The 144179-nt window shown below is 41.2% G+C and overlaps 2 protein-coding genes and 2 long non-coding RNA genes across 15 annotated transcripts; 1 reads left to right on the forward strand and 3 right to left on the reverse strand.

The window, feature by feature from the left end:
* Positions 1-8365: 8365 nt before the first annotated feature.
* Positions 8366-11728, reverse strand: LOC134737789 (uncharacterized). Its single transcript, XR_010123039.1, has 2 exons — positions 11334-11728; positions 8366-8786 (listed from the first exon to the last, which is right to left on the reverse strand). It is a non-coding gene; the product is annotated as an uncharacterized LOC134737789 (long non-coding RNA).
* A 583-nt stretch (positions 11729-12311) lies between these two features.
* EIF2AK3 (eukaryotic translation initiation factor 2 alpha kinase 3) lies at positions 12312-86626 on the forward strand. 2 transcript variants are annotated; one of them, XM_054472501.2, is made up of 17 exons: positions 12312-13205; positions 26319-26448; positions 47386-47580; positions 49987-50120; positions 52343-52577; positions 52788-52950; positions 54469-54609; positions 55267-55389; positions 57308-57528; positions 59810-59922; positions 63698-63820; positions 66642-66791; positions 67929-68706; positions 72316-72483; positions 80953-81054; positions 84388-84450; positions 85433-86626. In XM_054472501.2, exons 1-17 carry the CDS (start codon positions 12904-12906, stop codon positions 85631-85633), a joined length of 3342 nt encoding a protein of 1113 aa, XP_054328476.1. In that variant the 5' UTR covers positions 12312-12903; the 3' UTR covers positions 85634-86626. The 2 variants fall into 2 exon arrangements, with proteins under 2 accessions (XP_054328476.1, XP_054328486.1); XM_054472511.2 differs by lacking the exons at positions 80953-81054; positions 84388-84450; positions 85433-86626 and adding an exon at positions 75305-76289.
* LOC129025053 (uncharacterized) lies at positions 54439-106196 on the reverse strand. Of its 2 annotated transcripts, none has more exons than XR_008497159.2 (3): positions 104153-106196; positions 103231-103345; positions 54439-54549 (listed from the first exon to the last, which is right to left on the reverse strand). It is a non-coding gene; the product is annotated as an uncharacterized LOC129025053 (long non-coding RNA). The 2 variants fall into 2 exon arrangements; XR_008497162.2 differs by lacking the exon at positions 54439-54549 and adding an exon at positions 61155-61240 and having other exon boundaries at positions 104153-104725.
* A 7367-nt stretch (positions 106197-113563) lies between these two features.
* Positions 113564-119163, reverse strand: SPMIP9 (sperm microtubule inner protein 9). 10 transcript variants are annotated; one of them, XM_054476340.2, is made up of 4 exons: positions 119045-119163; positions 118101-118137; positions 117219-117311; positions 113564-114097 (listed from the first exon to the last, which is right to left on the reverse strand). In XM_054476340.2, exons 2-4 carry the CDS (start codon positions 118125-118127, stop codon positions 113675-113677), a joined length of 543 nt encoding a protein of 180 aa, XP_054332315.1. In that variant the 5' UTR covers positions 118128-118137; positions 119045-119163; the 3' UTR covers positions 113564-113674. The 10 variants fall into 10 exon arrangements, with proteins under 10 accessions (XP_054332315.1, XP_054332318.1, XP_054332317.1 ...); XM_054476343.2 differs by having other exon boundaries at positions 118101-118363; positions 119045-119127; XM_054476342.2 differs by having other exon boundaries at positions 118956-119127.
* Positions 119164-144179: the final 25016 nt, after the last annotated feature.

Consider the following 144179-nt stretch of genomic DNA (forward strand, 5'->3'; position numbering starts at 1 on the left):
TTGCTTTCATTTTTGAAAGACATTTTCACTGACTATAGTATTAGAAGTTGTCAGATTATTTTTTTCAGCACTTTACAATGTCACTTTTTGTCTCGTAGAAAGGCATCTGTCAAGCATCTGTCAATCCTTCTGTTGCTCCTTTGAAGGCAATGTGTATTTTTTCCCGGAGCTTCTTTTAAGAGTGTCTCTTTGATCTTTGTTTGTCAGCAGTTTCGCTAGATGGATCAACGTGTGGTTTTGTTTTGTATTTAAATTGCCTGGTGTTCAAAGAAATTTTTGAATCTGTGGTGTTTTTAAACCAATTTTTGTAAATTGTTAATATTTCTTTAAATACTTCTTCTGCCATCTCTCTTTCTTGAAGACTCCAGTTACACATATGTAAACCTTTTCACAATGTTCCCTGTATCTTTTAGGTTTTTTCCCTACATTTTCCATTATATTTTTTCTTTGTGATTCAGTTGGAATATTTTTTTCCTGAGAAGTTTTCCAGTTCACTAATTCTCTCAGCAGTTGTTAAACCCATGTACTAAATTCTTAATTTTAATTAATTAATATTTTCTTTTAATTAAATAATAGCTTTTGGGAACTAAATCCACATACCATGAAATCTTTTACAGTGTATAATTCAGTAGTTTTTTAGTATAGTCCCAGAGTCATACAACCATCACCACTATCTAATTTCAGAACACTTTCATCATCCCAAAAAGAAACTCCAAGCACATTAGCAGTCATCCTCTATTCTCTCCTCTCCCAGACCCTGGCAACCACTAAACACTACTTTCTGTCTGTATGGATTTGCCTATTCTGGACATTTCATATAAATGGCATCATACAATAGGTAGCCTTTTATGACTGGTTTCTTTCACTTGGCATTTCTTACCAGCGCTCAATCATGTTGCAGCATGTGTTGGTAGTTCATTCCTTTTCATGGCAGAATAGTATTCCCATGTATAGATATATCACATTTTGCTTCTCCGTTTATAAGTTGATGGACATTTTGGTTGTTTCTACTTTTTGGCTATTACGAATAATGTTGCTATGAACATTGCTGTACAAGTTTTTGTGTAGATATATGTTTTCAGTTCTCGTGGGTATGTACCAAGGAGTGGAATTTCTGGGTCATATAGTAACTATGTTTAACATTTTGATAAACTGCCAAACTGTTTTTCAATGTTTCAGCATAATTTTGCACCCCCAGCAAGGTACGAGGGTTTAAATTGTCCACATCCTGTCCAAACTTTGTTACTGCCTTTTTTATTTTAGGCATATTGGTGGGTGTGAAGTGGTGTTTCATTGTGGTTTTGGTTTGCATTTCCCCAATGACTAATGATGTTGAGCATTTTTATGTGCTTATGAATCATTTGTATGTCAATTAATTTATCTTTAAGTTCTAAAAGTTTCTAATAGATTCTAATAGATTCCAGGTCTTTGATGAAATTCTCCATTTTGTCATCTTTTTTAAGGATGATTATCCTTTTTTAAGGATGATTATAAAATAACCACAATTATTTTATAGCCTGTGTCTGATAACACCAATATCTCAATCTTCTGTAAGTCTAATCTGTTTCTGTTTTTTACTTTTATTTTCTGTCACTTGGTTCTATTTATTGACATGACCTAGAGATTTTTACTCAGATGCTAGACATTGTATATGAAAAATAATAGAAGCTCTGTGTGATGTTTTCCTTCTTCAAAGACAATTTAATTTTCTTCTGGCAGACACAGTAGGGGCAGATCACCCTAATCCAATTAGGTAATGTGATACTTTGAGACTGGGTTTTAGGTTTTTTGAGGCTAATTTATTTCTGCTTTGCCCTTACTCCTATCTGCAGTCTGTCAGAAGTCTCAGCTGAAAGCGTGGAGGTATTTTTCAAAGCTTCAACTCTTTGCTAGGACTGACCTCCAATTTTTGACTCCTCAGCACAATAAGACTTTCACTTTTTAGCTTCTTACCTGTCTCTCACTACGTAGTTTTTGTTTGTTTTTTGTTTTTTAATCTCTCTTATTTGAATGACTTAGGAACCAGCAACAGCCTTAATGGGGGGGAAAAAAAACCGATCAGTCTCACTTTTCAGCCATTCTCTTTTCTATGGGATCTTAAACCTTTTAATGCTGGTTTTCTTGCTAGCCCTGAACTCCACATTTTGTCTCTGTGGCGTTATAAGACTCCTAAAATCTCTCTAAGCTGCACCTTCCTGCATGGCCCTAGACCCTGCGCTTTTTGCCTATAATTCATTAAATGTCTCAAGAGAGAAAATGGTAGGGAGTATTACCCTGATCTAATTGCTTTTTGTTTCTTTCTCATTCTTAGCCCCTCAGGTCTTGGATGCTGTGGTTGCTTTCTGATACCTTCAAAGATTTTTTTTTGACTTAACAGTCAATCTCAGTGAGATATGTGGTCTAAAACCAGCGACCATGTCAGTACTGGTAGCTGATGCCCAACAGATGATAATTTAATGAAACTACAGCACTACTCTGAAAACAAATACAATAGTGACAGCTAAGACAGGTTGTTTTCAATCTGGCCCATTGACAAAACTACATTCTATGTGAGGACTAAATTCTCCCATGACTTTTCTTTATTTGAACCACTGTGTAACACTTGCTTTTAGAGGATACCAGTCATTTGGCATTTATTTGGTAGCAATGAATCATTTATATACAAATATGCATCTTACTTTTTTTCAGTTGCCTGTAACAATTAAGATAGCATTACTTGGTGCTGGTTTGATAGACACAAATGCAAGTGTTGGCCCTGAAATGCCAAAAGGGTTTAGCCAGACTATCCTATAATTACATTATATTAAAAAAAATCATCCAAATAAAAACATAAGAAATTTGAAACTTATTCTACATTTGCTGACCATTACGAATATGCTGGTGTCCACCATGTGAAATAATTTTATCTATTGTTAGTGATACAAAGTGATACTTCACATTTGTGCTTACTATTGCCACCTGGTTGTTTAGATTATTCTGATTATAAAATTGTGTAAACATTCTCTACAGAGAAAAGAGGCAGAACATTAAAGAAAATGGAAATGAAGTGACTAAAGACAGCCCTTGGTGTAAGTGCCCAATGAGAACACTAGAAGAAACAGACTTCAGAGTCCACCTGGTACAAATGGCCGCTGAGAGTCCCTGGTGTAAGTAACCAAGGCAGTGCCTGGTCCAAGATGCCACCTAAAACACTGTGAGACTTATAGAGGAGAAGCAGATTGTTTCAGAGCACACAGCAAGTTACTTGGCAGTTCCAGGGTCAGCGCTATGCTCTACATTGCCTCTATTTCTTCCTGAATTCAAAGAATTACAAACAACTGGAGAAATAAAATTACTCCCTTTCTTCCCCCTAGACAGAAAATGAAAGTAATGAAGACTTTGGGTAAGAATTTTACAGCGGCATTCTCAAAGCTTTGCAAGGGGCTTTGTGCATTTAAGAGAATTTGCTATTTAGAGGTCCAGAGATCTGGCTCCTGGAGTTTGGTTATGAAGAAGGAAGAGGCAAGTTTGAAGAAAAGGCACTGATATTTCTCAGTACAATGTGAAGTCCTGAAATCATTATGAAATAGAATTCTTTGCAATTTATAAAGCAGTTAGGAAAATCCTCTTGTTTGTACTTAAGAGTTCACATGTACACATGCTCATGTATATAAGTGTGCACAGGCACATGTGTTAGCATTTGTTTCTGCATTTATGCATACATGCTTGCAAATCCCCCTTTTGGAGCACTCACCAAAAGGAACAGAATGGATCATCCATATTGGCCCAGGACTGGACCAGACTATATAAATTCAAGGGTTTATAATTATCAACTACTGTCCTTGTGAAGCACTAAGGCATTTCTCTAGACTTAGTTACTCAGACAGGAAAGAAATACTCATGACGGGTATGGCTGACTGAATGTATGGTCACAATGCTTCTCTCCCCTGTGGCAGCATACGCATCCACACTCTAGCTGTGACCTCATGGTATGTGGAGTGTGCTTTCCCATCCTTGCACTTTGAACTTGGCCATGTGACATACTTTAGCTACAGAGCTGTTCATAGACATAGGAAGGCAGAGACTTGAAATACGTATGTGTGGCTGGCCTTGCCCTCTTGTATTTCTATTATTGCCATGAGAAGAACATGCTCCAGGTAGACCATTCTTCCAAGGAGGATGAGAGACCAGTGGAGTAGACCTAGGTCCAGCTTAGTTTGGAGCCAAGCCCCAAATGACATGCAGACTTATGAAGATGAATACATTACTATTGTTAAACAAATAGTATTACAAACTATTGTTAAAGTTTTAGGGTAGCTTGTTATAAAGAATTATTGTGACAATAGCTGAAAAATACAATGAGGGAGGCAGTGAGTCCTGGACTGAGACCAATTTCTGTGGGTAAGAAGGTGAAAAGAAGTGAAAGTAAATGTATCCAAGACAGAAGAATAGAGGACAGAAAGCCGGGTTAGGAATAGAAGCATGCATGCGAGGGGACCCCCGAGGGCAGCATTAATTTTCGGAGTTCCTGCTTTAATTAGCCCATCCTTTCAGCAAAGTTTGATCTGCACATGCAGTCTTGTGTGGTGGGTATAGAGAATAAAGTTTGGTTGGAAGCTGTGGGTGAAGAGCAGCCTCCTACTTAGGGGCTGTGTCTAGGAGTTCTATGCAGTGACTACAGTGAAGTGGCCATGACCCACAGTCAAGTTGCAAACATCTGAGATGAGTTTGCTATGGCCAGGAAGAATTTTCTAGTACATCGTAAAAGAGAAATTAAAGGCCTCTGAATTGGCAGGGGATTGCTGGGAGTGATAATGGACTCTCAAGTGGCACTTCAATGTTAAGAATTGCTGATATAAACTATGCACATGTAAATAAATTATAGGCATATAGAAAAATTATGAATTTCACAAAATCCACAATTTATCAAACATATTAAGTCCAAAGTGCCATGTTCCTCCGCTTTTAGTACACATAAGAGTCTCCTAGAGTGTTTGTTAAAACTGCAGATTCCTGGACCCCATTCCCTGAACTTTTGATTAAGTCAGTCCAGGGCCACACTTTAAGAAACATCGATAAGCTGCTTCCTTGCTATGGTTACAATAACCCCTTGTCTTTCGTGAAGGAATTTGGATATTTCAGGCCCATTTTACACATGATCCAACTATAATTGTCCTTTTAAAGGTTGAAATAGCCACCAGAAGACCAGGCTTGTTGCTATGTGCTCTGCATTTTTTAAGCAGAACCTCCTGAATTCCTCTTTCCATCCTTGTTATTCAACTTCTAGTGCTTAAAAGTGCACCCCAAAACTCCTTATTGATATGTCATATGTCACATCAAAGCAAGCTACATTTAATTTTTTGTGTTTGTCTTGTCACTTCACTGGTTAAAATCTTTGAAATTTCAGTTTTTAAACAAACAAAATCTGTTTTCACATCCTTCTGCCTTTTTTGGGGCAAAGTGGAGGAGAAAAAGTCTGTATTGCTTTTTGTTTAAGTCAGGTCTATTAATATATGATTTATATACAGTAAAATTCACTCTTCTTAGGTATACACTTCTATGAGTTTGACAAACTTATATACTGACATCACCACCACCACCAATAAGATTTGGGATCTTTCCATCACCTAAGAAAGGTTCCTTGTGTCCTTCGCTAGTCAATCTCATCTCCTTTGGCACTATGGTTTTATCTTTTGCAGATGTCAATACATGGAATCATAAAGTATGTAATATTCTGTATCTGGCTTCTTTTACTTGGTTCGACACTTTCAAAATGCACCCTTGTCATTCATATCATCAGTAGGTTGTCCCTTTTTACTGCTGAGTAGTATTCCAGCATATGAATGCACTATAATTTGTTTACCCATTAACTAGTGGATAGACATTATGACATTTCCAGTTTGGGGCAATTATGTAAAAAAGCTTCTATAAACATTTGCCTACAGGCCTTTTTACAAATATACGTTTTTATCTCTTAGGTAAAAACTTAGGAGTGGGATTGTTGAGTCATATGGTGTATTAGTCCGTTTTCACACTCCTGCAAAGATAATACCTGAGGGCAGGGCACAGTGGCTCACATCTGTAATCCTAGCACTTTGGGAGGCCAAGGCGGGTGCATCACTTGAGGTCAGGAGTTCAACACCAACCTGGCCAGCACGGCGAAACCCCACCTCTACTACAAATACAAAAATTAGCTGGGTGTGGTGGCACACATCTATAATCCCAGCTACTTGGGAGGCTGAGGCAAGAGAATCACTTGAACCTGGGAGGGGGAGGTTGCAGTTAGCCCAGATCATGCTGCGGCACTCCAGCCTGGGAGATAAAGCGAGACTCTGTCTCAAAAAAATAAAAATAAAAAAATACTACCTGAGATAGGTAATTGATAAAAGAAAGAGGTTTAATTGACTCACAGTCCCACATTGCTGGGGAGGCCTCGGGAGACTTACAATCATGGTGGAAGTCAAATGAGAAGCAAATACCTTCTTCACAAGGTGGCAGGAGAGAGAAAGCACAAGGAAGTGCCACACTTTAAAATCATCAGCTCTTGTGATCACTATTACAAGAATAGCATGGGGGGATCACCCCCATGATTTAATCGCCTCCCAACAGGTCCTTCCCTCAATATGTGGGGATTACAATTTGAGATGAGATTTGGGTGGGGACACAGAGCCAAACCATGTCATATGGTAAGTGTATGTTTAACTGTAATAGAAATTGCCAAGCCGTTTCCAAGATAGTTGTACCACTTTACCTTCAGACCAGCAATGTATGAGGAATTGCTCATATATTCTTGCCAGCACTTGATATTGTATTTTTAAAAATAGCTATTCTAATATATATGGAGTAGTATCTCATTATGTGCCATCAGTTATATCTGTTCGTGAACCTAGCATGAACAATTGTGAAGCAATTGTGGAGCAATTGTTCATGCTAGGTTCAGGAACAGATATAACTGATTACTCTTATAGTACTTGTGGTAGAGTCTTCTAGGGTGTTTGTTAAAACTGCAGATTCAGACCGGGCGCGGTGGCTCATGCCTGTAATCCCAGCACTCTAGGAGGCTGAGGTGGGTAGATCACCTAAGGTTGGGAGTTTGAGACCAGCCTGACCAACATGGAGAAACCCTGTCTCTACTAAAAATACAAAATTAGCCGGGCATGATGGCACCTTCCTGTAATCCCAGCTACTCAGGAGGCTGAGGCAGGGGAATAGCTTGAACCCAGGAGGTGGAAGTTGCGGTGAGCCAAGACTGCACCATTGCACTCCAGCCGGGGCAACAAGAGCGAAACTCCATCTCAAAAAAAAGGAAAATCTGCAGATTCCTGGACCCCATTCCTTGAACTTCTGATGAAGTCAGTCCAGGGCCACACTTTAAGAAACATTGATAAGCTAATCCCTTGCTACAGTTACATTTTAGTTCCATGCCCTTTGTCACATGACTTTGCAGTTTCTTTCACTAGAGGCAGGGCATGTTGTCCTGCCTCTTTGATGTTAGGCCTAATCATATGCCTTGCTTTAGTCCATCCTGCTCCAATAATAAGTGCTCCAGTTCTGATACTAGTTTTAAGAGGCCATGTAAGTTTCCACCCATCTTAATTGTGTTTCTTCCATTGCCATAAGAAAATCGTGCTCTAGCTAGATCAGGCAACTCCAGGTGAACGGTGTCAGAGTATACATTTTTGCTGTTTTAAGCCACTGAATTTGGGATGTTTGCTTACACAGCATTGTTATGCCAATAGCTAACTGGTACAACACAACAAAATTTCACTGTGTGGCAAACTCTTCAAGAGTGCCTACCCATAAACATTCCTCTCTTTATAAACACTTTTAATAGACATTTTACAAAAGATGATATATAATGTCCAACAAGCACATTAAAAGATGTTCAAAATCATTAGTCGTCAGGGATATGCAAACCAAAGCTACAATGAAATGCCATCACATATCTACTAGAATAGTTAGAATTAAAAAGACAATTACCAAATGTTGGTGAGGATATAGAACAACTTGAACTCTCATGCACCACTGGTGGGGGTATAAAATGGTACATCACTTTGTGAAAATGCTTGGCAGATTCTCATAAAGTTAAACATCCATCTACTATATGAGCTAGTTATTCCACATCTAGGTATTTACCCAAGAGAAATAAAAACCTACAAAAAGACCTGTACATACATAAATGTTCTCATAGTAGCTTTATTTGTAATGGCCAAAAATTGAAAATATACCAAATGTACTCCAGCAAGTGAATGGATAAAGAGACGTGGAACAAATAAAGCAGAATACTACTCAGCAATAAAAAGCAACTAAGTATTGCTACATTCAACAATGTGAGTAAATTTAAAAACATTATATGGAGTGAAAAAAGTAAGACACAAAAGTACATACTGTATGACTGCATTTATTAAAGATGCTAGAATTTGCAGACTAATCTATTGTGATGGAAAACAGATCAGTGGTTACCTAGGGGCCTCGGGTAGGAGGGAGTGACCACAAAGGGACACAAGGAATCTCTTGGAGTGATCACAATGTTCTGTATCTTGACTGTGGTATATACATCTGTCAAAACTCATCCAAATGTATATTTCCAATAGGTTCAGTTTATTGTACATGTATTATACTTCAAGAAAACTGATTACACATTCTTCCTTTCATCCTCACTAGCAGAATCTTCATTTTGTTTAGCAGTAGCATGGTCTGGCCTGGGAAATGTCAGTGAAAATTCCTTGGTGGTGCTTCCTGGAGAGCTCTTTGATAGGGGCAAATTCAGGCGGTTACATGCCTTTTGTCATTCCTCTTTGTCCTACCTATAATAAAGAAATGATACTGGAGTTGCCATCCCAAAACAGTGAGACGATAGGCAAAAGGAACAAAGTCACCCATGAAGCATGGAGAAATAGAGGAGCATGAGTTTAAATAAAACATCACTGTAGAGCTGTGGTGTCATTAAAAAAAATAAACCCACTTCTTGCTTCACCAACTATATGGCAAGGTTTTTGTTATTCACAATCAAATATCATTTCAACAGATGCAGTTTCTCTCTGTTAAGGGATTGAACTTACTGTTTCTAAATCTCAGACCTATTTTGCTGATTTTCTGGGCCACACTCAGTTGTAGAATCTTGGTTGTTTTGGGCAACCCTGGCTCAGGGTACCTGAGCACCAGCTTCTTTTCCTGGCCCAGCTTACTGGCCAGCTCTCATGCCCGGTCCCCACTTTCTTACATTTCCCTGAGGCACCCAGGTTCCAGAGTTCCCACAAAGTCACTGTGAACCTCCATGCTGTCCTAAAGCAGGTAGACTCTCTTTTCTCTCGTTAATTTATTTTCCCAGTCAGCACACTTCGATTCAGGCTTTTTTTTCCAAAATGGAAAATTTGTGTTTTGTTCCCAAGTATAAAGCTTGACTCTCCTTACTGGCATTTTCCACCACTGTGCTCTTCTGCCTGTGCCTTTTTCATCATAGCACTTATCTTAGTTTTAATAATATATGTGTGATTGTTAATGTCTGTCTCCCTAACTATATAGGTGTTAACCTTCAGAAGGGCGGGAACCACATCTATTTTGTTCATATCTTTATTCTCATTATTTGCAGGTGGTCATGTGGAATCCCTGAATGTTAAGTGAATAAATAAAACTTCCACAGTATTTACAGGTGGCAAGTAGACTCCTAATTCATTAGCTCAGATTAATAGCCTTGTTCATGCCATGATCATTTTTTGAAAAAATTACAAAACCATGAAGACCAGGCCCACTAAAATATATACACTAATTTCAAACAGGTAGTTAACAATCATTTTTCATCTTATGTTAATTTTCTGACACCTTCCTCATACCAACTAGCATAATCCCTTTTAGGTGGGCGATTTTATCTCCTATTTTGTTGAGTAGATAATGGTCAATTGGTTTGAGTTCGCTCATCTGTTTTCTCTACTTTTCAAAATAACTTACTCTCTAGGAGTACCTCCTACGCTCTACTTTCAACATGGAAGGCAGAGCTGCCCCTTTCCCTCCAGATACTCTGGAATCTTGCTCTCGTAATCAACCCCCTCTGTCTACAGCAACTGCAGTCTCTTCCTTTCCAGTTGTCTCTTTCCTTCTGTCCTCAGGTATTCATTCATTCATTCAACAAACATTTATTAAATGCTTGCTAAACACTTTGCACTGTTTTATGTCTTCGAATACATCAATGAGCAAATCTTCACAGAATTTACATGCAAGTGGAAGGAAACAGAGCAGACAATAAACAAAACAAATATGTAAATTACAGTATTTACATATTTGTAATGTATGTATCTGCTAAGCAGAAATAAAGCAGGAGAGAAATAAAGGAAGGAAGGTGGTGGAGGTTTTAATTTTAAATAAGGTAGTGAGGAGGGACTTCACTAGGATTAGCAAAGCCTCAAATAAAGTGAGGGAACACATCTTGTGGGTACCTGGGTATTATGTGCTAAATTGTGTCCCTCCAAAATTTACATGTTGAAGTCTCAACCTTTAGTGCTTCAGAATATAACTATACTGTATTTGGAGATAAGATCTTTAAAGCAGTGATTAAGTTAAAATGAGGCTGCTAAAGGTAGCCCCATACTCCAATCTGACTGGTGTTAGAAGAATAGGAAGAGACACCAGAGGGAAGAGGAAGAAGTAAGAGGGCTGCCATCGGCAAGCCAAGGAGAGAGGCCTCAGAATCCCACCTTGATCTTGGACTTCTAGCCTCCAGAACTTCGAGAAAATACACTAGTTTTGTTCAGGCCACATGGTCTGTGGTATTTGTTAGGGCAACTCTAGCAAACTCATATACCTGGGGAGTTTCCTAGGCAGGCAAAACAACAAAGGAAAACCCCCAAGGTGGGACTTGATTGGCCCAATGGAGTGAGCAAAGACAGTATGAAATGAGATCAGAAAAGCCATAGGAACCAGATGTTGTAGCACCCTGTAGTCTATTGTAAGGACTTGGCTTTTATCCTGAGTGAACTGGGGGACCTTTTGAGGGTTATGACCAGCACTATGGAGAAGCAAGAAGACCGGTGAAAGGTGTTCTAAACAGGAAAAACTTGAGTTGCTGGATCAAATACAGCTGATAAAACAAAGATTATCCTTTGAATACAGCACTGGTGGCCTCAGCAAGAGCAGTTTTGGTGGTGTGAATGCCTGACTGTAGTGTACTTGGGAATGGAGGAAGAGGAATTGAAGATAAGGAATTTTGAACACTTGACTTTTGCCATACAGAGGAGCAAAGACACGTGGTAGGAGCTGGAAGGGGAAGAGGGGTTTCTTGTTTGTTTTGGGCTGGGGAGAGATTAGAGCATGCTTTTAGCAGATGAAGGATAATCTAGGTATACCCATATTGCCAACACCTTAACAAATCTTCACCGGTTTTGGACCAGGTGCGGTGGCTAATGCCCGTAAATTGCAGCACTTTGGGAGGCTGAGGCGGGAGGATGGCTTGAGGACAGGAGTTTGAGATCAACCTGGGCAACACAGAAACCCCACCTTTACAAAACAAAATTAAAAATTGGCCTGGCACGGTGGCACGCATCTGTAGTCCCAGCTACTCCGGAAGCTGAGGAAGGAAGATCGCTTGAACGCAGGAATTCAAGGTTATAGTGAACTATGGTCAAGCCACTGCACTCCAGTCCGGGCAAAAGAGCAAGACCCTCTCTCTAAAAAAAAATTTTTTTAAATGTTCACTGGTTTTGATGCGGGTAATAGCCTCCCGGCCAGTCTCCTCATCGTTGATGCTGTAACTGCTGAAGATGCATTTTCTTATCACTTCACTCATCTGCTCAAAAATCTTCAGGAAGTCTTGACTTGCAGTATTAAAAGTTCAAATGCCTTGGCTGAACATTCCAGTCTTCTCCACTCTGCCCTTTTGCAGTTTCATCACTGTCTTTGGTGAGGTACAAAGCGTGCCAGGTCAGAGGCGGAAGACATGAATTAAAGTCATGATTCTGTGACCAATCAGCTACGTGATCTTAGGCAAACTACGTCAGTGCACCGGGCCGGGGCTCCTTCCCGTTCCTAAGGAGGCGGGAGGCGTGTCGGGCAGACTGGATTGTCGCAGGTCACTGCCATCTCTAACAAGCGGACTTCTGAGCACCGTTGCGGCCACAAGTAAACCATCTCCTGCACCCTCCTTACTCTTCTACTTCTAGGGACCACACGACTTCTGCGGCCACTTCTTCCTGTTTCGCTTTTGCCTTCCTAAGTAGACTAGGCTTTAGAAGAGCTACAATGCCAGCTCCTTTAAGGTCGACCTCCTCCCGGTCACAAGGGACTTGCCTCCCACTCTTCACTTGGGACGGTCCTCTTCACAGTCAGAATCCGCCACGTAGTAAGTGCCGCTTCCAACCAATCAAGAGGCAGTTAGCGCAGACCTTTGAGGGACATCCACTTCCACCAATGATCTTCAAGTCTTCTCCAGCGCCTCGCTTTGTGGGGCGAGGCCAACCACCGCGATGGCCAATCTGTTGTAGGAAAGGTATTCCGGGAACTGATGAGCGCACCAATCAGGTAAAAAGACGTCGGGGAGGAGCATTTCTCATTGGTAATTGCGTCCGGAAGAGGGACGGGCCTCGAACGACGAGATTACGATTTGATTGGTAGGTGCGATGTTGACAACCAGGGAAAGTCCACCTTTCCCAACAAGGCCAGCCTGGGAACATGGAGTGACAGCGGCCGCAGCCAATGAGCGAGCAGACGCGCGGAAAGTTTGCTCAATGGGCGATGTCCGAGATAGGCTGTCACTCAGGTGGCAGCGGCAGAGGCCGGGCTGAGACGTGGCCAGGGGAACACTGCTGGCTGTCCGGGCCGTCGGGGCGGCGGTAGGGTCCCTAGCACGTCCTTGCCCTCTTGGGAGCTCCAAGCGGCGGAAGAGGCAGGCGTCAGTGGCTGCGCCTCCATGCCTGCGCGCGGGGCGGGCCGCTGATGGAGCGCGCCATCAGCCCGGGGCTGCTGGTACGGGCGCTGCTGCTGCTGCTGCTGGGGTTCGCGGCAAGGACGGTGGCCGCGGGGCGCGCCCGTGGCCTCCCAGCGCCGACGGCGGAGGCGGCGTTCGGCCTCGGGGCGGCCGCTGCTCCCACCTCAGCGACGCGAGTACCGGCGGCGGGCGCCGTGGCTGCGGCCGAGGTGACTGTGGAGGACGGTGAGGCGCTGCCGGCAGCCGCGGGCGAGCAGGAGCCGCGGGGTCCTGAACCAGACGATGAGACAGAGTTGCGACCGCGCGGCAGGTGAGGGGCTGCCGACCCGGGGGAGGCAACTTGTTTACGCGCGCGAGCCGCGGAGGATATGGTGTAGGGGGGCGTAGATCCGGAACCCGGGCGGGAGTCTTCCCTCGGCTGCGGAGGGCAGCTGGCGACCTGGGGACGAGCGCGGGGCCACGACGCCCTCCCATCCCCCGACCAGCGACCTGCCTGGGCTCGGCTCCCGAGGGCCTGGTCCTGGCCGACGGGTCAGAGCAGCATCCTCGCAGGTGCGGGAGAATGGAATTCCAGGGTTGCAAAGAAACGCCACTTCCCCTCTTTCATTGTTTTCGGGCACTGATTCTCTTCCAAGGATCCTTTCCCTCTTTTTCCTTACGCACATCACCTCCTGTCTGTGCTGGCGTGACAGCTGTTTTGAGAAAGGACTTTAGCAAAAGACGTCTGCATTTTCTTTCAAACACAACTCTGTAGTGCCCCCGGACAAGGATTGAGATCAGTGTCTTTCTAATTGAGATCTGCGGAACACCTGCAGGCGAATCACCTGGGGATGCTGGTGAAATCTACAGTTTTCTAGGCCCCACCCCAGTTTTACTGAATCAGACAGTCCCTGGGTAAGAGCCTGGCATCTGCGTGTTTAACAAGCACGCCGGATAATTCTTGCAGGCTAAAGTTTAAGAGCTATGGTCAGATTCTTGAATATTGTTTCTCGAACCTAAGAGCCATGGTTAGGTTCTTGAATAAGGGGTTTACTGTATAAACATTTAATATAGGGTTTTCTTTGAGTTTCTCCGCATTCAAAAAATGTTACTTCAAGGTGATTGTTTTAAAGCACTTTTCAAAGTCTAGACACAATGTAAGGCATGTTAACAGTAAATTTTGGGGACAGCCAATCTTATCACACCCGTGGAGAAAGTGATGTCCCATTTTATAAATGGAGTGTTAAAGGGAGCATTAAGTAAATTAAACCAGGGAAGGCTGGGCTCTGGATTGGAACATATTTTAGACTTATAGTCATTACTAGATCGTAACAAGTTAGATTTAATTTTAAATTAATATTAGAACTTTGATCTATATATCTGGAGACTACGATAAATAGGATAAGTACTAAAATTCTCTAGGCACCATTTGAGTATATAAACATTTGCAAAAATATATATATAAAACAAAGTTTTCTTAGGTTTGCTAATAAGTCAATTTTCCTGGAAGAGTGTTTTTGTTTATCATAAAGAAATTTCTGAAGCTCCTGCTCAAAATGAATTACATGAAGTAGAGTTGAGAGGTTTTGTTTTTCTTAGAATTCAAATCCACTTCAACAGGTACTTACTGGTTAACAAGAGCCCAGGGATGCCCTGGGTGGCAGAGGTTAGGCAGGTAGTTCCTGCCTTCCAGGAGAGTGTGCAGTCTAACAATACGGATGAAACGAGGAAGACCTATAACAACATTACAGACCAGAAAGAGTGCCAGTGTCAGGGATGTCCCAAGGTTTTTGTGGTGTTCCACTAGGTGAGGTATGGGAGTGAGGGTAGGTAAGAAGATAAGAGAAGGTTGTGGCAGAATGAGTTGGTTCCTGAAAAATGGGTAAAATTGTAATGGAAAGTTACCGGACTTGAGGAAACAGCAAGAGGCACAGAGGCCGGAGATTATGTTTGGAAAACATTTTGTCTCTGTATATGTCTATTTGTGTGTGTGTGTGTGTGTGTGTGTACGTAAGCGATATAGACATGCACATATGTATGCTAGGCAGGGAGAAGTAGATGATAGAAAAAATAGGTTAGAGCCGACTGTATATGTATATAGTCTGATGCTAATAGCATCATCGTCACTTGGGAGTATGTTAAAACTCCAGAGTCGGGCACCACCCCACACTCCCTGAATGAGAGCATCTGCATTTTAACAAGATCACCGTGTGATTCACATGCATGTTAAAGTTTGAGAAATGTTGGGTAGAGTATCCTGAGTGCCAGGCTTGATCAAAATTACACCTAAGGAATGTTTCTCTAGCAATAGTGTGTACTGAAAACTTGAGTTAAGAATACCAAAAGGAGAGTGTTATAGCAGTTCAGATGAGAGGTTTAGTGTAAAGTGGTATAGGACAGAGGGGACAGAGTTGAGATATTTGATGCAAAATCTAGGTTCCTGGCAAGTGAATGCATTCTTCCTTTCTTGGTACCCTTGTCCAGAGATTGAGACTGCGTGGCCAGAAGTTGAGAAAAGAGGTTTAAGGGAGCAGGGAAGAAAAGGTAAGGGGTTTGGTGTTGGACATGTGACTCGGAGTGCAGGCAGGACGTCCAGAGGGAGACATTAGGTAGGCAGGTGGAAGTGAATGACTAGAGCCAGTGAGAGGGCAGCGTAAATATGAATAGTTGAAGCTGTGGGAAAGGGAAAGCTCATGAGAAAACCTCAGGAAATGCCTTTTATTTTAGGGAGGAAGATGAGCCAGCAAAGGAGACAGAAATACAGCTGGCTAGGTTGGAGGTACAGGAGGAGGACTGGGAAGAAAGAGATTTGGTGATGAGCACACTTAAAGAATTTAAATGAAGCGGCAGAGACAATACTCAAATTGCAAGAGGTTAAAGATTCAGGCCCTTCCGCCCCACTCCATCCTTTCCTCACTGATGAGGTAATTTTTAGGAGAAGGAACCTCCGAACTTACTTATATACTGAAAAGAGGGAGCCTGTGTAGACAGAATGAAAATGAAAGGGGCTGGGCGCATTGGCTCAGCCTGTTATCCCAGCACTTTGGGAGGCCAAGGCGGGTGGATCACCTGAGGTCAGGAGTTTGAGACCGGCCTGGCCAACACGTTGAAACCCCATCTCTACTAAAAATACAAAAAATTAGCCAGGCATGGTGGCGGGTGCCTGTAATCCGAGCTACTCGGGAGGCCGAGGCAGGAGAATCGCTTGAAAACCTGGGAGGCGGAGGTTGCAGTGAGCTGAGATCATGACACTGTACTCCAACCTGGGCAACAAGAGCAAAACTCCATCTCAAAAAAAAGGAAAATGAAAGGAACAGATGATGAGATGAAGGTAGTTAGAGAAGATCCACTTAGCAAACAGGAAGATCATTTCTTTCTCATAAATTGCAGTGAAAACAGCAATTTTGGCTTGAAGAGCATACATGATCACCAAACAGAATTGGCTAGGAAGAGATAGAGCCCAGTTTTGGGGTCTGCCTTGTAGCGTGGACTTAAGATAGTGTGGAATGTTTGAGAAACCTTGAATAAGTTGATAGTCAACAGGAGATAAATACGCAGTTTATAAGTTTTTTCTAAATGCTCTTAAGATAACCCAGAGAATATTAATTAGTTCAGTAATAATAGACCAGTAATTCTGTTTGTTTCAAGGAGTATTAGGGGAACAGATTTGAATTAACCAAGTGTTTATTATGAACAGCTGTGAAGAACTGCAGTACTGGCAAAACTTTTAAAAAGAAGGAGGTGCGGAATTATCTTTATTTTTACACGTTGTCTTTTGATACTCAAGAAGCAATCCGAGATTCACCGGTTCATTGATTTTTTTTCTCTTGATGGAATTTTCAAGTCTCATTCTAAGTGCTTACTCTGCATATCAAGTATGTGAATGAGTGAATAAGCTATTTATTTTCTTTAAAAGTTAGCTAAAATAAACTTGTTTTTCTGGTACCAATCTCGTTGTCCATTTTCTTTTGCTAAACATTACATTAGTTGATATTTAAGTGGGATGGTCATTGCAGAAAGTTGGGAAGAAAGTCTCATCACCTCACTGTTAGATTTTACATATGTTTACGTAATTTTGGGAGTTACCAGTCTTCTGACTTCAACACAAATAGCAAATTGCAAAGTGTTACTTGGGGTTCTTGGGATGGGTTGGGAAGTCATTCCGACAATCTCAGAAGTTCTAAAGAACTAGTTTTCTCTTAAGTGTCACTAATTTGCAAAGTACATGTTCCTTTTTCCTCTGGCTCTAATTCCTCTCTAACAAAAGTATTTCTAAATTTGACATTAATCTCTGGTGCTTCTTCAATCTGTGCATCTGCAAACTGATTTTTTTAATTAAATGAGATAACATGAAAATATTTGCAAATATAAGATGGTATAATTTTTTTTTCTCTGTCCTTTTACAAAGTGATCTGATGTGAAACAAAGGCACAGAAGTCTGGTCTTCCTCAGACTTTCAGATTTATAATCATTTTTTGGTTGTTTTTTTAACTACTAGGACCCTTGAATAGTAGCATATCAGAATACCATGTTGAAAGGAAGCTCAGTCATATAGTCCTATTCCTATTCACTCACCCAACTCCAGACTTTTAAAGTTAACTAACAATCACCTTTAAAGAAGAATTTACACAGAACTTTCAAAGCAAGTAATAAGCCAAAATAAATATACTTCAGGCAAGTAATGAACTATCCTTTGTGTCTGCAATTGTCTTTAGCTTAATTGATGCCAGGACTGTGCTTAGACTATGTGGACAGGCATGGGAGATTGCTTTTTATCTGATCTCAGGTACCTGCGTTCATAGGCATCTTCCAGATTGCAGAGAGGACCTGTCTTTATCAGTTGCTGTGAGCTGTAGCTTCAGCGTGTCTCTTTACTCCCTAAACATTGCCTGATAACTCCATTTGCTTTTCTCCTTTTTTGTAAGAGGGGAACTTCTTATACATTTTTATTACAAATTGTTTTAAAATACAAAGGAGAAAACTTGTAAGTTGCAGAGCTAAATGTGAGGGGAGGAGATAAATTTGTGTGTGTAATTCCATTCTATTTGTAAATGACCATTTTGATTAAAAATCTTTCATAGGGCCGGGGTTGGTGGCTCACGCCCGTAATCACAGCACTTTGGGAAGCCAAGGCAGGCGGATCACCTGAGGTCAGGAGTTCGAGACCAGCCTGGCTAACATGGTGAAACCCTGTCTCTACTAAAAATACAAAAATTAGCCAGGCATGGTGGCACACGCCTGTAGTCCCAGCTACTCAGGAGGCTGAGGCAGGAGAATCAATTGAACCCGGGATGCAGAGTTTGCTGTGAGCCGAGATCATGCCACTGCACTCCAGCCTGGGTGACAGAGTGAGACTCTGCCTCAAAAAAAAAAAAAAAAAAATTACAGAATAGAGTAGAAAAGGTACTTTCAAAAATGTTTTAATGTAACAGGAAAAGGATATCTGTTACGTTAAAGATATATGTTAAACCTGTACCACTGAAAACTTAGATTGTATGTCTTTAAGGTCTAGCTGATATGTCAAAGTTACAAAGTATAGTTGGTAATTTTTGATATATTTGTTATGATTTGGCGCATGGCTAGTCTTGTCATACGTTTAAGTAAAGGAAGTTTGACTTGAAGATTTACTTAGTAGGTGAGGACCAGGAAGTATAGTCTAATCAGTACTAGTTTGTTTCTAAACAAGAACATATGCCTCCTTTAGTGAGAGCACAAGTTTGGGCAAAGGATTCTCGGCTACACCAAAAAAACAGGTTCAACCAAATCACATTTATAGTTTTCTGAAGTACTGCCCTCCCCCCAACCCCCAGAAAGGATATTTGAAATTTTAAAATAAGCAGTTGTTAATGTAGAAACTATTTAATCCATACAATATTCTCCTATCACCTGCTTGTCTTCTTTCACGTCAGAAACTTCCACAGGAAATAAAGTTCCTTTAAAATGATTTTATGAAGAAATTTAGCATACACTTATCAGAATTTGATAAACTTAACTGTGAATAGGCAGGTGTTCTGGGTAACTTAAGTCAGCACAGTTTTTCTTTTTTTATTGCGTATTCATTGTGGCATAAAGTCATTTCTTCTGGATTGAGGACATAATCAGAGCAATTACAGGATGAATGACATCTGTGAGATTTCTGAGAGGAATAAAAAGCTGCATGTTGTAGTAATATAGTAGTTGCCACTTATGCAAACTTACAGTTAACAGAATAACGAGTTAAAAACCTGAATTTCTGCTTCTGTTCAAAGTTTTGTATTTGGTGCATAACCTTAGGTAAATCACATCTTTTCCCATCTTCTCAGCTTTTTTGGTGGTGATTGTTTTATGTAGACAATATATTTGTCCTACCAAGGTTTATTCATTCAACAAACATTTATGTAGTTTTACTGGGGCCCAGGTACTGTTAGGCCCTGAGAGTAGATAAATGTCTTTTCTGTACGAAGCTCCAAGCCTGACAGATCATTGTGTTAAAGAATTAACTATCCTCGAATTGATAATAAGTGACATAAAAGTAGTGTAAGAGTGAAAAGAATGGAAGTGGCAAGTTACTGAGTCCCGGAATGAGAAAAATATCAAGGACAGTGTAGGCAACAGAATAGTGTGAGCAAGGGCACAGAGCAGGGAGTTTGTACAGTGAGCACAGAGCAGTGGTTCCTAAGCCAGGGCTCCAGGATCCCTACAGATCTGCAAAGATAAAAATGGGGATCCATGAGACTGCCAGTATTTTAAAATAACCTAATGGAAATTAAATATTTAATAGAAGGTACATTAAAAAGTCAAGTTCCTTTGCTTTGAACTAGAATTACATAAAACCTTATATAGTAATTACAGTTCTTTCAAGAAATGTTGAATATTTTGATTGGTTCTTAAGTATTTCCTCTAAAGATGGGAGAATTTATTATACACAGTGTTCATTTGGCAGGTGGAATAATTTAAGACATGGGGGAAAGTATAGGCAAGAGAACTTTTGAAAAGTTCACCCCATGGAAAGGGGGGAGTGTGGAGCTGGGAAGGAGAGGGGAGAGGGAGTTGGGCTGGTAGAAGAGGCAGAAAAATGAGATTAGGAAAGTACACTGAAACCAAATTGTGAAAGGCTTTATGTGCCACACCAAGCAGTGTGACCTTTCTTCTTCAGTGGGCACAGGGAACCTTGGAAGTTTATCAGATCTCTATTACAGAAACAAAACTGTGGGAAGAAGAGAGGGGAAAGAAACCTGAGGCAGGAAAATGTGTTAGAAAGCATTTTAAGGTGTTCTGATGAGAAATGAGAATCTTCTAGAGCAAGAGCTGTGGTAATGAAGAAGGAAAATTTTTTTTTTTTTTTTTTTTTTTTTTGAGACGGAGTCTCACTCTGTCATGCAGGCTGGAGTGCAGTGGTGCAATCGCAGCTTACTGCAACCTCCGCCTCCCAGGTTCAAGTGATTCTCCTGTCTCAGCCTCCCAAGTAGCTGGGATTACAGGTGCATGCCACCATACCCGGCTTACTTTTGTATTTTTTAGTAGAGATAGGGTTTCACCATGTTGGCCGGGCTGGTCTTGAACTCCTGATGTCAGGTGATCCATCCACCTTGGCCTCCCAAAGTTCTGGGATTACAGGCGTGAGTCACCGCACCCGGCCAGAAAAGATTTAAGAGAAGCTTCAGAAATAGAATTAAGAGTACATGGCTGTTGTTTAAATGTAGAGGGTGAGGGAGCACAAAGAGTTGATGTCTGATTTAAATGTTAGGTAATAGGATGGATGGCTACGCTTTTAAGTGGCAGGAATAGATTGTGGGAAAGAAGTTTCCTGAGACTGTTATGGTGATAACAAGTAGATCCTGCTGAAGATGCAGAATTAGGATAGGGGAGAGATGGTGAACTACAAATCCTGTACAGGTTTGGGGGGCTGTCATACTACAGATGGAGGTGAAGCTATAGACATTGACCATCTAGGTAGAACATGTAGCACAAACAGGAAAATGCCTGCTCTATAGATAGAAAACTATAAGGATGACAGGTGAGGCCGGGCACGGTGGCTCACGCCTATAATCCCAGCACTTTAGGAGGCTGAAGCGGGCGGATCACCTGAGGTCAGGAGCTCAAGACCAGCCTGGCCAACATGGTGAACCCCCACCTCTACTAAAAAATACAAAAATTAGCTGGGCATGGTGGTGGGCGCCTGTAATCCCAGCTACTTGGGAGGCTGAGGCAGGAGAATCACTTGAACCTGGGAGGCGGAGGTTGCCATTGAGCAGAGATTGCACCATTGGGCGACAGAGCAAGATTCTGTCCCAAAAAAAAAAAAAAAAAAGAATGATAGATGAGGACCCAGGAGGTACTGGTCCTGTAGAAACCAGGAAAGAAGGATGTCCAGAATGAGGAGCTGGCCACAACGGTGGCTTTTGTGAGGACAGGCCTGATGAGGGGAGTGAATCTGGCAGTTAGGAAACCATTGAAAATCTTTCTTGAGAGTGGCTTCCAAGGATTGGATCATGGGTGAGAGATCAGGGCTTGCTGAGGAATCATCCAAATAAATGCTACAGCAAAATGTAAGTGAGAGATAGAAGTCTCCAAAGTGTTTACTGACAGAGATGTTCAATATGCCTTCTTCATCCACGTCATAAATTTAATTTTTCTCTGTGGAAATGGCTAAGGTAAAACAGTGTTTGCACAACTGGTCTTATGAGACTCACCTGGGTTGCTTGTTAGGCTACATTCTCCCAGTCTCCCTCTTAGGATGAGACATGGGAACCTTTAATGGTTTTTAACAAGCACTCCAGATTATTTTTATGATCAGGTACACTTGGGTTACACTGAGATAGGTGAAATAACCATATTTTGCCTATGAAAAAATAACTCGAATGAAGCCATGAGGAGAATAAGAGGAGAGCCATGGGGACGTACACCCAGGTCTGACTTAGGCTTTGATTCTTTCCACTGGAAAAGCTGTCTCTGCAGTTCCTTCAATTCTTGAATAAGTTAAGAGTTTTTCATCTTGATCTTGGAACCCTCAAAATAGGGCAAGTGGGTCTTGGGGAGATAAATAACCTTATATTCTTCCTATTTTGGGAGGTGTTCATTTTTCACTTTTTATCTCTGTTTATGTTTCTTCTTCTTTCTGGAGACAGCATTTCACTCTAACACTTAGGCTGGACTGCAGTGGTGCAATCACAGTTCACTGCAGCCTCGACCTCCTGGGCACAAGCTATCCTCCCACCTCAGCCTCTGAGTAGCTGGGACTACAGGCATCCGCCACCATACCGGGCTAATTTTTAAAGTATTTTTTGTGTATTTGGAGTCTCAGTATGTTGCACAGGCTGGTCTGAAACTCCTGGCCCTCCAAGCAGTTCTCCTGCGTCAGTCTCCCTGAGTGTTGGGTTTACAAAGGAAAGCCACTGCACCTGGCTGTGTTTGTTCTAAATGCCATATCTTTTTTTAAGTTCAACTTTTATTTCAGATACAGTAAGTACATGTGCTGATTTGTTACATAGTATATTACACCCAGGTAGTTAGTACCCAATGGTAGTTTTTCTTTTTTTTTTTTTTTGAGATGGAGTGTCGCTGTGTTGCCAGGCTGGAGCGCAGTGGCGTGATCTTGGCTCACTGCAACCTCTGCCTCCTGGGTTCAAGCAATTCCCCTGCCTTAGCCTCCTGAGTAGGTGGGACTACAGGCATGCACCACCATGCCCGGCTAATTTTTTTTTGTATTTTAGTAGAGATGGGGTTTCACCATGTTGGCCAGGATGGTCTCGATCTCCTGACCTCGTGAGCCACCGCACCTGGCCCCAATGGTAGTTTTTCAACTCACCCCCTGCCAGTAGTCTGCAGTATCTATTGCTCCCATGTTTATGTCCATGTGTGCTCAATATTTAGCTTCCACTTATAAGTGAGAACGTGCAGTATTTTACTTTCTGTTCCTGTGTTAATTCACTTAGGATTGTGGCTTCCAGCTCCCTCTATGTTGCTGCAAAGGACATGATTTCATCTTTTTATGGTTGCATAGTATTCTATGGTATATATGTACCACATTTTCTTTATCCAGTTTACTGCTGATGGGCACTAGACTGATTCCATGTCTTTGCTCTTGTGAATAGTGCACTAAATGCTGTATCTCATTGCTATCCTCTGGTCATCTCTGCATTCAGCCTAAGGACTTTGTTTTTCAGCAGCATCTGTCTACTTGATGTTTTTCTTGATCTACATTATGCCAATGAGCACCTCTCTCTTAGACTGTGATTAGGTATAGTAGCAAATCTTTATTGCTCCAGTGGTGCTTCTTAATTCCAACCACAGCAGAAGGGGTGCCTCCATTCCAGAGACATGCTTGTGGGGAGGAACCCATAATGAATACTACAGCTGGCTTGTAATGCAAGAGAGTCTTGGTCAACTTGCAGCTTTACTTTGAATTTATATACATTGTGCATCAAGTGATATAGAAGAGATAAAGTTGCATCTTGTATTCCTGACCAGGCATATAACTATACATGCTTACAATGTGCATGGTCTTTAAAGCTGATAAATACACCTAATGAATTCCTAGAACAACTGTACAAATCATCCTTTAAACAACTATTTAGGCCGGGTACGGTGGCTCACACCTGTAATCCCAGCACTTTGGGAGGCTGAGGTGGGCGGATCACCTGAGGTCAGGAGTTCGAGACCAGCCTGGCCAACATGGTGAAACCCCATCTCTACTAAAAATATAAAAATTAGCCGGGCGTGGTGGTGGGCACCTGTAATCCCAGCTACTTGGGAGACTGAGGTGGGAGACTTGCTTAAACCCAGGAGGCAGAGGTTGCAGTGAGCTGAGATTGCGCCATTGCACTCCAGCCTGGGCGACAAAAGCGCAACTCTGTCTCAAAAAATAAATAAATACATAAAAGCAAATAAATAATGTATGGAGAGTCTGCTCTGTAGCTGGAGGTGTATGTTCCAGGCAGAAGGAACAGTGGATGCAAAGGCCCTAAGCAAAAATTTTGCATGATGTATTTGAAGAGTTGGGGGGAGTCTGTCTATGGATATGCAAACTCTGAAAAGCCTGTTAGACAATCTAAATCAGGTAGGTGGTTAGATATGTATGTCTGCAGTTCAGGGGAGAGGCCTGAAACCAGATATAAATTGGGGAGTTGCCAGGATATAGATGGTATTTAAAGCTACGAGACTGGATGAGATCACCAAAAAAATTACATGTAGGTAGAGACTATTTTAAGAGATAGGAAAGATAAGAAGGAACCAGAAAATGAAACTGAGAGAGAATAGCATAGAACTGAGTCCAAAAAAAAAAAAAAAGGAGCGTGTTGTTCTGGAAGCCATATAGAGTGTGTTTCATGGAGGGCAGAAATGGCTGGTCAGGTGCTGCTGTGTGGTCAAGTGAAGCAAGACCTGACCATGGGATTTATCAGTGTGAAGGTCATTCTTGACTCTGACAAGAACCATTTTAGTGAGGTGGTAGGGGCGAGAACTTGATTAGAAATAGTTCAACATAGAAGGAGAGGAAGAGATTTGGAGACAGTATATAACAACTCTTTCAAGGAGTTTTGTTGCAGAGGGGCAAGAAGTACATTGGATGCTCGAGGAGGAGAAGGATTCATTTTGTTTGATCTGGTTTGGTTTTTAAGTTGGGGAAAATAGTAGCAGGTTTGAATGCTGCTATAACAAAATACTGTAGACTGGGCGGTTTATAGACAACAGACCTTTATTTCTCATAGTTCCAGAGGCTGGGAAGTTCAAGATCAAGGTACTGGCAGATTCAGTATCTGGTGAAGACTGATTCTTCACAGAAGCACTCCTACATGGTGGAAGGGGCGAGGGCATCTCTGGGGCTGCTTTTATAAAGGCATTAATATCATAAGTGAGGACCCCACCTTCATGAACTAATCACCTCCCAAAGCCCCACCTCCTGGTATGATCACCTTGGGGATTAGGTTTCAACTTATGAATTTTTTGGTGGGGACACAAAAGTTCAGTTTATAGCAAATGCTGATGGGAATATTCTAGTAGAGAGGGAATGACTGATGGTGTGGGAGTGACAGGAGACATTTGCAGGAGCAAGACCTCACGAATGCGTAAGGGGGAGCTCTGTTGCTTAAGTGGAGGTGTTGGTGGTAGATGGGAGTGTGGACAGTTCACTTGCACTAACAGGAGGGAAGGTGGAACTCATGGTCCAGGTACTGTTGAATAGATAGAGGTGGTAGGAGGAAACAAGCTGATTTCTCCTGTTTTTCCCTATGAAATAGGAAGCACAGTCACCAAGATGTGTGAGCTTGAAAGAGCTGGCATCAGAAGTTTGAGGAGCGGGGACACATGAATGGTTAACATGGTTCAGTGGCATAATGGATAGACTAGGGAAGGGTGTTATGATTGTTGAGCATTGTTAGTAGCCTTTTTGAGGTTGGTGGTCATTAATTAAAGTGAGGATAGTCAACATGGTATGTTTCTCTTCAGATACGTTCAACTGCACAGATGTAGGAGTGAGAAAGGGGAGAAGATTGACTTTAACCAGTTCTTCCAGAGTGTGACATGTGAGAGGCAGGGTAGGGAGTTGAGGTGTGTGCAAAGTAGTGCTTAAGATGAAGGACTGTGGGATTTTAACTGGTTAAGAAAGAAGTGAGGGCATGGTGGTAGTGAAGGTCGTACTATCAGTGGCTTGTAGGTTCTCATAGGGTCAGAAGTTTCTTGGAGTCAGGGAAGTAGAGGAAGTGAGCTGAAAAGAGAGGGGTTGGTGGTTAGGGGGTTGCGGTGATTTGTAATGACAAGGTCTAGAGTCTGACCACAGGAGCAGCTGAAGCAAGGTAGACAGATATTGAAAACCCAAAGAATTGAGGCAGAAGTATGTTAAATATGTCAGGTAGTGACAGTAAACCAGCAGCTGAAATCCTCCAGGATGGGGCTAGTTACCTAAGGGTCAATTAGATGTCTACTAGGAGGGGTAAGGGACAAAACAGTCTGATCCTGAGGATTTTCAGAGAGGAGAGGAAAAAAGTGGTCTGGAAATGGCAACGAGATACATGGAGTCCACTTACCCCATTCTGAGCGAGGGTTATGGGAGAAAAAAATTCTCTGTGCTTCTGTAGGGAAGCAGTGTCCTCAGGGAAAGCCCGGTTTCTATGAGAGCAAGAAGATAAGTGAACGATCAGGGAAGACAGTGTTTCAGGGGAAAGGCTTTCAGGAGGTATGTAGGTAGAAGAGGACATACCAGAGGACATTGTGTTCCTTATGGGAATTAGAGTGTGGGATGAAGGGTGACCTATGAGTCAGGGGCTTTTCATAAGTTACTTAAACAGATAAAGGGCATATTGAAATTGTCTTGGTCCAAAGACAGTGGTGGCAAGAGTGGTAGAAGGCCCCCTCTTCCTTTCTACGAATAGAGGCCTGGACATGGGCTGGTTTTCTTTTGAGTATGTGGGATAAGTGCCCAATATCTTAGATATCTGTTTAATTTTTAAAATATTTTTAATATTTACAGGTCATTAGTAATTATCAGCACTTTAGATGGGAGAATTTCTGCCTTGGATCCTGAAAATCATGGTAAAAAGCAGTGGGATTTGGATGTGGGATCCGGTTCCTTGGTGTCATCCAGCCTTAGCAAACCAGAGGTAAGAATTTTCTGTTAACTGTTGACTGGAAAACTTAATTCTAATGAGTAATTGCTGATATTAAGAAGTTTGGGGCCCTATTGCCCAGGTTTGAGGCCTGTCTGCCTCTTACAGGTTGTATCCCTTTAGGGCAATTACTTAACTTTTCTATTCCTCAGTTCCCCTCTTGTGAAATGAGATGGATAATAACATCATCTTAGGATTACTTGGGGCATTAAGTGAGTTAATCCTATAAGTGAGCAGCTGAGGATACTATCTGCCATATCAGCAAAGCACATTATGTGAGCTATAAATTATTGTTTATTATCATCACAAGGTCTCTAGGAATAATAAGATAAATATAAATAAAAACTTTATTGAATTTTACTAGTTAGAAATCTGTGCTGCAAAATCCCATAAATTATTGTTCCCTAATTATAAGCAGAATTCATCCGAAATTTTTTTGTAATGTAATTCCAGGCAAATTTGATTATTTGCAGAAAAAGTGTACTTAATAATTTGGAGTTCTAGAATAGTAGAGGGGAAAGAGCATAGATTCAAAGAGACCTCGCTTCCAAAATTACTCTGGCACATGACTTCAAGCCCCTCAGAGCTTTAGTTGCTTCTCATCAATAAAGTGAGGACACAGCCTGCCCTCATGGGGTACAGATGGGGGAGATTAAATAAGAGAAGCTGATTTTCCTCACCTTTAGTTTCAATTCCGATGGATTAAGTCTCTCTCCTTTTCTGGAGCTTTAGTCTGTTGTTTAAATTATTTAAAAATAAGTCCATCTTTTGAGTGGTGACTACTAACATTGAAGCAGTCACCTCTGTTTTCCAGAATGCCCGTGGCCTTCTTTTATATCGAGTTGTTCCTGTAGGACACTCCCTAGGGTAGTCTTTTTTCTCTTTTGTCATCAGTCTTTTTCTTTAAAAAGCTTCCTAGCTGATATTAAGTATGGAAAAGACAAAATCGTACATGAGGGGTTTGAGAATGACCTGAATATTGGTGACCAAACTTTCCAATGGGAAACTGCTACCAGTGACCCATCTATAATAACAGACTTTCCTGTGCTTTCCAGTAAACCCAGCCCGAATCTTTTCTGGTGCACCCAAACTGATACTTAAGGAAACAACACTGCCAAACTTCCACATTTGCTGTGTGCTAAACCCTGAGTAGACTTTATAAGTGGCTACTATTTCTCAGTATACTGAAAATACATTTTGAGAATAGAGAACTTCTATTGTATTATGAATTATTAATGCAAATAGCAATTTGATTCTAAGTTACATTAAGTTTATAATTGAGTATGGTATTCAAGTGAATTACTACTTAAGATAAACTTGTTTATTTTTCTTCTGCTGGGATTATGCTTGGGTATGCATGTTTTACTTTATTTTTAAACTAGACATAAGAGATGATCAGCAAAATGAGAAGACTGTAAGCTGCTTACATCTGAGGTAATATCACAGTGTGTTGTAGTGGTTCAAAGCATGTGTGTGTTTGCAAACTGAAATATACATAGGTACAAAAAGATAAGTTGCATGGTATGGCAAAGTAGAATGCAAATAGTTGTAATAACCTGAGTGCTAGTAAGTGTGTTTGAGTTATAAGCAGCTAGTTGTATTTGAAGGTTTTCTTACAGATAGCAGTTATATTAGCTGTTTTTAAAACTACAGTTCAACATTCTTACTGTCTTTAGTTCGCACCATTTTCTGTGGTTTATTAGGGCTCTCTTGTTTTCAGTGTCCTCTCTCACGCACCTACCCCCAATCCTAGATCTTTTGGATAAAATTTTTGCTTTGAAATGTTGAATCGTAGGCCGGGCGTGGTGACTCATGCCTGTAATCCCAGCACTTTGGGAGGCCGAGGCGGGTGGATCACAAGGTCAGGAGTTTGAGACCAGCCTGGCCAACATAGTGAAACCCCGTCTAAATACAAAAAATTAGCAAGGTGTGGTGGCAGGCCCCTGTAATCCTAGCTACTTGGGAGGCTGAGGCAGGAGAATCACTTGAACCTGGGAGGCGGAGGTTGCAGCGAGCCAAGATTGTGCCACTGCGCACCAGCCCAGGCGACGGTGCAAGACTCCCATCTCAAACAACAACAACAACAACAACAACAGAAATGTTAAATCAAAAGCCTATTCAGAGAGCTCACTGGTCGCTTTTCATGCAGGAAAAGAATCCTGATACCTCTGCATTATCTAGATTTTCATTTTCTACTTCATAGAAAAAAAAAAAGAAAATCTAAAGGTATTGAAACAGCTGTGATAAAATGATAGATTAACTAGATTTTACTGCTGACCCAAATTCTTGGGACCATTTCTTGAGAGTGGATGTTTAATATGTAGAGATACTGATGATATAATGTTGTTCCCAGCATTGTAACATACTCGATGCTCCTTACACAGTGTAATCCTCATAGTAACCCTTCTGAGGTTGATACGTTGGTCCCATTTTGTAAAGAGGAAATTGCAGCTCAAATAAATTTGCTTGAGGTTGCTGACCAGCTATATATATGATGAGGTTGGAATTGAGCCCGAGATTGCCTGACTACTCCATTCTGCCTGCTCTGAAGCCCTTTTGCCACCTTGTATATACCTCCCTTTCTTTACAAACTCGGCTCTTCATAGACTACAGTGGTTCTCAGACTGTTTGGTCTCAGGACCTGTTTATACTCTAAAAAATTATTGAGGGCTCTAAAGAGCTTTTTTTCAGGCTGGAGTGCAATGGTGTGATCATATCTCTCTGCAGCCTTGAATCCTGGGCTCAAGCAATCCTCCTGCCTCAGCCTCCTGAGTAGCTGGGACTACAGACATGCACCACCATGCCCAGCTAATTTTTTTTTTGTGGAGACAGAGTCTCGATATTGCCTAGGCTGGTCTCGAACCCCTGGGCTCAAGTGATCTTCCCACCTTGGCCTCTCAAAGTGCTGGGATTACAGGCATAAGCCACCACGACCAGCCTAAAACAAATGTTTAAAAAACATGTATTTTATTAAAGAAATAACAATAAACCCACTCTACAATAACATAACATTTTTGTGAATAATAACTATATTCTTTAATACAAAAAATTTAATGAGAAAAGTGGCATTTTACATTTTTGCAAGTCTCTTAAATTTCTGGTTTAATAGAAAACAGTTGTATCCATGTCTGCCTTAAATATATTGCATTGTTTTGATTTAACTACATAAAGAAGAAAATCCAGCCACATACAAATGTAGTTGGAAAAGGGAGGAATATTCTAGTAGCCTTTTCAAATAATTGAGGCCATTCTTTTTTAATACTCTGCCAAAACAAGTGGAAGTTTTTTAAAGGTTAGTTGCAGTGTGGAATCAGAAACCATATCAATGAACATTTTATACTCTGAACACTAACATCCATTGGTCTGTCTTGCCTTTTACTCATGAATGATTTTATAACTTAGAAAGTATTGACTGAGTTACATAGATCTTTTAAATGTTGGCATATTTCCTTATAGAATATTTAAAAAAAAAAGAAACAAATTTGTTGCTGTTACCACTGATCTCATCAGAAAAGTCTCTAAGTACTGGGAAGCTGTGAAGCGCAAATTGGCAGATGCAAGTTTTTTTGTTTTGTTTTGTTTTTTGTCTTTTAGAGACAGGGTCTCACTCTGTTGCCCAGGCTGGAGTGCAGTGGCATGATCATAGCTCACAGTAGCCTCCAACTCCTGGGCTCAAGCAGTCCTTCCACCTCAGCCTCCTAAGTAGCTAAGACTCTAGGCGCTTGCCACCAAGCTCAGCTACCTTTTTTTTTTTTTTTTTTTTTTTTGTAGAGATGGGGCTTTCTTATTTTGCCCAGGCTGATCTCGAACTGCTGGGCTCAAGCTATCCTCCTGCCTCAGCCTCCCAAAGTGCTGGAATTACAGGCATGAGCCACCATGCCTGGCCCAGGTTTTCCAGTATTCTAGAATTCACTTAAAAACATAAATTTTATCACAAATACTGTCAGATGTGTTCTTTGAAGTAAAAAGTTCACTTTGTTCATTTTTTAGAAAATGTCTACCTAATACCCAATTGACTTTTGAGTAAAATTGGAGCTCAATGAACAAAGCTGCTAGTTCAGCTCACAACTCAGTTCCAGAAGTGCTTTTCCTCAAGACATGCTTTAGCATGTGGAGAAAGGCTTGTTACCTACTTCCTAATTAGTCATGCAGAATAATAAAAAGATGTGTTACTCAGGGTCAAGATTTAATGAAATCAGTCATTTTTATTGCTTCATCAAGAACATTTGTAAGTGCAACTGTCTCTGTTTTTTTTTCCTTTAGTTCAGGTGTATGACAGTGAAGAATACCATTGTATTCTTAGTTTGGTTCCTGAATTGTGCGAAGGCACGGGCAGTTTTAGTCAGCATTGCTTTTATACCTTCAGGGCAAATAACAACCCAGTGAAAAGGCAAATCACATCTTGTTTGAAAACTGTGTGCTATTTTGCACCCCTGAAAGAGTCCACAAACCATACTTTGAAAATTACTTAATTGGTATGTGATAGAAATGTAAGGATATTTGTGAAATTATAAACATATTAGCAAGGAGAGAAGACTGTATTGTGAGTGTGAGTCATCTGTTATTCAGCAAGGTGTGTGCTGCTCAGCATCTAGAAGTTATGTTCAAAAGTTGAACATTTGTCCAGTTCAGATTTAGAAGAAAAAAGTTGAACAAAACACCACAAAAGGATCATCAAGGCTGGGCACGGTGGTTCACACCTGTAATCCCAGCACTTTGGGAAGCCAAGGCAGGTGGATTGCTTGAGGTCAAGAGTTCTAGACCAGCCTGGGCAACATGGCGAAACCCCATCTCTACAAAAAATACAAAATACAAGAAAAAAAAATACAAAAATTAGCCAGGTGTGGTGACATGCACCTGTAGTTCCAGCTACTCGGGAGGCTGAGGTGGGAGGATCACTTGGGCCTGGGAGATGGAGGTTGCAGTGAGTCAGGTCACACCACTGCACTCCAGCCTGGGTGACAGAGTGAGACCCTGTCTCAAAAAAAAAAAAAATCAAATACTGCCATTTGAAATGCTGTGAACTGGATGCATAAAGTAATACTACCTTTAAAATGCATCTGGTGCAGTGTTTTCTTAAGGTCCTTAACCTTCATAATAGTTAACTTTGTGAGAAGTAGTTAACTTCCTCTCTCAGAAACCCAGTGTTTGGTTGTAAAGGCTGGTGTAGGGAAGAGGGCCAGTTGTAGCAGGCAGAAAGAGCTGGCATGGATATATAGCAGGTGTCACCTCCCAGGTAACAATAAATAGGTTCATGGCTTCCTGTGGGGACTCCTGTATTAGAATGTCGGTTTCTCCAAGCTTTCATCAAGAATGGTATGAAAGTTGGGCACAGTGGCACGTGCCTCCTGAGTAGTCGTCCCAGCTACTCAGGAGGCTGGGCCCAGTTGAGCCCAGGAGTTTGAGGCCAGCCTGGGCCACATAGCACAACCCTGTCTTATGACGAGGAAACAGATTAACCTCAGAAGACCAGAGAAGATGTATTCTCTGCAACTATCAAAGTTACTTATTAATCTGAGAAGGTGAAGGATAAAGGATTTGATAGACTGTATAATAATTTTTAAGTTATTGATAAAGGAATTGATTATGGATCACATGTACTTTTGCTGGAATAGTAAAGCCACACAGGAACTTCTTAGACTGTGTGGTATTGTGGAGGAGGGACTAGGATTCAGGAGCTTCAGTTTTAGTCTTAATTCTTCCATTAACTTACTGTGTGAACTGGCTAAATTATTTAACCAGTAGAGCTTTAATTTCCTTCTCTGTAAAGTTATAGAATTGGACTACATCTCTAAAGATAATCTAACTTCATGCGTCAGGTACAGTCACATACATGAAACACCCAAGTAAATTATCTGGAGAAATTTTTGAACTTTCCCTTTTACTACATTTAAGGATTCTTCTGAAAATAAAGAACAAATTCACTAGGAATTACCATTAGGTACATACTTGCCTCCTGGCTTGCTCTGATGTTCTTAACCTTTTCTAATCCAAAAGGCTTACAAAATAGTGTATTTTGTTGCTTTAGTGGGATTTTGATTATGTCAATGGAAAAAATAAGCTCCTGGAAGATAAGGGAAATTGACAGTTCCACTAAGAACAGATGTTTTAAATTATATTTAGTATGAATTGTGTACCTTGGGACACACATCCCATTTGCCACTATCTCCTGAAGAGTGTGGATACATAACCAAGCTAAAACCATTAAGGTGCATGTTTGTGTGTCTTAGAATAAATAATGCACCTAAAGTTCACTCTATTAGCTTTAACAGATGTGCTTAGGTTCTAAGTGTAATATTTTTTCCGGTTAATAGTAGCTAAGAATTTTGTTTTTAATTTTCAGAAGGACCACCTGATGTGAAATCTGATTTGCTTTCCTCTAGTAATTTATATTCAGATTCAACCTTGAGAAAAGCACTAAGGAAATTTGTCTGTGATTCCTCACTGATTGTCTTAAAATTTTGTTTTGTAACACATGAGCATCGTTTTTTCTTTAGGATCTCTGGGCTACATTTGGATCACTTCACCAAATCTAAGTAGATTGAACTATCTACTTCTTTATGTCTTAGAACTCATTTTTAAATATGAAGACCTTCCTTTTGTTATTCAGAATGCATATTGTAATTGTGTATATATAACTAATTTGTACTTAGATGAATACCTTTATCTTTATTTAGAGATACCATATTTGTTTTCTGTTTTGGTTTTCTGTTAAATATGCCCTTTTTTTCCTCTTAAGAAGAACAAACAACTCTCGTCTAAACTTAGATAAGGTTTGGGGTTTTGCTTTATTTTAGGCATGTTTCTCCCCAAGGGACACCGCCTTTCTGTTTCAGACAGGTGCAGAAACAGGCAGCTCTGATGCTGGTGCTCTCCAGCCTCCTCCCCCTCCCCATATCAGACTGCATGCATTCCACTAATATAAGGGCTTTGAAAAGTGGGACTGCCTTTGAAAAGGGTACAGCTTTACTGGTTACTGCTTTGTTTAGAAAGAGTCTATTAGTAGACCCTTTTAAGTATTTATTAAAAGAGAATCTGTAATCTCTTTTAAAGCTTCTCTTACTTTTACTGAAAGCTGTCCAAGTTGTTTTGCAGTTTTTCATTTGCATGCGAACTAGCACATTTTGAGTCTGTGTCATCTAAGATGGCAGTTTATTTTGAAGCATAGCTGTCAATCATGTAGCAAGCCAATATTTAAATAATTGCCTGGGTTAATTGCTTTTCTTTTAATTATAGAAATGAAACAGTGCTTTAATTTAATTTTGTTATATTAATCCCTTAGCATGGCTGAAAGCAGTGCTGTGAACTAAGCTAATTTATCCCAGCATTGCATGTCACCAAAGGAGAAACTGATTTGGCCCTGGTTTTTTTATTTTTTATTTTTTTTTAGGAAATTGACTCTTCATATACATTGTTTATGTCATGAATATATATTAATCTAGGTGAAGGCAGAGATAGTTATTAAAATCAGTGTTCTTTTATCATGACTGTGAGAAGTATGCTTAAAAAGCTAGTCTGGTAGTTTTCCTTGAGGCATTTTGTTTTATAGGTTGATTAAATTAGTGAAAAAAAAGAATTAAACAATTGTTATCAACTTGATATTTCTCTGCTCTTGAGTACTAATTTACATTTTTTAAGATAAATACCAAATCATTGCAGAGGTTTTTCTCAACATTTAAGCATATAGCATATCACTTGGGATGCAATCTGACTAATACCCAGATCTGCTGAACAATCTCATTACCCCTCCCGTTAGGGCATCATCATCTAATGGTGATGCCCCTTCCCTTGTCTTTCAGGTATAATTCCTGGAGACCCTTTACTTTTATCAAACAGTCTTCCTTTTACTTTCCCCAATGTTTCCAGGGAAGTAAAAATATATATTTCCATAATACAACAATGTTGAAGCATCTTTTTTTTTAAGTCACAAATAGTCAATTCTGACATCTGTTAGTGCAGTCAGTTGCTCATTTTGGTTAATTAAGATTTACTGTTTATGTTCCATTCAAGTGTATCATTTTTGAAGAATTAAAATATACAGACATATATTTGTTAATTTTTCTTTAGCATTGATTGTCTTTATTGATTAATAAAGTACTTTCAATCCATTAGAGTTGTTATGTTACAGTCAAAGAATTTTAGGCTTGATAGAGCTTTCTGATAAATCAAAAACTGCAGCAGTTTGATATACTTAATTCTACACTGAATTAATCTTTATTTGGTTTTGAGGGCTTGTTTTTAAACAGATGTGAATCCATGTTTGGGAAAGAAATAACTGACCTTGCATAATTAAACTTTCTGTCTGCTCCCCCCTTTAATTTACTTCTGGAGCAGGTATTCTCTAGAATTCAAAAAGCTTTTGTTATTTTTGAAATTTTGTATTCATGAATAATAGTTCTCTCCTGAAGTTTCCAACAGAGAATAAAATAAAGCTCACAATGAATTATATAGGTAGTCACATGAGCTAGACTGAGTTTATATTTTTGCTTTTAACTTTTTTCTTTCATAAGTATACATGTATATATACACATAAACACATACAAATTACCTTAGAAGTTCAAAGTAAGCAGCCCTGGATCATAAACTGTTGTTTGAGTAGCATTTTATAGTTTGTAAAGTGATATCTATTCTTAGTAATTTACATAGCCCTGTGAAGTAAATATTCTTATTAACCCTAATTTTTTGGATGATAAAATTGGGGATCAAAAAGATTCAGAGATTTGTCTGATATAGTAAAGGTGAGACTCAACCCAAGATCTTTGTACTTACGTCTTTCCCTCTTTCCAACATTTAATGCTTTTTAAAATACCTTAATGCTTACCAATTTATTTGTATTTTCTCTACTACTAATTCTTCATGTGCTTTATGGAGATTAATTATTCAAAGACATCTTGCATAGAGCATACTTAGCATGTAGCTCAGCACATTTTGAGCACCTAAACTGCTTCTAGGACAACCCTAGTGGGATAGTCACAGGCACCAAAACTTAACACATCCAAAACTGAATTCAGGATTGCAGGAGGGAGGCGTGCAGAATTGTGCACTGCCCAGGACAGATGTGATTCCTGCCTTTCTAGAACTTTCTAGGACTTATAAGGTACTGTGTGGAGCCAGCTAGGGAGGCAAATATGAAATAATTATAGTACAAATAATGCAATTGAGTGTGGTAACTGGCACAAGGCAGGATAGAGCACAAAGAAAGACTCTAACAAGCATAAGTGCTTACCTAGCCTGATGGTCAAAGAAGGCCTCTCTTGTATGAACAGGAGTTACTGAGGCAAGAGATGGATAGAGAGGAGGGAGAGGATTGTGCTGCGAGAGGAAATAGCCTATGTCAAGGCCTTAAGGCAAGAATTACCATGGCATGTTCGGGCAACTGAGAGAAGTTGAGGATGGCAACAGGAATGAGGGTTGGGAGAGAGTAGCCGAAATGAGCCCATTGAGGTAGGCCAGGACCAGGTTATGTAGGGTCTAGTAAGCTATATTAGACATTTCAGATTTTATCCTGAGCCATGAGAAACCATTGAAGGTTTAAGTGGAAGAGATCACTCTGACTGTAGAAAATGGACTGGAACAACAGCAGAAATTGGGAGACTATTTCTAGTCTCCCACACTAGTTAAGAGACTGTATGGTAGTCATCCAGATGGAGTTGATAGACTGGATGGAGACAGTGGAAATGAGTGAAGTAAAGTGATGGATTCAAACGACGTTTAATGAGGAAGATAAAATTACAAGACCAAAGGAGGATTTAGTAGTAAATTAAGAACAGGTATAGAAAAAGAGAGAAGAATCAAATAGACACAATAAAAAATGATAAAGGGGATATCACCACCGATCCCACAGAAATACAAACTACCATCAGAGAATACTACAAACACCTCTACGCAAATAAACTAGAAAATCTAGAAGAAATGGATAAATTCCTCGACACATACACTCTCCCAAGACTAAACCAGGAAGAAGTTGAATCTCTGAATAGACCAATAACAGGATCTGAAATTGTGGCAATAATCAATAGCTTACCAGCCAAAAAGAGTCCAGGACCAGATGGATTCACAGCCGAATTCTACCAGAGGTACAAGGAGGAACTGGTACCATTCCTTCTGAAACTATTCCAATCAATAGAAAAAGAGGGAATCCTCCCTAACTCATTTTATGAGGCCAGCATCATCCTGATACCAAAGCTGGGCAGAGACACAACCAAAAAAGAGAATTTTAGACCAATATCCTTGATGAAAATTGATGCAAAAATCCTCAATAAAATACTGGCAAACCGAATCCAGCAGCACATCAAAAAGCTTATCCACCATGATCAAGTGGGCTTCATCCCTGGGATGCAAGGCTGGTTCAATATACGCAAATCAATAAATGTAATCCATCATATAAACAGAACCAAAGACAAAAACCACATGATTATCTCAATAGATGCAGAAAAGGCCTTTGACAAAATTCAGCAACCCTTCATGCTGAAAACTCTCAATAAATTAGGTGTTGATGGGACGTATCTCAAAATAATAAGAGCTATCTATGACAAACCCACAGCCAATATCATACTGAATGGGCAAAAACTGGAAGCATTCCCTTTGAAAACTGGCACAAGACAGGGATGCCCTCTCTCACCACTCCTATTCAACATAGTGTTGGAAGTTCTGGCCAGGGCAATTAGGCAGGAGAAGGAAATAAAGGGTATTCAATTAGGAAAAGAGGAAGTCAAATTGTCCCTGTTTGCAGATGACATGATTGTATATCTAGAAAACCCCATTGTCTCAGCCCAAAATCTCCTTAAGCTGATAAGCAACTTCAGCAAAGTCTCAGGATACAAAATCAATGTACAAAAATCACAAGCATTCTTATACACCAATAACAGACAGACAGAGAGCCAAATCATGAGTGAACTCCCATTCACAATCGCTTGAAAGAGAATAAAATACTTAGGAATCCAACTTACAAGGGACGTGAAGGACCTCTTCAAGGAGAACTACAAACCACTGCTCAAGGAAATAAAAGAGGATACAAACAAATGGAAGAACATTCCATGCTCATGGGTAGGAAGAATCAATATCGTGAAAATGGCCATACTACCCAAGGTAATTTATAGATTCAATGCCATCCCCATCAAGCTACCAATGACTTTCTTCACAGAATTGGAAAAAACTACTTGAAAGTTCATATGGAACCAAAAGAGAGCCCGCATCGCCAAGTCAATCCTAAGCCAAAAGAACAAAGCTGGAGGCATCACGCTACCTGACTTCAAACTATACTACAAGGCTACAGTAACCAAAACAGCATGGTACTGGTACCAAAACAGAGACATAGATCAATGGAACAGAAGAGAGCCCTCAGAAATAACGCCATGTATCTACAACTATCTGATCTTTGACAAACCTGAGAAAAACAAGCAATGGGGAAAGGATTCCCTATTTAATAAATGGTGCTGGGAAAACTGGCTAGCCATATGTAGAAAGCTGAAACTGGATCCCTTCCTTAAACCTCATACAAAAATTAATTCAAGATGGATTAAAGACTTAAACATTAGACCTAAAACCATAAAAACCCTAGAAGGAAACCTAGGCATCACCATTCAGGACATAGGCATGGGCAAGGACTTCATGTCTAAAACACCAAAAGCAATGGCAACAACAGCCAAAATTGACAAATGGGATCTAATTAAACTAAAGAGCTTCTGCACAGCAAAAGAAACTACCATCAGAGTGAACAGGCAACCTACAGAATGGGAGAAAATTTTCACAACCTACTCATCTGACAAAGGGCTAATATCCAGAATCTACAATGAACTCAAACAAATTTACAAGAAAAAAACAAACAACCCCATCAAAAAGTGGGCAAAGGATATGAACAGACACTTCTCAAAAGAAGACATTTATGCTGCCAAAAGACACATGAAAAAATGCTCATCATCACTGGCCATCAGAGAAATGCAAATCAAAACCACAATGAGATACCATCTCACACCAGTTAGAATGGCAATCATTAAAAAGTCAGGAAACAACAGGTGCTGGAGAGGATGTGGAGAAATAGGAACACTTTTACACTGTTGGTGGGACTGTAAACTAGTTCAACCATTGTGGAAGTCAGTGTGGCGATTCCTCAGGGATCTAGAACTAGAAATACCATTTGACCTAGCCATCCCATTACTGGGTATATACCCAAAGGACTATAAATCATGCTGCTATAAAGACACATGCACACGTATGTTTATTGCAGCACTTTTCACAATGGCAAAGACTTGGAACCAACCCCAATGTCCAACAATGATAGACTGGATTAAGAAAATGTGGCACATATACACCATGGAATACTATGCAGCCATAAAAAATGATGAGTTCATGTCCTTCGTGGGGACATGGATGAAATTGGAAATCATCATTCTCAGTAAACTATCGCAAGGACAAAAAACCAAACACCACATGTTCTCACTCATAGATGGGAATTGAACAATGAGAACACATGGACACAGGAAGGGGAACATCACACTCTGGGGACTGTTGTGGGGTGGGGGGAGGGGGGAGGGATAGCTTTAGGAGATATACCTAATGCTAAATGACGAGTTAATGGGTGCAGCACACCAGCATGGCACATGTATACGTATGTAACTAACCTGCACATTGTGCACATGTACCCTAAAACTTAAAGTATAATTAAAAAAAAAAAAAAAAAACAGGTATAGAAAGGAAGAACATGCATTGTTTAGATATGAGTTCGGAGAGACCATGAGAGCTCTCCAAGCAGAGATGCTAAAGAAGGCATTTGACTTTATGGGTCTTGTGCTGACAGAAGAAAAGTCTGGGCTGAAGTTAAAATTAAAATTGCTTGTGTCATGGGAACTGAGAAGATCGATCACCTTGAAAGAAAGTAGCGTGAGAAGACCTATGACCAAAGCTTTAAGGTCCAACATTTTAAAATTGAGAGAGACTGATAAGTCAGAGAAAATTGAGAGAAAAAGTGTTTCAATGATAGATTTGTTTTAGTAGGATTTTAGAGATTATCCTGCTTTCCTTCAGATTTTCGCATCTGCTACTTGGTGTGAAGACTTTATGAATATGTACAAATATAAATACTTCCATAATTAGAGATAACTGACTTATAATGCAAATGCCTCTTCAAACAACTCCTTGATTCGTTAGTCTTATTGAAAGTTTTGTAGCAAAACAGAACATCAGAAAACCCTTTCCACTGTCAATTGGGGAACTTGGAAAGCAGTGGGAAAAAGCAGGAAGCCTGTGGATGCCCAAAGTGATAAAAGCATTAGTCAATGGTTGGAGACCAAAAAGGAATCCCTTTTAAGTTAGTTGTGGAGAGCGATTTTGAGAATCAAATGAAATAAGGAAACGTGAGACATTTTGTAAAACAGTGAAGTGTTCGTTTTTATCCGAGGTCACATAGTAAATGAGTAGTAGAGTCAGGGACCCAGGGGATGGGGCTGGATGAGGTGCAGTCAGCTGGTCTGGTTGGTATGGATACATCTTGATTTTGTATTTTGGATATGTGCTGTTGCCCCATCACCTTGGTTTGCAAAACAACTAGTATGGCTAGGAAAGTAATTGTTCTAGGCAAAGGAGACTTCCAGATAATAAAAAAGTCAACAATTTAGCATTTTTAATGGCATATTTTTCTTTTTTTCTTTTTTTTTCTTTAAGTTCCAGGATATAGCAGAATGTGCAGGTTTGTTACATAGGTATACATGTGTCATGGTGGTTTGCTGTACCTATCAACCCATCATCTAGGTTTTAAACCCCACATGCATTAGGTGTTTGTTCTAATGCTCTTCCTCCCCTTGCTCCCCACCCCCGACAGGCCCCAGTATGTGTTGTTCCCCTCCGTGTGTCCATGTGATCTCATTGTTCAACTCCCACTTACAAGTGAGAACATTAATGGTGTATTCATGTATTTCACATCTTCCCAATCTTAATGAGTTGTATCTTTTTATTTATTCCTTGGGATCATTATTGTAAGAATGTTATTGTATTATCCTAGAAATGCTCCCTGGGGTTCTTAGGTGGGGCAGGGGTGTGTGCCCCTTTCATAACTATTCTAGGATAATTGGTGTTTTACACTGTCTTTCTTCATGGCCCATGTTCATTCTTCCTTATCTCTACACTCGGTGAGTCTGCATCTTGCCACATTCTTTTTCTTACCCCCTCTTCTCCTTTTTAAACCTTGTTGTTTCTTAGCTTATACACAGAATTTGGCTTTTGTTAACTATCAGGGCCAGTGTGTTCCTTTTCCCTCTTTCCTGGTTAGGGAACACACTGGTCTCATCAAGTCTCCTGAACCCTTTTCAATTTTCAGTTTTATAGTGGGTGAGTTACTTCTGGATACAATTTTTGGGATTTGAGAGTGTTTAATGCCTGAGTCACTAATCAAGAAAATGCTAGTGTGTGCAGATCTGGCTTCCAAAACCGAATGAGGAAAAGTTCTTTATAGAAAAATCCTAACTAGGCCGGGAGTAGTGGCTCACGCCTGTAATCCCAGCACTTTGAGAGGCTGAGGCAGGCAGATCACGAGGTCAGGAGACTGAGACCACCCTGGCTAACGTGGTGAAACCTCATCTCTACTAAAAATACAAAAAATTAGCCGGACATGGTGGTGGGTGCCTGTAGTCTCACCTACTTGGGAGGCTGAGGCAGGAGAATCACTTGAACCTGGGAGGCGGAGGTTGCAGTGACCCGAGATTGCGCCACTACACTCCAGCCTGGGCGACAGAGCAAGACTCCATCTCAAAAAAAGAAAAGCAAAAAAAAAGAAAAAAGAAAAAAGAAAAATCTTAACTAATAAATGCAGAAAGAATGACAAAATTAGAAATTGCTATTCTAGTTCTTTTATTGAAATAGTAGGCCATCAAGCAATACTAAAATGGTAAAAAGTTGATGGGACACTTTAAATGGAGGGATCAGGCTGACTCCCCCAAACTCAAGTGATTGATAGTAACATCATTAAAAGTGGGGCATGCAAACACTATGTGCCTCCTAATATGGTATAGCATAGGGGCCAGCCAACTTTTCCTGTAAAGGGCCAGATGGTACTTATCTTAGGCTTTGAGGACCACGTGGCCTTTAGTTGCAGCTAGAAAGCAGTCATAGACAGATACATAAATGAATGAATGTGTGGCTGTGTTCCAATAAAACTTTACTTACAAAACAGGCATTAGGCTGGATTTGGCTCATGGGCTGTAGTTTGTAGACCCCTAATGTAATAGGAAGTGCATAGCACCAGATACGAGGGCTTCTTGTCGAAACAATTGAACCTGCGTCAGATCAAAGCTCCAAGTCTAATCATACTTTTCAGGAAATATAGGAAATAAAGGAACAAGTTAAATGACATGTAGAATCCTGACTGTGGGACATTCTATAGGACAGATAATCTGGTTTCTCAAGTAAATCAGTGCATAACAAAGGGGTTGAAAGAAGCTCCTTTGTGGAGGGAAAAGAATCAGATGTAATATGTAGACTTGGAATTCCTCATCATAAAGTAGATCTTTGAGATAATAGGAGAAATTTTAAAATTTGATGATTTTACTCCAGTAAACAAGTATACAGTAGGTGAGTGGAGATAGATGAAACAGTTGGCAAAATGTTGATAATTCTTGAAACTAGATGATAGATACATGGGGATTTATTAATCTCCACATTCTATATGTTTGAAATTTTTTATAACAAGTTAAAGTTGAATGTACCCCAAAGAGTGTGTGAATTAGTTGGGGAGAGGGGTTGGCTGCATAGAAAAATAGGGAAGAATCAAATGGGAAACATTTTTCTTACAGTTAGAGGAATTTTTGTTTTTTATTGCTGGTAGTGCTCATTTTAGTAGTAGTACTTCCTTTATTTTCTCATATGAAATTCCTTCCTCCACTTTAAAATTAAAGTTCTTATTTTCACATTTTAATTTCAGATAGAAATCCCTGATTGCAAGTGCCACTGGTGTACATTGTACCACTTAGATTTTAAGAAACAGAAACGGAATTACTTTACTAAACTGCTTTATGATTACACAGATAGACTCTGGGAGTTTGCTAGCACCTTTATTTTAAATTATGAACAGGGAAAAAACAAAGAAAATAAATACAAAAATTTAGACTTTTTAAAATGACTTAAGGGAGAAGCAAGTCACACAATGAGTTTGAGATGCAGAGCAGCGAATCAGAACAAATAGCTGCTTACATGAACAAATCAGTGGGATGTGAAAATGCATCACCATAACCTACATTTTTTTCTACCAAGAGATTGCAGCTGACTATCGGGTGACTCATTCCTATGCTTGGGGGTGAGGTAATGCTATTGTGAAGGGTGATGTCATCTCTGTACCTGAACTGCATGCATATATTGCTTCTGTGGCTCTCAAGGAAAAGCTCCATCTGCTTTCACATATGCAGCCTGAAAGACTTGACAAGATTGGCACAAAGGTCAGCAGGCCATGTGTATGACTCATAAGCAACCAATTAGTGAAGAGCAGCTATTTAAAAGTGAACTTTTAAAATCATAATCCAGAAATACGACATGATGATTCATTATTGAATCATAATGCCTTGTTGTTGTTTTGTGTTTTGCACTTACTGAGTTAATGCTGTTGAGCATTTAACTTTTAAAATAAGGCAGTTTTCTCATAAGATTTGATATGATAAGTCAATCATCAAATCTTGGTTCTTTAAACTATATTTTTAATTGAAGATAAGGTTGGTTGGTCAGTCTGTTGGTTGATTGGTTGGTTTTACTTTTGGAGGTGCAGAGACCATCCTTAGGGCAAAAATGGATTTTATTTCATATTAGTTTGGCAGTTGATTTTTGCACTTAGGAGACATTGTATTCCCTGAGGACCCACTACTGCTTTAGAAGAAAAGAGGTTTTTAATGGAAGAGGAAATAAGTCAAAATAAACACTGTCTGTTTACTGCAGACACACTTAACTCCTCTTCCTCTTTTAGTCATGCACAGCTGCTTTCTCTGTTTATACTTTAACCTAATACTACTGTTGAGATGACCAATTAAAATATCTATTTTTAACTTTATTATTTGAATCTAGTGTTCTGGTAAATAAAATATAGAATATTTAACATAATATGGAGGTAGATAATGGTAAATACTTGATTTTCTATCTGATATGTAACTCAAAATAGAAGATCATATCGGCTAAATACTACTTATTGTTATTATAGGGTATGTGCATACTCTGACCTAAATTTGTTCTAATGGCAACTTCAAGTTGGACATTCTACAAAAGATAAAAATAAAGGTTTTAATTTTTGAGAATAAAATTTGTTATCTATTATCAGGAAAAAGAAGGAAACAAAGAATAAAATAGTTATGCTAAGACTCTAAGGTAATATTAGGTGAGGTATATACCAATGTCACTTGAGAACTTACTGAAAATCAAATGTTTTTTCAGTAAGGAGTAATAGGAACACTTAAATGTCTAGAATTATGGTAAACCTTCATTTAATGGTATGGTCTTGAGTTTGATTATAGAGCTCCTGCAAGACTCTTGAGTACCTTTCTTTTGTTTTTAAACTCTTGTTTGGAAATAATTTCAAACTACAGACAGTTGTACAATAAACGTGGTACCAAAAAAGGAAAAAAAAAACACCTTATGTGCTCAGACTTTACCTACCCCAACCTGGTTGCCTGCTTTATATGCTTGCCCGTGTCCTCTTGCCCACTCTCACTCTTCTCCCCCATTCCCTCATACACACTTGTTTTTCTTGAAATACTTCAGGATAAGTTAAATATGCATCATGGCCCTTTACTCTTAAATACATCAGTGTATATTTCCTAATAGAGATATTCTCTTACATAATTACAAAAGTTATAAGCATTATCAATTTATATTAATACAATGCCTTACCATCCATATTCAAGTTTTGTCAGTTGACCTAATAATATCCTTTATAGCATCCTCTACGCCTAGTACAGCATCTAGTCTAGGGTCAGATATTGCATTTATTTGTCACATTAGCCTCTTTTAATCTAGTTTTTTTTTTCCACAGCCTTTCTTTATCTGACATTGACATTTTTGAAGAATATGGTTTCTCTGTTATTTTATTTTTAAAATGGAATTTTCCTTACTTTGTGCTTGCCTGATGTTTCTTTGTGCTGAGATTCAGGTTGTGCATTCTTGGCTGGAATACTACATAGGTGATGCAGTCTCTCTCAGGGCATCTAACTCTCATTGATGATTTTTACTTTTGGTTATCCAATCAAAGTATTATCTCCACTATATAATATATAACTTCTGTTTTTTAATTTCTTGTAACTAATAAGTACGCTGTAAGGAGACACCCTAGAACATGTAGATATTCTGTTCTTCATCAAAGTTTCCACCTCAGTTTAGCACCATTGCTGACTCTGGTATGACCCAGTCTTTACTGTGATGGTGGCAAAATGCTGATTTTTCCAACTCCAGCCCTTCCTTTTCCCTCATATATTATTTATTTTATCTGTTTGCTATTGGTATGAACATGTGAATTCCTATTTTTAAAAATTCAGTACTTAATTATTTTGGTGCTTAATTGTCCCAGATTTGGCCAGTGGCATGCCCTCACCCTTTTCAAGCACATCCTTGTTTTTTGAAAGAATAAGATGGTAAAGGCTCATCTTGCATCTACACTGCCCCAGCCCTGGAATCTGCCATTTCTCTGAGGAGCCCTGGTTCCTTTTGGTGGAGAATGAAATTAGATGACAAAATTTGGGCACCGGGTATGAGTGCACTACTTTTACAGCCACTGTATAAACATAAATATAAACATTAGCTGACCGGGTAAGTATTTCTTGGAGGTACAGTGAACAATTTTTGAGGATATCACGGTGTCTCCGATTATAGTTACAACAAAAAGGAAAGTTAAGGAATGGGAAGATTTTTGTCAGCAAACTTATATTACCGAAATTTTCTTAGATTTCAAAGCAAAAAAATACGTGATGCTAGGTTGAAGGCTAGATAGGATTTCTGTTGACAAAGTTGGTACAGAAGGATGTTCCAGAAAGAAGAAATGACATTGACAATGACATAACTGAACAATATCAGTAACATTAAATGTTGTGTTTAAATAACCATGCCTGATTTCCACCCATTGGGGGAGAAGTAAAAGACAGGGATGAAAGGTTTATTTAAGGTCAGTTTTAGAGGACTTTGAATATCCTCTAAAGGATTTTGGATCTTTAGGATTTGGGGTCTTTAGTAAGAAGGTAATAGCTGTTGAAGATTTTTGAATAGTGTCATAACAAGCTTAACTCTGACTCAAAGAGATTAATCTGGAAGATACATACAAGATTAAGGAAATTTCCAGTTAAGAACTGTAAAGAGGCTATTATAGTAGTTCAAGCAGGAGATAATAAGGATTTGAACTGGAAAATGAAAGAAAGAAGTGAATTAGAATAGTGGTTTTTAATCTGTCTTCCAAAGCCCCAGGTTTGGGGCAAAGTAGATGTGTGAGTTGAACACCAAATGAGAACTCTCAGTTACTGTATGCGAGTTTTCAAGTAAGTATCCCTTTAAAGAAAGCAGTCTGCTGCTTAAAGAACAAAAAACTATGTAGAAAAATTTTGTTAACTCTTACTTCTCTCGTATCCCTGTTTCCTAAAGTTTTGAGCCTGGATAATCAGGAAAATAGTTGTGTCATTAATTGATGTAGGTCAAATTATGCGTTTTTTAAATGCCAAAGGTCAATGTCACAAAGACATGTACTAAAACTCTTACTGAAGAGATAAGATATTCTTGGCCAGAAGTCTTGGAATTATCCTGGACTCCTTTCTTTTGCTCATGCCATAAAGAGAATCCACCATGAAATCCTGTTGGCTTTACCTTTCAATTATATCCCAAACCTGACTACCTTAAACAGCTCGACTGCTTATCAACTAATCTCTTACCTTCCGCCTGCTCTCTCTGCCTCCACTCTTGCCTCTCAGCCTGTTCACTTTCCTTGTGGTTTTTCAAACATGATGGGTATGCTTCCATCTAAGAGCCTTTTCAAAGCCTGGCCTGGCCTGGTTAACTCTCTCATGTTAAGACTTTGCCCAAATGTTACTTTCTCAGTGGGGTCTACCCTAAGCTCTTTATTGATAATCCCCTCTTCACCCCATGCGTATTTACCATTCTCCCTTTATCTTGTTCCATTTTTTTTATGGCTTTTATCACCTAACATACCATATAATTTACTTATTTATTAAGTTGTTTATCTCGTGACACCAGAGTTTAAGCTTCACGAAGGCAGTGATTTGTTTGTTTTGCTCACTGATCTATCCCAACCATCAGAATGTGCCAGGCCATAGGTAGGCCCTTAATAAGCATTGTTAAAAGAAGGAAGGGCAACTGAGAACACAAAACCAGTAAGCTTACTTATCAGGCTTCTAGCTTATTGCAGATTTGAGAAAGCAAATAAAAGAAGGGATGGGACACTACTTGAATCAATATCTCTAAACCTGTGTTCCTTGGAGCTGAGTCTATGACAGTAATTGGCCTTGATAAAAATAGCCCTAGAAAATACAGCATATATTATCTATTTACACATTAAATATTCATATTACACATATTACACATAATCATGTTACACATTAACATACTAATGGCTATAAGAGCTCCTATAGTAACCTCTTCTTGAACTCACTTGATCATAAAACTCTCTTTTGGTAGCTCACCTACCATTATGGGACCCTTTTGGCCCATGGTAAACTGAGTTTGAGAAAGATCTTACTAGAGTACTATGTGTAGGGCCTAGTGATTGGCAGTTCTTTTAAATTACTTTTGGTTGATGGACTGCACTGCTTCATGTGCTACTCAGAAGGAGGCTGGAGTACATCAGGATCAAGACTCCAGCTCTTAATTACTATTATTCTTTAAAGGTATGACACTTCCATTTTTCTGGGAGAAGTAAGAAAAAATAATAATTATGTTATGGCCCTTTTAAAAAGTTAGCTTCTGTTTTAGGTATTTGGGAATAAGATGATCATTCCTTCCCTGGATGGAGACCTCTTCCAGTGGGACCGAGACCGTGAGAGCATGGAAACAGTTCCTTTCACAGTTGAATCACTTCTTGAATCTTCTTATAAATTTGGAGATGATGTTGTTTTGGTTGGAGGAAAATCTCTCACTACATATGGACTCAGTGCATATAGTGGAAAGGTAAGTGAAAATGCTGAATTTACTTTGGGGAAATCAGAATAAATTAAGATAGAAAAAGTAATTTATTAAACTACACTTATTACTAGTTGAGGTTTATTGTAATTTTCCCCTGAGGTTGTCATTTGTTTTAATAAGAGAACTGTGAGGTAGGAAGGGGAAACTAATAACAGAATAAATGGCAGAGCCAGGAATAGCAGAGGAAGAGAATTCATAAATATGGTCTACTGTGTCTCAGGTGTGTTTTTTTATTTTTTTGGAGACAGAGTCTCACTCTGTTGCCCAGGCTGATCTCAGCTCATGGCAATCCCCATCCCCCACCCCATTCCACACCCCCTCAGGTTCAAGTGGGTTCAAGCGATTCTCGTGCCTCAGCCTCCTGAGTAGCTAGGATTACAGGCACGTGCCACCATGCTTGGCTAATTTTTGTATTCTTAGTAGAGACAGGGTTTTACCGTGTTGGCCAGGGTGGTATCCAGCTTCTGGCCTTAAGTGATCTGCCCACCTCAGCCTCCCAAAGTGCTGTGATTGTAAGCAGGGGCCACCGTGCCCAGCCTCAGGTGCTTTTTTTTATACATTATTTTGCAATCTTCACAGTCTTCCTAAGTGTAACTTTTTTTTTTTTTTTTTTTTTTTTTACATTTTGACAGATGAAGAACCTTCTAAAGATTAATAGTAATCCTAATGATAAGAATAATTGATACTACTTATTTATAGGGTTTGATCCTATAATAAGGTGATCCAAGAGGAAAGTTTATACTCATTTTACAGATGAAGAAACTGAGACTTTAAAAGGTTCAGAAACTTCCAGGGTCACATTTAACTTAGATCTATCTGACAACAAAGTCATGCTGTTAATAATCTAGACTTTCTCCAACATTAGCTCTTAGGATATAATCATAATATAATCTGCTTCTAAGATTGGGTCTTATAAATCCATTATCAACAGTAACTAATTAAAAACATCCTTTCAACCAGGCAAGGTGGCTCACACTTGTAATCCTACCACCTTGGGAGGCCAAGGTGGGTGGATCACTTGAGGCCAGGAGTTCGAGACCAGCCTGGCCAACATGGTGAAACCCCATCTCTACTAAAAATAAAAAAATCAGCTGGGGATGGTGGCGCATGCACGCCTGTAGCCTGTAGTCCCAGCTACTCAGGAGGCTGAGGTATGAGAATCACTTGAACCTGGGAGCTGGAGGTTGCAGTGAGCTGAGATCACACCACTGTACTCCGACCTGTGCAACAGAGTGAGACATCATTAAAAATAATAATAACAACAAAAATAAATAATAGACTCCATTAAAAAAAATAATAATAAATAATTAGCCAGGCACGGTGGCAGGCACCTGTGGTCCCAACTACAGGCAGGTCCCACTGAGGCAGGAGAATGGTGTGAACCCGGGAGGCAGAGCTTGCAGTGAGCCACGATCGTGCCACTGCACTCCAGCCTGGGCGACAGAGCGAGACTCTGTCTCAAAAAAAATAATGAAATAAAAATAAATAAATAAAAGCATCCTTTCTAATAAGGTAAAAAATAAAAATCTTTGTAAACCTTTAACACCTTGACGTGTAAACGGTTTATATACAGACTTGGACTAAAATAAGGAAGAATAGAAACATGGTCTTTTTACTCTTGAATTTTTCAACTTTAACAATTCCTTATCTAAGTGTTAGGCCCATAGCACTTTCTTGCTCTTGCAGATGCTTTTCTGCCTTCTCCACCCACCTGCATCTGCATTGTATTGAGGAGGCCATGCCATCCTATCTGGCCGTTTTTTGAGCAAAGCACTTCAATCTCTGTTTACTTCGGTAGTCTCATCTGTAAACAACAGGATTGAACCTGATCATCTGGTTTTCTGATTTGATGTGCTGCTACATAATTCTGGTACTGTAGAAGGTATGCTTCTTTTTGTGAGGATTTTAGTTTGGATCATATTAAGTCTTCCTTTTTTCTTTTAGGGAAAATTTGAGGCAGTTACTTTTGAATACAAAAAGCTCTCAGAAAAGTTTCAAATGTTTAAAAACCAAACACTTTCGTTATACAGAAACTCTAAGGTTGATTTTTTTTAACTCACCTGAAATTTTATTAATGATATTGTAGAAAAGCTATCACAAGTAGCTATCCATTTCTTCTTGTATATTCCATGGAAATCTCCAAAGTAAAGCTAAAATTATGTAAATCCTTAAAATCATTCCCTGAAATAAATATTCATTGGTACTGTCATTGTTCTAAATAACTCATTTTAGGAGTTAGTAAGCTAACTGATGCTTCTTATTACTTGAGTACTTCATACACATTTCCTTAGTTTCCTTTCACTTTTTAAAAATTACAGATTCCTTTAATATCTCTGATCTCTTATGAGTTGTCTCCTTTTACTAATTTTGTATCTAATTTTGTCTTTTCAGGTGAGGTATATCTGTTCAGCTCTGGGTTGTCGCCAATGGGATAGTGATGAAATGGAACAAGAGGAAGACATCCTGCTTCTACAGCGTACCCAAAAAACTGTTAGAGCTGTTGGACCTCGCAGTGGCAATGAGAAGTGTGTATTCAGATAGTGTTGCTGTTGGTATTATTTAGAAATACACCTAATACCAAAATTTATCAGATTTCTGTTTGTGGAGATTTTGACTATTTTGTTGCCTTAAAAGCATATATATATATATTTTTTTGATACAGAGTCTTGCTCCGTCACCCAGGCTTGAGTACAGTGGCGCGATATTGGCTCACTGCAACCTCTGCCTCCTGGGTTCAAGCAATTCTCCTGCCTCTGCCTCCCGAGTACCTGGGATTACAGGCACGTGCCACCACACCCAACTAATTTTTGTATTTTTAGTAGAGACGGGGTTTCACCATATTGGCCAGGCTGATGTCAAACTCCCGACATCAGGTGATCCAATGTGGGTCCTAAAATAAAAGTGGTTTCATGGTTATTAACAAATTCTGAACTGAACTTCTCACCATATGCTTCAGGATATGATAACCACAGGGGTTCTCATATGATGACTATTTATTAGTGTAGTCTCAGGTTAATGATTTTTTTTTTTTTTTGAGACCGAGTTTCACTCTTGTTGCCCAGGCTGGAGTGCAATGGCATGATCTTAGCTCACCACAACAGCCACCTCCCGGGTTCAAGCGATTCTCCTGCCTCAGCCTCCTAAGTAGCTGGGATGACAGGCATGCACCACCATGCCCGGCTAATTTTGTATTTTTAGGAGAGTTGGGGTTTCTCCACGTTGGTCAGGCTGGTCTCGAACTCCCAACCTCAGGTGATCCACCCACCTCAGACTCCCAAAGTGCTGGGATTACAGGCGTGAGCCACGGCGCCTGGCCTAATGATATTTTTTATAGCAATCTCATCATTCAAAGTTCTTTGAATACAGAAAGATGTTAAGACAAAATTGATGTGTTTCTTTGAGCTTGAACCTATTTGACTCTCTAATTATGTCTAGTAGGTAGTTTCATAGTTTATCTCAATTTTAAAATAATAATCATTTTACTCAATTTTCTTGAAGTATTAAAACATTTATTTAGCCTAATACCTTTCTGTTTCCTTCTTTAAATAATGAACCCCTTATGTAATTTTTATATTTAAATATGTGATTAAAAAATGTGATACCTAGATTAGATATGCTGATTCTACATCAAATGCTTGTTTTTTTTTTTAAACCTAATATTTAAGTTTTAAATTGCCTGTGTAGTAAAAATAACTTTAGATTCCATCTTTATCTTTTGAAAATGAACCAGACTTTCGGGTTTTGTCTGATCTGATGCAGTGTAATTCAGTTTCCTTTCCTGAAAACTGTTTTCTCAAACTCAGTTAAGAATGCATTTATTCTTTCTAGTTTGGACTATGAATAGGGCTTTGCATTTACAGACAACTTGACCTTCTTTATCCTGACTGGATTTTGTTTTTTTAAGTGTTTGAGTGCTTACTGGGAGCTCAGCCACCATAGCAGCAGATGTCCAACTTAACAGAATTTTGAGTTACCAGAATAGGAAGGATCTGGGTTTCTAAGATCCATGATTCTTTAAAATATAATTATTTCCATAAATGTCAGAATTCTTAACTATGCCATTTTATATCTGAGTGAAAAGACACAATACTCTCAGTAGTTGAGTGATTTTTCTATTTACTAATTATAGAAGAAACATTATTACTGCCACTTTATGGATAAGACTGCTGAAACTTACTTAGGAAAGGGTAAATGACTTGCCACATCTTGTGCAGTGGACATCCAAGATTGAGGCTGAGGTATCCTGGATCACATTGCCTTTTTGAGGCCATGTTTTATTATGAATTTAAGACTGGTGCATTCATCTTGACTTTTACACTGGTTTGTTAGGGCATATTAATTTTGCTGCACTTAAATGAAATGTATCCTGCCTTTAATTAAGAGGTAAGGCAGACTGTGTGCTACATCATTTTAAGGTGACATTGATGTGTTCGGGGAAAATCACTCTGATGTAGAAGTACAAACATTTGTAGATTTTTGAGAGAAAATCTGTCCCTTAGCTGTTGTAAGGGACACATCAGTCAGTCCACAACCCTCAAAACCATTGTCTGAAGGGTCAGGACAAAGTTCTTGTGGGCCCTCTTGTGGCATAAATCAGTAGAGCACTCTTTTCCAGAAGGTTATGTTGAGTTCTTCGTTTTCTCATCACATGATTTTACCATTTGCTTCTTCAATCTAGAAGAGTTCTATATTATTTTGTCCCTTTCTTTAAATGTAAATTTCTAAAACACACCTTTGTAAATTTAAGGTGGAATTTCAGTGTTGGCCACTTTGAACTTCGGTATATTCCAGACATGGAAACGAGAGCCGGATTTATTGAAAGCACCTTTAAGCCCAATGAGAACACAGAAGAGTCTAAAATTATTTCAGATGTGGAAGAACAGGAAGCTGCCATAATGGACATAGTGATAAAGGTTTCGGTTGCTGACTGGAAAGTTATGGCATTCAGTAAGAAGGGAGGACATCTGGAATGGGAGTACCAGGTACCTAACACCACTGAGGATTTATAAATACGGTTCTTCCTCTCCCAGTCTGACCAAACTTATTGATTGGGTGGAACGAAATTACTACTACTTGGGGCTCTCAGCTTGTTCTCTGTGCTTTTAGAAATTTGTGATTTTAAATGGTATTTTATGGGTTGGAACCATATTACTGCTTGAATTATTTAAGACCTTTTTTCCATTTTTGTTTAGTTTTGTACTCCAATTGCATCTGCCTGGTTACTTAAGGATGGGAAAGTCATTCCCATCAGTCTTTTTGATGATACAAGTTATACATCTAATGATGATGTTTTAGAAGATGAAGAAGACATTGTAGAAGCTGCCAGAGGAGCCACAGAAAACAGTGTTTACTTGGGTGAGTAAATGTATCTTATCTAATGATAGTACACATTGATATCTAGATTGTCTTCTTACATTGTTCCTTCCTACTTCAGGAGTGCCTGTAGTAGTTTTAAATCCTAATATCATCTCTGATTTAGGTTGCCCTTGAGATTTATACTTTGATTTCCATTCCTGCTACTTTTCCATTTGTCCAATTCTGAAAATTTTTTTGTTGTTGTTGTTGGAGATGGAGTTTCACTCTTGTTGCCCAGGCTAGGGTGCGATGGCATGATCTCTGCTCACTGCAACCTCCGCCTCCTGGGTTCAAGCGATTCTCCTGCCTCAGCCTCCTGAGTAGCTGGGATTACAGGCACCTGCCACCATGCCCAGCTAATTTTTGTATTTTTAGTAGAGATGGGATTTCACCACATTGGCCAGAATATAGTGCGCCTGACCTCAGGTGATCCACCCACCTCGGCCTCCCAAAGTGCTGGGATTACAGGCGTGAGCCACCATGCGCAGCCTGATTCTGAAATTTTTAATTACTGTCGCATATTCTTTTTCTCTGAGATCTATATTAGAAAGGCTTAGAAATATTCTTATTATATAACATGATTTCAAATTACTCATTAGCCAAGAATGGTGGCATGCACCTGTAATCCTAGCTACTCCAAAGGCTGAGATGGGAGGATCGCTTGACCCCAGGAGTTAGAGGCTACCCCAAACTATAATCATGTCACTGCACTCCTGCCTGGGTGACAGGACAACACTCTGTTTATATATATATAATTATTTATATGTAATCACATATATGTATTACATATAAAATATATAGTTAGGTATATATCCTCAAAGTCTATAATTTTCTATATTTGTATTTGCATCCATATTAGTTTGTGCCCCTCCCCTCTTTAAGATTAGATTATTTCTTTTTTATCAGTGCATCTGTACAACTGATCTAAAAAATAAAATTCTGGTGTGCTTCTGGGCAACTGAAAGCCTTTAGTATTATAAATTTTAAAAACTCTTGGATCTAATTATTTGAACTAGTCTGGATCATCAAATACTCATAAAATTCTATAAGCTCTGACAATGTGCCATCCATCTGTCAGTTTGAATGAAAAGCAAGAATTTGAAGGAATAACATGTCATTTGTGTTATGATAGTATTTAACTGAATTGTTAGCAATATTTCTAGAATTATAGGTGTTTAGGTAAACTTTCTTGAGAAAGTTACTTAGTCTAAGCTATTTGTTTTGCGAGAGTACAGTGACTTCCTATCTTTGAATTTTTCTACTGGAACAGTTTTCCTGTATTACTGAAAATATGCTATTATTCAGTGAGAAATATCATATGGACCTTTTGTGTAACTTTCCCTCCCTGTTTTTGTTGAATAACCATTGAGTTTATCTTTGAGTGCTTCAAGCATGTTTCTTCTTTGACAAGAGTTTTGTGATATATGTAGAAATAACTGGAATTAATGTAATTTTATTTAATTAAAAAACCTTTTTAAAAAAATCAATGCATAATCGACAATGTTCTGGTTGATTCAGGAATGTATAGAGGCCAGCTGTATCTGCAGTCATCAGTCAGAATTTCAGAAAAGTTTCCTTCAAGTCCCAAGGCTTTGGAATCTGTCAATAATGAAAACGCAATTATTCCTTTGCCAACAATCAAATGGAAACCCTTAATTCGTAAGTGAATTTGTAAACTTTTCTAAATACTGTTAGTGTTCAGAGACCTAATCCTGACTGTCTTTGCCCTAGTTTTGAATACTGCAGAGATAAGAACTGTTATATACTTTATATTTTATTGATAAACCATGATGGTATTTCAGATGTTAATAATGAATTTTTATTTTCATTTACAGCATTATTTCTTGGAAGCAGCAGTTGCTTCTATAAAAATGTTAATCAAATATTTCTCTGTACAACTTAGAAAAACTCTTAATCATTCGCTGACCATGCCAAAGTAACATTTAGCTCTTAACATATTTATATTAAGACTATTTAGGCAAAAGTTATCTGGTTAGCACATCATATTCTTTGAGACATGAACGAATAGAAATCAAATACTGTGCACCTACTTCTTTCATTATCTTTCTATACCTTGTACGTGTTTTTTACTACATATGTCATGTCATATTTTAATTGTTTGTTTCAACGACTCAGATTCTCTGTAAAACTGTGTGTTTTTCAAAGGCAAGAGCCCTGGGCCATTTGTTTAACTTATATGTTTGAATGAATTATGGTTGAATATCAGTTTATGCAATTAAGCATGTGCATTTTTATTCAAGTCATAACAGTTAAGACTTAAGAAATATTATTAAGAAAATAATAATTTTCTTTTAGATTCTCCTTCCAGAACTCCTGTCTTGGTAGGATCTGATGAATTTGACAAATGTCTCAGTAATGATAAGTTTTCTCATGAAGAATATAGTAATGGTGCACTTTCAATCTTGCAGTATCCATATGGTAAGTGAAAATACTAAGTTTTATTTATTTTATTTTTTAATTTGAAATTAATTAATAGAATTCAAATGAAGAAAAGTCAATTAGAGTATAGACAATAAAACATCTTGGGAGACAATTTCATGAATGATTACTAAGCATACAAGCTCCAAAGTTAGGTTGCCAGGGTTCAGATCCATTTTTGCCACATGCTAGGTTGGGCACATCTAACTCCCCTGTGTCTCAATTTCTTTATCTATAAAATTAGAATAATAATCCTAATATCTATGTATTGAGTTGTTGTGAGGCCTAAATGAGATAATGCATGCAAAGTCTCAGTTAACATCATACGTGGCACATAGTGTCAGTAAACATTGGTTCTTGTTATTAGCTCTTATTTATCAGCCTATATTATGTAGGCTGTATAGTTGCCTGTATAATGAAGAAAATGTGTTTTTCATAAAACTACATGAAAATGATGCACAATGAGGTTATTTTACTTCTTACTCAGACAAGAGAAATTAGTGCAAAAGTCAAGAATAGGTGAAATTTGGCATGAAATACATTTTCTATTTAGTAAGCAGCAGTTTTTTGAAGTTAGGATATATTCAGATATGAAAGCCTTTTAAACAGTTGTGTAATTAAGAAGTCCTCAAATCTGTATCAGGTAAACATATAGACTCCTCATCAGTTACCCTAGATGTTAGCACTGTAAAATTATTATATAAGTTAAATTGATTTTAAAAAAAAATGGCTCTTAACTAGAAACAGCAGCCTTTTTTTTTTTTTTTTTTTTTTTTTTTGAGATGGAGTCTTGCTCTGTCACCCAGGCTGGAGTGCAGTGGCACAATCTCGGCTCACTACAACCTCTACCTCCTGGGTTCAAGAGATTCTTCTGCCTTAGCCACCCGAGTAGCTGGGACTACAGATGCACACCACCACGCCCAGCTAATTTTTGTATTTTTAGTAGAGACGGGGTTTCACCATATTGGCCAGGCTGTTCTCGAACTCTTGACCTCGTGATCCACCCGCCTCGGCCTCCCAAAGTGCCTGGATTACAGGCGTGAGCCACCGCGCCCGGCCCCTTTATCTTGATATTGATCAAAAGACAAGGTAGGCTGGGCGTGGTGGCTCATGCCTGTAATCCTAGCACTTTGGGAGGCCGAGGCGGGCGGATCACTTGAGGTCAGGAGTTCAAGACCAGCCTGGCCAACATGGTGAAACCCCGTCTCTACTAAAAATACAAAAATTAGCCAGGCATTGTGGTACACATCTGTAGTCCCAGCTACTCAGGAGGCTGAGGCAGGTGATCACCTGAGTCCAGGAGACAGAGGTTGCTGTGAGGCAAGATCACTGCACTCCAGCCTGGGCAACAGAGCAACACCCTGTCTCAAAAAAAAAAAAAAAAAAAAAAGGCAAGATAAAAGAGAATTGTGTAATCTGACCACATAGTACAAAATAGAAGACAAAAAAAGACAGGCTATTTTTCTGGGACAAACTCATTTTGACAGCCTAAACTGAACCAAACAGCATGGATGTTTTCCTTTCATTTTGTGAAGAATGATTGGTGGTAAAATTTGGTATTTTATTGATAACCAAGCAAAAGGAAAGCTAAAAATACCCCGAAGGAAGATTGAGTATTAATTCTTATATTTAAAGAATTGAATTATTAATGAGGTTATGAATGTAGTAGCCTTTAAGATTTTTTTCTAGTCTTATTACTTAAAGAAAATTTAATGTGCTTATAGGATAAAGGAAAATGTCTATATTTACGGGAGAAAAATGAGACAAATTAAGATGTTTAAAATATGTTAAAGAGGAGAGACAAAACTTAAAAGGAATTAGTGTGATAAGTCAGGAAAATAGATAAGTTTTAATAGTTAAAGATGGGCCTATTTTCAATTACCTTTAAAAAAAACCATTTTAATGTTTCTATTTGAAGATAATGGTTATTATCTACCATACTACAAGAGGGAAAGGAACAAACGAAGCACACAGATTACAGTCAGATTCCTCGACAACCCAAATTACAACAAGAATATCCGCAAAAAGGATCCTGTTCTTCTCTTACACTGGTGGAAAGAAATAGTTGCAACAATTTTGTTTTGTATCATAGCAACAACGTTTATTGTGCGCAGGCTTTTCCATCCTCATCCTCACAGGGTAAGAATCATGGTTGCTTACTGTCTGGTTTCCACTTCCCCACCTCCCATTTGCCTCTCAACCCACTGCAGTCTGGCTTCCATCCCTACTGCTCCACCGAAGCTACTCTTGCCAAAGTTCTCAGTGATCTTCCTTGTGTTAAATGTAATGGACATTTTTCAGTCCTTCTCTAACTGAACCTCTTTGTAATTGACACTGTTGAACATCTCCCTTTGACCTTTTTTGCCTGACTTCCTTGACACCATGCTCTTCTGGTCTCCTTGGGTGTGATGTGGATGCTTCAGGACCTGATCTCTCTCATCCTCTCAGTATTGTTGGTATTCCTCAGGGCTCCCTCTTTTCACTGTTCATCCCACAAACTCTCCTTGGATGGTCTTCCCTACTTTCCCAGCTCCAATCTTCTTATATACTAATGGTTCCCAAATCTGTTTCTCTGGAACAGCTATCTAGCAAGTGCTACACAGGTACTTCAAATGAGCCATATCTCAGACTGTCCTCATTTCCACTCCCATTCCCCTCCCCAGCCTGTTTTAGCATTTTTCTCTCTCAAAGAAATGTACTGCCATATGCAGTCACCAAAGCCATGAATCATTTTGCTCTCCCTTATCAGTCACCAAGTTCTGTCAAATCCTTCCTCCTAGATATCTTCACATTTTTCTTCTTCTCTATGTGTCAGTTTTCATTTCCCCAGCACAAATACCATCATCACACCTCTCCTGAATCCCTGAAATAACTTCTAACTGGCCTCTGTGCCCCTAGTCCTCAGGCTATCTCCAGTCCATTCTCCACACCCTAACTCTAGCTGCATTTCTGGGCTTAAAAACCTCTAATACCTGACCCTCCTCCCCATTGTTAGGCTCAAGTCCAACCTTCTTAGAACATGCAAGGTTCTGAATGATTCGTACCCTGCCTGCACATGACCCATCCCTCACCGGTACCCTAATCCCTTCCTCCCCTCCACCATGCTCAGCCACTAGGCTGAGCTGCTTTCAGTCCTTCCTGTAGACCGTGCTCTCGCTTAGCCTGGTGGTGCTCATCCCTCTAACCTCGCCTTGGAATCTTGTTCCCTACCTCCTCTCCCTTCCCTCTCAAATAATTAACTCCTGGGTAATATCTTTTAGTTTGAAATTAGTTGACACGTCCCCTGGGAAGTCTTCTTTAACCTCTTATTTCTGAGTTAGATTTCCTGCCTATGTCTACACTCTGTACTCCCCTTACTAGAGTATTTACTAAAATATTTAATAGGTAATTCCTAATTTCTGTCTCTACCTCTAGACTGTACATTCTTTTTTTTTTTTTTTTTAGAGACAGGGTCTCACTCGTCTCACTCTGTCACCCAAGCTGGAATGCAGTGGTGCAATCTCAGCTCACTGCAACCTCCCACCTCCTGGGTTCAAGCAATTCTTGTTCTTCAGCCTCCCGAGTAGCTGGGACTATTGGCATATACCACCACACCCAGCTAATTTTTGTATTTTTTGTAGAGATGGGGTTTCATTATGTTGGTCAGGCTGGTCTGGAACTCCTGGCCTCAAGTGATCTGCCCACCTCAGCTTTCCAAAGTGTTGGGATTACAGACATAAGCCACCATGCCTGGCCTAGACTGTACATTCTTAAGGACAAGGACCAGTCTACACTGTTTACCACCATCTCCTCAGCCCCTTACACAGTGCTTGGCACATAATTGGAGCTCAGTAAAGATTTGTTGAAAGAATCAGTGACTAAACAGGTGATCCACAGTGCCCCGATTTGACCATGATAATTATTAACATCCTCTAAAACATCTTTTAGGAGATGCTGGTAAAGAGGCATTGCCTAATTTAATTTCCTGTTATTAAAAGCATTTTAATGCAATCTATGAAATTGGTTAGGAAGGAAATCTCTCTAGTCTTTTTGTTGTTGTTATTGTTACTAGGTTTTTTGTTTGTTTGCTTTTTTATCCTACCTCATTTTGTCAAAAGAAATTACTCTAGTCTTGCCCAGGAGTTTGTGTTTATGCTTACATGTGTGCATTGTCTTTCTATCTAGTTACGTATCATGCTGTACATATGACATACCCACATTATAAAGAAACAAAATGCCCTCAAAGACTGGAGGGATAGCAATGGGAAGATAAACTTTTTTTCTTTTATAATATAGCAAAATGCTGCATTTTGTTTTCATAATGCTTTTTTCTTGATGCTACTTATGTATTTTTCAGTGTTGTTTATTTTATAACCTAAAATTGTTAGCTAACTTCAGTTCAGCTTTGTACTGGTAGTGATTTTGTTTTTCACCTTATCAGCAAAGGAAGGAGTCAGAAACTCAGTGTCAAACTGAAAATAAATATGATTCTGTAAGTGGTGAAGCCAATGACAGTAGCTGGAATGACATAAAAAACTCTGGATATATATCACGGTAAGAATCTTGTAAAATACAACCATTTGAATCAAAGAAGAAATGACCTAAGATCTTGTTTAACTTTTTTTTAATGTGTGAATATCTAGAAAAATAAAACAGACTTAACCCTCAATAAATAAATAAATTCAAGTAACTTAAATGTATTAAAAGTGGTATATACCCTAAGAAAGATAAAAATAGAGTGTTATAGGAATTTAGAATTTCAGCTACCAAATTAAGTTCTTATTCAAGTAATTTAGTTATTTAGGGTCTACTATGTACTAGGATTAGCATTTATAGTACCAGATAATAATTATGTTTATAAGAGTGTGATAATGACTCTCCACATGTTTCTGAATCCTCATTTATTTTCATTATTGTTCTATCTGTAATAGGAAGTAGAAATATAGGGGAAAAAACACTAATAGAACAGATAGTTTTTAAAAGCAGAAGGGGGAGATGGATTAGCTAAAAGTAAGCAGTTTAAATAAAAGTAGAGAAGCTATTAGCAATCTCTCAAGTATAAAATGTCACCTTTGATGCATTGTGATAACTGGAAATGGTGTTATGGTTTATTTTTCATATTACATGGATTATACCTACTTTTCTCTTTGTCTTGATAGCATACTTCTTATCACTTTAGTGATATGGGGACAAGGAAAAGATGTGGAACTATACTGCTTAATATCTAGGGTAATGATTTTATGGCAGAAAAGATTGAAAATAATAGATAAATATGTATATTAGGGCCCTCCAAGGAAACAGAAATGACAAGATGTGCGTATATACCTTATACATAGGCATATATCTTTATATATCTACTTCTGGATAGATATAGATGCACAAGCATATTCACAACAACTTAAGGAAATACTTGTGACAATTACAGTTCTCATTTTTGACACTGGTCATGTGGTCACAGCTGGTAGTTAGAAGTACCTTCTTCCTCTATCCATCCCATATTCCCTTTCCCATTGGAGAACACCTCAGCCAGTTGTAATTCTTTATCTGGTAGAGTGACCCAAATCCACAGTCCTGAAGGGTCTGGGAGATTGGTAGTTCTGCATGGATTGGATTGTTGTAGTTTTCCATTGACGTTAATCACAAGGCATGATTATACAAAGAGATCCCTAAGGGATCTCGTGTATTTCAGACCTACTCTTTCTTATACCTCCACTGTGAAACAGCAATCCAATTTCCCCTTAGTAGTCAGGATTAGTCACCCAGCCAGCACAGTAGCTGTCTTCTTTGTTGATTGAAAGACATGAGGAGTTCAAAGTTGCTGTTGTATCTCCTAGTGGAAGTGTTCCTCTCTCTTAGACAAAGACCTCTAGGCCTGCCGAACATAAGGTCACAGGAACAGGAAGCAAGTGTTGCCAGTGGATCACTAGGTGGTAATGGTGGGTGATGCCACTCCCATTTCCATCCCTTGATCCCTGGACCTGTAAATATTGGCTATGGGAGAAACCATGCTATAATATATTAGACACTGATTCAGAGCATATCGAGCTTTCTGGAGAACCCTGGCCCAGCCCTGCAAGGTACCTACCTGGCAGTGTAATGGAGTCTTAAAAGGCCATTCTACCTTTCTATCAAAACCAGCTGCTTCAGGATGGTGGGGAACACGTAAAAACAGTCAATTTCATAAACAAAGCAAAATTTACTAGGTGATTAACAAATGCTAAAGGCTACTTTAATACCCTTGCTAATAAAAATACTAATATATCAGTGACTGTCAACACCAGCAGGCAGTGAGAGAAAGAATAAAGGATCCAACAACTCCCACGAGGTAGCCTACTACTGAAGTCATTCATTGTTCATTAAACATTTATTCTGAACAGCTGTGTGCAGGACAATATTTCAGGCTTTGGGAGAAATAGAAAGACTGCTCGTATCCTGGAGAAGCTTAAAGTCTATGGGAAAGATACTACTGGGTAAAACAAGCATATAAGAAGAAAGCCATGAACCAGATCACTAAATCTGTTTTTGATGATCTAGGAGGACATCATAAATGAAGTCATATTTGAATTGAATTTTAAATTGTGAGAGGTCGGCAAGTAGAGATGAGGTTTGGGGAGTAGAATAAATGCGGTATCATGAATAAAGATGTATTTGTCAGGCTGTTGTCAAGAAAATTAGAATAATATACTCAAAATTGAATTAGACTTAAGTCAGTTTTTCTTTAACTTTATTCAATATGAAGAATGCAGCTCTTGGGTCTTTTTTTTTTTAATACAGGAGTTCTATAATAATACCTAATGTTTTTTAGTGGCGGTGATGTCCTAGGCACTGTTAAGAACATGAACTCTGCATTCAGTCATGAGTTCAAATCTCAGCTCTGTCATTTATCAGCTGACAACTTAGGCAAGATGATACTTATATTTCTAGGGTCTGTAATCACATATAAGATGTTACTCTTTTTAGAAGATAATCCATTTTTATATAGGTGTTTTCCTTAATATGGGAAGATAATTCAGCTGGCCCTCCAGGAATAGGATATGAACTTTGCGGTCTTTTGCATTTGGGGAGACTGATTTGTACTGAGGTACCTTGACTGGCTATTTTTAGGAATACAGATTATTACTCTTCATTTTCTATGAAAGGAATTGGCCCATGGAACGTTGAAATCTGTTGCTTCTCCTTAACTCCATGCTTTAACCAGCTGAGGCAACTACTAAATTAATGAGTATATAAGTCATAAAGTAAGTCATAAAGTAAATAATGAGTATGTAAGTCATAAACTTACCCTTATAAGGGATATCAGACATCATCTAATTTATTCATTAATTCATGCATTTATTCAACAGACATTTGTTAGACTTTCGGTTTGTCAGGTAGTGCCCACCCATTGGAAATACAAAGAGAAACAAGAATGATTTTCTGCATTCATGGCCCCCATAATACAGTGGCGGTGGGAGAAGGGAGCTGCTTACAAATAATTGCAAAAAATTAAGATTAAATGCTTCAAAGTATTATGTGCAGAGTGTTACAGGAATGTCGAGACAGGGTTCCAAGAAAGCCTTACAGAGGTGGTGAGATGAGCAGAATGAAAGAAGAATAGGGTTCATTAAGTGCAAAGAGGAAGGCCATCCCAGTGGAGCAGACAGCAGAAGCAAAACCTTGAATTGTGAGACAGCATGGTGCAAATTGACTGGATTATACAGTGCAGGTCAGTGAAGTTAGCACTAAAGGGAGAAACAGGCTGCTTAGTGGAGGCCCCTGTGAGTGACAGATGGTGAGTTGGCTTCTGTCTGACTTGGTACCTCCAGTGGTAAGTACACTGACTCGCGGGGCAACCCAACCCATGTCAGCTTTGGTTCCTAGGAAGGTTTATGGCTAAAATAGTACCTAGGTATAATAGGATTGATTAAAATTTTCCCACAAAATTTACAGGTAATTAGCTAAGATAAAACACATTTTCTGTAATTGAGTACAAAATGTCACAGAATGTAAAAGATATGAGAATTAGGAATATGATATTTTGGTAGATGATAGGAAGTATTGGACAGCACACATCACTAGTGCAATAGCTGTAAGAACAAGTGATTAACAAGTGATTCCCAATTAAACACATCTTTTTTATTTTTAATTTTCTAGGAAACATAAGAATGTGCTTCATTTATACAAACAAAAGGACTAAAAATGCTGTTAATCAAATTCAAAATATACTATTTATTAAGATGAGTTCTATGAGTTTATACATTTTTATGTGTCATAAGATTGAACTGATTTTCACCTTACCACAAAATTTAAAACTATTGCAAACCTTTATAAATTTTACCTCTTTTTAAAGATATCTAACTGATTTTGAGCCAATTCAATGCCTGGGACGTGGTGGCTTTGGAGTTGTTTTTGAAGCTAAAAACAAAGTAGATGACTGCAATTATGCTATCAAGAGGATCCGTCTCCCCAATAGGTAATGGGTGTTACCTTCAATAAACTTGAAATCAGCACAGTGTGATCTAATCTCATAGGTAAAATATCCTTCTTACTGTACTCTGTAAACACCAAAGAAAACAGTTTCAGACCTTTCAAATCTTAGGTTCTAAGTGCTGCCAATTAACCAGCTGTCTCAAAGTTGTTTTCTCTATAGGTTGCTTTCTATCTGCTTTTAAAATATGCCCTTGTTTTTTATTATTAACTCAGGACTTTCGTTTAGTGGCTTATAATAACTGTAGACTTCAACAAATTGCAGCATTTTAAAATATTCTATATTTTTGTGTAAATAAGGAAAAGTACTAGAACAAAAACATTTGAATTATATTGTCTCTACCCGGTAATAACTATTAACACTTTAGACTATTTACTTTTGATTTTGTTTTCTGGTGATATATTTACCTAACTGGTAGTCAGTTGCCAGTACTGTACAGTTTTGTCTGTTGCTTTCTTCATCATATCCTCTATATTTTTCATGTTATTAAGAATATGTTATTAGAATCCTAAAATATATTAAAAGTATTTTATGGCTTGGTAATAGTCCATTTAATACACGTGCCATATTTTGTTTAACCATTTCTTACTGTTAAACAATTTGGTTTCTAATTTGTTACAATTAGAAATAACTTTACTATAAAAAAAAACTTTGCAGTATTCATCTTTTTATGTACGTTTTGACAGTATCTATTTCCTTAGGATAGATTCCTAGAAGTGTGATTTCTGGCTCAGAACAGTATGATGCTTAAGATGATAGGGTTCCAGCAATACCTTTTATTCTTACTATGTAGAAGGCTCTTGTTGCTTTTTTTTTTTTTTTGAGACAGGGTCTCGCATTGTCACCCAGGCTGGAGTGCAATGGCACAATCTCAGCTCTCTGCAACCTCCGCCTCCCTGGTTCAAGTGATTCTCATGCCTCAGCCTCCCGAGTAGCTGGGATTACAGACACGCACCACCACACCCAGCTAATTTTGTATTTTTAGTAGAGATGGGGTTTCACTGTGTTGGCCAGGCTGGTCTCAAACTCCTGACCTCAGGTGATGCACCTGCTTTGGCCTCCCAAAGTGCTGGGATTACAGGTATGTACCACCACACCTGGCTAATTTTTCTATTTTTAGTAGAGACAGTGTTTCACCATGTTGGCCAGGTTGGTCTCAAACTCCTGACCTCAAATGATCCACCCATCTTGCCCTCCCAAAGTGCTGGGATTGCAGGCGTGAGCCACTGTGCCTGGCCTCTTGTTGATTCTTGATTAAATGCACACTAATTGTTGTGCTGTCGTCATATCTGGTAGTCACAGTTTTTTCAAATTCCTGTCTGGTAGGTACAGGAGTTGGATGGTTTGGGTACTAGGGAACCAATTTTTTTCTTTTGGTAAATAACTTTTGAGTAGCTTAAATATTCATATGTGCCAGGCACTACATAAGTGATAAAAACTAAGCAAGATTTCTGCCCTCAAGAAGCCTGTACCTTTTTGGTGCTTCTGTATGTACACTCAAGTAAATACAAAGCAAGAAAGATTTTGACCTTTGCCTTATCTTAGTAAATATTAATAGCTTCTCATGAAGAAGAGCGGATGTGGCCAAAAGGCAGTCAAGGAAGTCAAGCTTCATAGAAATGGCGGCATTTGCTCTGGGTGCTCAAGAGTAGCCTTTCCCTCAGTAGGAGACAGGTGGGGAGGGATGGCCAAGTGCATGAAATGGCCTGAGCAAAGGCTGTCACAAGCACTTGGAGGTGGTATGGAGAATGGTGAGAGTTCTGGAATAGATGGAACAAAGGGTAAGAATAGGGGAGGATGGAAGAGAGGAAGAAAAAGATAGGTTGGCCAGGTACAGTGGCTCATGCTTGTAATCCCAGCACTTTGGGAGTCCTAGGCGGGTGGATCAATTGAGGTCAGGAGTTTGAGACCAGCCTGACCAACATGACAAAATCTCATCTCTACTAAAAGGCAGGTGGAGGTTACAGTGAGCTGAGAGCGCATCACTGTACTCCAGCATGGGTGACAGAGTTAGACTCTGTTTCAGAAAAAAAAAAAAAAGATGGCTTGTAGCACCTTAAATGCCAAGCAAAGAAGTTGGGATTTTAAAACTTTATTTGTATGTGCAGTAGATGCGCTTGTAGCATTTATTTCCAGAAGAGAAAAACAAACAAACAAAACTGAAATACTTGTATTTTTTAAAATACAGGACTTGTCTGGCCTTTTAGAAGTATACCCTAGGCTGGCCGGGCACGGTGGCTCACACTTGTAATCCCAGCACTTTGGGAGGCCAAGGCAGGTGGATCACCTGAGGTTAGGAGTTCGAGACCAGCCTGACCAACATGGTGAAACCCTGTCTCTACCAAAAACACAAAATTAGCTGGGTGTGGTGGTGCGCATCTGTAATCCCAGCTACTCAGGAGGCTGAGGCATGAGAATCACTTGAACCAGGGAGGCGGAGGTTGCAGACAGCCGAGATTGTGCCACTGCACTCCAGCCTGGGTGACAGAGCGAGACCTGTCTCAGAAAAAAAAAAAGAAGTATAACCTAGGCTAACTCATATGTTTCTAATTTTAGTTTCAAGAAAAGATCCTATTTTATTATTTTTCTGTTTTCACTGTTAGATATGAATACTTCTTCAGATATCAACAGCCTTCAGTGTTGTCTTACTTTCTCTGTTTTTCAGGCTAATTTTATTTCTTTAATTTTCCTTTTTTATTGATATATAAGACATCTACATATTTTAGGGGTATAAGTCATATAATTTATAAAGATCAAATCAGGGTAATTGGAATATCCATCACCTTAAATATTTTCTCTCTTTCAGGGAATTGGCTCGGGAAAAGGTAATGCGAGAAGTTAAAGCCTTAGCCAAGCTTGAACACCCAGGCATTGTTAGGTATTTCAATGCCTGGCTTGAAGCACCACCAGAGAAGTGGCAAGAAAAGATGGATGAAATTTGGCTGAAAGACGAAAGGTAACTAACTTTGTTACACATACACTTAAGCTAGTTTTTTTCCTTGTGTGATTACAATATCAGTTTTATAACTTCAGGGTTTTGTTTTTTTTTTAAAGAAAAGAAACAGCAGAGTTCTGTTGTTTATTTCATGTTTTGAAAAGTTCTCTAGCCACTTGTGAAATTTTGATTTAGATTTTGAAAACATACAGGGGTGGCTCATGCCTGTAATCCCAGCACTTTGAGAGGCCGAGGTGGGAAGATGGCTTGAGCCCAGGAGTTCAAGACCAACCTGAGCAACATAGTGAGACCCTGTCTCTTAGAAAAAATAAGAGAGAACTTACATTTTAAAAAATTATTAGTTGATAGGACTCTATACATTGTGATTGATTGAGGGATTTATAGTGACTTTTCTCAGTATAAGGTATCTGCTTCTGTCTCCATTTTTAAAAAATGTTTGTTATTTAGTTCTTCTCTTAGCAGTTAACAGTTTACAACTCCTTTTTAAGTAGTTTTGAACTATTTGCAGTTAAAAATACATAAACTTAGACTGAATATATTGCCCATATTAACTGTATGTGCTATAGGAAGGAAGGCCCTTTAAAAACTATTAAAGGAGAAGAAAAAGGAAGCATGTGTAGATAGACTGCCACCAAACAACTGGAGTGAAACTCCTACCTACAGGTATCTAAGCAACATTAGATCCACATGAGGTACCTTGTTAAAGTGGTGCTTATTATAGACTCAACCAATAACTAAGCCATAGAAGGTCCAAGTGAAGTGGCCCCGAATCTCAAGGCCTTGTGAGGCGCTGCCCTAATTTAGATTAGGGCTTCAGAATCACAGCCACCAAGGAATCCTGTCCTCACTTTGCATAAAAGGCTTTGGCTGCTCTGGCAGCCCCTAGCAGCCCCTGACAGTCCCAGGTAACTGCTTCATATATAAAATTAAGCTTTAAAATTAAGTTTTTTAGAAGGAATGAATGGAATGTGATGTTCTCTATCTCACATTGCATGTTTTTATTTAGTTTATGTTTTGTTGTTTGTCATTTGGTAAGTGGCCTTATTATAGTTGAAGCTTTTTAAACAGAGGGTGCAGTTCAGGTACTTTAATCAATATATATTCACTCTTACCCCTTTGTATTTCTCCCACTTTTAGCACAGACTGGCCACTCAGCTCTCCTAGCCCAATGGATGCACCATCAGTTAAAATACGCAGAATGGATCCTTTCTCTACAAAAGAACATACTGAAATCATAGCTCCTTCACCACAAAGAAGCAGGTCTTTTTCAGTAGGGATTTCCTGTGACCAGACAAGTTCATCTGAGAGCCAGTTCTCACCACTGGAATTCTCAGGAATGGACCATGAGGACACCAGTGAGTCAGTGGATGCAGCATACAACCTCCAGGACAGTTGCCTTACAGACTGTGATGTGGAAGATGGTACTATGGATGGCAATCATGAGGGGCACTCCTTTGAACTTTGTCCTTCTGAAGCTTCTCCTTATGTAAGGTCAAGGGAGAGAACCTCCTCTTCAATAGTATTTGAAGATTCTGGCTGTGATAATGCTTCCAGTAAAGAAGAGCCGAAAACTAATCGATTGTATATTGGCAACCATTGTGCTAATAAACTAACTGCTTTCAAGCCCACCAGTAGCAAATCTTCTGAAGCTACATTGTCTATTTCTCCTCCGAGACCAACCACTTTAAGTTTAGATCTCACTAAAAACACCACAGAAAAACTCCAGCCCAGTTCACCAAAGGTGTATCTTTACATTCAAATGCAGCTGTGCAGAAAAGAAAACCTCAAAGACTGGATGAATGGACGATGTACCATAGAGGAGAGAGAGAGGAGCATGTGTCTGCACATCTTCCTGCAGATCGCAGAGGCAGTGGAGTTTCTTCACAGTAAAGGACTGATGCACAGGGACCTCAAGGTCTGTATTTGTGGAGCATCACCCTTCGGGTTTCAATCTGATGTTTTGTGATTCAGAGCAGTACTTGCGAGAGTAAAAGCATCTGAGAGCAGAGGTCTGAGAAAGTAGCCTTGAAGTGGCCTGCTGCAAGAATAAGAAGTCTTATGTCTGAAAGCTTTAGGCAAACCATGCATTCATTGTCTTCGGTAATGTGTTTGTGTTCATTTTACTGGAAAAGGTATTCTCAGTAGTCCAGGTGAGGGAAAAAAAGAAAAAAGAATCTTTAGGCAAAATCCACCATGAGCAGATATGGCCTGTTTTTTTTTTTTTGGTTTTTGGTTTTTGGTTTTTTTTCTATGGTTTTGAGTAACCCTGACACCAGTACCTCCAGGGCTCTGAAGCAGCATGGTGAAAGGGATCCAAATGGAAGGAGAGACATGGGTTCCTTCATTAGCCAGCTTGAATTGGGGCACATCTCCATACTTTTGCTTCTATTTCTGAACTGTTTAGACTTTGGGGGAAGGGGTAAGAAGCTGAATGGGGAAAGGTAGCAAATAGTTAACCAGATGATTGTTTATAGCTCTAAAACCTTGGATTCTATTTTCAATATATTCAGTAGTGAATTTTGTAGTAATATGCAAAATTACTTGAGTCTTACTAAAACATGACATTTCCGTAGTAGTGTTTCTAAAAATAAATACATGGAACTTTTATTTCACTAATTTCCCACATTCCATATACTCTTAGCCGTCACCAGTAGATGTGGAGTAAATGTATAAAATACTTTTCTGATGAAAGTAGCTTAAAGTCTTGATAGATGTGGATCTATTGTAAATCTTTTCAGTTTTATGTAACCACAGACTTGTTTCAGGCACAAAAGTAGCTATTTGGACACAAGTTATTTTCTTCTAAAATCAGCAGTAGGTTTTCAAATTCTTTGGTATATTTTAAGAGTTTTAGGGTAACAAGAATAGAAATTAGAAATAATTCTTATTTTTTAATATAATTGTTATTTAGTCATATAAATCATTATGCTTCAGTGATTTTTGACGTGGGCCCAAACTGATTGCCAAGAATTGTTCTGCACTGAATGAAAAGTTCAGAGATGAATTATTTGGTTGGATTGGAGAAGACAGTTTACAGGAGACCACACACCCCTAATTTGAGAGAATACTAGCATTTATGTTTGAATATAGTAAACGCTTATCACTACGTGTGAAACAACTAGCTGAAATACACATTCTTCTTGTACTTAACACTTGCTGTACACACAAATGCCAACTTGAAAGACAGTGAATCATGTTTTCACTAATAATGAATATTCTTCTGCTAATTTTATAATGTAAATGAGATATTGGTAAATATCCATTTAATGCTACAATGTTGTCTAAAAATTTTTCTGTAATTGTCTATGCACCAGAAAAACTGCAAGAAGAAAGTTAATATTCCTGTTAGTTTTTCTAGAAATCAGAAAGGTTTATTCCTTTCTAAATAGAAGATAATTCCTTTTAAAGATTTCTAGTGTGCCCCCCAACCAAAAAAAAAAAAAAAAAAGCCAAGATTTTTGTTCCTGGGTGAAAAAGCTGTACATTTTGCTACGTTCTGACCTAAATCTTTGAGCTCAATGTTAAACCTTCTAGGCCCTCTCCCCCTGTTATATTTTGGTCACATTTTTGTCTTCAGGACTTTGGCTCCTGCCCCTTCAGACTAACTTCTAGTCTTCTATTTTCTCCACTCTGAGCTTTTCTCAGTTCCTCTTGATATACACTGTTCTGACAGAAACTTGGTCCTTCTTCATTATTCTCATCACACCTGGATTATTTATTCTGTGGTTTCTATGGGATATGAACCATATCTGTTTCTTTTACCTGTTATAGTCTCAGTACAATATCTGAATGTTCTAGATGGTCATACCATTTATTTTGAATTTTATTTTCTTTGCACTCAAAAGCGTTTATACTGGCTTAACTAGAAAAGGAAATCTGTTGGCCCACGTGGCTAAACTGTTGAGAATTCAGGTAAAGTTTTAGCTGAGATCAAGTGATTTAGCCAGAACCTGGTTTCTCTCCTCCCCATTTCTTGTTTCTATTTAAGTCTTTTGGAGTTGGTGGGGTAGAGGGTGGAGAGAAAAGTATTCCTTTTCCCAGTATTTATCAGAAGTTTTTATTCTACTTAAACCAAGGACACCTACCCATCCCCCAACAAGCCCAATCCCTAGCCAGGCAATGGGATTCTGTGGATTGGCCTAAGCAATTTGTAGAGCATGGATGCCTTCCACACTAACCATGGGGTTTTGCTGCACAGTCAGCAAGAAGGAAGTTCCCAAAGTAAATTCAAGATACTTCTGGTGGAAGCACAGGGAGTTAGATACTGGAGAGCCAAAAAGCTTGTCTATTATAGGGTTCAGTAAATAACAACTGCCATCAGATGTTGGGAGTTGGGAAGAAAGATGACATTTAATGCAGGATAGTCTATTATTGCCTCTGGTACAAAGTTATTTATTGGAGAGCTGCAGATTATTACCATAGATCTTATACACAATAACTTCATGCTTCCAAGTCAAAATTGTTTAATGGTATTTTAGAGTTTGGGAATGCAATGTTATTTTCTGGTAGTATTTGAAACATGATGAAATTCAATTTCATGAGCTAAATGGCTTCCTTTTCCTTACTTCAGGGGCTATGAATGGTGGTCATATTACCCGCAGAGTAGAGTAGACTGAGGGAAAGATGATGTATTTCATGTAGGGCACCTTGGGTTGAAGGAGCCCTTGAGACCTCTGGTTAGATGTACTCAATAAACAGTGTCATATGAGTTTAGAACTCAGGGCAGAGATCTGGGAGTAGATGTAGCCTTGAGAACATAGAGGTTTTATGAGAGGCAGCATAGAGTAGTAGTGAAGAGCTCTTATCCCTTCTGATAATCTATATCCCCCTCTCAGATGCAAACCAAAAGATCAGTCTGTTTCATTCATTCACCAAATAGTAATTAGCTACGATAGAGCAAGAACTGGACTGAAATCTGGGCACGTGGCAGTGGATCACAAGGTCCTTTCCTCAGAGCCAGACTGCTCAGGTCTGAATACATGCTTCACCACTTGCTAGCTGGGTAACCTTGGGCAATTTGTTTAACTTCTGGGCCTCACTTTCTATGTCTGTAAAATGGGGTTAGTACTCATCTAATGGGGTTGTAGTACATGAGTTAGTAGTAGTAAACTGCTTTGAACAGTGCCTAGCACATTGCAAGTTCTATTTATGAACTAGTTATTATTAGTTATAATTATTAAGGCTTTCAGTCATAAGTGTAGAGATGCTTGCCTGGGAAGAATATATAGAATAATAAGATTGAGGATTAAGTACCATGATCCCTAGGGAATGTGCACCTCAAAGGGTTTAAGTAGATGTTCAATAAATACTAGCACTCTTTGCTACCCTTCCCTTTTCTTTACTAGCAGTACTTGTCTGGCACGGAAAAATTGTCACTATTTTCCTGTTAGCCCATTTTAAAAAGAAATATGCTTGAAAATATCTAGTTTGTTGTATTTTTTCTTTGTAGTCATTTAAATAATTCTCTTTACTTTTTCGCCTCCATGCACACCCACTGTACTTTTGTCTGTTGTATTCTTTCCAGCCATCCAACATATTCTTTACAATGGATGATGTGGTCAAAGTTGGAGACTTTGGGTTAGTGACTGCAATGGACCAGGATGAGGAAGAGCAGACGGTTCTGACACCAATGCCAGCTTATGCCAGACACACAGGACAAGTAGGGACCAAACTGTATATGAGCCCAGAGCAGGTGAGTTTTTCAGACTTTTACTTATTAGCACAGCAGCAGATGTACCTGATGAATCTCTTCTCATGTTTTCATTAAAATACCCAGTAATCTAAAACTCAGTAAGTCTGAAAATTATGAAAACTGGCAGTAGTGTTCCAGTAGTGGAATAGTGACACAGCTAAGATGTAGTTTCTACAACCTGAGTTGGGGCTCGATTAAGAAAAATACAACGCATAAAATGCACTCAACCCCTGAACAAGCACCTGACAGCAACCAGGAATTTAGAAAGAGACTTTGAATGCCACCCTCCCAAATTTAACTCCAGTTTGCCTTGTGTAGACTGTGTTGGAACTGTTTTCAGAGCCAGCTAGACCCAGAGGTACTATACTGAGCTGCCCTTTGTGGTCATTCCTAGGCAACTTCCAGCATGTACCATAGTAGGAAATACAGGCACACAGGCCGGCAGGTGTTGCCTTGTGGGCTGCTTGGCCTTCACAGGAAAAGCACTGTAATCAGGGCAGGGACTGGAAGAGCTGGGGGAGCAGGGCATCCTGGAAGCATCAGGCGAGCATGCTCAGCCACCACCAGGCAAATGATCTTCACAAGCTTCCCTATGCTTAGAGCAGCGGGTCTCAGACGTTTTGGGGTACCTACTTGTAGAAATAACTGAGAACCCAAAAGGTTTTCTTAACAAAATTTTTTCTATCAATATTTGTTATATTAGAAGTTAAAAGAGAAACTTATAAAACTTTATTAAATCAATTAAATAACAGAATTAAACCTATCACATCTTAAGATATTTTTATGAAAAACAACTATTTTCTAAAACAGAAAAAAATTAGAGGCAGCAATTCCCCTGCAAAAAAAAAAAATTAGAGTGACATTTGTTTACGTTTTTGCCAGTCTGTTTAAAGCTGACTTATAAAAGTGCTACATTCTTCTATCTGCTTTTGTGTTCAATGTGTTGCAGCATGTTATTTTGGCTGAAGTACATGAGGAAATCTGGCCTTACACAGATACGTAGTTGGAAAAAAGAGCAATATTTCATTTCAAGTAATTGTAGATATTTTTCTTTGATAGTATATCAAAACTTAGTAAGTGTTAGTTTCTTAAAAGTCATTTACACTGTGAAATCTAAAACCATTCATGAATATTTTGTACTCTGGTACTTTTAACATCCCTTGGTCCATTTTGTACTTTGAATGGATCTTTTTACCCATGCTTGACTTTATATTGTGCATTAGTCATTTGGAAACTATCGGTTCCCTAAGTTTGGCAACTGTTCCAAAAGTCATCACAGTTCATTATGTAATATAAAAAGTCACTTTGGTTAATAAAACCACGAATCTCACCAGAAAAGGCTTTATGTACGTTATTAGGAGGCTATCAAATTCCCACTGGTAGATTCAAATCTTCCAAAATTTTAATTTTCACTTAAAAGCTCAACTTTTATCATTGGCAACAAATACTGTTAGTTTTCCTTGAAATGCCATTCTCACATTGTTCATCTTTTTTTTCTCTTTAAAAAAAAAAAATGTATTTTTTTTTTTTGAGATGGGGTCTTGCTGTGTTACCCAGACTGGTTTTGAACTTCTGGCCGCAAGCAGTCCTTGAACCTCAGCCTCCCAAGGTGCTAGGATCACAGGCGTGAGCCACCATGCCCAGTCTCATTATTCATCTTTAAGAAAGTGTCCTCGGCCAGTCGCAGTGGCTCATACCAATAATCCCAGCACTTTGGGAGGCCGAGGCAGGCAGATTACCTGAGGCCGGGAGTTCGAGACCAGCATGGCCAACATGGTGAAACCCTGTCTCTAGTAAAAATACAAAAATTACCCGGGCATGGTAACACACACCTGTAGTCCCAGCTACTCAGGAGGCTGAGGGATGAGAATTGCTTGAACTCGGGAGGCAGAGGTTGCAGTGAGCCCAGATTGCACTTCTGCACTTCAGCCTGGGTGACAGAGCAAGACTCCATCTCAAAAAAAAAAAGAAAGAAAAGAAACTATCTCTCAAGTATCCAAGTCTCAATAACTGTAGTTTGTCTACCAATTATTCTTTCAAATCAAATGGTGTTCTATGAAAAGAGCAGCTAGCGTATATTTTAACTCAAATAATTGCGCAAGTGCTAATGATACAAGCTAATCTGTGCTTACATCAGCAGGTCTCAACTTCTTAAAATTAGTTTGTTTTTTAAATTGACTCAATTGTACATATTTATGGGGTACATATTGTCATTTTAATACATACACTATTTAGTGATTGGATCAGGGTCATTAGCATATCCAAGGTATCAGACTTGGAGGCAAATATTGTACTTTGGTATGGAGCATAAATGTTTTTCTGAATATTTTCCATTTTGTCAGATCGTTAAAAAGGTGTATATTTAAAGGTTGAGATTTAATAGATTAATAATTTTTACTGCTAAGGACATTTTAAGTGAAATGTTTTTTGGTTTTGCCTGTGAGCACGTGGTGCTGAGGAATGTAATTGCTACTGGTACAGCTTGGCACTGTTCGCTTGATTCATGCTTAGGTTCTGTCAGTGCAAATGTCAACACAAGGAAAAATTATATCTTAGTATTATTATGAAAATAGTCTTGACCTTACAGACCTCTTGAAAGGGTGTTAGGGTCCCCAGGAATCCATGGACCATACTTCAAGAACCACTGGATTTGATTATCTTTGAAAGATTATATCAGAGACCAGTAATAGGAACTGCCTCTGAGGAGGGCAACTTTGTTTTACTGTCATAGAGCATCCTTTTGAAGTGTTTGCATTGTTTACATTAGTCAAGTGTTTCTTTTTTACAATGTGAATTTTTATTTTGTATTTCATCTTTGAAGGAGGTTGCAGTGAGCCAAGATCCCACCACTGCACTCCAGCCTGGGCAAAAGAGCGAGACTGTCTCAAAAAAAAAGAAAAAAGAAATCAAGCATTTTTTACATATGTAAGAGTCAAAAAAGTCTCTTAAGTGAAAAAAACAAAATGCAGAAATGTGTACACCTTTTGTGTAAAGGAGGAAAAGATATATATACATTTGCTTATGTTTACATAAAAAAACTCTGGAATGATGTGTAAGAAACAAATGGCTATGGGGGCAGTGGCAGAGAGGAAGTGACTGGTGGGGCTAGGCCAGTGAGGGACAGAGCGAGAGGGAACTTTTACTGTTAGTTCTTTTTGAGCCATGGGAATGTGTTACCTATTAAAAGTTAATTTGAGATGAGAAACATATAAAAATTGGCAATAAGCATCAAACCCAATGAACGATAGTGCCAATGGTTCTTCTGAATATTGATACCAAAATGAGAATAAAATCCAAAATGTATTCCTAGTAAAAGACAAATAATTTTAAGTATGCTTATCATTATAAGCTGAGTTTGTGAGTCCTATATTAAATTAACAAGGATCAGGAAATGGACGACGGTAAGAACATGGAAAATAAAGATGGGAGTAGGGATTTGTACTTGATGTAGCTAAATTTGGCAAATAGAATAATAAAACAATATTTCTACCTCTGTATCACTACAGACGACAAACAAACTGCAGCAAAGGGAAAGGATATGGAAATACAAGTGATGCTAAAGCCAAATATTAGTTATGACAACAAATAAATAGATGTGTTTAAATATCCCCATGAAAGGGAAACTTCAGATTGGATTATAATTATAAAAAAAAAAAAAAAGGTTAGAAAGGGAAGCTAGGTAAAAAAAAATACTAAGCTTTATATATAGTTGCTATTTGAACATTTATTGATGAATAAATTATAATTATATATACTTTCATTTTGAACTTCTAGGCCACAAAGAAATATCATAGATATTGTAAATGCCTTTTTATGATTATAATACATTAAAAGAAGGGTACAGTGGTTTATAAATTGATTTTTATAATTCTGTTTTTTTGTTTTTGCTTCTGTTTTGCTGGCTGGAAATTTTATTATCTTATTTTTTTGAGACAGGGTCTTACTTTGTCACCCAGGCTGGAGTATAGTCTTGTGATCTTGGCTCACCATGGCCTCTGCCTCCTGGGCTCAAGTGATCCTCCCACCTCAGCCTTCCAAGTAGCTGGGATTACAGGTCCACACCGCCATGCTCAGATAATTTTTTTGTTTTTTGTGGAGACGAGGTCTCACTATGTTGCCTAGGCTGGTCTTGAACTCTTGGGATCAAGCAATCCTCCTACCTTGGCCTCCCAAAGTGCTGGGATTACAGGCGTGAGCCACTGTGCCTGGCCAACTGGAAATTTTAAAACCCTCCTAAATAACTACCAGGTCAATAGCTGATGGGTTGATAAGTGCAGCAAACCACCATGGCACGTTTACCTATGTAACAAACCTGCACATCCTACACATGTACCCTGGAACTTAAAAAAACAAAGATTTTTAAAAAATAACTATCAGGTCAATAATGAAGTAAAAATACTCATACAAAGTATTAAGAAAATGATGAAAGAAGCTGGGCACTGTGGCTTGAGCCTATAATCTCACTCAGGACGGTGAGGTGAGAGGATCACTTGAGCCCAGGAGTTCCAGGCCAGCCTGGGCAAAATAGTGAGACCCCCATCTTAAAAGAAAATGTAAAAAACTTTTTTTAAAAATGAAAGAAATGAAAAATAGTGAAATCTATAGGAAGTTTTCAAAGTTCCATTTGGAGATAAATTTATGTTCAGGCCTTCATTACATAGCACATTACTGTATAAGAGATTAGAATTCTGCTCGGTAGAAGGCAGGGAGGAGCCAAGAAGATGGAAAACAAACGTAAGAATTGATACTGGTGAAACAGTAAAATAGCATCACCATGGTTGTTTCTAATAGTTTAAAATAAAGATAATCCTCTCTAGCATAGATACCTACTTAAGGGGGGAAAATCACAAATAAATTTAGAAATTAGAAGAGATACAGAAGAGATTTTTATTTATAAGAGACTTTCATATATAGTCAATTGGTTGCAACCAAAATTATCCAAACTGGCTTACGTAGAAAAATAAATAAAATAAATCTATTGGCCCTGGTAATTGAATCATCCTGCTCAAATGATCTGGCCAAGGCCTGGTGAAAGGAAAAATTAAAACTGTGTGAAATATCAAAATACTATAAATACATATTTCCATCTATAGGAAAAAAAGACTAGAAGAGCCATAAAATATCAACAGTCATTGCTTCTGAGTAGTGGGAGTTTGAATGAATTTTAATCTATTTTGGACTTTTCTGTATGTTCCAATTTTTCTACAGTCATATAACAGAATTGATATTAAAAACAGTTTTGGTTGGGCATGGTGGCTCATGCCTGTAATCCCAGCACTTTGGGACAGGTGGATTGCTTGAGCTTCAGAGTTCAAGACCAGCCTGGGCAACATGGCGAAACCCCATCTCTACAAAAAATAGAAAAATTAGCTGGGCATGGTGGTGTATGCCTGTGGTCCCAGCTACTTGAGAGACTAAAGTAGAAAGGATCGCTTGAGGCTGGGAGGTGGAGGTTGCAGTGAGCCAAGGTCATGCCACTGTGCTCCAGCCTGGGTGACAGAGTGAAACCCCTTTAAAAAAAAAAAAAAGTTTTTTTTGGCCAGGCATGGTGGCTGACACCTGTAATCCCAGCACTTTGGGAAGCCAAAGCGGGCAGACCATCTGAGGTCAGGAGTTCTAGACCAGCCTGGCCAACGTGGTGAAACTCCATCTCTACTGAAAATATAAAAATTAGCCGGGCATGATGGCAAGCACCTGTAATCCCAGCTACTCGGGAGGCTGAGGCAGGAGAATTGCTTGAACCCAGGAGGGGGAGGGGAGGCTGCAGTGAGCCGAGATCTTGCCATTGCACTCCAGCCTGGGCAACAAGAGTGAAACTCTGTCTCAAAAAGAAAAAAAAAAAAAAAAAGTTTTAATTGTGTTTTAAAAAATTTATTATTATTTAAGAGGCTGGAAATAATACTTTTACATTTTAAATATTGTGAAAACAAATAAAAGGAATTCTATCTGGATGCTTATTAATGAAGGCTCACGACTTGGAAAGCCCGTTCCACCCAGCCCTATTTAAAAGAGATGCTTCTCCCTTCACTCCCTGCCAGGGTCCATCCCATTACAACACTAGTTTCTTTTTACAGCATTTTTAACTCTTTGAGATTCTTTTTTCTTTCCCTGTAAAATATAAACTATCAGTATAGGGACTTAGCTTGTCTTTCTTTCTACTCTTAACACCTAGAATGTGGCATAGTTTCATAAGTGTTTGGTGGATGAGTGAAGGTGAACGCTAGTGAAAAGATGAACACCAGGTAGTCCTGGCCACCCCATACACACTTCTGTGCTGACTGTAGTGTGGCTTGTGGCTGCTGTGTGTGTGTGTGTCTTGGAAATGGGTTGCCATTTGAGAAAGGAAGAGGTTGATGGCAACTGAAGCTATATTTGGTATTGTTGAAAATACTAGAAAATTAGGATACCTATAGAAAATTTAAGGCAATGTATAGTGGTTAAAATTTGGTAGTTAAAAATGGACAGTCTTAATTATCTTCTTAATCCTCTTTAAACGTAGAAACTGTCACTTTATAAAGTGCTCCTTAAAAAGTCGCTCAAAATAGTTTGGCTGTATGAATTGTACAATCTTACCCAAGCCTTAGAAGCTATACTAAAACATTGTTTTAAAATTATTTATTATTAGAACTCTCTTAATTTTCTCATCCTTGAAATAAATGAGCAGGACCCATGGTGACTTTGTTCTTGGTTGTAATTACGAAGAAACACAGGTTAAGTTCTAGATTTGCACAGTGATTAAACAATTCAAACTCAAAGGATATATTCTACCTCCTAATTCCTTATTTTTTAGATGTTTTGTAAATATAACTTTTCATGCATTCATGAGGGTACAATTCTTTTTTTAAATATATTTAATGATGTTAGAAACAATAAATAAATTTAGTAACACATTATATATCAATCTGTCCTCTAGGGAATACAGAAAGTATAGGGACATATAACAAAAAAGTAAAAATCACTTACCAAAAATATCTCTAAGACATTAACAGCAGTTATTTCATTTTCTCTGTCTCTCTGTGTGTATACCTATATATATGTATTTACACCTTACTTTAGAAAATAAAATTGGAATTCTACTCTAACATTTTGGATACAATATTAAAATATAAGCATTTCCCATATTATTAAATATTCTTAGAAAATATTTCCAGCTGCATAGTATTCAACATTCATTTGGGACATTTTAATTACTTGTAAATTTTGCTATTAGGAATATCACTTGGGTGACTATCCCCGTACCCAAATGTCTGTACACATTTCCATCTGCCCTAGGGTGGGTAAAATTACATGGGATCATTAAGCAGGAGTAAACATTTATTGCCAAGTTGCTTCTTACAAATTTGTGTTTATTTATATTCTCCAAATAGTGTGTGAGGGTGTCCTTTTCAGTTCCCCTATAAGATTTGTTTTTGCACATTTAACACTTCCAAAACCCCAGGGATAAGTGAGACAGGGTTCAGATTGCTACAGTCTCTTGGAAAGAAAGAGGGTGACGCCACTGATGTGGTCACTGAAGCTTTCCATCTGCTCTTCTATAAGCACAAAGGCAGGTAGGCTGTGCAGAAGGCCAGGGAGACAGATGCCAAGTACAGTTTAGAGGGGAAGTTGTGAAGGGATCATAAACCTTGGCAACTGCCCTGCGACCACCTCTACTCCCCAGTTAAGAAGTACTGCAGCATTTCCAAAGTTCCCTTCTTTGGCTGTTTCTCAAATGTCCAGTTATATCCCTAAAGAAATGTTCACAAATAAAGGGTTTCTTCTGAGTCACCAAAAGGTCAATTTTAATTTAAATAATGCTTTCTTTAATCGTGTAGTTCTGTTGTAATTCATTTGTTCATTTAACAACTAAGTATTTATTGAGGGCCTTCTCTATACTTAGTCCCAGTGCTGGACGATAGCAACACAAAAGAAGCATTTCCCTTCCTCCAGGACTTGATAATCTAGTTGTGGAGAATAAGAAATATACACATGAAAAATACAACCAAGAATGCAAAGTATCCATAATTAAGTGCCCTAATGAAGGCTAACTACAGTTGATTAGTGGTTTGGAGTAATGAAGATTTTCTCATAAAAATGGGTTAGGACTAAGATGATTAGAAATGAGAGATTTGCTTTAGATAGCATTCCCTTTGAAAAACCTCACCTCAGGGGTAGTCAAGCAGATTTTGCTGGCTCCCACAAACTTTTTTAGCATGGCAAGTCTCCAGGTTTCCGAGGGGCCTGTTTTACTGATGCATATCTCAGAGCTATACCTGGGCTTTCCTTCTGTAATGCTGAGTAGTTTAATTACTCTTGGTGTAGTAGTGAAGAAAAGAGACTTGGAAGATTAACTCTTTGCTAACATTTTTACACATGTACTTGCATTTAAACCAAGAAGTGACTAAGTAAACTTTGGGATTCAATAATGCTATAATATCAACTGTACTGTCTCTATGTTAATTTTTAAATTTTCTTTATATGGGATTTCAGATTCATGGAAACAGCTATTCTCATAAAGTGGACATCTTTTCTTTAGGCCTGATTCTATTTGAATTGCTGTACCCATTCAGCACTCAGATGGAGAGAGTCAGGGTAAGTACCTCCCTACTCAGAAAAAAAGGTTCAAACAGAAAATAATCTAACATTTTTTCAAAGACTTAGTTGTTCTTAATACCAGCAGACTGGTTAACTAAAAGTGAAAGAGGTAGTGTGAGTAACACAGGGAGGGAGTTCTAGACTATTTGCTTCCATTTAAAGTTCAGTCTTCAAAAACTTGTTTGGTTGGATTGTTTGTTCTTAGTTTTTGCTTAAATTCATCATAATTTAACAATGTTTTGCACTAAGTAAGTTTGTAATAAGTAAAAATCTAGGGGAACCACAAGGTAATGGGAGCCACACACTCATATATTTAAAAGCTGGCAGATTATGCATAATTAGGTTTTTTTCTTCTCAAAATAAACCATGACCACAGCCTTTAAAGCAGATAGTACTGAAAGTTTTTTTTTTTTCAAGACAAGGTCGTGCTCTCACTCAGGCTGGAGTGCAGTGGTGCGATCACAGCTCACTGCAGCCTCAACCTCCTGGGCTCAAGCCATCCTCCCATCTTGGTCTCCCCAGTAGCTGGGACCACAGGCATGTGCCACCATGCCTGGCTAATTTTATTTTATTCATTTTGTAGAAATGGACTCTGCCTATGTTGCCCAGGCTGGTCTCAAACTCCTGGGCTCAAGTGATCCTCCTGCCTTGGCCTCCCAAAGTGCTGGGATTATAGGGATGACTGAAAGTCGTTTTAAAGTAGCCTTCTGGGCCGGGCACGGTGGCTCACGCCTGTAATCCCAGCACTTTGGGAGGCCAAGGCGGGTGGATCACAAGGTCAGGAGATCAAGACCATCCTGGCTAACACAGTGAAACCCCATCTCTACTAAAAATACAAAAAATTAGCCAGGCATGGTGGCGGGTGCCTGTAGTCCTAGCTACTCGGGAGGCTGAGGCAGGAGAATGGCATGAACCAGGGAGGCGGAGCTTGCAGTGAGCCAAGATCATGCCACTGCACTCCAGCAGCCTGGGCAACAGAGCGAAGACTCCATCTCAAAAAAAAAAAAAAAAAAAAAAAAGTAGCCCTCTGGGCCAGGCATGGTGGCTCACACCTCTAATCCCAACACTTTGGGAGGCTCAAGCAGGAAGATCACTTGAGGCCAGGAGTTCAAGACCAGCCTGGGCAACATAGTAAGACCCCCATCTCTACAAAAAATTTAAAAATTAGCAAGGCATGGTAGCACATGCCTTGGGAGGCTAAGGCAGGAAGATCACTTGAGCCCAGGAGTTCGAGGTGGTTACATTACAGTAAACTATCATTGTGCCACTGCACTCCAGCCTGGGCGACACAGCAAGACCCTGTCTCTGAAAGTAAATAAAGTGGGCCTCTGTCACATTCTTCCCTATCTTTCATAAGTAGCTACCCTCACCTCTTCTAGTTGTTGTCCCTGGTACTTACCTCCATATTTTCAAAGTTTAGGCTCTTGTCACTATTTCTTATTTTATCAGTTTTAGATCTTACTTATTGATCTCTGGCTATGGTAGAACAGGATATAGTTCTCACATAGAGCGAAATGACTCATACCCTGTAACTGAAAGAACCTACCAAATGTTCTGTACAACAAATGAAAAAAAAAGAAAAAGAAAAAAACAATCAAAATAACTAAATTTCAGAACACCAGAAATAAAGGCCCTAAAAGCTTCCAGAAAGGAAAATAAAACAGGTCTAACCTAAGTAAAGGATCAAGAATCAGATGGCATCAAAATTTATATAGTGATAAATGCCTCAGAGAACACTATCAAGAAAGTGAAAAGACAAGGTGGACGCAGTAGCACGTGCCTGTAGTCCCAGCTATGTGGGAAGCTTGAGGCAAGAGGAATTCCTTGAGACCAGGAGTTCACAGCTACAGTAAGCTATGATTATTCCTGCAAATAGCCTGGGCAACATGAGACCCTATCTCGAAATAAATTAATTAAATAAAATAGAAAGTGAAAAGGCAGCTCACAGAATGGGAGAAAATATTTGTAAATCCTATATCTGAAAAGTGTCTAGAATTCAGAATATATAAAGAACTATTACAACTCAACAAAAAGACAACTCATTTTAAAAAGGGGCAAAGCAATAGACCTTTCTCCAAAGAGGATAAACAAATGGCCAATAAGCATGTGAAAAGATGCTCAGCATCGTTAGGCACTAGGGAAATGCAAATCAAAACCACAATGAGATACCACTCAGCACAACCTCAGGTATCTGTAATAAAAAAGAAAAGAAAAGAAAATAGCAAGTGTTGGCTAGGATGTGGAGAAATTAGAACCCTCATACCTTGCTGGTGGAATGTAAAATGGTACAGTTGCTTTAGAAAACAGTCTGGGAGTTCCTTAAACAGTTAAACATAGTATTACCATAGGATCCAGTAATTCTGTTCCTAGGTATGTACTCAAGGGAAATGAAAACATAGACAAAAACTTGTATACAACTGTTCGTATGAGCATTATTTCTAATATCCAAAAGTAGAAACCACGCAAATGCTCATCAACTGATAAATGGGAAAACAAAGTGTGGTATTTTATACGATGGAAAGTATTCAACCATTACAAGGAAAGAAATACTAGTATGTGCCGCAACGTAGATGAATCTTGAAAACATGCTGAGTGAAAAAAGCCAGACACAAAAGTCCACTTTTGTATGATTCAGTTTTTATGAAATATTCAGAATAGGCAACTCCATAGAAACAAAGATTTCCAATATTTTCTTTGTGCTTTAATATGGCCCTTTCTCTCTCTCCCTCTCCCTTCCCCCCGCCACACATACATATATATACACACACACACATACACACACATATAGTCATCTTGGTATCCACAGCGGATTGGTTCTAGGACTCCCTGTGGATACCAAATCTGCAGATGCTCAAGTCCCTTATATAAAATGGTGTAATATTTGTATAGAACCTACATATATTCTTCTGTGTATTTTAAATATTCTGTAAATTACAGTACCTAACATAATGTAAATTCTATGTAAATAAGTATTATACTGTATTGTTGAGGGAATAATGACAAGAAAAAAAAAATCTGTATCTGTCCAGGACAGATGCAACCATCTATTTTTAAATTTTTAAAATATTTTCATTCTGTGGTTGGTTGAATCTTTGGATGTGGAAGACCAACTGTATATACATATATATTTCTCCTATATTTTGAGGATATTTGATGGAGTGTACATCTGTGCTCAGGAAACATGTAGTTATTAAATCAGGAAAAGCTATTGATAAATTTTCCATTTGATAAATGTACAACCTCTTAGTCATTTTGTTAGAGTATCAAAAAATATTGTCATGTCATATGTCAAAATAAACTTTTAATAAGTAATACTTTTTTTCTTTTTAGACCTTAACTGATGTAAGAAATCTCAAATTTCCACCATTATTTACTCAGAAATATCCTTGTGAGGTATGTGTAATTCTCATCTTTTATCTTCTTTAGAATCATCTTTAGAACGTTAAGCGGTCCTTAGCAGTCGACTCAGTTTCCCTATTTTACAGATGAGGAAGCCAAAGGTCTAGAGAGGAAAGAGACCTGCTCCTAAGAGCCCAGAATTTGTTAAAACCAAACACTGGAGCTGGGGCCTGGCTCCTTCAGCCTAATGTCCAGTGTTCCACACTGTAGCACCTGTGAAATTTATATATTGATAAATCTTGAATTTCCTTAAGTAATTAAGTTGAAGTGAGTTAGTATGTGTTCATTTTCAAATTGGAAAAAGTCAAAATTTATCTTTCAGTATTGTAAGTATAATGAAGAGTTGCATTAAAAAATGGACTTTATAACAATATATTAATACCTACATATACTTAAATCTGTTTTACTAAAAATTGTCATGTATTTTGCAAACTTGATGTATCTATGCCCAGGGTGGCTCATAAGAGTACATGTTATGTTCAGAGAGATGTTTAAAAACCAAGAAAAGGCACTGGTTGCTGATCTCTGCCATAATTTTTTCTAATTAAAATTTTTATTGAGATAATTGTAGATTTACATGCAATTGTAAGATGATTTTTGAAAATCATATCTGTGTTTCAAGGATGTGATTAAATAATCCTTTATAATGTGTTAGAAAATCAAATTACCCAAAAATTGTCCATGTTTTTTTGGAATGAGGGTTGGCAAACTAGTGCCCACAGGTCAAATCCATCCTGCCACCTATTTTTATAATAAAGTTTTACTGGAACACAGCCATGCCCATTAATTTACAAATTGTCTCTGGCTGCTTTTGTGCATCGATGGCAGAGCTGAGTAGTTGTATCAGAGACTTGAAAACTCGAATATGGCTCAAAAACTTAAAATATATACAGAAAAATTTTGCCAGCACTGATTTTAAAAACTGTACAGTGATCAAACCTGGCCGTTTTATCACAAAACAATTTTTATATTTCAGTATGTGATGGTTCAAGACATGCTCTCTCCATCCCCTATGGAACGACCTGAAGCTACAAACATCATTGAAAATGCTGTATTTGAGGACTTGGACTTTCCAGGAAAAACAGTGCTCAGACAGAGGTCTCGCTCCTTGAGTTCATCGGGAACAAAACATTCAAGACAGTCCAACAACTCCCATAGCCCTTTGCCAAGCAATTAGCCTTAAGTTGTGCTAGCAACCCTAATAGGTGACACAGATAATAGCCTACTTCTTAGAACATGCCTGTCGAAAATTGCAGACTTGAAAAGTTTGTTCTTTGCTCAATTTTCTTGTGGACTACTTTTTTTTATATCAAATTTAAGCTGGATTTGGGGGCATAACCTAATGTGAGCCAACTCTTGAGTTTTGCTATACATAAGGAAAGGGCTATCTTTGTCCTTTGTTAGTCTCTTGAAACTGGCTGCTGGCCAAGCTTTATAGCCCTCACCATTTGCCTAAGGAGGTAGCGGCAATGCCTAATATATATATAGTGAGAACTAAAATGGATATATTTTTATAATACAGAAGGAAAGTCCCCCTATGTGATAACTGTATTGTTCTAGAAATATGCTTTCTAGAGATATGATGATTTTGAAACTGATTTCTAGAAAAAGCTGACTCCATTTTTGTCCCTGGCGGGTAAATTAGGAATCTGCACTATTTTGGAGGACAAGTAGCACAAACTGTATAACGGTTTATGTCCATAGTTTTATAGTCCTATTTGTAGCATTCAATAGCTTTATTCCTTAGATGGTTCTAGGGTGGGTTTAGAGCTTTTTGTACTTTTACCTCCAATAAAGGGAAAATGAAGCTTTTTATGTAAATTGGTTGAAAGGTCTAGTTTTGGGAGGAAAAAAGCCGTATTAAGAAATGGATCATATATATTACAACTAACTTCTTCAACTATGGACTTTTTAAGCCTAATGAAATCTTAAGTGTCTTATATGTAATCCTGTAGGTTGGTACTTCCCCCAAACTGATTATAGGTAACAGTTTAATCATCTAACTTGCTAACATGTTTTTATTTTTCACTGTAAATATGTTTATGTTTTATTTATAAAAATTCTGAAATCAATCCATTTGGGTTGGTGGTGTACAGAACACACTTAAGTGTGTTAACTATTGTGACTTCTTTCAAGTCTAAATGATTTAATAAAACTTTTTTTAAATTAAGTATGGTTGACTCTTATTTTGAGGAGTTAGTCCCAAAATGGTAGATTTTCTAATTTATAAAATGGGATCATAGATCTAGGAAGAGTCATAAACCTATCCTCAAGAAAACTTCTTCCTAACCCATTTCAGACAGGTATCTTTTTCATCATTTCCCAAAGACTTGGCAGGCCCTTTCAAAATTCACAAGATCCATAATTGACAGACATTTGCTCAGTGCCTACCCTGTGCCAAGGACTGGGAATATAGAGGACTTTCCCCTAAAGGGAGAGCTCTCAGAGAAAAGGGCTGTGGTGGTGCTAGTTGTATTGATACCGAGGTGTAACTGACATGTGCCACATCGAGGCATGTGGCAAGCTGGGCTAACGGGGCATGAACCAGCTAGACACAATCTAGAAAGGTCAAAATGCTTAGCATCTCCGTATTACAAACAAGTAATGTCTACCATGCAAGGTTATGAGCAACTTGTACACTGGAAAAACACTTCCCAGATCTTCGTGGCTGACTGTATATCCAGACTCACTCGCAGCAGTGCTGCTCAAACCACTTCCTTCCCCAGCTTCTGCTTGGTTCCTGGCAAACTCACCCCCGTCATCTTCATCTCTTGGTCAGCCTGCTTTAGTTGCTGTTCCTTTTCTCCCTTCCTCTTTACCCCAGCCAGAGGTGAAGGTTTGTTGACTTCTGGCAGCACACCCCACTCAGTCCCCCAAAGATCCTTTGATCCCCAGGACCTCCCTAGGAGCTAGCCATGGCAGACACTACTATTCCCATTCTATTTACAGTCAAATCCAGGTCCAGAAAGGTGCTGTGATTTGTCCAAGGCCACAAAGACAGCAAGAGCAGAACCGGGATCAAAACCTAGGTATTTAGATTCCTAGTCAGTGTTCTGTCTACCTGCTTGCACCAAGCTGTCTAGGGATTAAATTCTTACATGATGTAATCAGGTTTTCTTTCATTTTAACCTGGGTTTGCCTTTGCTGACCACCAGCAGGAAAGCAGGCATAGGGCTGGGGAAGTTAAGAGACTGGGCCAGCAACACTTAAGTCCATAACAGTAGTCAGAATGGAGACCCCTGTGTTCTCACCCACAGCCCTTTCTACTGAGTCCAAACCCCACTACTCCCTTTAAGTTCTGTTGTTTTTCTGGCATCTTTCCATCCCCTGCCCTTGCCTCTGCTTTTAGCACATTGTATTTGATAATACTTATTCTCAGGGTGCAGAGGAGCCAGCAACTCTGATGAAGATCAGCTCCCCCTTGTTCGTTTCTAAGATCTCAGAAAGTAAGGGGACAGCTTCTTGTAGTCCAGCAACATCCAGCATAAAGCCTGGTGCTTGATTACATATTTGTAGAATTGAACTTGAGGAACATAGATATAACCCCTGCTACAATGAAAATTTGGCAAAAGTGAAGGAGGAAAGATGGCTTAAAAATCCTGATGCTAGCTGGGCACAGTGGCTCACACCTGCAATCCCAGCACTTTGGGAAGTCAAGGCAGGTGAATTGCTTGAGCTCAGGAGTTAGATACCAGCTTGGGCAACACGGCAAGACCCCATCTCTACAAAAGATACAAAAATTAGCCAGCTGTTGTGGTGCATGCCTGGAGTCCCAGCTACTCCGGAGGCTGAGGTGAGAGAATCGCTTGAGCCCAACAGGCAGAGGTTGCAGTGAGCTGTGGTTGTACCACTGCACTCCAGCCTGGGCGACAGAGTGAGACCCTGTCTCAAAAAAGAATCCTGATGCTAAAAACAGACGAAAACATCAAATCTCACAAGTTTTTTGTTTGTTTGCTTGCTTGTTTTTGAGACGGAGTCTCCCTCTGTTGCCCAGGCCGGAGTCCAGTGGCACCATCTCGGTTCACTGCAACCTCCACCTCCTGAGTTCAAACGATTCTCCTACCAGGAAAGAGCACAGGGCTCTCCTGATTAACCCTTCAGGGAGGCAGTAGGACTAGCCTGAGGGCTGGTCCGGGGATAGGAAGCCCATGAGAAGTTTTGAAAACTAGCTACCTAGTCTGCTGTTTGCCTCCCAGGAGCAGACAGAAAAGCAGACTTTTATGATGTTAGGATGATGTGGGGGTTTTTCTTACTGACATCTTTCTCTGGATGCATTTACAACAAACGCTATTTTATTTCTGGGCCATTTTTCTCTGAGAGAGTGGAGATAGAACAAGCTCCCAGTCTTAACTACTAGCCATAGTGGAGAAGTCAAGGGCTAAGCGGGGACTCTGGATGTTCTTTGGCTCACTGCTGGGAACATCTATGATCCCCCATAACTAGATTGTCCAGGCACTGCCTCGCGAGACTTCCCCCTGGAGAGCCTTTCCCTGCAACTACAGTAGCTGTCACCAGGTGACAGTCATGCCTTGCTTAAAGGTCTGAGAAATGCATTGTTAGGTGATTTCATCCTGTGAACATCACAAAGTGCACTTACACAAACCTAGATGGCACAGCATGATGTATACCGAATACTGTAGGCCATGGTAACACAATGGTAAGTATTTGTGTGTCTAAACACAGAAACGGGACAGTAAAAATACAGTATTATAAACTTTTTTTTTTTTTTTTTGAGATGAAGTCTCACTCTGTCACCCAGGCTGGAGTGTAGTGGCACGACCTCAGCTCACTCTAAGCTCCACCTCCTAGGTTCAAGCGATTCTCGTGCCTCAGCCTCTGGAGTAGCTGGGATTATAGGTGCCTGCCACCAGGCCCAGCTAATTTTTGTATTTTTAGTAGAGACAGGGTTTCATCATGTTGGTCAGGCTGGTCTCGAACTCCTGACCTCAGGTGATCCACCCGCCTCGGCCTCTAAAAGTGCTCACCGTGCCTGGCCCCGGTATTATAATCTTATGGTACCACTGTTGTGTATGTGTTCCCTCGTTGACTAAAACATTGTTATGTGGCACATGAATGTAGCAGACAGTTGAGGGCTGAGATAAAGAACATTTTTCAACATGTAAAAGTATTCCTCCCTCCCCTCAAACGTTCAACACATCACAAGAACAAGCATGTCAACATAATCTAAACATGCCAGATATTGCAAAATTCAACCATACAAAGTCCCACATGCCATGAACTGCTTTTAAATTTCTCACGTGGACAATGACTTAAAACAACAAATAGGCCGGGCGCAGTGGCTCACGTCTATAATCCCAGCACTTTGGGAGGCCGAGGTGGGAGGATCTCTTAAGCCCAGGAGTTTGAGACCAGCCTGGGCAACATGGCGAAATCCCATCTCTCCAAAAAAAATAGAAAAATTAGCCGGGCATGGTGGCGCATGCTTAGAGTTCCAGCTGCCTGGGAGGCTGAAGTGGAAGGATCACCTGAGCCTGGGAGGTTGAGGCTACAGTGAGCCATGATTACACCACTGCACTCCAGCCTGGACTACAGAGTAAGACTTTGTCTCAAAATAAACAAACAAGAAACAAATACAGGAACAGTATGTGCCTGGCTACTTCCAACAACTCTACTTCTAACAACTCTCAGTATCCCTAATCCCTAATCCCTTACTTGGTGCCTCCCTCTTTGGAGCAGCTGAGTAGCTTTCTTTTCTGATTCTTCTTCATGTTCTGGGGGACTAAGAAAAGGTTGGGGAAGGGAGAGGGAACAGAGAGAACAGCCCATGCAAAGGCATGGAGGGAGGGCAGGATTAAAAAAGAGAGCTCTCAAAGGTGGGGTGGGGAGAAGTAGACCAACTTGAGAATTATTTTTGAGTCAGAAAGGCCAGGATACTGGAATTCACTAAATACAGGTAAAGGAGAAGATGGCTCCTGAGTTTCTGGTGTGGACGCTTTTATAGAATCCAGAGGAGGGTGCAGTTTGGGGACAGAAGAAATGACAGATATCCCTTTTTGAAGATGATGGATGAGTATTCCAGGACTTTGTTGGTAAACAGTTAAGGTATTATTAGAAAATCGGAAGCTGTAGAAAATTACTGAACTGAGGAAGGACATCAGAGATTTTAAGATCACTATAGGCTGGACACAGAGGCTCACTCCTATAATCCCAACACATTGGGAGGTCGAGGGAGGAGGATTGCTTAAGCCCAGGAATTCAAGACTACACTGGGCACCATAGTGAGATCCCTATCTCTAATTTTTTTTTTTTTAAATCACAAGATCACTATGGTGGCTGAGGAAGAGCACTGACGAGAGGGAGAAAGAGTTGGAGATGAAATCAGACAGGGGCCATTAGCCTTTATCCAGCAAGAGGTCAGAGGGACTGAGCAGGGCAGTGGAAGCTGAAAGCCATCCCTTCTTTGTCCAGCAGCTGACCATGTGCTAGCTCCCAACAACCACAGGAGGGTCTTCTATCAGTGCTCTGTAGTGTTGAGTTTTAAAGGACTTCAAGGGGTGCTATAGTAAGTGGCTCTTTGGGAACAAACTGCTGCTTTCTCAAATGATGTTAGCTTTTAGAGTACCTAGAGAACACTGTCATAAATGATGGCAGCCACTTTGGGACTAGCTCCTCTCTTGCTAGCTGCAAGCATGTGAGTAGGAAGAGGAGAGGAAACAGTGCCGAATTTGCTGGCATAGAGCTCTACCGCCTCCCAGGAAGAGCCTAGGAGAATTTTCACCACCCAGAAAGGTCACAAGGGACTGTGACTTGCCCCAAGGGAGTGACAGGGTTTGATATTGATACTGAGAAGGAATGAAGGAGAAAGGGTGCTCTTTCTCCAAAAGGATCTTTTCATGACATACTCAAGAAAACAGCAGTCTAGCCTCACCAACATGGTGGAACCTCGTCTCTACTAAAAGAAAAAATACAAAAATTAGCCAGGCATGCTAGTGTGCTCTTGTAGTCCCAGCTACTGGGGAGGCTGAGGCCGGAGAACCACTTGAACCCTGGAGGTGGTAGCAGGAATTGTCAGTACAAAGACCTGGCCCAGGAGGAAGAAGAGCTCGGGCAAGCCGAGATCACGCCACTGCACTCCAGCCTGGGCCACAGAGCGAGACTCCGTCTCAAAACAAAACAAACAAAAAAAGCCCAGCTGAATAAGTGAAGATATATTCATACTATACATAACGCAATGAGTCAGTAGCACAAGTGGAATTACTAAATGGTTTATTAAGCAGATAAATGAAAAATTCAAGTTGCAGAGAAGTGTGAACAGTACAACTGCAACCACGTAAAAGAGTTTCTACATCTGTTTAAATGGAATTTTTCATGGGCATAGAAGAAGTCTCAGAAGGATTCTCACCAAATGCTACACTAGTTACCTTACAAGGATAGAGTTGGAGAGGGTGGAGAAGATTATTAACTTCAATATGCATCTCAGCATTGTTTGAGTTCTTTCCAATGCAGATAATACTTTAATCCAATGTGATTAATAAATTAGATTTTAAAATTAAGAAAAAGGAAACCAATAAACAACATTTACAATATCTTTTTTTTTTTTTTTTTTTTTTTTTTTTTTTTTTTTTTTTTTTGAGATGGTGTTTCACTCTTGTTACCCAGGCTGGTCTGGAGTGCAATGGCATGATCTCGGCTCACTGCAACCTCTGCCTCCCGGGTTCAAGGATTCTCCTGCCTCAGCCTCCCAAGTAGCTGGGATTACAAGCATGCGCCACCACACCTGGCTAATTTTTTGTATTTTTAGTAGAGATGGGATTTCACCATGTGGGCCAGGCTGGTCTCAAACTCCTGGCCTCAACTGATCCACCCACCTCAGCCTCCCAAAGTTCCGGGATTACAGGTGTGAGCCACTGCCCCTGGCCAGTGTTTATAATATCTTAATTGATCTCATATTTGTATTCTGCTTTATAGTTTATTTTACAGTCTCATTTAATTCTAATAGGATCTCTGCAAAGCAGATATTTTCATCACACTGTTTTATATGAAAAAACAAAACAAAACCAATGCAATAATTAAAATAACTACAACAGCCTAACAGGAAGCTTGTAATAATACAGTTATCACTGCATTGCCCTTGTTAGCATAACAATCCCCACTTTTCTGAATAATCCCCAATTCAGAGAGCATTTTAGAGGAGTAACAGGTGACAGGACAGCGCTGGGCTTTGGAATTAGGGCTGGCTGCATTACTTCTTCCTTGTTTACAATTTTCCTTCAGCTCTCCAATCTGTTTCCTCATTGCAAACAGCACATTTTGAAGATTAAACAATAAATATAATATTTAGTGTAGAACCTAGTAAATAGAATTCAATAAACGGAAACAAAATGAAATAACTTCAGTTCTCTCAATTCTAAAATGGGCACAGTCCTGTTGTAGGGTTATTCTGAGGACTACGTGACAGCTATGAGTTAAAGGGTCATACAAATATGTGTGACTTATTTTTCTTATTATTATATGATGGGAGAGAAAGGCACAGAAAAAAACCCTTTAGTAAAACACGCAGCAATAAAAACTTTATAATGTTTATGCATAAATGTGGACATTGAATATGCCTATGACAAGGACTAGAGGCTGGCATTTGACTGGGTGAGGACAACGTATTTTGCAAATATAAAAGGATGGTTATTATTCAAGTAGTCAAGAAACGCCTTTGTTGTATAGGGGTTTCGGGCTGCCCAGGGAGTGGAGGAGGGCTGGGAATGCCTCCTTTCTCCCAGGCCTTTGACCCTAGCTGCCGGTCTACAGGAATCAGCGGGGAGCCGGGGCGCAGCGTGGCCAGAGGGTTTGGAGATGAAAGATAGGAGGATGCCGGTCTGGATTCTCGGGGCTGGGGCAGGGAATCTGGCTCGGGCGCAGCTGGGAACGGCGGCAGGAATTGTCGGTACAAAAACCTGGCCCCGGAGGAAGAAGAGCTCAGGGTGGCCAAGTGGGGACGACAGACGCCGAGGCAAAGCGGGGGCTCCGCGGGCCCGCGGCGCTCTGCGTTCCCCGGCAAGGGCCGTGGGATGGAGGGTAGGGGACTGAGTGTCACCGAGTCAGTCCAGTGGGGTGACTGATCCTCTTGTGACAGATGCGGGAGGGTGGGTGGGCATGAGAACCACCGGCGATAGAGGTGTGGCGTGCGGGAGATGCTGTCCAAGGAGGAGGAGGGAAGGGAGGGGTCCCTCTCTCTCCTAGGTTAATTACCACTCACTCCGCCCTCGGGACTAATGGATTCGTCTGGGGCGCAGACCTGCTGGGCAGCCAGCTCCTGAGTAAGTTTCAAAAACCAACGTTTCTGGAAGGCCTGCTGCATACCACGTCCTATACTAGGCAGTTTATATTCGTGGTATCTCATAGAATACCTTCAATAACCTTGGGATTTACTATGGCCCTTATTTTACGGAGGAGGAAACTGAGGCTTACTGAATCAAAGGATTTCCATGCAATGGGTATAATCAGGCAAATCATAGGTGAATTGTAAGTAGTTTAAAAAAAATGAAAAGAACTCTATTTAGCTACTCATCAGAAATACAGGCTGGGCGCGGTGGCTCACGCCTGTAATCCCAGCACTTTAGGAGGCTGAGGCGGACGGATCACGAGGTCAAGAGATCGAGACCATCCTGGCCAACATGGTGAAACCCCATCTCTACTAAAAATACAAAAATTAGCTGGGTGTGGTGGTGCACGCCTGTAGTCCCAGCTATTCGGGAGGCTGAGGCAGGAGAATTGCTTGAACCTGGGAGGCGGAGGTTGCTGTAAGCCAAGATCACTCGCCTCTGCACTCCAGCCTGGGCAACAGAGCAAGACTCCGTCTAAAAAAAAAAAAAAAAAAAAAAGGAAAGAAATACAAACGAAACCAACAGTGGATTCCATTTTTCTGCTATCACGTGGAAAACATTTAAAAGATTTATGTGTGCAAGCAAAAGTCTGATAAAGGATTATCTCATAGGCTGTTGTTAGAAATGTATCTTTATGATTTTTTTTGTCAGTATCTGTCTAAATTTGAAAGATAATTTCTCTTGAAAATTCCACTTTGGGAATCTATTCTTTAAAAATAATCACACAGGTAAATGTTAATCTTAGTGGGAAAGGCAAGTAAAAGAGTTAAGGGTTTTTTAAATGTGATTGACCCACTATTATAGGGTTGCTGGAAAATACTAGCCTGGAGGTCCAATCAGCTCTATCTAATTCCAATAACCATGACCCTCAGGCAGCTTCACCATAATCACTGCACTCTGGCATCACCACGACCCACAGGCTCCTTTTCCAAGTGTAACGGCTGTTTACCCAGTAGATTCTCCAAGAGTGCTTGCTATAGTGCACATTTCTTGCAAGGCTTCTTTCAAGTTGTTTTTCTTCCTTTCTTTTATTCGTTTACTTATTTTTTTTTTTTTTTTTTTTTTTGAGATGCTCAGGCCAGAGTGTGGTGTCACAATCTCAGCTCACTGCAACCTCTGCCTCCTGCATTCAAGCAACTCTCCTGCCTCAGCCTCCTGAGTAGCTGAGATTACAGGCATGTGCCACGACGCCCAGCTAATTTTGGGGGCTTTTGTTTGTTTTTTGTTTTGAGATGGAGTTTCACTCTTGTTGCCCAGGCTGGAGTCCAATGGTGCGATCTCAGCTCACTGCAACCTCCACCTCCTGGGTTCAAGTGATTCTCCTGACTCAGCCTCCTGAGTAGCTGGGACTACAGGCGTGCACCACCACACCTAGCTAATTTTTTGTATTTTTAATAGAGACAGGGTTTTGCCACATTGGCCAGGGTGGTCTCGAACTCCTGGCCTCAAGTGATCTTCCTGCCTCAGCCTCCCAAAGTGCTGGGATTACAGGTGTGAGCCACTGTGCCCGGCCTTTTTCTTTTTTTTCAGAGAGGAAGTCATATTATGTTGCCCAGGCTGGAGTGCAGTGACTATTCACAAGTGTGATCATAGTACACTGCAACCTCCAACTCCTGGCCTCGAGAGATCTTCCTATCTCAGCTTCCCCAGTAACTGGGACTATAGGTATGCACCACCCATCCACTACTTCTAAGATTTAAAGAATCAAAAGTTTTAAGAACCTACCTTTTAAACACTCATAGGTGATTCTAAGGCACTGCTTCTCAATCTTGATGGCATAGTAAAATAATAATGTGACCTTAAAAAAAAAAAAAGCCAATACCCAGGCAGCACTCCAGCCCTGTAAATCACAACCTGTGGGTGTGGAGCCCAGGCCTCAGGATTTTTTTAAGCCTCCTGATGATTCCAAAGTGCAGTCAAAGCTGAGAACCACATGCCTCCCCTTTCATAGTGGCCACAGGACCAGAAGCAGCTGCAGAAATGCAGTATCTCAGGTTCTACTCCAGACCTGCTGGACCAGAATTCATGTTTTAACAGGAACCCAAAGTAATTCACACAAGCAATATTTGCAATAGACTGTGTGTGCTGAAGTTTTAGATTTATTTCAACCCTTCTCCTGTACTGGCCCTACCCTGACTGCTTCTGGGACAGGCTGGCACTAACAAGATAAAATACACCTGGGCCATGGTTCATTCTACTAACATCTCCCAAGCAACTCCTAAGAGGAAGGGACTATTCTAGAGGGGACCTACAACCATTCCCCCGGATCCCTAAGCTCTGGATGGACAAATGCAGGCTGAGTAGGAACTAGCTTCGAAGCAATACAAATGTTGACAATGAGAACTGTAGGTTTGTTGGAAACTTAAATCAACAATGTGAGACATCTGGCAAAACTTCAGACACAAGCAGGTTGCATTCATTGGTCCCTACCACCTCTCATGGGACCTCAGAACTGGTCTGCCCACCTCCAGTCTTGAACCAACTCATGCTGTCATGACAGAATATTTTATAACATAAATCTGGCCATGCTATTTCTTCCCTGCTTAACATCCTCTGAAAGTCCCTGGACATCCTCAGGTTCAAAGTCAAATTCATGAGCTTGGCACACAAGACCCTCCACCAACTTACCCAGTTGAGCCTTAATTCTTGAGAACCCACATGTGCCCATTCTGCTTTTCAGGAGTAACAAATGAACTCCTGGCCTTTTCTCAAGCTGCCATGCTCCCTAGCTTGTCTGTCTGTTACCCCCTTACTTCCTCTACCCACCTGAACCCTCACCCCCTGGAAACCCTTCCTCTCAGGTCTCTCCTCCAGTATCACAATCTTGGTGAATATCCTCCTGATCGGCCCTCATCCCAGTGAAGCGATGAACACGACATAATTAGGAAGAGGCCCGTCACCTGACTTTGGGGGGTTTTTTTGTTTGTTTTTTGAGACATGGTCTCACTCTTTTGCCCAGGACGGAGTTCGGTGGCATGATAATGACTCACTGCAGCCTCAACCTCCTGGCCTCAAGTAATCCTCCCACCTCAGCCTCCCAAGCAGCTGGGACTACAGGCACGCATCATCACACCCAGCTAATTTGCTGCTGTTGTTGTTGTTTTGTAGAGATGAGATCTCACTCTGTTCCCCAGGCTGGAGTGCAGTGGCACAATCATGACTCACTGTAACTGTGACCTCTTGGTCTCAAGCAATCCACCTCAGCCCTCGAGTAGCTGGGACTACAGGCATGCACCACCATACCTGGATAATTTTTGTATTTTTTGTAGAGACAGGGTTTCACCATGTTGTTCAGGCTGGTCTTGAACTCCTGGGCTCAAGCTATCCTCCCATCTTGGCCTCCTAAAATGCTGAGATTACAGTCATGAGCCACTGTGCCCGGCCCTGACTTTTCATTTGAAGGCCTGTCCAGTGAGAGCAGTTTGACTCTGTTCTCAAGGCATAGCTTTTAAGAGCCAAGACCCACCTGAGCTTGGACACATCAGGATACAGTTTTAAGTGTTTAACAGAAACTCAAATTACCAGTGACATAAACCAAGGGTTCTCAACCGTGGCTGGGGAGATTTTTAAATATCCAATGCCAGCCAGGAGCCACCAGTGGCTCACGCCTGTAATCCCAGCACTTTGGGAGGCCAAGGTGGGTGGATCACCTGAGGTCAGGAGTTTGAGACCAGTCTGGCCAACTTGGTGAAACCCCACCTCTACTAAAAATACAAAAAATTAGCCGGGCATGGTGGCAGGTGCCTGTAATCCCAGCTGTTGGGAAGCTGAGGCAGGAAAATTGCTTGAACCCAGGAGGCGGAGGTTGCAGTGAGCCGAGATTGTGCCACTGCACTCCAGCCTGGGCGACAGAGGGAGATTCTGTCTCAAAAAATTATCCAATGCCAGGCTATACCTCAGGCCAATTAAATCAGAAATTTAGGAGAAGGGACAAGGATCAGTATATATATTTTTTAAGCTCCACAGGTGATTCTAATGTACAGGTAAGCTTGAGAAACATTGGCTTAAACAATTGGAGGTTTATTTTATTCTGCGGGACACTCTAGACCTGACGAGACTGCTGTGTACCACTCAAAAATCCAACCTCCTTCTCACTGCCATTTCACCATCCCTAGGGCAGGGCCCTTATCCACGAGGTCCAACTAGGCTCATAACTTGTCCAAGCACCAGGATGCAGAAGGGGAAGGGCATGGCCTGGGAAGAGGCATATACCATTTTTGCTTATGGCCCATTGGCTGGGATCTAGTCACATGGCCGTGTTTTATGCAAGGGAAGCTGGGAAATGTAGTCTTTATTCCAAGTGGCCATTGCTCAGCAAAAATCTTAGGTGTCTGTTAATACAGAAGAGAAGATGGCTATTGGGGAGAATCTAGCAGAGCTCAACCTAAGGAAGAATATCCTCAGGAACAGAAAGGTCATGTACTGGGATAGGATGTGGCAGTGCATGCCCTGCCACCTGGAGAAGTCATCACGCCAGGAGAGAACCACAGCTCAAGGCAGTCAGATACTCACTCAGTCCATAACTCAATTCTTTCTCAGTCACCACAGCCAATATACTGGCCTTCCTGTTCCATGAGCACACCCAGCACTCTTCATCAGATGGCCTTGTGCTTGCCACCAAAGAGCTTCTGCCCAGAGTTTCTCCTGTCATTTGGGTCTCAGAGAGGTCTCCATTTTTTTTTTTCTTTTTTTTTTTTTTCTGAGACGGAGTCTTACTCTGTGGCCCAAGCTGGAGTGTAGTGGCACGATCACGGCTCACTGCAACCTCAGCCTCCTGGGTTCAAGCGATTCTCCTGCCTCAGCCTCCCTAGTAGCTGAGATTACAGGTGCCCACCACCACACATGGCTAATTTTTGTATTTTTAGTAGAGATGTGGTTTCACCATGTTGGCCAGACTGGTCTCGAACTCGTGACCTCAAGTGATCCGTCCACCTCAGTCTCCCAAAGTGCTAGGATTACAGGCATGAACTGCCGCACCTGGCTTGCATTTTTTTTTTTCATAGTGTTTATAATCTCTCTCTCTCTCTCTTTTCAGAGACAGGGTCTTCCTTTATTTCTCAGGCAAGAATGCAGTAGTACAATCTTGGCTCACTGAAGCCTCAACCTCCAGGGCTCAAGGGATCCTCCTGCCTCAGCCTCCCAAGTAGCTGGGACTATAGACACATACCACTAAATCTGGCTTTTTTATTTTTTGTAGAGATGGAGGTCTCACTATGTTGCCAAGGCTGGTCTTGGACTCCTGGGCTCAAGCAATCCTCCCACCTTGGCCTCCCAAAGCACTGAGATTACAGATGTGAGCCACTGCACGCAGCAGTCCTTATAATCTTGACATAGACTACTAGGGTTCAAATCCTGGCTCCACCATTCACTAGCCGTCTGACCTTTCTGTGCCTCAATTTTCTCATCTATAAAATCAGGATGATAATAGTGCCTGTCTATACCTATAAAGTTAAAGTTAAAATGGTAAATTTTATGTGTGTATTTTATCGAGCATTTTCAAGTTTTATGTGAGCGTTGTTAAGAGCACTTGGTTATCTCTTTCAGGTTTTCACCCCCAGGCTCCTTGCGGGTCACCAATAATAACCTTGTTGCTATTAATACATCCAGTGCTAAGTCCTCAGTCCTGGCCCAGCAACAGCATCTGACGCTGCTGATCCACAGGTTGCTCCCTCCTCCCTGTCACCTTTCTTCACGTGATCTCCAGAACACCAGACGCCTATGGTTTTTGTCCCACCTCAAAGCTCCCTCCATCTGCCTGACCTTTCAACTTCGACCTGCCCTAGACCTCAGTCCTCAGACCACTTCCACTCCTTGGCAAGGGACCGAGTCTCCTGATTTTCAGTGCCATCCACATGCTGTTAATTCCTGAGGATCTGTCTCCAGGCCCTGACCTCTCTCCTGGACTCTGCCCTTTGTAGCCAGCTGCCTCCTCAAATCCTAGAGGCATTTCAAACTTAACATTTCCAAAACCAAACTGATCTTCCCCAAACCCATTTGGACTATCATTTTCTCCATCTCAGTGAAAAGCAGGTCACCTTTCCAGTTTGCACAAGCCAAAAAATAGAGTCATCATCAATGTCTCTTTCTCTCATGTACTCCACAGCCAATCTGTCAAGAAATCTCAGGCTCTGCCTTCACACACAATCAAAATCCAACCATTTCTCCATCTTCTCCACCTCCACAGTGATTGCTGTGGTCCATGCCACCCCTACCTCTCACCTGGATTATCCTGCTTCTCCCTTTGTCCCCTCTGTCTTTTCTCAATCCAGTGGTCAAAGTGATTCTTCTAAAACAGAAACCAGGCTGGGCATGGTGGCTCACACCTGTAATCTCAGCAATTTGGAAGGCCAAGGCAGGTGGATCACTTGAGGTCAGGAGTTCAAGACCAGCCTTGCCAATATGGTGAAACCCCATCGCTACTAAAATTACACAAATTAGCTGGGTGTGGTGGCATGCACCTGTAATCTCAGCTACTCGGGAGGCTGAGACAGGAGAATTGCTTGAACCCGGGAGGCAGAGGTTGCAGCGAGCCGAGATCCCACCACTGCACTCCAGCTTGGGGAAAAGAGCGAGACTCTGTCTCAAAAAAATAAAAAATAAAAATAAATAATAAAACTGAAACCAGGTTATGTCACCCTTTGTTCATTACTTTGCAGTGGCTCCCGTCTCACTCGAAATAAGAGTCACAGCCTTTGTAAGGGCTTACCTGCACCTAGACAGTCCTGAGAAACCTTGTAACCACCCTGACACTGCCTCCCAGGCACCTCCCCAGGGTCTGCCCTTCCTGTTCCTTCAGTCCCAGTCCTCCTCGTGCGAAGGGCTCCCCTTCTCCAAGGTGTTGCTCAAATGCCACCTGCTCTGAGGAACCTGGTGTCATAACTCTGACATCCTCCTTGCCTGCTTTGTCTTTCTCCACGCCACTTACAACCTTTCAACATGCCACATTTCCCTCATTTTATTTATTGTCATTTTCCCCAATTAGAATGGAATCTCCTTGTCTTATTATTATTTTCATTTCTGCTATATTCCCAGTACTTAGAATTGTGCCTGGTACACAGGTGTTAAATATGTATGTGCTAAATGAGAGAAAAATGATTGAATAAAAAATCATTTTTCTCCAGCATTGTGGGTCTGTTTCTTCATAGTATAAAGAACTCAGATGTGTTATTTATGTTGCAAATATTTTCCTACTTTGTTCTTTGCCTTTTAATTTTTTTTTTTTTCTTGGGAGGGTCTCACTCTGTCACTCAGGCTGGAGTGCTGTGGCATGATCTTGGCTCACTGCAGCCTCCACCTCCCGGGTTCAAGCGATTTTCCCACCTCAGTCTCCCAAGTAGCTAGAACTGCAGGAGCACACCACCATGCCTGGCTAATTTTTGTACTTTTGGTAGAGATGGGGTTTCACCAGGTCGCCCAGGCTGGTATTGAACTCCTGGACTCAAGGGATCTGTCGGCCTCAGCCTCCCAAAGTGTTAGGATTACAAGCATGAGCACTGCACCTGGCCTGCCTTTTTATTTTATGGGGTTTTTTCCATGCAGGAAGTTTGATTATTATGTAGGCAATGTATTAATTTAATTTTTTAATTTGTAGTTTCCCAGATTTTATGTCATACTGAGAAAAACTTTCTTTTTATGTGTGTTTGTGTCAGTGTGTGTTTTTATATATATATATTTGTTGTGGTAAAATACACACATAAAATTTACCATTTTAACTATTTTTAAGTGTAGAGATCTATGACATTAAGTACATTCACACTGTAGTGCAATCATCATCACCATCCATCTCTCCAGAACTTTTCAACCTCCCAAAATGAAACTCTGTACCATTGAATAATAACTCCCCATTTCTTCCTTCCCCAACCCCTCACAACCACCATTCTCCCTCCTGTCTCTGAGTCTGACTACTCTAGGCATCCTATACAAATGGAATATATATTCTTTAATGTTTGGAAATTAATGGACATGTTCTGCAGTGTTGCAAAGCCAAAACATCCTTTTTAATTTTTTAAAAATAGAAACAGGGTCTTGCTTTGTTGCCCAGGCTGCTCTTGAACTCCTGGGCTCAAAAGATTGTCACACATCAGCCTCCCAAAGTGCTGGGATTACAGGCATGAGCCACCACTCCGGGCCCCAAAACATTCTTGAGATACACTATGGTTTGGATATGGTTTATCTGCACCAAATCTCATGTTGAAATTTGATCCCCAGTGTGGCAGTATGAAGAGGTGGGGCCTACCGGGAAGTGTCTGAGTCATGGGGGCAGGTCCCTCATGAATGGCTTGGTGCTGTTCTTGAGGAAGTGAGTGAGTCCTTGCTCTCAAGGGACTGGAAATGAATTCATTCCCAGAAGAGTAGGTTGTTATAAAGCCAAGACACTCTTCATGTTTTCTTTTCTTCGCTTGAGTCCACTTACCCTTTGACTTTCTCTGCCATATTATGACACAGCATAAAAGCCCTCTTCAGGAGCCAGAGCCATGTCTTTGAACTTCCCAGCCTGCAGAACCATGAACTAAATATACTTCTTTTTTATATAAATTACCCAGTCTCATGTGTTCTTTTATAGCAACACAAAATGGACTAGTAAAAGATATTTCTTTTCTTTTTTTTTTTTTTTTTTTTTTGAGATGCAGTTTTGCTTTTGCTGCCCATGCTAGAGTGCAATGGCTTGATCTTGGCTCACTGCAACCTCTGCCTCCTGGGTTCAAGCAATTGTCCTGCCTCAGCCTCCCAAGTAGCTGAGATTACAGGTGTCCACCACCACACCCAACTAATTTTTTGTATTTTTAGTAGAGACGGGGTTTTACCATGTTGGCCAGGCTGGTCTCGAACTCCTGACCTCAGGTGATCCACCCACCTCAGCCTCCCAAAGTGCTAAGATTACAGGTGTGAGCCACCACGCCCCAGCTGTAAAAGATATTTCAATCTGCGCATGCTCTGATCCACCTTACCCTAACTCCCTAGTTATAGTTTATCTCCAGCAAAGACTTGCCACTGTCTGTCCAAGACTTCCAGGGGCTGTGCATCCTCTTCTGCTATTTCTCAATGTGTGATTCACGTGGCACCAGTGACTCAGCCACCAGTGAACCATATAAAACAACAGATTACTGGAGTTCACACCAGATCTAATGACTCTCCATCCAGACCTGGCAGAACTGAGGAATCAGCATTTGACTCAGGCACTCCACTGCCATCCCCTGCTAGGAACTCTCAGAGTCAAAGATCAACTGTGAGTGACCACTTGATCTGGAAGACGGCACACTGCCATGGAAGCCTGGGGCCTAAACCCTCACCCCTTGGTTGCTGGTGCTTTCTGTGAAATGAGTGTAAGAATTCCTGTGTCACAGAGAAGAAATGAAGTTGGAAGATGATACCTTCTGTGGCCATGTTTTGTAAGCTCTGAAATATATATATAACATAAAAAAGCTATTGGCATTACCTTCAAGCCCCCAGTCCTGTCTCTGCAGCCTCTGCCACGGGGTCCCTCCCAAGGCCAAGAAAAGACAAAAGCATCCATAGAGTTGACATCACATTGGTGGGGGGCAGCACACAATCTACAAGTAAGGGTGGGAAAATAAGTGTCAATCAATTCTCTTTTATATTAATAATAGAAAGAAACACTGTATTACCCCTTTAAAAATGTTAAGTGCATTCATGTAATTTCTTTTTTGTATCTTGTGAGATGGGTATAATTATCCTCCTTCTACACATGAGAAAACGAAAGGTCAAAATGAGATTTTTATGGGAGGAGAAAGCCAAACCCAGCTCAGCCAATCACAGCTCAGCTACCACCTGTGTGACATTTGGCCAAGTCACCTGAGGCCTTGGTTTTCTCCACTACAACGTAGGCCTGATGGCTGTATTCACTCAATGGTGAAGGTAGGTATTGAGTCAGATAAGGTATGTGCTCAGCCCAACATGGGGGCTGGCACATTGCATGACATTGTGAGTCTAGTTCCAGGATATCTGCTCCCAATTCTCTGCTCTCAGCCTCATATTGAGGAACTTCAGGGGACCCTAAAAAATACAAGAGGAATGAAGGCAGATGGGGATGGCTGCTGGAATCCGGCCATGCTCTGCCCAGCAATAAACTAGGTGAAGAGTGAAGAGTTTTATTCTGAGACTATTAAAATGTCTGTTGACCAAAGCAGGCTCCCCCTGGATCTATTCACTAAACACAGCTATTGGACCAGGGCAGAGCTGGGACTAGGAAGACACGGGTTAATCAAGACACCACCCAAACCCAATTTGGAGTTCCTATTGTCCTGCTTTTCCCCAAAGGCAACTTCAGTTGCAGAAAGTAGAATTCAGTGGGCAAAGTTGTAAACCATTCTCAGGAATGTCTGTCCGAGTCACTTTACCTGATATTGCCAGGTACTGAGAGCTTCCTTGCTCCCTGTGTGGAGCCTGAAGCTGCTGGGGGCAGTTGCAGAAGACACCTGGAGCCCTTCTGTATCTTTCCTGTGCAGGCCCTTGGAAAACCGTTTTTCTCTCTCACCGTCGTTCCTTCCTTCAGTATTTGTTGAGCACCTGCTATATGCCAGGTTTCAAGAGCAAGAAAGAAAGTAAAACACTCCAAAAGATTTTCAAAAAGAAATTATTCTAAAGATAATACACATTAAAATTAAATATGGCCGGGCGTGGTGGCTAACACCTGTAATCCAGCACTTTGGGAGGCCGAGGTGGGCAAATCACTTGAGGTCAGGAGTTTCAGACCAGCCTGGCCAACATGGCAGAATCCCATCTCTACTAAAAATAGAAAAATTAACCGGGCGCAGTGGCACATGTCTCTGTTAGAAACAAGTGCTCGGTGCCACAAAGAAGAACCAGCACTCAGGCAAAAAGTTTTCTCAGTAAGGCAATTACTTCTACAGAAGTGTGCTGCCTGCGTCAGCCACGATCACAAGAGCACCCCAACAAAGGAGAGAAAGGGTTTTTATCCCTAATGCAGTTCCTGTTTCTGTGTCCTTTCCCCATCGGCTGGAGTTGGACCTCACAATCTAAGCTGACCTGATTGGCTAAGACTTAAAATTCTCCAAATAGGGTAAACGTGCAATTTGCTACAAGAGGAGTGGGGAGGAGAGACTGTCTGTTACTAACTAGGCAGGAGGGAAGGCATGCCTAGGCATGTCTGGACATGTACGGGCACAGCAAGGGGGTTGGTTACAGAACAGAAGGAAGTTTGAAACTCTTTCTAAATAAGGTAGTGAGATGAGGACTTTGAAGGCCAAAGTGGAGAAAGGGGAAAGCAGGGAGAAGAGCTAGCTTATAACCTTACAATTTATAAACAGGGAGTTAAGTTTTGAAGAGGAACTTAGTTGTGCTAACACCTGTAATCCTAGCTACTCTGGAGGCTGAAGCACGAGAATCGCTTGGACCTGGGAGGTGGAGGTTGCAGTGAGCTGAGATCACGCCTGGCGATGGAGCGAGACTCTGTCTCAAAAAAAAATTTGTTTAATAAAATAAAACATAGCTCACAATGATTGAGCAGTCACTGTTTGCCAGGACAGGCACCGGGTATTCACTCATGGACTCCTCACAGCCCCCCTCTGAAAGATGCAGGAACAAAGGGACTTAAGAACACACAGAGAGAGCAAACTGTTAGGGACAGAGGGTTGTCAAGACAGGATTCTTCAGAAGAGGCTGTGTAAGCTGTCAGCTGGGGGAAACCGGGGGAAACCAGGAGAAAGAGTTGTTTACAAAAAGTAACAGCAAGTGGAAGACAGGAGGTGGGAGAGGGGTATGAGTGTAGCGCAGGTTGAGATGGGGTTGGAGGGAGGGGTTGCTGCCTCCTAGGAAGGGCCTTACGCTGTGGGAACCCCCACGTGGTGGTTATACAGGGAGATGATGAATATGTAATCAGACTTCTGTTTTATGATTCCTCTAGGGTTAAAATGGGGAGGACTGCAGGGGCCGTTCCTGGGTGCCACAGAGGAAGCCTGCTGCAGTGGGGTCTGAATGGAGGGCCAAATCCGAAGGAGATTTCTGAGGCAAAATCTTAGGACTTTAGTAGCTATTTCTCAGAGCCGTTTCCTCAGCCTCCTGTGGGAAGGTGCGGCAAGCGCCTCAAAAGCAGCGTGTTGGGGTCTCAACTCATCCTTCTCTCCTGTGCCTGCCTGATCCCTTCCTGGGCTCCCCTACCACTGTCCTGTCCTGCTCCAGCGGATCCAGGTCATGGCTCACCTTCTTGCTCTGTCCACCTAGGGGAGAGCGAGCGATGGTCTCTCCAGAAATAGACATTTCCAAGGAAGTTTCTGAACATCTCAGATTAAGAACTAGTGAAGGATATCTCTGAATCCAGCTGATCTTCTTGGTCCAGGTAGTTGTTCACACCGATAGCTATTAATCAATGAAACTTGGACATTAGGGAGCAAAACAACCGTTTTTATTAAAGTTTTAGAATAGGCCGGGCACGGTGGCTCACGCCTGTAATCTCATCACTTTGGGAGGCCGAGGTGGGTGGATCATCCGAGGTCAGGAGTTCAAGACCACCCTGGCCAACATAGCAAAACCCAGTCTCTACTAAAAATACAAAAAATTAGCACGCACCTGTAATCCCAGCTACTTGGGAGGCTGAGGCAAGAGAATCGCTTGAGCATGAAAGGCAGAGGTTGCAGTGAGCTGAGATCGTGCCATTGCACTCCAGCCTGGGTGACAGAGGAAAACTCTGTTTCAAAAAATAAATAAATAAAAATAAAAATAAAAGTTTTAGAATAAAACTTTTATTTAGAATAAAGTAACCTGCAAGTTTTCAAAAATGACTAAAACTTTAGGGTTGGAATCAAATCTGGGATTTAAATTCTGGCTTTGTTACATGTGGACTTGAGCCAGGTACTTAACCTCCCTCAACCTCTGTTTCTTCATCTGAATATGAGGATGAAATAATATGTGTGGTGTGTGCAGCAAATATGTATTGTTACTAATGTTTTCACCTCAGCTAAAACATTTTGTAGAAATTCCATGTGTTAAAACCATCAGCTGATCCACATGACCTGTCACTGAAAAAAAATTATTAACAAGCATTGAGATGTAGTAAGCTTTCTTTTGTAGATACTTTCTTTTATAGACATCTTAGAAGGCATGTTATGGATAAAACAGATTCACTAAAGATTGTAACAAGATAGGGAGAAAGGAATGTACTGACCAGGAAGCATTTTACAACTGATGAAGAGATAAAGGGTCTTTGAAAAGTTATTCCACCTCACCAGGGATCAAAGAGACTGTACTCTTATCAAACTAATAGTCTTCTTCCTTTCTTTTCTCTTTCATTTTTTCTTTCTTGAGAATAACAGGGATGATAAGGACACTGTGAATTAATTACTCTCATAAATGGCTAGTAGTATTCTAAAGAGATACATCTTTCTTTGTTCTTTCCTTTTCTTTTCTGCCTCACTTCTTCCCTCCTTCCTTTTCCTCCCTTCCCTTCCCCTCTGCCTGCCTGCCTGCCTTCCTTCCTTCCTTCCATTTTAATGTTTTATTGTGGATAATTTCAAACATACCCAAAAGCAGAGAGAGTAGGATCATGAACTTGCAAACACCTGTCACCCAACAATTTTTATTTTGTCACCGATATTGTTTGACCTATTTCCTACCCCCATCAACGCTGTTTCTTTTGCTAGAGCTTTTTCAAAATAAATTTCAGACATCAACTCTTCAGTTAATATTTCAAAAGAAAATGATCTCTAATAGATAATAAATGCTTAAACATAACCAAAATTCCCTCATCACACCTAACAAAATTAGTAACCATTTCTTAATATTAAAAATACATCTGATTAGAAAGTAGTAATTGGTAATATGCTTCAAGAATGTGTTCATACATTTTGACCCAGTAACTTTGCTTCTCCTCTTCTTTTTTTACTTTTTTTTTTTTTTTTTGAGACAGAGTCTCTCTCTGTCGCCCAGGCTGGAATGCAATGGTGCAATCTCAGCTCACTGCAACCTCCACCTCCTGAGTTCAAGTGATTTTCCCTGCCTCAGCCCCAAGTAGGCAGGATTACAGGCACCCACCACCACGCCTGGCTCATTTTTGTATTTTTAGTAAGACAGGGTTTCGCCATGTTGGCCAGGCTGGTCTTGAACTCCTGACCTCAGATGATCCACCCGCCTGTGCCTCCCAAAGTGCTGGGATTACAGGCATGAGCCACTGCACCTGGCCTGCTACTCCTTTTCAACCTAATTACAGAGAAAAGGTTTATATTGTAAAAAACATCCCGTTATTTGCAAGAGAAAATGCATAATGGAAAAAATCTTGAATAGCTAACAATAGTAAATTATGGTATGTTCATGCAGTGATGTTTATAAAGTTTTAAGATTCACGCAATGATGTATATAAAGTTTTAAGGTTGAGTGGGAATGTTGATAGTTAATGCAATTAAAATCAAGCAGGATTTAAAATTACAGTATTCAATATGATCCAGCAATCCTACCACTGGGTATTTCTTCAAAGGAAAGGAAACCAGTATATTAGAGAGGCATCTGCAGTCCCATATTTATTGCAGCACTATTCACAACAGCCAAAATATCAATCAACCTAAGCGCCCATCAACAGACGAATGGTTAAAGAAATGTGGTATATATTCAAATGGAAAAACTCTTCAGCCACAAAAAGGAATAAAATCCTGACATGGATGAACCTGGAGGACATTATGGTAAGCAAAAGAAGCCAGGCACAGAAAGACAAAAATTACATGTTCTCACTCATATATGAAGTATTTTTATTTTATTTTATTTTGTTTTTTTTGAGATGGAGTCTCGCTCTGTCGCCCAGGTTGGAGTGCAATGGCGCAACCTCGGCTCACCGCAACCTCTGTCTCCCGGGTTCAAGTGATTCTCCTGCCTCAGCCTCCCCAGTAGCTGGGATTACAGGCATGAGCCACCACGCCTGGCCAATTTTTTGTATTTTTAGTAGAGACGGGGTTTCTCCATGTTGGTCAGGCTGGTCTTGAACTCCCAACCTCAGGTGATCTACCCGCCTTGGCCTCCGAAAGTGCTGGGATTACAGGCATGAGCCACTGCGCCTGGCCATATATGAAGTCTTTTAAAAACTTGATCTCACAGAAATAGAAAGTAGAATAGTGGTTATTACGGGCTGGGAAGGGTAGGAGGGGAAGGAAAATAGGGAGAGATTGGTTAAAGGATACAAAATTATAGCTAGATAAGAGAAATAAGCTTTACTATTCTACAGCACGACAGAGTGACTAGAGCCAACAACAATTTATCATATACTTTCAAACAGCTAGAAGAGAGGATTCTGAATGTTCCCAAGATAAAGAAATGATAAATGTTTGAGGTGATGAATATACTGGTTACTCTGTATATTAGTCAGGGTTATCTAGAGGGACAGAACTGATAGGATATATATATGGATATCCTATATATATATATTATATATGTGGATATATTATATATATTATATATATATGGATATCCATCGATATATAATATATCCATATATATATGGGAGTTTATTATTAACTCAATCACAAGGTCCCACAACAGGCCACCTGAGGAGCGAGGAAGCCAGTCCAAGTCCCAAAACTGAAGAACTTGGAGTCCATGTTCGAGGGCAGGAAGCATCCAGCACGGGAGAAGGATGTAGGCTGGGAGGCTAGGCCAGTCTAGTCTTTCCACATTTTTCTACCTGCTTTATATTCTAGCCAAGCTGGCAGCTGATTAGATGGTACCCACCCAGATTAAGGGTCGGTCTGCCTTTTCCAGCCCACTGATTCAAATGTTAGTCTCCTTTTGGCAACACCCTTACAGACACACCCAAGATCAATACTTTGCATCCTTCAATCCAATCAAGTTGACACTCAGTATTAATCATCGAACTCTGATTAGACCACTACACACTGCATATATCAAAACATCACCATGTACCCTACAAATATGTACAATTATTATGTGGTAATTTTTTAAATAATAAATTTTTAAAAAGAAAGAAATCAACCAGGGGTATGATACAAGAAATAGAAAGTAGGCATGAAAAAATACCTTAATAGAATGTATTATTGCCTAAAAACAGAAAAACAAAAATAATTACAGAATTCAGTGTGAACTTTGTAAATATGTGTATAAAAGGTCTCACTGACTATCTCAGGCACTGTTCAGTGTTCACTCATAAGATAGGAGCATTATTAATGCCTCTTACAGATGAGAGAATTGAGGTTCAGAGAGATTTTCTAGAACATCTCTCAGCTAGTAAATAGTAAATTAAGGCATAGGTGAAGCCTCAGTTTTGTCTGACTCCAAAATCAAGATTTTGGCCGGGTGTGCTGGCTCACACCCGTAATCCCAGCATTTTGGGAGGCCAAGGCGGGTGGATCACCTGAGGTCAGGAGTTTGAGACCAGCCTGGCAAACATGGCAAAACCCCATCTCTATTAAAAATACAAAAATTAGCTGGGCTTGGTGGCATGCACCTGTAATCCCAGCTACTTCAGAGACTGAGGCAGGAGAATCACTTGAACCCGGGAGGTGGAGGTTGCAGTGAGCTGAGATGGCGCCATCACACTCCAGCCTGGACAATAAGAGTGAAATCCTGTCTCAAAAAAACAAAAAACAAAACAAAACAAAAAATCAAGATTGTAACCTTTATCCTGCCACCCTGGCATCAAAATGTTAACAGTAGTTATCACTGAGTAGTGGGATTTTATCGGTGGTCTCCTTGTCTTCTTTCAAATTTTTCTTCACTTTGCAGTATTTTCTACTGAAGGCATTATTAATTTTATGTTAGAAAAAATATTATCACATTACGTATCTAAAATTTCATAATTACAACTAAAGAGGAACGTATTTGGAACATTTACTAGATAAAAGGGCTAACATATCAATGTACAAAGAGCTCCCACAAATTGATGAGAAGAGCCAGGCGCGGTGGCTCACGCTTGTAATCCCAGCACTTTGGGAGGCCAAGGAGGGCGGATCACCTGAGGTCAGGAGTTCGAGACCAGCCTGACCAACATGGAGAAACCCTGTCTCTACTAAAAATACAAAATTAGCCAGGCGTGGTGGCGCATGCCTGTAATTCCAGCTACTAGGGAGGGTGAGACAGGAGAATCGCTTGAACCTGGGAGGCAGAGGTTGCGGTGAGCCAAAATTGCGCCATTGCACTCCGGCCTGGGCAACAAGAGCGAAACTCCGTCTCAAAAAAAAAAAAAAAATTGATGAGAAATAAAACTCAAGAGAAAAAGATGGGACTAGGAAACCCAAGGACGAATAATATAGAAAAAATTTCATGCCTGGCTAGTACACGGTTAATTGCAAATTAAAACCATGATAAGGGCCGGGCACCGTGGCTCATGGCTGTAATCCCAGCACTTTGGGAGGCTGAGGCAGGTGGATCACGAGGTCAAGAGATTGAGACCATCCTGGCCAACATGGTGAAACCTGTCTCTACTAAAAATACAAAAATTAGCTGGGTGTGGTAGCACACGCCTGTAGTCCCAGCTACTCAGGAGACTGAGGCAGGAGAATCACTTGAACCCAGGAGGCAGAGTTTGCAGTGAACTGAGATCATGCCACTGCACTCCAGCCTGGTGACAGAATGAGACTCCATCTCAAAAAAAAAAAAAGTGATGATACCATTTTTCACCCATCAAATTGGCAAAAATTAAAGATTGATAATATCCATGTGCTGGTGAGGAGACAGGAAAAGAGACACTATCACCCACTGCGGTGGGATGGGGACTTTTGACTCGACTCTTCTGAACAAATTCTCTTAGTCTCTATTAACACTAAACATCCATACCGTTTTACCAGCAATTCTACTTATAAGATTCTGTCTTACAGAAATAAAAACATCAATAGGTAAGGATATATGTTCATGAATAGTTATCGCAGCACTATGCGTACAGGAAAAAATGGAAAAGCATGGCTATCCACTAATAATAAAATTGTAATACATCAATATCCATCAATTCAATGGAATATTAGGTAGTCATTAAAAATAATTAGATCTATAAGTCGGGGGAAAATCAGCCTACAGAGTATTGCGTCCAGCCTGGCTACTCCAGTGTGCCCTACAGTCCTGCAGCACTGGCATCATGCATGTTCTCACTCATCTGTGGAGTCTTTTAAAAAGTTGATCTCATAGAAGTAGGAAATAGAATAGTGGGAGCTTGTTGGAAATACAGAATGTACACCCCAGAACTACAGAACCAAAACTTGCATTTTAATAAGATTCCCTGGGGGAAACACTGGTGTACAGTATGATCCCAAAGCAAAAGATTTCTCATGTATTGGGCAAAGCTGGATAGTCACAACCAAAATCTATCCTCTCCTTCTAAACTAATAAACCCCTCATTTGTAGCTGGGGACACGGCCATCCAGAATAAAGATTATACTTTCTGGCCTTCCTCAAGGTTTGGTATGGCTGTATAACTAAGCTCTGACCAAGGGGACAAGAGAGTAAGCAAAGAATATAATCTCTGCATTGTGCTCCTAAAAGAAAAGTATCTGTATCCCCAGGGTTTTCTTCTTTCTGCTAACTGAAAAATGTCAACAACTGAATCAGCCACTGTATCAGTCAGCTTGGGCTGCCATAACAAAATACCACAGACTGGGCAACTAAAACAACAGAAATTTATTTTCTCACAGTTCTGGAGGCTGGAAAGTCCAAGTTCAAGGTCCAGCAGGGTTTGGTCTCTGGTCGGGGCTCTCTTCCTGGCTTGGACACAGCTGCCTTCAGAGCGTCCTCCCTCAGTGCACGCACATGGATGGAGAAATCTCTCTCTTCCTCTTCTAATAAGGATGCCTATTAGAAGAGGTGTCCTGCTGGAATAAGGCTCTACTCTTACGACCTCAATTAACCTTAATTACCTCCTAAAAGCTTTATCTCCAAATACAATCACATTGGGGGTTAGAGTTTCAACATATGCATTTGTGGGATACATAATTCAGTCCACCTTGGACCTAGAGATAGAAGCCACAACAAACATGTTCTACCCTCCTAACTGTCTACCTCTGAACTATTAGACAACAGAGAAATAAACTAGCATGTTGGTCAAGCTACTGTGTTTTGGTTCTCTTTGTTATAGCAGCTTAACCTATTTCCTCACTGACTCATACGTATGTATGTTTACATGCATTCCACTGAGCAAGAAAAGTGTGAAACAATGCCCTTTAAACTGTTGCTGTTGATTGCTACAAGGTAGGAGTGGTGGATAAACTGAAATAAGAATATTGAGGGGAAAAGTTATCCAACAGCACCTCAGGTTTTGCGATCGCACCCAGTATCTTGATGACTGTGGCAAACACACTTTTCCCCACTTTTTAAATAAGTGCTTAAAACGGTAAGAATCTTTACAACAGGACTTTTTTTTTTCCCCTGAGACTGAGGCTCACTCTTTTGCCCAGGCTGGAGTGCAGTGGCGCGATCTCAGCTCACTGCAACCTCTGCCTTCTGGGTTTGAGTGATTCTCGTGCCTTAGCCTCCTGAGTAGCTGGGACTACAGGTGTAAGCCACCACGCCTGGCTAATTTTTGTATTTTTAATAGAGATGGGGTTTCACCATGTTGGCCAGACTGGTCTCGAACTCCTGTTCAAAGCAGGTGATCCACCTGCCTTGGCTTCCCAAAGTGCTGGGATTATAGGCATGAGCCACTGCACCAGGCCAGGATTCTTATTTATAATGAAACATGACACAAACTTCAGTTCTAAATACACACTAATTTCCCCTCCCCCTCTCTCTTCCTCCCTCTGCAATGGGCATGCTGTCGCCCAGGGCAGCCCAGGGAGGGAGGTAAAATGAACATGATCCCAGGGTCCCGGTGCAGTTGGAACATCTTTCCAGTTTTATTTTCAGTTCTCCTCTCTGCACTCCAAGGTCATAGGATTTCCACATGCCCTTGGAAGAGCCTTTGGAAGGTATTTTCATCCTTCCTACTGGTAAAATGGCATCAAGGGTCCCCACCGGTTCAAGATGGGGACCTTAACTATATGGTGATGAAGACAGGGACACCCTGGCAGTAGCAGGTAGCCTTTGGCCACCTCTGCAGCAGGCTGGTGTTTGGGATCCAGGAGGCACGGGAAGTCAGCACTCTGGAGGACCTGGTTGGGGTCACCCTGGACCAGGTGCAGATAGTGGGAAGCTGGATATGTGAAATGGCAGGTGCTGGTGAACTTGCACTCATCCTCCCTTGTGGCCTCACGTTCCTGTGATGGGAAGAAGCCGGGGAGTCCCAGGTCTTTGGCAGTCATGTGGGGTCTTTTGAAAGCAGGGTACCCATCCGTTAGCTTGGGGTTGGGGTTAGGGATGGGCCTGTAAAACTCTTTGTCCTGGAGTTGAGCATCGAGCTTTGCCTGCTGTGGAAACAAATCACACATGAATGGAGGGGTGAGAGAGATGAGAGATGATGTAGCTTTTCTTGGAAGCATCCAAGACAGAGAACACCCTTCTTTATTTTCTTAAAACTTTAAATTAGTCCTTGAATGGTAACATATACAACAGAGGGAATACTGAAATTACACAAAAGGGTTTAAAGTGCAACGTGACCGGGTGCGGTGGCTCACGCCTGTAATCCCAGCACTTTGGGAGGCCGAGGCGGGTGGATCACAAGCTCAGGAGATCAAGACCATCCTGGCTAACACGGTGAAACCCCATCTCTACTAAAAATACAAAAAATTAGCCGGGCGTGGTGGCAGGTGCCTGTAGTCCCAGCTACTCGGGAGGCTGAGGCAGGAGAATGGCGTGAACCCAGGAAGGCGGAGCTTGCAGTGAGCCGAGATCGCGCCACTGCACTCCAGCCGGGACCACAGAGCGAGACTCCCTCTCAAAAAAAAAAAAAATTATATGTATATATATATATATGTGTGTGTATATATATATGTATATATATATGTGTATATATGTATATATGTGTGTATATGTGTGTATATATGTGTATATATGTATATATATGTGTGTATATATGTATATATGTATATATGTGTGTATATATGTGTATGTGTATATATATGTGTATATATGTATATGTGCATATATGTATATATATGTGTGTATATATATATATATGTATATATATAAAGTGAAACCTAAGTCTGTTTTCCACTCTCCTCCTCCCTCGGTTCCCATCTCCAGAGACAACCACTGCTATCAGTGCTTTTTGTATCTCTCTAGAAATATTTGATGTGCATATGAACATGTATGTGTATATCTTCTTCCCTTGGTTTGTAAAGAAATGATGAATATTATATTCCATCCCACACTTTGCTTCCATTAAATAACATCTCAGAAATTAATCCATCTTTGTTTGTTTAGATCTTCTTTTTTTAGTGGGGAAACCTCAGGACAGGAAAAGATTTTTAAGCAATCTTGAAAAGAGAAAATGATAAAGGAGAAAACTGATAAATCTAACTATATTAAAAATTAGAATTCACACTCCCTGAAATACTTAGTGCAAAGACAAACCACAAACTGGAGAAGAGTTTATCCACATGTATAACTGACAAATGAAAAATGCTTAGGGCCAGGTGTGGTAGCTCATGCCTGTAATCCCAGCACACTTTGGTAGGCTGAGGTGAGTGGATCACTTGAGGACAGGAGTTCGAGACCAGCCTGGCCAACATGGTGAAACCTTGTCTCTACTAAAAATACAAAAATTAGCTGGGCGTGGTGGCAGGCACCTGTAATCCCAGCTACTTGGGAGGCTGAGGCAGGAGAATCGCTTGAACCCGGGACGCGGAGGTTGCAGTGAGCCGAGATCACACCACTACACTCCAGCCTGGGCAACAGAGCCACACTCCTTCTCAAAAAAAAAAAAAAAGTAAAAATGCTTAGAATATCTTTTAGAACTCCTACAAATTAATAAGGAAAAGACAAACAATCCAGTAGAAAAATGAGCAAAAGACATGAACAGACATTTTATAAAATAACAAATATCCATCAACAAATGAAAAGGTGTCCAACCTCATTAATAGTCAGTGAAATGAAAATTATGACCACAGGAATATATGATTTTGCACCCACCAAACTGGCAAAAATTAAAACGTCTGCCATTTTAATTTTTGCAATGGCAAGATTGCAGAGCAACAGAAGTAACCGTCTCCTGCTGGCCATAATGTAAATTGGTGCAACTGCTTTGGAAAACAGTGATTTTACCTAATACTCCATGACAAACAATTCCACTCCTGGAATAGATAAACTCTTGAACATTAGGATGTGACTTATCTCATCTTCAATGCAGCATTTGGGAGTGGGAAGAGTAGGAATAAAGCACCCAAATGTCCACCAATAAGAAGAGACAGATACAGAAGAGACAAATACGGTACACTGTGGCATATTCATGCAATGTAATACTATGCAGCAGAAAATGAATAATATGCCATAATGTTTAGCAAAAAGTGACAGTTGTGGAAGGGTACAAATCCAATATGTAATAAAGTTCAAAAAGGCAAAACCAAGGAATATATACATATAAGGTAAAATGAGTTTTTAGAAAAACACATAAGGGAATGATTTTTTTTGCGGGGGATAGAGTCTCACCCTGCCTCCCAGGTTCAAGCGATTCTCATTTCTCGGCCTTCCAGGCAGCTGAAAATATAAGCGTGCACCAACATGCCAGGCTAATTTTTGTATTTTTTGTAGAGACGGGATTTCACCATGTCAGCCAGGCTGGTCTCGAACTGCTGGCCTCAAACTCCTGGTCTCAAACCCCTGGTCTCAACTCCTGCCCGCCTCTGCCTCCCAAAATGCTGGGATTACAGGTGTGAGCCACTGCGCCTGGCCTACAAGGGAATGATTAACCACTTCTGGAGATGGGAGGAGGGGTAAGTTTGTGGGTTACCCAAGAGGCTACAAGGTACTGCTAATGTTAATGTGCCATGTTTTAAGCTGTCTGTAATGGTTACATCGGTGTTCATCAGTGTAATTTAAACTCTAAATGTGTATTATTTACAATCTTTTGTATGCATGACATATTGGACGTACATTTGAAAACATACACACATGGCCGGCCACGGTGGCTCACGCCTGTAATCCTAGCACTTTGGGAGGCCGAGGCAGGTGGATCACGAGGTCAGGAGTTCAAGATCAGCCTGGCCAAGATGGTGAAATCCCATCTCTACTAAAAATACAAAAATTAGCTGACCCAGTGGCAGGCGCCTGTAATCCCAGCTACTCAGGAAGTTGAGGCAGGAGAATTGCTTGAGTCTGGGTGGGCAGAAGAGGTTGTAGTGAGCCGAGATCGCACCACTGCACTCCAGCCTGGGTGATAGAGTAAGACTCCTTCTCAAAAAAAAAAAAAAAAAAAAAAAAAATACACACACATACATGCACATGCACATAAAAGATCTCTAAGTCACATCTCCTGGCAGTGGATATTGTTCTAACAAGTGCCCAAATCTCCACATTTGTAATACAAATGGAGCAACAGAGAGGATTTCAGTGGACAGTTGATTGAATGACAGGACTTGCGTGCCTTCCTACCTCTTGCGGCGTGACCCTGGAGTATCTGTGCTTCCCGTAGGGCTGATAGTCGACCATGTGGGAGCTTTGGTATATGTCTAAATCCACAGGGTCCTAAAGCACAAGGAGAATATAAAACAAGAGATTCCCTCTTGTCACTCCTCCGCTTAAAGCCATTCAATGGCTTCTTGCTGTTTGTAGGACAAAGGCCAACTTTGGGGCCTGACATTCAGAGCCCAAATGATCTGGCTGTGACCCACTTTTACCATCCCACTACCTTCCTGCCTTCTCTACTCCAGCCTTACTTCCTCCCACTCGCATGGGCCTGGCATGTGCTCTTTCCTATCTCCTGATGGAAATGCAAGTTGCCCTCCTCACAGACTAGCAAACTCCTACCTATCCTCCAAGACCCAGACTAAATGTCACTTCCCCAAAACATCTCTCCCACCCTTTTATTCTCCACCTCCCAAGACTTAAACCCTTTGTTTCTTACAACCCTCCACAACAGCACTTACAGGGTGTACTGTGATGGATTTAATGAAGTACACTAGATCAGGTTTAGTGTACTTAGACATCTCTGCAGTCCCAAAGCCCAGCACAGGGCCTGGCACTCTGTGGGTGCCTAATAATTGCATGCTGAGTAAATAACTGAACCCCCAGAAAATTATAAAAAAGAGAACTCAGTTCTCTTCTTCTTGTACAAAACAAACAAATGAACAAACAAAACAAAATAAAAACAAAACAAAACAACAACAACAAAAAACAACAACCAAAAAAAAACCCAAAACTATCATTCCAGAAAGATGAGCAGAAGGAGCCTCAAGGAGCCTGGCCCTTCCAGGGCCTTGATGAGGCTACCCAACCCTGAGACCTTCACAGGGGACAGAAACCCACATCACTCACCTGTCCCGGGTATTTCACACCTGCCATGGCAAAAGACCTAGACACAGACAAGTTGTTTAGCCCTGCTGTGCCACACACAAGGAAAGTAGCCACTATCTTCAAGCTGTGCCAACCAAGCATGGCTGCCCCAGCTTTCTTAGCCCACTCCTCCCCATCTTCCCTGGGCTCCTACCCCACAATGTCACTCCATCATCAAGGGGTTGGTGGTGATACCAGGGCCCCTGGGACAAAGGGGCTGGAGCAGGACTCAGGAGGAATGAGGGCTGTTTAGAAGATCACATTTACTGATCAGGTTTACTGTTTGAGAGGCATAGCTGATCCTAGGGCAAGTGAAGTGCTGGTAAATGTTTAACAACCACGTTTTCAGGGAAAATAGGCCCTGGGTTTATAGCATCTGCCAATTTCTGTGGTGTAGATGCTCCTGTCATGGCTCATTTCAGGCTATCAACATAATGTCATTGGCACTGAGTTGCACAGATATGCACCAGGATGGGCTCTTGTGAGCCAGTATGAACTGGCTCCAGCTCACAAGTTCCTCTGAACCAGGCCTCAGCACTTCCCCTGAACGGAGGAAGGCCCAGGCCTAGGACTCAGAGCCACCTTGATTCAGAGGGGAGTATCCAAGGTGAAGAAAGTTGCAAGACTCTGCATTCCCAGTTGAACAACAGTAGTTTGCAGGCCTAACACTGACCCCTCCCTTCCAGCCCTAAAGTCCTAGCGAGGGCCTCGCCGCACAGACTCCTTGTGTACATGGCCCCTAGATCCTTGAGGGGTACTCCACTGCATTCCCAGGGAACCCTCCCCTAAGCCCCACTCCCTTCAGCAGACTGTGGCCCAGCAGGGTGGTGCCCAGACCTCAACCAACATCTGTATCCCCTCCCTTTTGCTCACTGACAGCTTCTCTCCTAGGGCTGGGGACCAGCTGCCATGCAGACAGAGCCTACCCCTTCTTCTGCCAGGGCAAGACAACGCTCCTGCCCTCCCACCTCCAGGTGCCCTTGCCACATGGAGAGTCCTGTTGCTGTGTCCCACTGCCACGCCTGTCTTTGAGTTGAGCTCCGACCCGTATGATGAGGGTCCCTGTCATTGTGAGGTGAGTAGGTGGCTGCTCGGGCTGACTGCAGGTCAGTTCCCCCGTCCCTGGCTCACCAGAGCCAACATGAATCCTGGCAGCATTGGAAGGTCTTGGGGACCAATGCTTTCCAATACTCTACAGAATCTTTCTAGTCCTAGGAGAGAAGATAAATAGAGCCCATGTGGTTTACAACATCAGACCGCATGTGACTAAATCCACTTCACACCATAGACTGCCACCCAGGCCTCTGTTGCCTGAAAGGCTGGCTCAAAATTGTCAAAATGTCATACTTTTTGACATTCATAGTGTGTGGCTACAATAAAAAAAAATACAGAAACAAGCGTTGATGAGGATGTGGAGAAATTCCACTTCTAGTTATAAATAAAAAAGAATTGAAAGCAAGGGCTCAAATGGATACCTGTATACCAGTGTTCACAACAGCATGATTCACAATAGTCAAAAGGTAGAAACAACTTAAATGTCCTTCAGAGATGAATGGATTTGGTATATATGTACAATGGAATATTATTCAGCCTTAAAAGGGAGTCCAGGCACAGTGGCTCACGCCTGTAATCCCAGCAACTTGGGAGGCCGAGGCAGGCATTTACCTGAGGTGAGGAGTTCCAGACCAGCCTGACTAACATGGTGAAACCCCGTCTCTACTAAAAATACAAAAATTAGCCGGGCATGGTGGTGCGTGCCTGTAGTCCCAGCTACTCGGGAGGCTGAGGCAGAAGAATTGCTTCAACTCGGGAGGCAGAGATTGCAGTGAGCTGAGATCATACCACTGCACTCCAGCCTGTATAACAGAGCGAGACTGTCTCAAAACAAAATTAAAAAAAAAAAAAAAAAATTCTGACACATGCTACAGCATGGATAAACCTTGAGGACATTATGCTAAGCAAAATAAAGCGAAATAAGCCAGTCACAAAAAGAAAAATGCTGCATGATTCCACTTCTGCGAGGTACCTAGAGAAGTACAATTCATAGAGATAGAAAGTAGAATGATAGTTGCCAGAGACTGAGGAGAGGAATGGGGAGTTATTGTTTAATGGATATGAAGCTTCTGTTTCAGAATATTAAAAAAAGTTCTGGGAATGGATGGTGGTGATGGTTGCCCATTGTGAATGTACTTAGTGCCACTGAGTTATGCACTTAAAAGTGATTAAAATGGTAAACTGTTATATATATGAAATTGTGTATATATTTATGTATATTTTATGTAATTATATACAAATACGTATATTTAATTTTATATATAATAATACATGTTACATATATTATATATATAATTTTAATAATCCACCTTCTTTAAGGGACACCTCCTCTATAAAGCTTTCCTTTATCTCACTAGGTGCCACCATAGACTCATTTATCTAACCAATATTTGCTGAGCACTTATTTTGTGTTTGGGCATTGTTCTGAACTTTATAGATTCAAGAACAACAAAAATAGACGGAAATCTCTGCTTACGTTCTGGTGAGATGAAAACATAGAGCAAACACAGTAATAAGCAGGTCACCCTCCATTAGATACAGCAAACAAGCCAGGTGATGCACAAGAGGATGACTAGTGGGCACTTCAGATGGGAGGTCCAAGAAGGTCTCTCTGAGAGGGTGATGTTATAGCAGAGATCTGAAGCACGGGAAAGAACCAGCCATGCAAAGATCTGAGGATAAGGGGTTCCAGACACAGCAATCAGCTAGTGCAAAGCCTAAAGGCAGGAACCACTGAGAACAAGAAGAACCAGCCATGTGCCTAGAAAGGAGTGAATGATGGGCAAGGTCAAGAGATTGAGTTGGCTGGGAATCTCTGGCATTCCTCTTCTTTCTTTAATGAAATGCCAACTTCCCCTCAGAGAATTATTTCTTGCCTTTCTTTGAGTGTGTCCACAGAATTCATGTGTTAGAAATTTGGTCCCCAGCATGGCAGTGTTGGGAGGTGAGGCCTTTAAGATTTGATGAGGTGGTTAAGAGGGATTAATGCCACTCTCTTGGGACTGTGCTAATTCTCACCATAGTGAATGAGTGATCGCTCTCTCAGGACTGGATTAGCTAACCCAAGAGCCAGCTGTTGTAAAGTGAGGCAGCCCCTCATGTTTCGCCACTTTTGCACACACTCGCTTGCCCTCCCATTTTTGTACCATGTTATGATACAGTATGAAAGGCCTTGCCAGAAGCTGCTGCCATGCCCTTGAACATCCTAACCTCCAAAACCGTGAGCCAAATAAACTTCTGGCTTTTGTTGTTGTTGTTGTTTTTAATTGAGACAGAGTCTTGCTCTGTTGCCCAGGCTGGCGTGTGCAGTGGCGTGATCTTGGTTCACTGCAACATCCACCTCTTGGGTTCAAGCAATCGTCCCACCTCAGCCTCCTGAGTAACTAGGATTATTGGCATGCACCACCATGCCAAAGTAACTTTTTTTGTATTTTTAGTAGAGATGAGGTTTCACCACGTTGGCTAGGCTGGTCTGGAACTCCTGAACTCAAGTCATCTGCCCACCTTGGCCTCCCAAAGTGCTAGGATTACAGGCGTGAGCCACCAGGCCCAGCCTTAAACTTCTGTTTTTTATAAATTATCTAGTCTGTGGTATTCTGTTATAGCAACAAAAAATGGACTAAGACACTCCCCTTTGGGGATCACATGGCGTGAGTGGTGCTGATCCTACTCCAACTCTAAATGGGCATGTTGCCACCAGAATATTCCACTCTTTAGGCCACAGTGATTGATTCAGGGGGAGGCTCATGATCCAAGCTGGACTGATGAGTGCCATCCCTAGCTCTTGGGAAGGAAGAGCTGAAACAGCAGACACTAAGAACCATGTGAGCCTGAAGCTGCCTGAAGCCACTGTGTAGAGAAAGCCAGGCAAATAATAAAATCAGCACAAAGAATACCCCAGAGATAGAAACAGCAACAGCATTTTGACTAACACTGAGCCCCTGGATATAACCATGCCTGAAGCAAGCTTGATCTACATCTACACTTCGCAGTTTATGTGAGCCAGTACATTCCTTTTCTTGCTAAAGCCAATTTCAGTTGAGTTTCTGTAACCGCCAGCTGAAACAATACCTACAAATTCAAGGTTGGAGTGCTTACATAGTTATTTCTCCTAACTAACTCTGGGATTCTTGAGGGAAAGAGCTGGATCTTACTTTTTATTCTTCAGTGCACTGACACTTAAGCATGGGGATTTAAGAAGTGCTTGTGAATTAAATAAAACTGAAAGAGATGGCAAAGGCTAAGGCAAAGAACAGAGTGGCCACAGGGATATGAGTGGAGGGGACAGCTGGGGCATAAGTGATTTTTGTGCCCCAAGTATGTATTTTTCAGAAAAATATTACCAAGTATATTTTTGGAGTCCTGAATTCAAATTCTGATACTTGCTATCCTCATGTCTTTGGGTAAATCATGTAAGATTAATAAAAGGCAGTTTGAGCATCTGTAAAACAGAGGTAACACCTACCTAAAAAGAGCGTAGGAAGTCAACAGATATGTCTGTGAAGGTGCTTGGGGTTCTTCATACCAATATTTGCCCCCATATTTTTTGAGTTCCTGCTATATCTCAGGCATTGTGCAAGGGCCTGGAATTATGGTAACGAAATAAAATAGAAATGGTCTCTGTCCTTACGAAGTTACAGTACGATGGGAGATAAATATGCAAATAATCACACAAGTGAGTCTTTCATTACAATTTTGACAAGTGCTATGAAGGAGAAATGTGGAGTATCGGAGGCTGATCCACTCTTGGGATCTGGTCAGAGAAAACTTGCCTCAAGTAATGACATTTTAACTCAGTTCTAAAGGGGAAGGAGACTTCTGTTCACTGCCCTAGGGCAGGAAATAGACTTCCCACGTATAGGAGAGAGGCTGCTCTGCTGGAACAGAGCCAGGAGGGACAGGGGCAGCTCCAGATGAGGCTGGAGAGGGGATGCTGCCTCATCAAGCAAGGTATGGGAAGAACTTTGACTTTATCCATTGTAGGCCACTGGATGATGATGATGATGGCTGGGACAGTTGGATGAGATGGCAGTAGATATGGAGAGAAGTGAGTAGGTTCAAGGGACATTAGGAAAGTAGACTGCATAGGATTTAATCATTACCAGAAAAAGGCAGTGGCAAGACAGAGTAGGGTCAAAAAGATTCCCAGATTTCTCAAATAAGCCATTGGAGCTTGATGGTCCTTTGATGAGGTGGGAAAGGCAGAAGGAGGCATCAGTTTGGGAAGTGCTATGGTTTGAATATTGTCCCCTCCAAAACTCACGCTAAAATTTAATCTATGCTCCAAAACTCACGCTGAAATTTAATCTATGTGGCAGCATTGAGAGGTGGGGACTTTACAAGGCGACTGGGTCATGAGGGCTCTTCATGAATTAATGGGTTAATAGATTAATGGGTTATCATGGGAGGGCAACTGGTGTCTTTATAAGAAGAGGAAAAGAGACCTGAGCTAGCACGTTAGCATGCTCAGCCCCTCACCAGGTGATGCTCTGCTCTGCTCTGGGACTCTGATGGGTCCCCACCAGCAAGAAGGCTGTCACCAGATATGGCCCCTTGACCTTGGACTCCGCAGCCTTTATAACCGTGAGAAATAAATTACTTTTCTTTATGAATCACCCAGTTTCAAGAATTCTGTTATAAGCAACAGAAAATGGACTAATAGCAGGAATAAATCTATGAGTGCAGTTGGGGTCCTATTCCAGTTGTGGAGCCTGTGTGGTTTCCAAGAAGAGGTGAGTAAACACATGGGCAGAAGGATTTATAGTTCAAAGAAGAAAGTTCTGAACATGTTATACACTCTGGAATTGCTGATGATATAAGTGGTACTTGAAGCTATCAGGGAGGATGGATAATATCCCTAATTTAGGTACTACAGCCTCCCAAGTAGCCCTGCAGAGCAACCCTGCCCTGGCACTAAAAGGCATTCTGTGCCTCCCAAATGGAGTGTTCAAGGGCAGCAGGAGGGAAATCAGGCCAGAAGGATGATAAGGTCACTGGCACTTGTGCTCAGGCCTTGCTGGTCCATGTACTCGAGCCTCTTTTTGGCCCCCTTTGTGTGCCACCTTCACTGCAGTCAGGTTTCTTTTTTTTTTTTTTTTTTGAGACAGTCTCACTCTGTCACCCAGGCTGGAGTACAGTGGCACGATCTCAGCTCACTGTAATCTCTGCCTGCTGGGTTCAAGCGATTCTCCTGAGTAGCTGGGATTACAGGTGTGTGCCACCACGCCCAGCTAATTTGTGTATTTTTAGTAGAGAAGGGGTTTCACCATGTTGGTCAGGCTGGTCTCGAACTCCTGACCTCATGATCTGCCCACATCAGCCTCCCAAAGTGCTGGGATTACAGGCGTGAGCCACTGCGCCCGGCATGTTTCTGCAGAATCTCTTAGCTTCGGTGCCAATGCAGCAACGTTAGTGCAACAAGCTGCAGGAGTGGCTGGGCCCTCAGCTCAGCCACCCGCTGGTTATGGTAGTGTGGACAAGTCACTTCACTCCCAGGAGCTCAGTGCCCTCTTCATTGAGATTGAAATCCTCAATGCCTGCACAGGTTTCCTCCACCCCAGACTACCACATAGTTAACTGAACTTGAGTGAGCTTGCCTGAAACACTGCAAAACATCATGTTGTACTAATTTTTAAGTTTTTTACAATGCAATACATGTGATTTTTCTGAAGTTCAAATGGGTAAATGTTTTCATGGTTCTCATTGTCTCCTTTAGCAGCAGGCAAGGGAGGATCTTTCCTACATATGTAAGAGACGAAAAATAACCCAGAAAGCAAATCCTGCTTTTGTTTCTTTAAAGTTTAAATCACATACAAATTTTGGGTTCAAATTGTGTAAGATAAACCCAATTATATTATTCAAAAAACACTCATATAGAAATATGAGTGTATTTCCAGAAGCACGGTTATGTTAAAATGAATGTTATTTTAAAGGATGCAAAAAAGGTGTGTGGACAAGATCCAATAAATAGATTACACAAAGCAGGGGCACACCAAACGCCCTCAACAAGCATCATTCCTCCTTCTCCCCTGCTACCTCCAATGAGGATATTCACCTCTAAATCTATAGATCTATATTGAGAAAATAGCCCAATACATATACAACAGGGTTGGATGTGAAAACGAAAGAAGAAAAAGATCAATTACTTAGCACCTAGTCTGGTATGCTGTAAGAGTTTAATTATTGTAACCTTCATTCATTCAATAGAAATAGGAACAAGAACACCCCAAGTCATGTAAGAGTGACTCCCACATCTCCCACCATAGCCTGGAGAGAGCTGGGCCCCAAATTTCTACCTATGCAAATTCAGTATGTTAATATTGTTAAATCACAGGAGGAAATTCTTCTCCCCAATCAGAAGCCCTCAAGTTCCTCCAGGCTTTTATTAAAGGGATTACAATCCATTTCCTTCCTAATACGGCTAATTCGCTATGGGAAGCCCTCAGGCCAGGGATTAAAGCATTTATGCCTTTAATTAGGAGCAACCCTTCCCTTAGAGCCTGAAACACAAACAGCAAGTCGACACTACAAAGGCCTCCTCCCCAGCTCAGTGGGGATATTGCTCCCTCTCCAGGATCCTGGAGCCTCCAAGAGCTTAGCAAACACTGCCTTTCCAAAAGAGATGTCTTAGCCAGGAGGGCCCTCATCAGAAATAGAAACCCCTTCACCTGAAGAACAAACAAACAAAAAACAGATCTTGAGTTAATTCAGGATCAGCCCCTGCCGCACAGCAGGGAAGGCGAGAGGAATCCATTCCGTTAAGGGGCCCTGAGGAATCAGCACATCTCCAGGAGGGATCGGGGACGCTGATTGTCCCACCGCTGCAAACACACTGGGTCATTAGGTTTCAAGTGGATGGCTCTGAAAATTAAGAAGTGATTGTGCTTCAGAGAGGTCTGTCCCCAACTGGATGCCTTTGGGAGCCCCACACACAGGGTCTGTCATCCTTTTCCATTCTAGATTCATAGAAACTAGCTGTGTCACCTAGCATAGGGTTTCTCCAAGGGCAGCCCAATGACCCTGTTCTTCAGAGTCCCCTGGGATACATGTTAAAATCCAGATTTCTGCTGCCACACTTGTGTCAGAATCTCTGGGAAATGAAGCCAACCCTGGACTTTTAACAAGCTTTATTGGAGATTCTGTGATTCTTATGCATGGGTAGGAGGACCATGGCTGGGCCACCCCTACTATTTATAGAGCGGGCAGCTAGGGCCCAAAATCTTCCAGGGATGGACAGAAGCAGACAGCCAATCAAGGCCTGGTCTGGGATGCTTTCGGGGCAGTGGATGTGCACAGTACCTGAGAAATGATACCAAAAGAACCTATGAAATTGTTAAACTGAGATAAGAACTCGGGACCTTTTGCTTCATTTATTCAACACACAAGTATTGACTGTCTTAGGTGAGCGAGGCACGGTGCTAGATACTGTGTGTATGTGAGTGTGTGTGTATGTGTGTGTGTGGTCATAGGAAGGAAGGTGTTGGTGGATGATGATAAAAGATGAAAAACTCTGTTCCTGCCATCCAGCACTTTACACACTGGGAGGGAGAAGAAGCAGGAAGTGTCCAAAGAAAGCACATGCAGGGAAATACAGAGGCAGGCCAGGGTCATCTGGAGTTGAGGGAGACTGAAGAAATGGCAGAGAACAGGTAGCGATGAAATCAAGTGTTAGATGAGGAGCATCCTTCTCTTGTCCAAATTTGGTCCACCCCTGAAGCCTCAGCCATTCCCTGGCTTCTGGTGGGAACCACTTCCTGACTGCTCATTCTCACCCACATCCCTCTTCTCTGAACATTTATGACACTTCAGCAGATATTTGTCACTTACTTTATGCCACGTCCATGTCTTTGTTTAGTTGTGTTTTTTTTTTTTTTGCTTCCCCTCACAAAAAAATATTTGAACTGCCTCTTTTCTTTTGACTTCCTCTGAGCCTGCTAGACCCTCCATAATGCTCTTTGACTGTATAGGGGATATTTAAAAGTCAGGCTGGAAAGGCATCTGGGGCTGTGCAATGAAGACCTTCAGTGCTGGACTTTCTTGGGGGAGGCTAAATGCAGAGAGGAAAAAGTTTTAGAGTCAGATGATTTTGCACTTGAACTCAGCTTTACCACTTACAAACTGTGTGTCTTTGGGTAAGTTACTTATATTCTCTCTTCAGTTTCCTTCTGAAGTGGTAAAGTAGGGCTAAAAATGCCTGCCCTGCAGGAGAATAAAGTAAAACTCTGGGAATACCCTGACCAGCTCAATGCCTGATGTACAGTACATGCTCAATAAATGAGAGTGAGCATGGAACATGTCATTCAACAGTTAACATGATGAAAGGGACCTTTCAAAAGGACCTATGTGGGGTAAGTATGCCGCACAGACAGGAAAGAAGAGAATACAGAAGAAATGATGGCCAGGCACAGTGGCTCACTTCTATAATCCCAGTACTTTGGGAGGCTGAAGCAGGTGGATCACCTGAGGTCAGGAGTTCACAGCCAGCCTGACTAATATGGTGAAACCCGGTCTCTACTAAAAATACAAAAAATTAGCTGGGCATGGTGGCATGCGCCTGTAGTCCCAGCTACTCGGGACGCCGAGACAGGAGAATTGCTTGAACCCGGGAGGCGGAGGTTGCAGTGAGCTGAGATCGTAGCAATGCACTCCAGCCTGGGTGACAGAGTGAGACTCCATCTCAAAAAAGAAGAAATGACAACAGCCAGAGGCTCCTACAACTCCCTGGGCACTTGAGAATTGACTGGACATTCAGTAGTAACAGTAACAACAGGGCAATCCTCTGTGCTGGGTACGGTCCTGACAGCTTTGTGTGGATTTGATTCACTTAATCATCACCCTAGGCCGAGCGTATGGCTCACGCCTGTAATCCCAACACCCTTTTTGAGGTGGGTGGATCATCTGAGGTCAGGAGTTTAAGACCAGCCTGGCCAACATGGTGAAACCTCATCTCTACTAAAAATACAAAATTAGTCGGGAGTGGTGGTGCACGCCTGTAATCCCAGCTACTTGGCAGGCTAAGGCAGGAGAATCGCTTGAACCCAGGAGGCGGAGGTTGCAGTGAGCTGAGATCGTGCCATTGCACTACAACCTAGGCAACAAGAGCCAAACTCTGTCTCAAAAAAAAAAAAAAAAAAAAAATTAGCCGGGCGTGGTGGTGCACACCTATAATCTCAGCTACTCCAGAGGCTGAGACAGGAGAATTGCTTGAACGTGGGAGGCTGAGGATGCAGTGAGCCAAGATTGTGCCACTGCGCTTCAGCCTTAAAGACAGAGTGAGACTCCATCCCAAGATTGTGCCACTGCGCTTCAGCCTTAAAGACAGAGTGAGACTCCATCTCAAAAAAAAAAAAAAAAAGGCCGGGCGCGGTGGCTCACACCTGTAATCCCAGCACTTTGGGAGGCCGAGGTGGGTAGATCACGAGGTCAGGAGATCGAGACCATCCTGGCTAACACAGTGAAACCCCGTCTCTACTAAAAATACAAAAAATTAGCTGGGCGTGGTGGCGGGCACCTGCAGTCCTAGCTACTCAGGAGGCTGAGGCAGAAGAATGGCATGAACCTGGGAGGCGGAGCCTGCAGTGAGCCAAAATAGCACCACTGCACTCCAGCCTGGGCAACAGAAAGAGACTCTGTCTCACCAAAAAAAAAAAAAAAAAAAAAAAAAAAAAAAAAAAAAAAAAATCACCCTAACTGTACAGTATAGGTCCTTTTTATTCTTCCCATTTTGTAAGTGGGTTCTCCAGAGAAACAGAACCTGTATGTGTGTGTGTGTGTATATATGTGTGTATATATACGTGTATACACATATATATACACATATATACACGTATATATACGTATATATGTATGTATGTATATATACACACACATATGTATATATACACACACATACACACACATATACATGTATATGTATGTGTATATATGTGTGTGTATATACACATATATATATACACACACATATATATACACACACACACATATATATATATATATCCATACATACCTATACATGGAGAGAGATTATAGGAATTGGCTCACATGATTATAGAGGACAAGAAGTCCCACACTTTGCCATCAGTAAGCTGGAGAACCAGGTAAACTGGTGGTGTAATTCAGTCTGAGTCTGAAGGCCTGAGAACCAGAAGCACCCATGTACGTAAGGGCAGGAGAAGACAGATGTCTCAGCTTGAACAGCAAGACAGCAAATTTGCCCTTTTTCTGCTTTTTTGTTCTATTTAGGTCCCCAGTGGATTGGATGATACCTGCCCACATTGAGAAGGGTATTCACCTGTACTTGGTCTACTAATTGAAATGCTAATCTCTTCTGGAAATGCCCCCAGAGACATACCCAGAAATAGTGTTTTACCAGCTATCTGGGCATCCCTTAGCCCAGGCAAGCTGATACATAAAATTAGCCATCACAGTAAATAACTTGCTCAGGTCCACACACAGTTAAGAAGTGACAGGAGCAGGATTCCAGCCTCAGCTGCCTGGAATCAGAGTTCACACTTTCAACCACAGTGTCTATGGCCTCTGCATACATGATGAGAAAAAGGTCAGAAAAAGGTCTAAAGAGGGCAATCTATATGCTGGAATTTGGGGGATGGTTTTTATTTTAAATAATTTCTAAAACATTCTAATAGAAAAGTGGCTCCTGATCTGGAAGCTCCGGTGTTCTCCTACGGGGCATAAACAACTTCACAGAGCATCAACATCAGACAAGACCATTGTGACCATGATGGATGAAAACAAAAACAAGACTCCTCCATAACCATGTCTCAACACAGACAAAACATGAACATTGTCCAAGACAGACACAAAAATAACCAAAAACTTCCCTATCCAGCCTAATGGTAACTGCTGCTGCTTTAGCCTTGACTTACTCCTCCTGCCTTATAGATAAGAACAATCAGGCCAGGCATGGTGGCTCACGCCTGTAATCCTAGCACTCTGGAAGGCCAAGGTGGGTAGATCAACTGAGGTCAGAAGTTTGAGACCAGCCTGGCCAACATGGCGAAACCCCATCTCCACTAAAAATACAAAAATTAGCCGGGCATGGTAGCAGGTGCCTGTAATCCCAGCTACTCGGGAGACTGAGGCAGGAGAATAGCTTGAACCCAGGGGGCGGAGATTGCAGTGAGCTGAGATTGCGCCACTTCACTCCAGCCTGGGCGAAAAAGCAAGACTCCATGTCAAAAAAATAAATACATAAAAAATAAGATCACAGAGTTACATCTGCTTCCAGACAGCATATAATCCAGAGCAAAACCCGACTCTCTTAAACCCTCCCCCAAATCACCTGACACAAGCTCAAATCCTGTAATAGATTAATAGATTTTTTTTTTTTTTTTTTGACACACGGTCTTACTCTGTCACACAGGCTGAATGCAGTGATGCAATCATGGCTCACTACAGCCTCAACCTCCCTGGCTCAGGCAATCCTCCCCCCTCAACCTCCCAAGTAGCTGGGACCACAGGTATATGCCACCAAGCCCAGCTAATTTTTGTATTTTCTATAGGGACAGGGATTTGCCATGTTGGGCAGGCTGGTCTCTAACTCCTAGGCTCAAGCAATTCACCAGCCCCAGCTTCCCAAAGTGCTGGGGTTATAGGCATGAGCCACTGTCCCCAGCCAATTATAGATACTTTTTTTTTTTTTTTTTTTTTGAGATGGAGTCTTGCTCTGTTGCCCAGGTTATAGTGCAGTGGCGTGATCTCGGCTCACTGCAACCTCTGCCTCCCAGGTTCAAGTGATTCTCCTGCCTCAGCCTCTCGAGTAGCTGGGATTACAGGCGCATGCCACCATACCCAGCTAATTTTTGTATTTTTAGTAGAGATGGGGTTTCACCATGTTGGCCAGGCTGGTCTTGAACTCCTGACCTCATGATCCACTCACCTCAGCCTCCCAAAGTGCTGGGATTACAGAAATGAGCCACCACGCCCAGCCCAATTATAGATACTTTCTAACACCCCATTCCAAAAGCTTCCCATTGTATGTGTTTTCCCTATTTGCTACTAGAAATAAACTCAATTTGTTCAATTCCAGGTGGATCCCTAATGATCTTTGGATGGAAGTCACTGACATCCTATTCAACATCCCAGTGTTTCAGTATCCAATCAGTTTCTCAGACTGCCTCTCCCAGTAAGAAGGAAATGTCATTCAATTCAATTGAAATCCCATAGAAAGAAGCTGATAATTGGCCGGCATGGTGGCTCACGCCTGTAATCCCAGGACTTTGGGAGGCCGAGGCGGGCGGATCACGAGGTCAGGAGATTGAGACCATCCTGGCTAACACGGTGAAACCCCGTCTCTACTAAAAATACAAAAAATTAGCCGGACGTGGTGGCAGGTGCCTGTAGTCCCACCTACCAGGAGGCTGAGGCAGAAGAACGGTGTGAACCCGGGAGGCGGAGCTTGCAGTGAGCCGACTTCGAGCCACTGCACTCCAGTCTGGGTGACAGAGCGAGACTTCATCTCAAAAAAAAAAAAAAAAAAAAAAAAAAAAAGAAAAGATAAAGAAGCTGATAATCAGGATGAATTTTTGAAACAGTCTTTGAGTCTTGTGGAAAAAACTGAAGCTTTCGGAATAAGAAAATAAATTAAGAATTACAGTCTGTCTACCAGTCACTAGGCTAGACATGGCGAGTCTTCTACCACTGCATCTTCTCTACACTTCTTTGATGCTGTTATGATTCTCACCCTCGCTTTTAAAGAGAATGCTCTCCCCTTTCTGCTGAGGAGCTCTGACAAACACAGTGCATCGTCAAGGCTATGCTGTGGTTGGGAACTCAGAAAGTGTCACTGGCATCATCTTTGCCTGCTTCATTTTTGTGTTGTCAGATCTCCTCAGCAGAAAGGGGAAAGCATTCTCTTTAAAAATGAGAGTTAGGCCGGGTACGATGGCTCACGCCTGTAATCCCAACATTTTGGGAGGCCAAGCCAGACGGATCACTTGAGGTCAGGAGTTCGTGTCCAGCCTGGCAAACCTGGTGAAACCCCGTCACTACTAAAAATACAAAATTAGCCAAGTGTGATGGTGGGCGCCTCTAGTCCCAGCTACTCAGGAGGCTGAGGCAGGAGAATCACTTGAACTTGGGAGGTGGAGGCTGCAGTAAGCCTAGATTGCACCATTGCACTTCAGACTGGGCAATAGAGTGAGACTCTGTCTCAAAAAAAAAAAAAAAAAAAAAGGCCAGGCGTGGTGGCTCACGCCTATAATCCCAGCACTTTGGGAGGCCAAGGCAGGCGGATCACCTGAGGTCAGGAGTTCAAGACCAGCCTGGTCAACATGGTGAAACCCCATCTCTACTAAAAATACAAAAAATTAGCTGGGCATGGTAGTGGGCACCTGTAATCCCAGCTACTCGGGAGGCTGAGGCAGGAGAACGGCTTGAACCTGAGAGGTGGAGGTTGCAGTGAGCCGACATCACACCACTGCACTCTAGCCTGGCGACAAGAGCAACACTCCATCTAAAAAAAAAAAAAAAGTGAGGGTGAGAATCATAACAGCACCAAATAATTGTTGAGAAGATCCAATGGTAGAACAGTCGTCATGTCTAGCATAGTGACTGGTAGAGAGACTGCAATTCTTAATTTATTTTATTTTTTTGTTCAGAAAAGCTTCAATTTTTTCCACAAGACTCAAAAACCATTTTAAAACTTCATCCTGATTATCAGCTTCTTTCTATTCTAAGACTGTGGGATCAAATGACATGACATAAATGAGACATGACATGTTCAGTACCTTCATATCATACATTTTGCTAATAAAGCTTACTATTTTAAAACTTAAAAATATTTTTTAAATTAACCTCTGTTTAAAGTAATTTTAATATTTTCATATGTTTAGCAAAGGATTAGGCATTTCACAGAATAAAAATATACAAATGACCCATAAACACATTGTTGTAAATAAAAGGAGTGCAAATGAACACAAGATGCGATTTTCCACCTATCGGAGTGCCAAAAGAACGTTTAAAATGTAATTTTCCAGTACTGACATGAGGAAATAGGCACTTGCTCATCACTATCGATATAAGTATAAACCACCATAACTTTTTTGAAGGCAATTGGAGGTATCTCCCAAAAATGTAAATGACTCTACCCTTTGACCTAGCAATTACACTTCTAGGTGTTGGTCTTACATCAATGATCACTCACTTGTGCAAAGACAGGCATGACATGGTTTGTCATGGCACTGCTTGAATTAGCAAAAACCTGCAACAACCCAAATCTACACCAGCAGAAACTGATTTTAAAAATATGGGTGCATGCCAGGGAATTTATAGGCAAACAATAGGAAGAAAAGAAAATATGAGTACACGCATACTATGAAATGCTAGCATGTCTTTAAAGAAAATAAGGTAGATTTTCAAATGAACAGAAACAGAAGGATGTCCATGTCCATGCGAGAAACCATTTCTGTGAAAATGTCTAAAATAATTTTGGTAGCCTTGGGGATACCTGAATAAAATCCTTTGACCCAAAGGCCTGGAAATGGAATACAAAATAACAGCCCTAGGCCAGGGACAGGGGCTCAAGCCTATAATCCTAGCACTTTGGGAGGCTGAGATGGGAGGATTGCTTAATGCCAGGAGTTTGAGACCAGCCTGAGCAACAGACATCCTGTCTTTACAAGAAAAACAGCCCTCATCCTTTGAGTGCTCCATAACTACTGATTGCTGTTGTTGATGATGACGATGGTAGTTATGATAATGTGACCTACACCCAAAATAACTGGAAGAAGGATACTGCCCCTAAAAGATCTTATTCTAACAGTTTCTGCAACATATTAACAGCTTATTTTGTCTTCTCGTACTTCTGTCAGCTTTTCTAAATTCTTTCAAATGCTTTTTGGGACATGAGTCCAGGGTCAGTGCTGGGTCGGGCCATTTAGATGTTGAAAGGGCAAGGTGATCAGTAAGTCACACCCCAATTCTCTCCCTGTCTGACCTGGTGTGGGAGGCGTAATCTATGAGAGAATCTCCCTCATGCCATTGCATTGGAATTGAAGTGCAGAGAGGAGCACCTTCCCCAGAAATCATGTTGACAGATCGGTCAGTCACTTTGAGGTCAACCCCCTCCTACCTCAACGCAAACCTGGCAGCAAGAGGTTGAGAAAAAGCCTGATGTTTCTGGTCACAAACACTTTCAAAGTAAGTTGATGGATCTTAAAGTGTGGTCCTTGGGTTTCCAGGGCTGACTGCTAAGAATACAGAATATCAAGTCCCCACTTCATATCTTCCAAGTCAGAATTTGATGAGGGAGACTGGAGTGAGGCACAGGAATCATCATTTTAAACAAGCTCTCAAGGGAATTATTTTGTGCCCTAAAGTTTGGAAACAACTGAGGAAGACCTTGAAGATATTTTGCCCATGGCCAAGTCTTTCGGAATCCCATTTTGTCTGACTATATCTTTGTGTGAAGCATTTTTGCAAGCAGTCAAGTGACCCTCTATCTATTCCATTACTCTGGTTTAGAAAATAATTAGAAATAAATGAAAGTTTATTTTCACTGGGCTCCTCTGTGTATATTCCAGCAATATTAGACATAAGGCAACCCCAAAAACATTAATAAAAAAACTTCAAGACAAATTACATAGATACAAACCATTTACCAATTCCTTTATTATTATATATTAAATAGCTCAAATATGTATATATATGTTTATCTTCAGCTCTCAGATATTTCCTATTTGTATTCATTTGTAATATGTAGTATTTAGAGATAAAATTTTGTTTTTCCCTACTCTTCCCAGCAAAATCTTGAGTGTAACTGTGTCATTGGTTAAAACCATTTAACCACCTATGTGTAACAGCTTTCATATCATTTTCTTCCTTTCTCCCTTCCTTCCGTTTGTTTGTTTGTTTGTTTTGAGATGGAGTCTCACTCTGTTGCTCAGGCTGGAGAGCAATGGCGCGATCTCAGCTCACTGCAACCTCCGCCTCCCGGGTTCAAACGATTCTCCCACCTCAGCCTCCCGAGTAGCTGGGATTATAGGCACACACCATCATATCCAGCTAATTTTTGTATTTTTGTAGATAGAGGGTTTCCCCATGTTGGCCAGGCTGGTCTTGAACTCCTGACCTCAGGTGATCCACCTGCCTCGGCCTCCCAAAGTGCTGGGATTACAGGCATGAGCCACCGCGCCCAGCCCCTTCCTTCCTTTCTTCCAATATTTATTAAGCACCTGCTACGTACCAATCATTGGGAATTTATTAGTGAACAAAGGACAGGTTTACCTATTCATATAATGTATGTATAATATATACAATCACATAAATATAACTTCATGAAGAATTAGAAATAATGCACACAAACCTGGTTCGTAGCCATTCCTAATGATGACTCTATGCAGAAAACACAGATGTAGGTTTAAACTCAGTGTCCTTTTTTTGTGTTTTTGAGATGGAGTCTCACTCTGTCACCTAGGCTGGAGTGCAGTGGCACAATCTTGGCTCACTGCAACCTCCGCCTTCCAGGTTCAAGCGATTCTCCTGCCTCAGCCTCCCGGGTAACTGGGATTACAGGCACACGTCACCACACCCGGCTAATTTTGTATTTTTAGTAGAGATGGGGTTTCACCATGATGGCCAGACTAGTTTTGAACTCCTGACCTGAAGTGATCCACCTGCCTCAGACTCCCAAAGTGCTGGGATTACAGGTGTGAGCCACTGCGCCCAGCCTAAACTCAGTGTTCTATCATTTGTTAGTGTGATTCCTGGGCAGGTAATTTATATCCTCATCCCCTTTCAGAAAATGCAGATAAAAATGCCTACCTTGTAGAGTAGTTGAATGAATTAGAAATAGTACATACAAAGCACCTGGTACAGCTCAATAAATTGTAGCCATCCATATCCCCCACTTCTGCCAAAACCCAACTATATATGTGTGTGTGTGTGTGTGTATATATGTGTGTGTGTGTATGTTATGTATATCTATCTATAGATAGATAGATAGATACATAGATAGGATTTATATATCCATGCCCAATTTCTCTGCCCTTTGCCCAGGCACCATCATTTCTAGTGAGATGGACCCATACAATGGGTTTCCAAATAGCTTTTCTGCCTCTGCTCAATTTTCCTAAAGGCCAAGTTCAATGTATTCATGCTGGTCAGAACCTCAGATGTGCCCTACTGCCCTAAGGATAAAGTTGAACCTCCTCACTTAGTCCACATGGCCCTTCTAGTTCTAGTCGCTGCTCACCTCTCAGTCACCCCTCTTTCCTCCCACTCACAGCACCACGTTCAAATCACACCCTCAGACATGCTAAGCCATCTCTTGGCTCTAGGCCTTTAGACAGTTCCTCCTCCTCTTCATCTGGCTAGCAAACTCCTCACCATCTTGTCACTTCTTCCAGGAAGCTCTCCTTCATGCCCACTAGAGCATGCTAGGTGCCTTTGTGGTACTCCTGAGGCAACTGGACTTCGTCTGTCAGTCATATGCTTATCACATGTCCTGGTGGCTGGCTGTTTATTTGTACACAGCCTCTGGGGTCAGTTCACGGGAGTTCAATTTCCAGCCTTGACACTTAGCGACAAAGCCTTAAATAAGTTACTTTACATTGGGCCTCAGTTTTCTCAATTCTTGTAGACAATAATATTACCTACCTCACAGGTTTGCTGTGAGAATTAAATGAGAACATGCATGTAAATTGATTAGCACAGTGACGTGGCACCAATTAAGAATTCAATAAAGAATGCAATAAACTATGATATTTGCCTTAATCACTAAGGATAGGGGCTATGATTGCCTCCCCAATATCCATTCCATCCTTCCACCATTGAATTTGGGTAGAATAACCTGCCCCACCAGCTCCACAGATGGGATCTGATTAGTTCAACAGTAAACTACGGCATGCACTAGAATCACCTGGAGGGCTTGCTGAGCACAGGTTGCTGAGCCCTCCCTACAGAGTTGCTGATTCCACTTCTGATCCCAAGGATTTGCACTTCTAGCAAATTCCCAGGGGATGCTGATACTGCTGGCCGGGAGGCCACACTTAAGAGTAGCACTGGTCTAAACCCATCAGGATATCTTATTTCCTTTGCCTTATAATTGAGTCAGGGATGAGCTTGGATCTGTGGATTCAATCATGTGGATGTATAATTGCAGGAGAATGCCCCCTCCCAACTCCCCAGTGTAAAGCAAACACCTGCAGATACTGCTGGTAACCATCCTGAAACCATGAACAAAAAAGAAGTCAACCCTAGGCTGGAACTGACACACAGAAGAGAGAAGGCCTAAGAGAATCACAAAGAAACCAAGTAGGAGCCTGGCTGAATGGTGCTGGAAGCCCCAAATGCCTTGTGAATTACTGGAAATAATATGTTCCTTTTATTGTTTAAGTCAGTTTATGTTGAGTTTTCTGTTACTTGCAACCAAAATATTCCTGATACATTATTACCAGCTCTGTGAGGGTAAGAACTGCATTGGGCCCTTCGATATTCCATGCTAGATCTGAGTCTGGCACACAAAGTGGATGCTCAATAAACATATTTTGGCCAGACATGGTGGCTCACACCCATAATCTCAGAGCTTTGGGAGGCCAAATTGGGAGAATCATATGAGGCCAAGAGTTCAAGACCAGCCTGGGCAACATAGCGAGACCCCATCTCTACAAAAAGTACAAAAATTATCCAGGTGTGGTGGCACGTATTTGTAGTCCTAGCTACTAGGGAGGCAGAGGTAGGAGGATCAGTTGAGCCCAGAAGTTCAAGGTTGCAGCGAGCTATGATCCCATTACTGCACTCCAGCCTGGGCAACAGAGCGAGACTCTGTCAATCAATCAATCAATTTCAGCCCACACAGGGATATCTACTCTCTTACAGAGCACCTGGTAACAGCCTTTGTTGGGGGTGAGGGAGCAGTCTCAAAGCTGGTCCACTCCTTGCCTGGTCTCTGTCCTGCATCCCACTCTACCTCTCCTGTGTTAAAATGTGCCTGGCTTGTTTCAGGCCCTGAGTTGCCCCATCTTAGGCTACCTTCTTCCAAATACTACAAGTTTACTTCTAGTATTGAGTCTTGACCATCTGATTTCCCTCACAAGTTTCACTTTCCTTCAATAAGCTTTGCAAAGTGAGTCTGCCTTCTTTAATGATTAATGGATGAGAGCATGTATTCTGTAATACTCCCATCCCTCACCTAGACTGGGCACACTTTCTTGGGGCTCTCTATCAAATTTATTTCCTCTGCCATCATTATCAGCTGTGAGCATGGTAGTGATGGCCTGAGCAGTTAAACCCTCTAGAGGGGGACGTCCCTTGCATTCGTTTCCCCCAGGAGTGGAAAGCTGTTGCTGCCAGAACAAGTTACCACTAATTTGGTGGCTCAAGGTAACAGAAAATGTATTCACTTACAATTCCGGAGGCTAGAAGACCAAAATCTATGTATCAGCAAGGACATGCTCCCTCTGAAGGCTCTTGGAGAGCCTCCCTCGTCTCTTCCTTGCCCCTTTCAGCTTCTGGTGTCGTCAGATGTTCCTTGGCTTGTGGCAGCATGACTTCAATCTCTACCTACGTCAGTCTCCTCGTGGCTGTCTTCTCTGTGAGTCCTTTTCCAACTCTCTCCTATTTTTTCAATACTTTTTTTTTCCGAAGACAGGGTCTTGCTTTGTCACCCAGGCTGGAGTACAGTAGCACGATCATGGCTCACTACAGCCTTGACCTCTTGGGCTCAAGCAATCCTCCCACCTGTTGAGTAGCTGGGACTGCAGACATGCACCAACATGCCCAGCTAATTTTTTGTTGCTGTATTTGTTGTAGAGATGGGGTTTCACCATGTTGCCCAGCTGGTCTCAAACTCCTGGGCTTAAGTAATCCTCCTGCCTTAGCCTCTCCAAGTGTTGGTGTGTGCGGAATTAGTGGGTTCTTGGTCTCACTGACTTCAAGAATGAAGCCGCGGACCCTCGCAGTGAGTGTTACAGTTCTTAAAGGCGGCGTGTCTGGAGTTTGTTCCTTCTGATGTTCGGACGTGTTCAGAGTTTCTTTCTTGTGGTGGGTTCGTGGTCTCGCTGGCTCAGGAGTTAAGCTGCAGACCTTGGCGGTGAGTGTTACAGCTCTTAAGGCGAGGCGTCTGGAGTTGTTCGTTCCTCCCGGTGGGTTCGTGGTCTCGCTGGCTTCAGGAGCGAAGCTACGGACCTTCGCAGTGAGTGTTACAGCTCATAAACGCAGGGTGGACCCAAAAACTGAGGAGCAGCAAGATTTATTGCAAAAAGCAAAAAAACAAAACCGCCACACTGTGAAAACAAACCCGAGCAGGTTACCACTACTAGTGCCACAGCCTGCTTTTATTCTCTTATCTGGCCCCACCCACATGCTGCTGATTGGTCCATTTTACAGAGAGCCGATTGGTCTGTTTTACAGAGAGCTGATTGGTCTGTTTTGACAGGGTGCTGATTGGTGCGTTTAAATCCCTGAGCTAGACACAAAAGTTATCCACCTCCCCACTAGATTAGCTAGATACAGAGTGTCTGTTGGTGTATTTACAATCCCTTAGCTAGACATAAAGGTTCTCTAAGTCCCCACCAGAGTAACTAGATACAGAGTGCCTATTGGTGTATTCACAAACCCTGAGCTAGACACAGGGTGCTGATTGGTGTGTTTACAAACCTTGAGCTAGATACAGAGTACTGATTGGTGTATTTACAATCCCTTAGCTAGACATAAAGATTCTCCAAGTCCCCACTAGACTCAGGAGCCCAGCTGGCTTCACCCAGTGGATCCTGCACCGGGGCCCCAGGTGGAGCTGCCTGCCAGTCCCCGCTGTGCGCCTGCCTGCACTCTTCAGCCCTTGGGTGGTCGATGGGACCGGGCGCCTTGGAGCAGGGGGCGGCGCTCGTCTGGGAGGCTCGGGCCGCGCAGGAGCCCACGGCGGAGGGGGGAGGCCCAAGCATGGCCGGCTGCAGGTCCCAAGCCCTGCCTGGCGGGGAGGCAGCTAAGGCTCTGCGAGAAGTTGAGCACAACAGCTGCTGGCCCAGGTGCTAAGCCCCTCACTGCCCCGGCCGGAGGGGCCAGCCGGCCAGCCGCTCCGAGTGCAGGGCCCGCGGAGCCCACGCCCACCCGGAACTCGCGCTGGCCCGCAAGCGCGGCGCGCAGCCCCGGTTCCCGCCCGCACCTCTCCCTCCACACCTCCCCGCAAGCTGAGGGAGCCGGCTCCCACAGTGCAGCGGCGGGCCGAAGGGCTCCTCAAGTGCGGCCAGAGTGGGCGCCAAGGCCGAGGAGGCGCCCAGAGCGAGCGAGGGCTGCCAGCATGCTGTCACCTCTCATTGGGATTACAGAGTTGAGCCACCACAGCTGGCCCTTTTCCATCTCTTATAAGGACACTCACTGGATTTACATCCCACTCTAATCCGGCATGATATCATCTCAATTCTTACCTTAATTACATCTGCAAAGACCATATTTCTGAATAAGCTCATGACCTGCGATTCCAAATGGATATGAATTTGGAGAGGACCCTATTCAACCACATCTCTTTAGGTCAGGGTCCTTACCAAAAACACATTCCCAACCTGCTGTGAGCAACACCATGAAACACTCACCGCCTGGCAGCCGCTGCTGAAGCACCCAGATGACTCTGTTGCGGGTGCTTCCATAATGCGCTTAGTAACGCCATGACATAAAAGAGTCATCTCCAGCGGGTGCTGTGGCTCATGCCTGTAATCCCAGCACTTTGGGAGGCTGAGGCAAGTGGATCACTTGAGGCCAGGAGTTCGAGACCAGCCTGGCCAACACGGTGAAACCCCATCTCTACTAAAAATACAAAAATTAGCTGGGCGTGGTTGTGGGCGCCTGTAATCCCAGCTACTCAGGAGGCTGAGGCAGGAGAATCGCTTGAACCTCGGAGGCGGAGGCTGCAGTGAGCTGAGATCGCGCCATTGCACTCCAGCCTGGGCAACAGAGCTAGACTCAGTCTCAAAAAAAAAAAAAAAGAGTCATCTCCAAGAGGCACTTGCAATGCAGGAGAATGGGGCTGAGCCCAGGGTGCTAGGGGAACCAGAGGAGGGACTCAAAACTCAGAATAAGTATGTGGGAGGGTGGTGGGTTCAAGTGGATTCAACTGATAAACAAACATTGCTGGTCCACAAGGGGCCTATGGTAGTGTCTGTAACAGCCTAGATTCCAACACTTGGTTACCCAGAGGGGTGGATGTTACAGGAAGAAAGTGGATCTACCATCCAGACACTCACTTTCTTGGCCCAGCTTGCTACTAACCTGGTATTACTCTAGGCAGTTCATTTAATCAGAGGACGAGTAAGAGGTGAAAGCAACAGGGCCTACTGATATGAGGAGGAGCAGGGGTAGGGGTGGTGGAGCGATCATCGGTGGCTGAGACCTGTTTTCTCCATAAATTTCCAGAGGGCAGGGTGCCTTGTCATTTTTTTTCATGATTTCCTGGAGCTCCAACCATAATAGATCTTCCAAAAAAATTAAAGAAAAATAAAAATATTAAGACTTGGCCAAGGGGCCAGGCGCAGTGGCTCACGCTTTAATCCCAGCACTTTGGGAGGCCGAGGGGGGTGGATTACGTGAGGTCAGGAGTTCAAAACCAGCCTGGCCAACATGGTGAAACCCCGTCTCCACTGAAAATACAAAAAAAGTAGCCAGGTGTGGTGGTGGGCGCCTGTGATCCCAGCTACTCAGGAGGCTGAGGCAAGATAATCGCTTGAACACAGGAGGCAGAAGTTGCTGAGATTGTGAGCTGAAATTGTGCCACTGCACTCCAGTCTGGGCAACAGAGCGAGACTCCGTCTCAAAAAAAAAAAAAAAAAGACTTGGCCAAGGGCACTGCCTCACACCTGTAATTCCAGCACTTTGGGAGACTGAAGCGGGAGAATCACTTGAGCCCAGGAGTCTGAGGCTGCAGTGAGCTAGGATCACACTATGACTCAGGTCGTGATGAAAAAAAAAAAAAAATTAAGGCTCATGGTAAATCTTTCTCTCAATTCCCAGAGTCAGGAATAACTGTATCTTCAGGAAAAAAAAAAAAAAATATATATATATATATATATATATGCTTGCTTTTAATTTCATGGACCATGTTTAACTTTTATTTTCTTCATATCCTTCATCATGACCTGAAGCCACCTTGCTTGTGTCTTCCTTTGCTTGTCCAGCCACAGGCACTAGGTTGCTGGCTGCTGAAGAGCAGCCAACCAGGGGTCCTGACAGCCCTGCATCCCACCTGCTGGGCGTGGGCCATCTTCATCTTTCCCTACTCTTATTTTCTTCCGGGTATGGGCTTGCTTCATCTTTTCCCATTCTTATTTTCACTCATTAATTTTTATCTGGTTGCATCATCTGCAGTTTTGCAAGCCACCTTGAATCCCTTTCTGGAAAAAGGCCAGGCATACACAAGTACATTATTAATCCCATGCCTGTAATAGCTTAGATTCCAACACTTGATTACCCAGAGGGGTGGATGTTACACAGGTGGATGTTACATCAGCATCCTCTTTCAGAGACAAATCGACTCCTTTATTCAGCTTATTTCTTTCTCAGTGTGTGTTACACACTGGTCACTGTACTAGGGGTCAGAGTATCAGACACTAAACAAGCAGACAAAAAATTAAATTCTGACAAAGTACAATTAATGCAAGGGAGAAAATAAGCAGAAAAACAGGGGTGGGTGTCAGCATTTGTACAGGAAAGTGCAGGCAAGACCCCTCTGAGGAGGTGACATTTCAGCAGGGACTGGAAGACAAGGAGAGGTGGGGGGAGTCATCCTGGTGAGCAGCACAGAGAAACAGCCGGGTGGGTTTTAGGAATGACAGAGGCCCGTGTGTATGAAGGGGATGGGACAGGTATCAAGAGAAGACAGGGGTCGGGCATGGTGGCTCACGCCTATAACTCCAGCATTCTGGGAGGCCAAGGCGGGCAGATGACTTGAGGTCAGGAGTTTGAGACCAGTCTGGCCAACATGGTGAAATACCATCTCTGCTAAAAATACAAAATCAGCTGGGCATGGTAGCACATGACTGTAGTCCCAGCTATATGGGAGGCTGAGGCAGGAGAATCGCTTGAACCCAGGAGGTGGAGGTTGCAATGAGCTGAGATTGTGCCACTGCACTCCACCCTGGGTGACAAAGTGAGACTCCATCTCAAAAAAAAAGAGAGAGAGAAGATAGGGAGGCAGCTGCCAGCCAGGCAGGGAGGCCCGCTAGGTGAGGAGCATATGGTTTGTTCTTAGTGCCGTAGGAAAGCTCCATTTGAACATGGAAGTGACAGGCTCCAATCTGCTGTTGTCTGCTTTTTGGATTTTTTTTTTAGACAGAGTCTTAATCTGTCTCCCAGGCTGGAGTGCAGTAGCACCATCTTAGCTCAATGCAACCTCCACCTCCTGGGTTCAAGCAATTCTCCTCCCTCAGCCTCCCAAGTAGCTGGGACCAATCTGCTTTAAAAAGATTATTCTACATTCATACTATAGAATATTACACAGCAATAAAAAGAAACACTGATACACATGACCACTTGGATGGATCTCTAGGGCATTATGCTGAGAAAAAAAAGCCAACTTCAAAAGGTCGCATATGCATGATTCCATTTATACGACACTCTCAAAATGACAAAATTATTGAGATTAATGGTTGCCTGGGGTTAGGGACAGGGGAGGAGAAGTAGACTGGATATGACTATAAAGGGTAGCACAAGGTGATAGATAAAGGGTACCTGGTGATAGAACAATTCTGTATCTTGATTGCAGTGGTAGCTACATGAATCCACACTTAGGATGAAATTACACAGACTGATACACACACAGCACACAAAAATGAGTGCAGGTAAAACTGAAATCTGAATAAGCTCCATGGATTGTACCCATGTCCATTTCCTGGTACTGACAGTATAATATAGTTATGTAAAACAGTGACATTGGGGGAAGCTGGATGAAGGATCTGTGAGACCTCTCTCTTCTATTCTTGCAGCTTCCTGTAAATCTATAATCATTTTCAAAATAAAACGTTTTTATAAAAGTTTACCATCTGTGTGGGGAGGAAGGGTGCA

This window comes from Pongo pygmaeus, chromosome 12, assembly GCF_028885625.2.
Source record: "Pongo pygmaeus isolate AG05252 chromosome 12, NHGRI_mPonPyg2-v2.0_pri, whole genome shotgun sequence".
NCBI classification, from domain to species: domain Eukaryota; kingdom Metazoa; phylum Chordata; class Mammalia; order Primates; family Hominidae; genus Pongo; species Pongo pygmaeus.

Excerpts from the sequence above, each read along its gene's own strand:
- EIF2AK3 (XM_054472501.2), top strand. The coding sequence starts at position 12,904 with ATGGAGCGCGCCATCAGCCCGGGGCTGCTGGTACGGGCGCTGCTGCTG. Across the intron at positions 26,449-47,385 it reads CCAGCCTTAGCAAACCAGAG|GTATTTGGGAATAAGATGAT; the intron begins GTAAGAATTTTC and ends CTTCTGTTTTAG. Across the intron at positions 72,484-80,952 it reads TGTATATGAGCCCAGAGCAG|ATTCATGGAAACAGCTATTC; the intron begins GTGAGTTTTTCA and ends ATGGGATTTCAG.
- SPMIP9 (XM_054476343.2), bottom strand. The coding sequence starts at position 118,220 with ATGCTTGGTTGGCACAGCTTGAAGATAGTGGCTACTTTCCTTGTGTGT. Across the intron at positions 117,312-118,100 it reads GTGTGAAATACCCGGGACAG|GACCCTGTGGATTTAGACAT; the intron begins GTGAGTGATGTG and ends CTTGTGCTTTAG. Across the intron at positions 114,098-117,218 it reads CCAGGGTCACGCCGCAAGAG|CAGGCAAAGCTCGATGCTCA; the intron begins GTAGGAAGGCAC and ends TTGTTTCCACAG.